The sequence below is a fragment of the Hemibagrus wyckioides genome, linkage group LG10 (assembly GCF_019097595.1).
Source record: "Hemibagrus wyckioides isolate EC202008001 linkage group LG10, SWU_Hwy_1.0, whole genome shotgun sequence".
Classification (NCBI taxonomy): Eukaryota; Metazoa; Chordata; class Actinopteri; order Siluriformes; family Bagridae; genus Hemibagrus; species Hemibagrus wyckioides.
The window spans coordinates 23,130,778-23,274,956 of NC_080719.1; the positions used below are offsets into that span (position 1 = coordinate 23,130,778).

The following is a 144,179-nucleotide window of genomic DNA, read 5'->3' on the forward strand; positions in this document are numbered from 1 at the left end:
GCAGACACGCTTATATGAACAGAGGTTTTGAAGATGCACAAAGCATTAAAAGATTATCTAAATGCATATGTTTGTCTAGGCTGATGATAATATTCTGAACTCTATTAATCTGGGTTACGTTGAGTCTATTAGTCCTAAAGATTAGCAAAAAAATAAACACACCTGCTCTATTTCGGCTCTGTCCCACAGCCAAGTCTTTGAAGTTGTCGTCTTTTGTGCAACACAAACTCACCTTTTTTTTCCCAAATGACGGAGTGTTAGATGGGTGTTTTATGAGCCGGTATAAATCCTTTCTACTCATGAAGACACTGCACTGTGATAGCGGCTTGGTTTCGAGCCAAGACAGGAAAAGGTTCTGGATTTTTTTTCTGCAGCTACAAAGACCTTTTGTTTGAGCTGTCAAGCAGGAATTTATGAAGAAGCGAGGAGCGAGGATGAGCCACTGAAATGGTTCAGATCATCATTTTTCATCACAACTCACGTGTTCTCTGAAAGGTTTGATGTTTGAGAAGTACTGTATGTGTGGCTGACATGCAGATATACAGCTCCTAGCATATGGACACTCTGTGGTCAAAAGTTTGTGCACCCCTGACTATCAAACCTATATGTCCTAAACTGGTTTGAAGCTGGGCAGTACGGTGGCTTAGTGGTTAGTACTGTTGCCTCACCGCAAGAAGGTACTGGGTTTGAATCCTGGGTTTGAACGGGCAGGGGCCTTTTTGTGTGGAGTTTGCATGTTACTCAGGGGTACTCCGGTTTCCTCCCACAGTCCAAAAATATGTACATTAGGTTGATTGGTAATTCTAAATTGCCCATAGGAGCGAGTGTGTGTGTTGTCTGTCTGTATGTGTGGTCCTGTTATGGACTGGTGACCTGTCCAGGGTGTACCCTTGCCTTTTGCCCAATGTGTGCTGGGATAGGCTCCAGCAGATCCCTGTGACTTTAATTAGGAATAAAGCGGGTATAGATAATGGATGAATGGATGGTTTGAATAGTCAGTGACACTACAACCCCTGTTCCAGCATGACAAATGTCCCTGTGGACAAAGCAGCTCCATGAGGACATGGTGTGGAGGTAAAGTTTTGGAATGGAAGAACTTGAGTGTCCTGCACAGAGCCCTTACTCTGACTCAATCCCACCGGACACCTCCGGCACGAACAGGAACTGGAGCTTCCTCAACATCCCAAAATCAGTGTCTGATCTCACTAATGTTCAGGCTGTTTTCTACCATAAGACATGTTGAATATAGTGATATACTGTATTATGGATCTAATGCAAGTCAGTATTAAGATTACAAGATCCAGGAAAGACACTAGAACCTACGCCAACTCAAGCAGCTTAATGAATTGACCAGTCATAGCAAGAGCGAAGGTGAGAAACGATTTTTATGCTTTTATGGAGGAGATCCTGGTGTGTGGTTACACAAGTGAGCGATGACTAAATGTTTATGTTTATGTGCTAAAAAAAATCATGTGGGAAGCAAATGTTTGCCAGGAAGCTTCATTGAAAAATGATTTGTCAGAAGAGGTGAGTGTAGACGTTAGTGTAGTAAAGCAAACAGCTATATGAGCCTCTGTCTTTCTCTGTCGAGCTACATGTCCCACTCCACAGCTCCGAGTGTTCATGTGTCTCCAGTGTGACCACTTCTACTTTCCGGACTTGCCTGATCTGTCCAGATGTTCTACCCCTGGCTTGGTGGTGCTCACTGCGGTTGGATCTGAGTGGACACCCTGTGACCCAGGGGACTACTGTGGACAGAACGACTTGGAGACTATCAGGCCGTCTCTGAACTGTCATTGCATCGGTCAGCTTTCAGCAGGAAGGAGCTAAGTCTATAATGACCTCAGAAACTACACTGACCTAAGGAGCTCTTGGTTGCTGTTGCAGAAAGGACATTATTTAGTTACATTTACATTATTTACTGTCCAGTGTCACCCAAATGAAGATGAGGTTTCCTTCTGACCCAGGTTCCTCTCAAGGTTTCTTCCTCATATCATGAGGACAAAGCACATAAGTTAAATCTCATTAAATAAGCGATTAAGCGATCACCGCTGACTGGAAGATGTCGTCAAATCAGTGGTCACTGGTGCTGGACAGAAAGTGTGTGTGGATCCCAAGGACGAGCGGGATGATGTTTTCTGAATGAGAGATGAACAGGACTGAGTACTTTAAATGAAGTGAAACAAATCAGAAAAAACACAACACAACAACTGCTGACATCTGACTTAATTCTTCGGGATTAACTCCAGACGTTCTCTCAAGCAGCTTGATCCTTGAGATCCTGTTATTCAAAAAAAAAAACCCCACACAAAATGATCTATGTACCTGTATAAGGCATTAAGAGTGAGAGTTCACGTCAGCAGACATGACTTAAAGAAATGAAATGTGCATAATGACAAACATGCTCTGTGGTGTAATTAAAGGACTAACGATTCAGTCTTCCGAATCAGTCCCGAACGGAGACATGATCCGAAGCCGGAGCAGTAACCAGACCAGCAGGCTGATATTACAAACAGGCTTTCGGGTTCCTCGTAATGATGTGTTCGTGAAATGAAACAGATGTTATGGCTTTGAATGAAAATTTCTGCCCACATCCAGAGTGCTTCCATAAAGGAAGATAAATGATCACATGGCATGGACCGGACCTCTCGGCACCGTGCAAGTGGAAAAAGTCGCCTCACATTTTACCCCAGAAATTGTGCTCCCTTTATCCCTCCAGTGAAGCAGCGTGTAAACCACCAGACTAAATCATCACATGACTGCGTCCTCCAGTAATTCAGTGTGTCAAACTGACTTACTTGCGCGGTGTTTGATAGAGCAGGCATGTTTCTCTGTTATAATGAACAAAAGGACGTCACAGAGCTAAAAACCAGAAGTAGCCATCGTCTTGAAAACGATTTGTAAACATAATTAGAAGCAGGCCTTGGATATTGAACAGGTCCTGACTAATCCCAAACGGTCGCAGCAATGAGAAAGAGGTGCAGGTTTCATTCGTTTGTTTGTTCTGTTATGAGTCAGATTCAGCAATCCAATACGGAGAACATTGGGCGTGAGGTGAGAACACACTCATCAACACACATTTCCAGTGGATATTTAGCACCCCCTGGGAGGGCATTGGTGGCTCAGTGGTAGGTTTCTTGCCTACTATGCGGAAGGGTTCGATTCCCAGCCAATGCCCAAACGCCCACCACTGGATGCAGTGCCGGTCCCAAGCCCGGATAAAATGGGAGGGTTGTGTCAGCAGGGGGCTTCTGACATAAACCTGTGCCAAGTTGTTGTGTGGACCAGTTGGTCCTCTGTGGAGACCCCTCACACACAGGGAGCAGCCGAAAGAACAACAACATTTAGCATCCCCTGGACGTTGGAGGAAACCGGAGAACCTGAAGGAAACCCACATGGATACTGGGAGAATATGAACATATCAAGCTGACGGTAACCTGAGCACAGGACGAACCAGGCAACCTGGAGCTGTGACCTCATTCGTGTGATGTCATATAAGAAGGTGTGGTCAGCATCAAACAGGAACTTGATTTATATGATTTCGTCTAATGTGTCAGTTTACACACACACAGGAGTAGGATTCGAAAGGTTTTTGCAAATTATGGAATTTTCTTGAATACTAAATTCCGTCTACAAATGATCATTAAACAATTTACAAATTAATTTTGATCTGTTTGCTAAACAAAGTCAAATATTAGAATGTGTTGATGAATTTGGAGAAGACGTTTTCATGTTTTGGATTCTCTACATTGTCTGTAGTGTGTGTGTGTGTGTGTCCAGAGTGTCCCCCTGCCTTGTACCCTCAAGTCCCTTGGGATAGACCCCCGACTCCTTGCAAGCCTGTGATGGATAAGTGCTCCAGAAAATGGATGGATGAACAGAGGGATTCTAAGCTAATGAAAATATTCTTTGCTAAATTACCAAACTGCATAAATCATAAAACGGTTTCTGTAATGTTTCACAGGTTTTATATTTTTCTCTAAGAAAACTTGCACGTAATGGAAAAAAATAAGCCCCAGTTCATGTGAATGAACTCTACTTCCCGTCTCCCGTCTTGTCTTTGGTCTCTTATATCTTAATATATTTGTAGATCTCTCCGCTGAGTGATACATTTCAGGATTTACTCAATCAATAAATCCTCTGAATCTTTTTTTTTGTAGCTGCAGATCTGATTTACATCAGACACGGCAGAGCTGATGAGGGCAGATGGTTTTATACGGTACTACCCCACACCCCACACCCCAGGGTTTTTTGTCTGATGCTCCTCTTAGCCCCTGAACTATTGAACCAGTATGAGAATGTCTTTACTGATAGAAACTTCAAAGCCTTTCTGTAAGGTGCCTGTGGATGAGAGCGTCGGCCAAGTGCCATAAAAGTAAAGTATGATTGTAAATGTCTGGACTTTGATCAGAGTTTCAGCGCTGTCAGATGTGCGGGTCTCTACGGTACAGTTCAGGTGTGAGTTCTAGATATTAGATAAAAGATATTAGTCTGTTTCACTATTATTCTTTTTTTTTTCTCACTAAGACTGAATGAAACGAGATTACAGCAGGCCCTGAGGCTCCTGAGTGACAACACTGACCTCTAGTGGCCAGGTTGGGACAAGTGCACTTTATTTTATATTAAATTAACATTGGATAAGATTAGTAAATCCTTTTTTTGTTGTTGTCCCGTAGGTGGGGCTAACATTTTAATGATTTCTTTTTTCCCCCTTTTTAGCCCATCTCCCCATTAACGCCCATGTTATCTAAGCTCCACCCCAGGATTTTAGGCCCCATAGAAAAGAGCATGATTAAATAAAATGAAATAAAATAAAATAAAATAAAATAAAATACAATTTTTAAAATTAATTTAATTTTAACAAGTTTTCTGGAACGAAATTCAATTTTCTCAAAAGAATTTCTTAGGCCTGAACCTTACAATTGTTATTTATTTATTTATTTATTTATTTATTTACTTTAATCCCGTTCTATATAATCTTTTAGGCAATGTATAAAGTAAGAGAGAAAGAAAAAAAAACCCTGAATCATCTATTACACCTTTAATATATTTCTTGGATTCTAAGAGTTTCATTCATAATTAATATAAAAAACACGATTTTTTTTAATGCAACGTATAATAAAGTGCTAACTAATAATTGATCCTTTTTAATTAATTCTGATCTGTTATATCACACACGCACACACATACAAAAAAACAACAACAATAACACCACGTCCTTTCTGGACTTCCGTAAACACGGCATGGTTGCCATAGTAACAACGCCTCCGCCAGGACCTTCCACATATAGCGGTTAAAACGTGTAATCGTTGGTGTAAAGTTTTCTGTAAGGATTTATTATTATTATTATTATTATTATTATTATTATTACTGTTGTTGTTGTTGATGTTGTTGTTGATGGCACCTGTTAGTGGGTGGGATATATTAGGCAGCAAGTGAACATTTTGTCCTCAAAGTTGATGTGTTAGAAGCAGGAAAAATGGACAAGTGTAAGGATTTGAGCGAGTTTGACGAAGGGCCAAATTGTGATGTCTAGACCACTGGATCAGAGCATCTCCAAAACTGCAGCTCTTGTGGGGTGTTCCTGGTCTGCAGTGGTCAGTATCTATCAAAAGTGGTCCAAGGAAGGAACAGTGGTGAACTGGCGACAGGATCATGGGTGGTCAAGGCTCATTGATGCACGTGGGGAGTGAAGGCTGGACTGTGTGATCCGATCCAACAGACGAGTTACTGTTGCTCAAATTGCTAAAGAAGTTAATGCTGGTTCTGATAGAAAGGTGTCAGAATACACAGTGCAGGACGAGTCAGGACTGTTTAGGCAGCAAAAGGGGAACCAACACAATATTTGGCAGGTGGTCATAATGTTATGACTGATCAGTGTATAATCCTATGGGAGGGATAATAATTTACTCTTCTGTTTGATTGTGTTGCAGTAAAGTTGTTCTGGTCCATCATGTCCCTCAGAAGCGGCACTTTAATCGGGTTGTTTCTGGTCCTGGTTCTGATTGGAGGAGCTCTAAACACACCAGTTAGAGAAAGGTAGGATTTAATGACCTTGTGGATTAACAGTTCACTCTGCATGAGAGAAAAACACACACTGTGTAACACTAAGTGTGTAAAGTGTGTGTTATTCCTCTGTGCTGCAGAGAGACAATGAATGAAAACACACCTCTGGACCTGCTGTTCGATCCTGAATCTTTTACAGACCAATTTACTCTGATGGACGGTGAGAATATTCATCTATTTAATCTTGTTAATTCTTAGATAAATGTGTTTCAATTAAATAGGAATGAAGATGAATGAATGTTATATTTTGTTTGTGTTATCACTACTATCATTATCAGCAGTAGAATGAGGAAGAGGAAGAGGAGGAAGAGGTGGACATGTAGTAGTAGCAGCTTAGTGCTTAAGATGTTGAACTAGTGCTCAGAAGGTTGTGAGCTCAAACTCCAGCACTGCCAAACTGCTTCAATGTATAAAAGAGATGGTAGAAGTAGATTGTCATCTGCCAAAGCAGTAAATGAGGAAGAAGAGGATATGTAGGAGTAATATAATGGAAGGAGTAAGAGGATATGTAGTAGAAAGTGGTAGTAGCATGTACTGGTCCAGCTTGGAAGAACATTAATTCTAGTGACTCAAAGATAAAAGTCAGTTTCTCTGATCTCAGTCCCACTTGGCATCAGAGACACATGATTAATAACCAGTGGTGTTCTGCTTCTGCTGTTTATCATGTTGATTTAACAAACACACCTTTCTTAATGAAGTGAAGAGGATATAAAGGAGCAGGAGGAGATGTAAAGTAGTAGTAGGAGGAGCAGGAGCAGGAGGAGAAGGAACAGGAGGAGGAAAAAGATGTAAAGTAGTAGTAGTAGTTGTTAGTGTTGTAGTAGGAGGAGGAGGAGAAAGAAGAGGAGGAGGAGGAGATGTAAAGTAGTAGTAGTAGTAGGAGGAGGAGGAGGAGATGTAAAGTAGAAGGAGTAGTAGTAGGAGAAGGAGGAGGAATAGGAGGAAGAGGAAAAGCAGATGTAAAGTAGTAGTAGTAGGAGGAGGAGGAGGAGGAGGAGGAGGAGGAGATGTAACGTAGTAGTAGTAGGAGGAGGAGGAGGAGGAGGAGGAGGAGATGTAACGTAGTAGTAGTAGGAGGAGGAGGAGGAGGAGGAGGAGATGTAAAGTAGTCGTAGTAGTAGTAGTAAGAGGAGGAGGAGGAGGAGGAGGAGGAGATGTAACATAGTAGGAGTAGTAGCAGTAGTAGTAGTAGGAGGAGGAGGAGGAGGAGATGTAAATTAGTAGTAGTAGTAGTAGGAGGAGGAGGAGGAGGAGGAGGAGGAGATGTAACTTAGTAAGAGTAGTAGCAGTAGTAGTAGTAGGAGGAGGAGGAGGAGGAGATGTAAAGTAGTAGTAGTAGGAGGAGGAGGAGGAGGAGATGTAAAGTAGTAGTAGTAGGAGGAGGAGGAGGAGGAGATGTAAAGTAGTAGTAGTAGTAGTAGGAGGAGGAGGAGGAGATGTAACAGTAGGAGTAGTAGCAGTAGTAGTAGTAGGAGGAGGAGGAGGAGATGTAAAGTAGTAGTAGTAGTAGTAGGAGGAGGAGGAGGAGGAGGAGGAGGAGATGTAACATAGTAGGAGTAGTAGCAGTAGTAGTAGGAGGAGGAGGAGGAGGAGGAGGAGGAGATGTAACATAGTAGGAGTAATAGCAGTAGTAGTAGTAGTAGTAGTAGTAGTAGTAGGAGGAGGAGATGTAAAGTAGTAGTAGTAGTAGTAGGAGGAGGAGGAGGAGGAGATGTAACAGTAGGAGTAGTAGCAGTCGTAGGAGGAGGAGGAGGAGGAGGAGATGTAACAGTAGGAGTAGTAGCAGTAGTAGTAGTAGGAGGAGGAGCAGGAGGAGGAGGAGGAGATGTAACGTAGTAGGAGTAGTAGTAGTAGTAGGAGGAGGAGGAGGAGGAGGAGGAGATGTAACAGTAGGAGTAGTAGCAGTAGTAGTAGTAGGAGGAGGAGCAGGAGGAGGAGGAGGAGATGTAATGTAGTAGGAGTAGTAGTAGTAGTAGGAGGAGGAGGAGGAGGAGGAGGAGATGTAACATAGTAGGAGTAGTAGCAGTAGTAGTAGTAGTAGGAGGAGGAGGAGGAGGAGGAGATGTAAAGTAGTAGTAGTAGTAGGAGGAGGAGGAGGAGGAGGAGATGTAATATAGTAGGAGTAGTAGCAGTAGTAGGAGGAGGAGGAGGAGATGTAAAGTAGTAGTAGGAGGAGGAGGAGGAGGAGATGTAACATAGTAGGAGTAGTAGCAGTAGTAGTAGTAGTAGTAGTAGTAAGAGGAGGAGGAGGAGGAGGAGGAGATGTAACATAGTAGGAGTAGTAGCAGTAGTAGTAGTAGTAGTAGTAGTAGTAGTAAGAGGAGGAGGAGGAGGAGGAGGAGATGTAATATAGTAGGAGTAGTAGCAGTAGTAGTAGTAGTAGTAGGAGGAGGAGGAGGAGGAGATGTAATATAGTAGGAGTAGTAGCAGTAGTAGTAGTAGTAGTAGGAGGAGGAGGAGGAGGAGATGTAAAGTAGTAGTAGTAGTAGTAGTAGTAGTAGTAAGAGGAGGAGGAGGAGGAGGAGGAGATGTAATATAGTAGGAGTAGTAGCAGTAGTAGTAGTAGTAGTAGGAGGAGGAGGAGGAGATGTAATATAGTAGGAGTAGTAGCAGTAGTAGTAGTAGTAGTAGGAGGAGGAGGAGGAGGAGATGTAAAGTAGTAGTAGTAGTAGGAGGAGGAGGAGGAGGAGGAGATGTAAAGTAGTAGTAGTAGTAGTAGGAGGAGGAGGAGGAGGAGGAGGAGATGTAACATAGTAGGAGTAGTAGCAGTAGTAGTAGTAGTAGGAGGAGGAGGAGGAGGAGAAGATGTAATATAGTAGGAGTAGTAGCAGTAGTAGTAGTAGTAGGAGGAGGAGGAGGAGGAGGAGATGTAATATAGTAGGAGTAGTAGCAGTAGTAGTAGTAGTAGGAGGAGGAGATGTAATATAGTAGGAGTAGTAGCAGTAGTAGTAGTAGTAGTAGGAGGAGGAGGAGATGTAAAGTAGTAGTAGTAGTAGTAGTAGGAGGAGGAGGAGGAGGAGATGTAACATAGTAGGAGTAGTAGCAGTAGTAGTAGTAGTAGGAGGAGGAGGAGGAGGAGAAGATGTAATATAGTAGGAGTAGTAGCAGTAGTAGTAGTAGTAGGAGGAGGAGGAAGAGGAGAAGATGTAATATAGTAGGAGTAGTAGCAGTAGTAGTAGTAGTAGTAGGAGGAGGAGGAGGAGGAGGAGGAGATGTAATATAGTAGGAGTAGTAGCAGTAGTAGTAGTAGGAGGAGGAGGAGGAGGAGGAGGAGATGTAAAGTAGTAGTAGTAGTAGGAGGAGGAGGAGGAGGAGGAGGAGATGTAACATAGTAGGAGTAGTAGCAGTAGTAGTAGTAGTAGTAGGAGGAGGAGGAGGAGAAGATGTAATATAGTAGGAGTAGTAGCAGTAGTAGTAGTAGTAGGAGGAGGAGGAGGAGGAGGAGATGTAATATAGTAGGAGTAGTAGCAGTAGTAGTAGTAGTAGGAGGAGGAGGAGGAGGAGGAGGAGATGTAACATAGTAGGAGTAGTAGCAGTAGTAGTAGTAGTAGTAGGAGGAGGAGGAGGAGGAGATGTAATATAGTAGGAGTAGTAGCAGTAGTAGTAGTAGTAGGAGGAGGAGGAGGAGGAGGAGATGTAATATAGTAGGAGTAGTAGCAGTAGTAGTAGTAGTAGGAGGAGGAGGAGGAGGAGGAGGAGATGTAACATAGTAGGAGTAGTAGCAGTAGTAGTAGTAGTAGTAGGAGGAGGAGGAGGAGGAGATGTAATATAGTAGGAGTAGTAGCAGTAGTAGTAGTAGTAGTAAGAGGAGGAGGAGGAGGAGGAGGAGGAGGAGATGTAATATAGTAGGAGTAGTAGCAGTAGTAGTAGTAGTAGGAGGAGGAGATGTAATATAGTAGGAGTAGTAGCAGTAGTAGTAGTAGTAGGAGGAGGAGGAGGAGGAGAAGATGTAATATAGTAGGAGTAGTAGCAGTAGTAGTAGTAGTAGGAGGAGGAGGAAGAGGAGAAGATGTAATATAGTAGGAGTAGTAGCAGTAGTAGTAGTAGTAGTAGGAGGAGGAGGAGGAGGAGGAGGAGGAGGAGGAGATGTAATATAGTAGGAGTAGTAGCAGTAGTAGTAGTAGGAGGAGGAGGAGGAGGAGATGTAATATAGTAGGAGTAGTAGCAGTAGTAGTAGTAGTAGGAGGAGGAGGAGGAGATGTAAAGTAGTAGTAGTAGTAGGAGGAGGAGGAGGAGGAGGAGGAGATGTAACATAGTAGGAGTAGTAGCAGTAGTAGTAGTAGTAGTAGTAAGAGGAGGAGGAGGAGGAGATGTAATATAGTAGGAGTAGTAGCAGTAGTAGTAGTAGTAGGAGGAGGAGGAGGAGATGTAAAGTAGTAGTAGTAGTAGGAGGAGGAGGAGGAGGAGGAGGAGATGTAACATAGTAGGAGTAGTAGCAGTAGTAGTAGTAGTAGTAGTAAGAGGAGGAGGAGGAGGAGATGTAATATAGTAGGAGTAGTAGCAGTAGTAGTAGTAGTAGTAGGAGGAGGAGGAGGAGGAGGAGATGTAAAGTAGTAGTAGGAGGAGGAGGAGGAGGAGGAGATGTAAAGTAGAAGGAGTAGTAGTAGGAGGAGGAGGAGGAGATGTAAAGTAGAAGGAGTAGTAGTAGTAGGAGGAGGAGGAGGAGGAGGAGATGTAAAGTAGTAGTAGTAGTAGGAGGAGGAGGAGGAGGAGGAGGAGGAGGATATGTAAAGTAGAAGGAGTAGTAGGAGGAGGAGGAGATGTAAAGTAGTAGTAGTAGGAGGAGGAGGAGGAGGAGGAGGATATGTAAAGTAGAAGGAGTAGTAGTAGGAGGAGGAGGAGGAGATGTAAAGTAGTAGTAGTAGTAGGAGGAGGAGGAGGAGATGTAAAGTAGTAGTAGTAGTAGGAGGAGGAGGAGGAGATGTAAAGTAGTAGTAGTAGGAGGAGGAGGAGGAGGAGGAGGATATGTAAAGTAGAAGGAGTAGTAGTAGGAGGAGGAGGAGGAGATGTAAAGTAGTAGTAGTAGTAGGAGGAGGAGGAGGAGGAGATGTAAAGTAGAAGGAGTAGTAGTAGTAGGAGGAGGCGGAGATGTAAAGTAGAAAGAGTAGTAGTAGGAGGAGGAGGAGGAGATGTAAAGTAGTAGTAGTAGTAGGAGGAGATGTAAAGTAGTAGTAGTGGGAGGAGGAGGAGGAGATGTAAAGTAGTAGTAGGAGGAGGAGGAGGAGGAGGAGGATATGTAAAGTAGAAGGAGTAGTAGTAGGAGGAGATGTAAAGTAGAAGGAGTAGTAGTAGTAGGAGGAGGAGATGTAACATAGTAGGAGTAGTAGCAGTAGTAGGAGGAGGAGGAGGAGGAGGAGGAGGAGATGTAAAGTAGTAGTAGTAGTAGGAGGAGGAGGAGGAGAAGATGTAAAGTAGAAGGAGTAGTAGTAGGAGGAGGAGATGTAAAGTAGTAGTAGTAGGAGGAGGAGGAGGAGGAGGAGGAGATGTAAAGTAGAAGGAGTAGTAGTAGGAGGAGGAGGAGGAGGAGGAGGAGAGGTAAAGTAGTAGTAGTAGTAGGAGGAGGAGGAGGAGAAGATGTTAAGTAGAAGGAGTAGTAGTAGGAGGAGGAGGAGGAGATGTAAAGTAGTAGTAGTAGTAGGAGGAGGAGGAGGAGGAGGAGGAGGAGGAGGAGATGTAAAGTAGTAGTAGGAGGAGGAGGAGGAGATGTAAAGTAGTAGTAGTAGTAGGAGGAGGAGGAGATGTAAAGTAGTAGTAGTAGTAGTAGTAGGAGGAGGAGGAGGAGGATATGTAAAGTAGAAGGAGTAGTAGTAGGAGGAGGAGGAGGAGATGTAAAGTAGTAGTAGTAGGAGGAGGAGGAGGAGGAGGAGGATATGTAAAGTAGAAGGAGTAGTAGTAGGAGGAGGGGGAGGAGATGTAAAGTAGAAGGAGTAGTAGTAGGAGGAGGAGGAGGAGATGTAAAGTAGTAGTAGTAGTAGGAGGAGGAGGAGGAGATGTAAAGTAGAAGGAGTAGTAGTTGGAGGAGGAGATGTAAAGTAGTAGTAGTAGTAGTAGGAGGAGGAGGAGGAGGATATGTAAAGTAGAAGGAGTAGTAGTAGGAGAAGGAGGAGGAGATGTAAAGTAGTAGTAGTAGGAGGAGGAGGAGGAGGAGATGTAAAGTAGTAGTAGTAGTAGGAGGAGGAGGAGGAGGAGGAGGATATGTAAAGTAGAAGGAGTAGTAGTAGGAGAAGGAGGAGGAGATGTAAAGTAGTAGTAGTAGTAGGAGGAGGAGGAAGAGATGTAAAGTAGTAGTAGTAGTAGGAGGAGGAGGAGGATATGTAAAGTAGAAGGAGTAGTAGTAGGAGAAGGAGGAGGAGATGTAAAGTAGTAGTAGTAGGAGGAGGAGATGTAAAGTAGTAGTAGTAGTAGGAGGAGGAGGAGGAGGAGGAGGAGGAGGATATGTAAAGTAGTAGTAGTAGGAGGAGGAGGAGGAGATGTAAAGTAGTAGGAGGAGGAGGAGGAGGAGGAGGATATGTAAAGTAGAAGGAGTAGTAGTAGTAGAAGGAGGAGGAGATGTAAAGTAGTAGTAGTAGGAGGAGGAGGAGGATATGTAAAGTAGAAGGAGGAGGAGGAGGAGGAGGATATGTAAAGTAGAAGGAGTAGTAGTAGTAGTAGGAGGAGGAGATGTAAAGTAGTAGTAGGAGGAGGAGGAGGAGGAGGAGGAGGAGGATATGTAAAGTAGAAGGAGGAGGAGGAGGAGGAGGAGGAGGATATGTAAAGTAGAAGGAGTAGTAGGAGGAGGAGGAGGAGGAGGAGGAGGAGGAGGATATGTAAAGTAGAAGGAGGAGGAGGAGGAGGATATGTAAAGTAGAAGGAGTAGTAGGAGGAGGAGGAGGAGATGTAAAGTAGTAGTAGTAGGAGGAGGAGGAGGAGGAGGAGGATATGTAAAGTAGAAGGAGGAGGAGGAGGAGGAGGAGGAGGAGGATATGTAAAGTAGAAGTAGTAGGAGATGGAGGGTGTGTGGTGGTAGTAGTAAGTGACTAACTGCTCAGTAAGTGATAATAAACAGCCTCCTGCTTGGTTTTTATATGTTGCAGATTACGGAGTGAGACCAGTTCCACCTCGTGTGCCATCGTATCTCCTCAGCTCTGACTCGTCCGGATTAGAGGAAGATTAAATCCAGTGACCCAAAGAGTCCTGATCTCATTCTCCATAAGAGACTCAACTCAAACATGACATTAGAGATAAAATATCAAATAACCGGTTCTGTTTCTGCTTCTTATCAAACTGATTTAAGAATAATATCAGATACATATCATTAACTGACATTTATTTCACTCTCTAGTGTATAAACATGTAAAAATGTGCGGTATGAACTAAGAAAATGTACAATATAACATCAGAAAAAATCACCATCAGCGTAGAATGTAGTATGAGAACGTGTGTTTTTAGGAGAAAAAAACGAGAGAGCAGAGAAAGCCTTTTACTTGGCGTTGTTTAATCCCAGAATAAAATTTACAGATTTTTCCGAAATCATATTCACACTTTACAAAATGATTTATTACAATGAGCTCAGGAGTTCCCACAGGTCCGGAGGAATTTCATGAATTTCAGGGTTCAGACTAAAACAACAACAACAAAAACTTTCTGAACTGAAAACTTTCAAACTTTTAACGCAGATAAAACTCTTTTAGAAATCTTCAGTTGATAGAACGTGTGATGACTCTTAGCGTCATCGTGTCCGTCTGATACGTGTAATCTCTTAGCCCTTGTAAAATCAGCGACAGGACATACTCCTGTCCGCAAACACTCCCGTCTGACGCTGCATCGCTAAACTCATTCGGACTCACAGGCAGAACGCTGATGAGGAAATCAACCATGAAAAAAGGCACTATAGGAAATAAACCGATGACTCTTATTGTGAAATGTGCTTCCCAGATCAGAGTTAAATCCCTGTAGAAACAGGAAGAATAATCCGCTTTGATTTAAAGATCAATCATAACTCACCATCTCTGCAAACTCTTGCTCTAATATTCATATTAAAGCGCAGCCAGAAATAGACAGCAGTTTAACTTTGTGTAAGCTTTATAACTCACTCCTCAAACACTCAGACATTCAGCTCATTAGGATGTCATTTGTCCTCATCTGTTACATCTCCTCTCCCTCCTTCTCCTCGTCCTGCACTAACAGGACTTCCCCTGCCTAACTAGCTAGATCACTAGGCTAGCGTCTGGATCTGTTCATGTTCGAATTCCCATGCCATGTTACATCAAACAGGAAGTCTCAGATCTTCCCGTTTTACAGTTCCACACTGGAAATCTGAAATCACTCCATCTTCATCTTGTCCTCTACTCCTGTTTCTGAGTTCTCTGACCCCGACATTTATCCTTTTTTTTTTTTTAACAAATAAAACGGTGTCCTACAGCATCAGACAACAACCGGGAAGTGTGTCTGCGCTACTGAACGACGTGAGGCGCGTGTGATGGTGCAGACGATGTGGTTTACATCCTGCTGGTACTTCTGGTACGTGTTAGCTACAGTAAAGTGACCTCAGCGGAAGGATAAAGAAATTCATAATGAAATATCTTGAAATGAAATTGAACAGGGCAGTGCAGAAAAGCATCAGAGTCTGTTACTTGGAACTGAGATCGTTAATAATCAGCAACGCAGCGGCTGAGGAAATCCTTCGGTACCGTGCGATGTCCAGTCTGTCAGCACCAACTGCTGCACTGTAGATTAGATATGACTGTATAACTTCCAGCCATTGTTAATAAATAATATTCGGTTAAATCAGAGTAAGCTTTAGTGTCTGGAGCTCTAAAATACTGCAGAGGAGGAAGCGGGAACGTGTTCGTACGTCATGGTTAGTGGTGTATTTCAGACTACATGTTGATTAGTGCAGTCAGACGGTCCAGTCGGATTCCTTTTGGGTTTCATCTGTTGCTCCGTCGTTTCTGAAAAGTCTTCTCTCGACGATGTTCAGACGTCCTTAATCAGCCTGCTGTTTCTCCTAACGTGACAATGACAGTTTCATATATATATATATATATATATATATATATATATATATATATATATATATATATATATATATATATATATATATACATCTTAAGTTAGCACCAAACTAGTCTCAGAAGCCGGAGTGTTTGTGAACCATAATCATTTAACCTGTGACATTCTGTGTGGTTTTTCTGGTGAACTGCTTTCTATATATAGTAAAAGGTTTTCCTGTCTCGTCTGAAGAGCCAATCAGACGTCAATATTCTGAAAGACAGAAAAGTGTAGAGTGAACAGAGTGACCAGCGTACACCAGTGTTTCCTGTTTCCTGTGTAAATGCAGACATTTCGATTATGTGAAACCGATGATCTCAGAGTTTTCTGTGGCGCCATTAATAGCAGTGAGGTATAAAATAATATGTTTTACTCCATGTGAGTGTGATGTGATGATGAGTGTTCTTCAGTCAATCCAAACCCAATCCAGCTCTTTTCTTTTCTCTTGTTATATCAAATCCATAAGCATGTAACGCCGTCCTCTGTGTTAGTGTTTCGGTTACGTTACTGCTTCACCCGTCATGCAAAACAGTCCTCCTGTGTGATCTGTACACGGATCTGCTAGCAGTGCTGTGTTTATTTATTCCAGATAGATGTCTTCTGTTGGACAGGAAAACTCCACGAACTCTTTATAATACAGCTGGAATGCTTTCCTGTGACAGAGGACAAGATGAGGACAGTGTTATGTAGCAGTATCTGTTGTGTATCTATGTGAACGGTTCAGTTAGTGAGTATATTTGGCCACTTGCTAGCAAAAATTGTACCGGAACTGGTGGATCAGACAGATCTTTGCTAACAGCATAAATGCTAGAACATTTTAAATGTAATCAGCAGAAATGACTGGATTTATAAACAACCTGATGAGTGGATGAACTTTCTTCATAATAAAAAAAAATGTCTTTGGTCCAGTTCAGGTGAGATAATAACAAAATCGATAAATCCTACAGGGACTGATACTCTAGGTCCTCGAATAAATTGATAAAACAAAAATAGATGTAATATAAAGCGCTATTGAGAGCATAGAGAATTGAACTCGCTCGTAAATACACACCCCACAGCCTCAGCCAAGGCCTTGGTGGAGTTTTCAGACACGAACACGTGGCAGGCGAATCTCTGGTCTGCAGGATGTTTCGTGATGAAGCCAAAGTATCTGTAGGAAAGAGGAGAGAGAGGGATGATTCACTGGGATTAAAAAAGTCTAGAAAACATGACAGGATGGGGTGTTTGAGCTTACTTGTTGTTTTTCGGATGGTAGCCACAGAACGAGATGTTCTTCAGCTGGAAGAAGTGTCTGCATTGACTAGTCTGTGAACACATACACACACACACACACACACACAGAGGTCAACATATTTTCAGTAAACAAACAGGAAAAACAATGAACTTTAAAGGGGTGACTTTTTTTTTATTGGGCACCATATCCACGAAGATAAAGATCTCCAAAATTCTACTTTTATTAAGAATTTAAAAATTAAAAATGTAAAAATTTCACTTCAGGAATTTTTCATCTGACATGAAATCATGACAATATTTAAGAATAAATGCGTCACCTTTCACACATTATCTAGAAAACACCACTAGAGGGCCACAGAGACACATAACACTTAGGATAAAAAATAATTATACTGTGTGTGTGTGTGTGTGTGTGTGTGTGTGTGTTTACTCTGTCGTATGCTCCGTAATCGTCCTGCACGTCCAGTTTCACTCCTTTCATGTTGATTTCCAGTATGCAGGATGAAGGAGGATTATAATGCAGAGTCATCCTCCTGTTGTTGGCGACCTGGTAACACACACACACACAGGTCAACATATCTACAGTAAACACACACACACACACAGACACAAACACATATACACAAAGACTGCCACACACACACATACACACATTAAAACTGGCACACTCATATATACATATACATACACACACACACACACACACACAAAGACTGCCACACACACAGACACACACCACACACATAGAAGAACTGAGCTGAGGAAGTTGTGTTCAGAGCGTAGGGGCAGCTATGATGCAGCGCCCCTGGAGCAGAGAGGGGTTAAGAACCTTGCTTAATTGCCCCACTGTGGAGCTTGGTGGTGCTGGGGCATGAACCCTGATCAACAACCCAGAGCTTTAATCATTTGAACCACCACTGTATAGCAAATTCCAGCAAGTACAGGCTATTCATCTACTGTGAACCTGCTCTGTTACTATGGCAAAGCTACGTGTATTAGACAGACAGTCTCTGACCAGTGGTTCTAGGATTAGTTCTAATCCCAGGTCATGGACCACAGATGATCTAGTGGGCTGTGGACTTTTTCTGTGACATGAGTTTTGTATAAAACCTTCATGAAATTGAACTCCACACTCCTTCTCTCTCATTTCTACACTCTTATTGTGGTTATGTTGATCCGAAGCGATAATGTCATATCACAGCTCATGGTAATGACCGAACCAGACCAGACTTTCTGACCAACCTTCTGCATGGCGGCACAGAGCACCTCGTTTCCTTTGTGGTAGGGAACCTGGACAGAGCCGAGGAATTTCAGGCTGTACCTCTCTATCCAGTCTGCACTTCTCACTGCTTATAGAGGAAAGACAACAACAACAACAATGTTAAAATGACCAAACGCTAGTGAAACTTTCTGGATCACAGCAATGTTCTGATTTTTTTTTTATTTACCTTTTTTAATCGGCTCGGTCTCCTTGGTCACTTCGATGGCGTAGTAGGCGGGAAAGATCCCCCGCACTCCGGTGCGCATGTTGTAGCCTTCGTACCAGAAATCCTCTGCCTGGACCTCCACTAGTAAAGGATCGTCCACCTCCAGCTCCAACTCGTCCTCGTGCCGAGGGATAAACCTGTCAGAGGGAACAAAAGCCTGGTTCAGAAAGCATGAACTGGACTGACTGGGAATTGGTAGAACTGCTGTATGTATATATATATATATATATATATATATATATATATATATATATATATACACACACAGTATCTCACAAAAGTGAGTACACCCCTCACATTTTTGTAAATATTTTATTATATCTTTTCATGTGACAACACTGAAGAAATGACACTCTGCTACAATGTGAAGTAGTGAGTGTACAGCCTGTATAACAGTGTAAATTTGCTGTCCCCTCAAAATAACTCAACACACAGCCATTAATGTCTAAACCGTTGGCAACAAAAGTGAGTACACTCCTAAATGGAAATGTCCAAATTGGGCACAATTAGCCATTTACCCTCCCCAGTGTCATGTGACTTGTTAGTGTTACAAGGTCTCAGGTGTGAATGGGGAGCAGGTGTGTTAAATTTGGTGTTATCGCTCTCACACCCTCTCATACTGGTCACTGGAAGTTCAACATGGCACCTCATGGCAAAGAACTCTCTGAGGATCTGAAAAAAAGAATTGTTGCTCTACATAAAGATGGCCTAGGCTATAAGAAAATTGCCAAGACCCTGAAACTGAGCTGCAGCACGGTGGGCAAGACCATGTGTGTCATATCTGGAGGTTGTCTTTGGGAAATAGACGTATGAGTGATGCCAGCATTGCTGCAGAGGTTGAAGGGGTGGGGGGTCAGCCTGTCAGTGCTCAGACCATACGCCGCACACTGCATCAAATTGGTCTGCATGGCCGTCATCCCAGAAGGAAGCCTCTACTAAAGATGATGCACAAGAAAGCCCGCATACAGTTTGCTGAAGACAAGCACACTAAGGAAATGGATTACTGGAACCATGTCCTGTGGTCCAATGAGACCAAGATAAACCTATTTGGTTCAGATGATGTCGAGCGTGTGTGGGGGCAACCAGGTAAGGACTACAAAGACAAGTGTGTTTTGCCTACAGTCAAGCATGGTGGTGGGTGTGTCATGGTCTGGGCCTGCATGAGTGCTGCCGGCACTGGGGAGCTACAGTTCATTGAGGGAACCATGAATGCCAACATATACTGTGACATACTGAAGCAGAGCATGACCCCCCCCTTCGGAGACTGGGCCACAGGGCAGTATTCCAACATGATAACGACCCCAAACACATCTCCAAGATGACCACTGCCTTGCTAAAGAAGCTGAGGGTAAAGGTGATGGACTGGCCAAGCATGTCTCCAGACCTAAACCCTAAGGTGGGGGAGCGCAAGGTCTCTAACATCCACCAGCTCTGTGATGTCATCATGGAGGAGTGGAAGAAGACTCCAGTGGCAACCTGTGAAGCTCTGGTGAACGCCATGCCCAAGAGGGTTAAGGCAGTGCTGGAAAATAATGGTGGCCACACAATATATTGACACTTTGGGCCCAATTTGGACATTTCCACTTAGGGGTGTACTCACTTTTGTTGCCAACGGTTTAGACATTAATGGCTGTGTGCTGAGTTATTTTGAGGGGACAGCAAATTTACACTGTTATACAGGCTGTACACTCACTACTTTACATTGTAGCAGAGTGTCATTTCTTCAGTGTTGTCACATGAAAAGATATAATAAAATATTTACAAAAATGTGAGGGGTGTACTCACTTTTGTGAGATACTGTATATATGTATACTATACACTACTCACAAAAAGTTAAGGATATTTGGATTTTGGGTGAAATTTATGGAAAATGGAAAAAGTTCACGCTACAGTGATATTATATCATGAAAGTAGGGCATTTAAGTAGAAGCTGCAATGGTGATTTCTTCATCTCAAACAATTTATTGAAACAAAAGCCAACAGTGGTGGGTATACTACAACAAAAAATGTCAATGTCTCAATAATTTGTCATGTGCCCTTGACCATCAATTACAGCTTGACAACGACATCTCATGCTGTTCACGAGTTGACTTATTGTCTGCTGAGGCATGGCATTCCACTCTTCTTGAAGGGCGGCCCTCAGGTCATTGAGGTTCTGGGGTGCAGGGTTACGAGCCTCTACACGGTGACTCAGCTGGTTTTCTATGGGATTCAGGTCTGGAGAAAGTGCAGGCCTCTCCATTTGAGGTACCCCAGCCTCCAGCAGCCGTTCCCTAATGATGCGACCTTGATGAGCTGGAGCATTGTCGTCCATGAAGATGAAATTAGGCCTGTGTTGTTCATGCAGGGGCACAATGACTGGATTAATGATGTTATTCAGGTAGTATTGGCTTGTCACTGTACCATTCACAAGATGTAGGGCAGTTCTGTATTGAGTAGACACACCTGCCCAGACTCCAACATCGTTGGTGGCCATCATTTCTGCTCAACGTGAATCAACTTTCATCAGAGAACAGCACTGAGGCCCACTGCTCCCTCGTCCAGCATAAATGCTCCCTGGCCCGATGTCTGTGCCTGGTGGTGTGGTCAGGTACCCTTGCAGGTTGTCTTGCACACAGACCACGCTGAAGGTAACGGTTTCAAATGGTCTGACGTGACACTTGGGTGCCTCTCACCTCTCTTAAATGTGCCTGGAGTTGAGTGGCATTCATCATCCGGTTCCGCAGGGCACTGTTCACAATGAAGCGGTCATCAACGTGGGATGTGGCCAAAGGACGTCCATGTCTATGCCTTTCTGTGACTCTTCCAGTCTCTCTGTCGCAACCTGCTGATGACACTCTGTGACACTCTAAGCTCAGTGGCCACTTCCCTCTGAGAACATCCTGTTTGAAGCCTCGCAATGGCAAGGTACTGTTGATCAATTGTTAGGTGTCATCTTGGTCTCATGATGTCAAAATGTGAACAGCATGATGAAGAGGACTGTTTAAATACCAGCTCTAATTGAACCAGAAAATGTATTGGTCTCAGGATCAAACACCAGTTGTGAATTTTGCCGTTAAGCACCTTGTTAGAGAACAGCAAGTTATGCAAAAAGTACTGAAACACTGAACAGTTGGACATGTGCATTCAAAAGTGTAGAGAAGGTCAAATTAAATTCACCTGTAAAGGTTATAGTGCATTTTAGGTGCATCCTGAAATTTCACCCGAAAGCCGAATATCCTTAACTTTTTGTGAGTAGTGTATATATGTGTGTGTGTGTGTGTGTGTATATGAGTGTGGCTGTCTTTTTGTGTGTGTGTTTGTGTGTAAACTAATGCTACTTTGCTACCTGTTACGTTTCTTCGCTAATTCTCTCTGTCGTCTTTGCACTGCACTAACTAGCGTCCCTCGGCCCCAGACCCTGCTTCCTTTCCCCTGCATGTGGTGTGTGAGTCGTACCTGTACACAGCTCGGTGACTCTGATCTCTCTCTTCTCCGTTAACAACACAGGAAAACAAACCAAAGGACTCTGAACCTGGAGAAATAGATAGATCCATAAATTCTAGCATTCTATCAACTGCTGCTTTAACAGTCGGGGGTCTTCCTTCCTCACAGCTCCAGCGTCCTGAGCCACACACATGAGCGGTGTGTCCCTGTAGAGCTGGACCTCATCAACCACATGACCTCATTACTCTACAGCATCACCCTGCATCCTGTATGATTCTATCACCTGTACCAAAGCACTGACCACCACAGTACAGTGTGTATTACTGCTTTAACTGCTGTATTTCTATTCGACTCAGCTTTGTACTGAATAAATCCATTAAGCACATATTTAGAAGGTTAAGAGAGTAACATAAGCCGTGGCTGCATCCGTACCACCTCCACTGATAGGTAGAGGATGGGTACAGACGCTCTTATTTCCTAACACAATATCAAACATTTTATTCAGTTCTGTTTCTTCTAGTAATGATCTCCTTGTCCTGGTTATTCATTTTCTCTGAACACTCGCTTCACTTCACCTCTGTGTGTGTGCACAATTTTACAACTTCACAGCACCTCCAGCTCATTTTATTGACCCTGCTCACTGATACAGCTCTACTATTAAAGCTACTATTCAACCGGAGTCTTATCAGGTTACTTGTGTTGCAGGAAGCTAGTTCTTTGACGTCTGTTCATTAGCATGACAATGCAGAGACACGCTAGTCTTAATATGCTAGCACTTACTGGAAGAACGTGATCGGCCATTCATAAAGACGTTGAGGAACTTTCTAGAAAACGGAATATCTGCCTCGGGCGTGGAGTCTTCTGATAAGCAAGCAGTGGCTTCTCGCCTGGCTCCGCCCATTCTCACCCCTCTGGCACCACGCACTTCATGTATATCCACTTCCTCGTCCTCAAATTCCTCACCATATGGTGATGAGACGCAATTATCGTAGACCGTGGCCGAGTCGCTGTCATCGCTGTAGCTGTGAAAGCACTCTTTCAAGCTCACGAGCTCCAGCTGCGCGTCCTCATCCACCACCAGTGTGTATTTCACTGAATCGTACGAGAGTCCGTTCGAAGAAATCCTAGTTTCCTCTTCGTCTTCCTCCTCGGTTTCTTCTTCCTTCCGTCCTCTCCTCCTGAGATCCAAACTTCCTCGTCTGTTTATCCTTCTACTCCTGAGGTCCAGTGATGCTGAAGCCGCGACACAGGACGCATAAGACGGCGGAGGCTCCTCCTCTTCGTCCTCCATGATAGGTGCATTCGCCTTTTCCTGAAGTGGAGGGTGATAAGGGGGCGGGGCCTCATCGTCTGTGATGACCGACATGCGGCCTGGTCTGTCAGGAGTCAGGTAAATCTCCTCGGTTGCCTCTACGCACAGATCTGCGTGATATCGAATACGCTCACGATGCCCGGACTGCTCGCATGCACTACTTTTAGTGGGCGGGGCTACAGACTGAGCAGCCTGTCTGGGAGGGGCTGGGCGTTTGGTGGGTGTGTCTGTCGAGGTGCCGCAGTCTTTGGTTTCGGTTTTGATTTTGTCCTCGTCACTTAAACAGATGTGCTCACGAGGTGCCAGGTCACCTGAGACACACACATGAAACATCAGTCATCTGGACAATCAGAATCAGAATTAAGTTACAGTTAGGATGGACAATATATGGCTAAAATATTAAATTACATTATGTTTATGACTCTGGTGTGTCCCTCAAAGCCAGTGTAAAAAACGCCTGCGTCAGTCAGTGAGTCAGTGTGCCAGTGTTTGCTTAACTTCCTCTTGTGTCCTTTTGTCTTGTAGATAATAAAAGTCCAACAAATGATGAGCTGCTAAACTCCGGGTGATGAATCAGCATTGTCCTGGTTGTTTACTGAATCCGTCTGTATAAGACCCAGTCATGCAGCTGCTCTACAGAATAACTATCCAGCAGGTTTTTACTGTTTTCAGCTGCACACCACATCGTTCACACATAATTATATTACTAATAATAATCATAATAATAATCATCATCTAATTTGTGTCTGTTGTAGCCGCAGTCATAAAGGTGGTTAACGTTAGCTCTGCGATATTTATCTAAAGGTTAGCTAGCTTATATCAGGTAAAGATTAGTTCTAGATAAAATAGTTTAGCTACAGTTTAGCTCCCTTAACATTTTCTGCTGGACAGGAAGTAGCACATAAGCTAAGAGAAATTTAAAACTGGACATTTTGATAGGTTCATGATGGCACGCCCAATACAACAACAAAACAATGAATCATTCATTCAATCGCAGTGTATCTCTCAGTACTGTCTGTTTCGGTCATTTATAGTAGATGGTTAAAGTATTTTGGTGAACTTGATGGCTTAATCAACACTTTGTCCGGTAGACGCCGTGGCAGACATCTCAGCATCATCTTTTCTCTATAGACACGTCCCCACACGCTTCACCTATTCACTACAGCCAAAACGAGTCGGTCCTGTAGGTGAGCAGGAGCTCTGTGGTATGCATCACTGCTTTATCTGATGATAATGGACAGATAGAAGAACTCACCTGCTTTCTGTGGTGAAGTCGAGTGTGAGACTTTCTCCTGCCAGCTGTACTTCTTTCCAAACGAGTTGTTGTTCAGCGTGTCCTGGGTGTCAGAGAGAGAGGGAGAGAGAGAGAGAGAGAGAGAGAGAGAGCGTTCAGCAGGGGGAAAGAGAGCAAGAGCACAATCCTGATTGGTGTGTGTGTGTGTGTGAAGTGAAGTGAAGCAAATGAGAATAGAAAAAAGGAGAAAGATGGAGAGATCAATGGAAAGAGGGAGGGATAACCCCCCACCCCACACACACACACCAGTTGGAATAGCACTAACTATACAATAATACAGTAATGACTCATTAATTAATATAAATTAAGTTTAAATGCATTTCTCTTTTCTCTTTCACTGATCTGGATTTTTGTTTCTTTAGTTCCTTATAAATAATAAACACAACCCACGAAATTCTCCAATTCCCAGGAGCCCCAGTGTATAAAGTGCAGCAGGCCTTTGTCTGGTCTGTGAGACGTGTAGAGCATTCATTAGAGACTGGACCTGTTTCCCCCTCTCTCTCTCTCTCTCTCACACACACACACACACACACACACACTTCACTGCCCTCTTTACATTCTCCTCCCTGTCATTCTCCCTCCACACCCGTAACAGAGAGTCATTTGTCGACAGCTTTGGCACATGGACTCAAGCTGTCCTAATTTCCCATCAGCCTCCATTAAACATCTCAAAATGAAACATCTTAAAGACAACCTGGTTCACCGTAACACCCCCAAGCACACCCCCAAATTACATCATAAATACCACAAACAGCACTGCAAATGCAGAATAAACACACCAAAGACAATAGTTAACACACGACTGAATGATGCTTAAACTCATGCACTGTGCTCACACTTATGGACAAGCAGATTAATGCTTCTTACTTTTTATCATTTTAAGGAAAAACTGGAATCTAAAATGATATATATATATATATATATATATATATATAGGAATATATTAACAATATACATATATTATATAACAATATATATATTAACAATAATATATATTATATATTAACAATAATAACGCGTTAACTTCCCCAGCCCTAATATATATATATATATATATATCTATATATTAGGGCTGGGGAAGTTAACACGTTATTATTGCGTTAACTCATTAATTCTTTAACGCCGACAACTATTTTATCGCGCGTTAACGCAGTTTTTATAATTTTGTAAATAATTTTAAAAGTCTGCTGCTCACTGGCTCCGAATACACATACAGACAAACGACGGGAGACGGGAGGGGTGGGATCTCGTTTCGTATTGGCTTTGGATAAACGTCATGATGTGTCTGAAGCAATGAGAGCATTTTGGATGAGCGTAAGTGTGCTGAGGCGCTCAGAGGAACCGGCAAAAAAGTAGAATCGGCGAATAAACAAAGACGGAAAGGCAGGCAGAGAGAGAGAGAGAGAGAGTGAGTTAACTCGTGTTAACTCATGACAATCATGCGATTAATCACGATTAAATATTTTAATCCATTGACAGCCCTAATATATATATATTTATATATATACACTACCAGTCAAAAGTTTGGACACATCTTCTAATTCCATGGTCTTTCCTGATGTTTATTTCTTTCTACATTGTAAAACAATGCTGAAGGCGGCTGAAATCCACAATAATGTCCTTTGAACAGTTGATATTGAGATATGTCTGCTACTGATGCTCTGTAAAGCCTTCATAACGGCTCTAATCTGAGGTGCTGTTATTTGGTGATTTCTGAGGCTGGTAACTCTAAATGAACTTCTCCTCTGCAGCAGAGGTAAATTCTGGTCTTGCTTGATGGGTTTTGCAAATGCATTTGACAATACTGTTCTTGCAAGAACTATACTGTTTTATGTTCTCATTACATATGGATTACTTAAGTCCATGTGTGTTATTTCATAGTTTTAAAATCTCCAGTATTGTTCTAGAATGTAGAAAATAAATCCCTAAACAAAAAACATTATATTAAAAGGTGTGTCCAAACTTCTGACTGGTAGTGTATATATAGTATATACACTACTCACAAAAAGTTAAGGATATTCGGCTTTCGGGTGAAATTTCAGGATGCACCTAAAATGCACTAAAATGCACCTTAAACTTAATTTGGCCTTCTCTACACTTTTGAATGCACATGTCCAACTGTTTAGTGTTTCAGTACTTTTTGCATAACTTGCTGTTCTCTAACATGGTGCTTAACGGCAAAATTCACAACATGACATCATGAGACCAAGACCACACCTAACAATTGATCAACAGTACCTCGCCATTGCGAGGCTTCAAACAGGATGTTCTCAGAGGGAAGTGGCCACTGAGCTTAAATGGTCACAGAGTGTCATAAGCAGGTTGTGACAGAGATACAGAGAGACTGGAAGAGTCACAGAAAGGCATAGAAGTGGACGTCCTTTGGCCACATCCCATGATGACCTCTTCATTGTAAACAGTGCCCTGCAGAACCGGATGATTAATGCCACTCAACTCCAGACACATTTAAGGGAGGTGAGAGGAACCCAAGTGTCACGTCAGACCATTCGAAACTGTTTACAACAGCGTGGTCTGCGTGCAAGGGTACCTAACCACACCACCAGGCACAGGAGTCGGGCCAGGGAGCATTTACGCTGGACGAGGGACCAGTGGGCCTCAGTGCTGTTCTCTGATGAAAGTCGATTCAGGTTGAGCAGAAATGATGGCCGCCAACGATGTTGGAGACGTCAAGGAGAGCGATATGCATCAGCCACTGCTGTCACCATACGAGCCTTTGGTGGTGGTGGTGTTACAGTCTGGGCAGGTATGCAACAAATGCAGTCGTGAAATTTCCTCGCTCCTAAATATTCCACAGTCAACTGTCAGCTGTATTATAAGAACGTGGAAGTGTTTGGGAACGACAGCAACTCAGCCACGAAGTGGTAAGCCACGTAAACTGACGGAGCGGGGTCAGCGGATGCTGAGGCGCATAGTGTGAAGAGGTCGCCAACTTTCTGCAGAGTCAATCGCTACAGACCTCCAAACTTCATGTGGCCTTCAGATTAGCTCAAGAACAGTGCGCAGAGAGCTTCATGAAATGGGTTTCCATGGGCGAGCAGCTGCATCCAAGCCATACATCACCAAGTGCAATGCAAAGCGTTGGATGCAGTGGTGTAAAGCACGCCGCCACTGGACTCTAGAGCAGTGGAGACACGTTCTCTGGAGTGACGAATCGCGCTTCTCCATCTGGCAAACTGATGGACGAGTCTGGGTTTGGCGGTTGCCAGGAGAACAGTACTTGTCTGACTGCATTGTGCCAAGTGTAAAGTTTGTTTCCAGTGAAAGGAACTCTGAATGCTTCAGCATACCAAGACATTTTGGACAATTCCATGCTCCCAACTTTGTGGGAACAGTTTGGAGCTGGCCCCTTCCTCTTCCAACATGACTGTGCACCAGTGCACAAAGCAAGGTCCATAAAGACATGGATGACAGAGTCTGGTGTGGATGAACTTGACTGGCCTGCACAGAGTCCTGACCTCAACCCGATAGAACACCTTTGGGATGAATTAGAGCGGAGACTGAGAGCCAGGCCTTCTCGTCCAACATCAGTGTGTGACCTCACAAATGTGCTTCTGGAAGAATGGTCAAAAATTCCCAAAAACACACTCCTAAACCTTGTGGACAGCCTTCCCAGAAGAGTTGAAGCTATTATAGCTGCAAAGGGTGGACCGACGTCATATTGAACCCTATGGATTAGGAATGGGATGTCACTTAAGTTCATGTTCGAGTCAAGGCAGGTGAGCGAATACTTTTGGCAATATAGTGTATATATATATATACATATATATATATATATATATATATATATATATATATATATATATATATAATACATACATATATATATATATATATATATATATATATATATATATATACACACACACATACATATATACAGTATCTCACAAAAGTGAGTATACCACTCACATTTTTGTAAATATTTTATTATATCTTTTCATGTGACAACACTGAAAAAATGACACTCTGCTACAATGTAAAGTATATTGTATATATATATATATATATATATATATATATATATATATATATATATATATATATATATATATATATATATATACACCGATCAGCCGTGAGATACTGAGCAGTGAGAGGTGAAGTGAATAAGACTGATGATCTCCTCATCATGGCACCTGTTAGTGGGTGGGATATATTAGGCAGCAAGTGAACATTTTGTCCTCAAAGTTGATGTTAGAAGCAGGAAAAATGGACAAGCGTAAGGATTTGAGCGAGTTTGACGAAGGGCCAAATTGTGATGGCTAGACCACTGGATCAGAGCATCTCCAAAACTGCAGCTCTTGTGGGGTGTTCCCGGTCTGCTGTGGTCAGTATCAGGGGTGAACCGGTGACAGGGTCATGGGCGGTCAAGGCTCAGAGAACTCAGAGAACTGAAAACAATTTAAAAAAACACTGTATCGAGGCAGGAATGAACACACACACACACACACCTTTACGCCAAGGACCAACTTATCTCAACTAATCCACCTACCAGCTTGGGAAGGGGGAGGAACCTGGAGAGATTTACTCTCTCAGTAAAATTCAGAACAGAGTCACTGGTACAAGAGTCATGATAATAAATCTGTAAATGCTTTTAAGGTTTTGTGTGTGTGTGTGTCCATGGATTGAGCTGACTCCCACTCCCTGGTGTCAATAAGAGTGATAGTGATGGTGGTATGTCTCCATGGCAACAGCGTCTATGAGGCTATAACAAAAGATACTTGAAGATGAACACACGATGCACCATGTTTACCTCTCCCATCTCTCCCATCTGTAGGAGGACTGATGCTTCAATGGGGAAATTCCTATTTATAAAAATTTACAGCAGTGCGCTCCAGAATTATCGGCACCCTGGGACGCATTTCCGCGGCATGCTTTGGGTCCACGTGTCCCTGTCCAAAACAGAAGTCATTCTGAATGATGGGTGTGGTCTCTTTCAGCATGACCGCTCCCTCATCCACAAGGTTTGAGGGCTCACTGAGTGTTCTGATGAGCAGTTTTTATATGGCTAGCACTTAATGAAAGCAGCTTTGCAGAAATTCGGATATATATTCAGATCCCTAAGTAGCAAGTGAAACCTCCACAAACTGTGGATATTTAGAAATATTTTGATATTTAAGCACAATAAATACTGACATAATGACATATTCAGATAGAGTTATTCTTACTCTTGGTCAATATGACCACCTGCCTAATGCAAAACACCCTTGACCCGTCATCATGCACCTTTCTATCAGAACCAGCATTAACTTCTTCAGCAATTTGGATCGGATCACACAGGCCAGCCTTTGTTCCCCAGGTGCATCAATGAGCCTTGACCGCCCATGACCCTGTCACCGGTTCACCACTGTTCCTTCCTTGGACCACTTCTGATAGATACTGACCACTGCAGACCGGGAACACCCCACAAGAGCTGCAGTTTTGGAGATGCTCTGATCCAGTGGTCTAGCCATCACAATTTGACCCTTTTGGTCAAACTCGCTCAAATCCTTACACTTGCCCATTTTTCTTGCTTCTAACATCAACTTTGAGGACAAAATGTTCACTTGCTGCCAAATATATCCCACCCACAACTACTTAACACACAGACTGCACTGTGTGCAATCACCACACCCCCTCCTCTGCCCCACATCCACGTGCTCTATATAGCTTTAATGAGGCTTTAAATCTCTGCACTAAACTGCCCACTCTTGCTACTTTCAGGAACACTGTTGATAACTAACTAACTGCAGTCAGAGCAGCACAATTATCTAAATTAATCAGGGGGTGTGGTTAGATTAATAAAGCCTTTATGAACCATTAAATCCAATGATATAGAAATAAACCCAGGGGTTAATTCAGTGCTGGTTCCTCTGTGAGGATGCAGTAGAGGAGACAGAGAGACACACCTCCAGTCCTCACACATTACACAAACGTCTGATTTCAGCGCACAAACCCAGCCCAGACATTATACGGCTCCTACACACCTGATTACTGACTGCACCCACTTCCTGTTCAGTCCTCGGTTATTTAGAGCGGGTCAGTCACTGAGATTCTGGGCAGCTGTTTTCTCGTGTGTATTCCTGAGCATCAGTGTATTACCCAACACGTGTGTATATTTGTGTAGCAGGTGTGTGTGTGTGTATATTTCTAAGCATTTGTATATTCCCCAAAACGTGTGTGTGTGTGGGTATTGAGTATGTGTATTCCTGAATGTGTGTGCGAGGTATGTATTTCTAAGCAAGTGTGTGTGTGTGTGTTCCTGAACATGTGTGTGTGTATGTATGAGCATGTGTGTGTTCCTGAACATGTGTGTGTATTCATGAGCATGTGTGTGTGTATTTATGAGCATGTGTGTATTCCTGAACATGTGTGTGTGTATTCATGAGCATGTGTGTGTGTATTTATGAGCATGTGTGTATTCCTGAACATGTGTGTGGATTCCTAAGCATGTGTGTGTATTCTGAAGCATGTGTGTGTATTCCTGAGTGTGTTTGTGTATTCCTGAGCATTTGTGTATTAGTGAACATGTGTGTGTGTGTATATTCCTGAGCATTTGTGTATTCCCCAACATGTGTGTGTGTGTATTTGTGTAGCAGGTGTGTATTCCTGAGTGTGTGTGTGTATTTCTAAGCATTTGTGTATTCCCCAACACGTGTGTATATATTGAGCATGCGTGTATTCAAGTGTGTGTGTATTCCTCAGCATTTGTGTATTCCTGAACGTGTGTGTGTATACCTTAGCAAGCATGTGTGTGTACTTCTGAGCAAGTGTGTGTGTGTATTCTTGAACATGTGTGTATTCCTGAGCATGTGTGTGTATTCCCCAACATGTGTGTGTGTGTGTATTCTTGAACATTTGTGTATTCCTGAACATTTGTGTGTATACCTAAGCAACCATGTGTGTGTGTACTTCTGAGCAAGTGTGTGTGTATTCCTGAACATGTGTGTATTCCTGAGCATGTGTGTATTCCTGAGCATGTGTGTGTATTCCTGAACTTTTGTGTGTGTGTATTCCTAAGCATGTGTGTGTATTCCTAAGTGTGTGTGTGTGTTTCTAAGCATGTGTGCGTATCCCTGAGCATGTGTGTATTGATATATATATTAATGCTGACCTCAACTAAATTTCCTCTGTACAAGTTGACTATAACAATGCCCCCCCACCACCACACACACAGTATGCACTTAAACCTTATATTCTCCACACACACTAATGTATATAGTAAATATACAAGTTTTTCTGATTCCTCAGTTCATTTTAAACACCCAAAAGGAGCACAGTCTGTGCAATGTAAACACAACAAAGAAAAAACCTTGCATTTACTGCAAACAACAGATCCCATTGTGTGTGTGTGTGTGTGTGTGTATGATGTCACACTACGGTCACAAAGAGTGCAATCTCCTCCATCGCCATCCTGAGCAGACTTAACACACTGCGCACACACACACACACACACACACACACACACACTATAGCTATGTGTTTGAAAACAGACTTCATAGACCATACAGTACTAAACATTCTTACACAGGCCATGTGCACATACACACACACACACACTTACTCTCTCTCACACACACACACACACTCTGTTGCTGTACCTGTGTGCGAGGCACCTGTGGGAACAGGTTGAGCGTTGTTGGCCGTTTGGGTCTGTACGTGTCCATGGTGTATGTATCCTTGGAGCGTGTGCTCGAGTCACTTGTGTGTGTTCCCTCAGCTCCAGTGATCATCTCTAAGGGAAGCGTCTCTGAGCAGACATGCCCCGCTGCGCCTGGCTCCGCCCTCCGAGCGACACTACTGGATGGCCGCACCACATGACCCTAAAGCGATTGGAGGAGGGGACAGAGAGAGTCGGAGTGATTAGGAGGAGAGACAGTAGGAGTAATTATAGATAATCACATAGTATAAGGAAAGAGGTAGTGAGAGAGACAGAGAGAGAGAGAGAGAGAGAGAGAGAGAAAGAGAGAGAGAATGATTAGGAGAGACAGTAGGAGTAATTATAGATAATCACACAGTATAAGGAAAGAGGTAGTGAGAGAGAGAGAGAGACAGTGCAGACAGACTTGGCATTAGAGACTATTCTAAGGTCAGTGTTGGTGTTGAGGTTTATAATCATCTGAAGCTATAATAAAACTCCTCATCTCTTACAAGGATGGGAGATCAGATGGACAGAGCCATGTCCATTCAGCTCCACTGATCCATCTTCTTCATACACTCAATTCTGGACTGCTGAAACAATGAGGAAAATAATTCAATGTGCAGAGCTTACACGATTTCTTTTCCACGTGGGCTGTGATTATGAAGATAGAGCCCTCAAGACCTAACGAAGCCCTAATGAAGCAGCGCTCTGTGTGCATAACACTGTAGAATTAGTGTCATGAGTATTGCTCAGAGCTGAGAGGACGTTACCGAGAAAATGTGTGAGAAGCTCCATCTGTTAATCTTCCTTCTGAATTAGCCAGCTTCTCTCAAACCCATATTACAAATCCAGTGATATAAAGCACAGCATTCTGTGATACCGAATATATACACGAAGAAGTATCTGTACCCCTGACAAGTATGAACATCTCATTTCCTGTTATAATCATCTCCACTCTTCGCTTCTGGAAGGCTTTCCACTAGATGTTGGATTGTGGTTGTGGGGATTAGTGTTCATTCAGCTACAAGGAGCATTAGTGAGATCAGTCACTGATGTTGGGATGTTAAGGAGACTCCAGTTTCAGTTCATCCCAGTGGGGTTGAGTCAGAGTCAGGGCTCTCGAGTCGAGCTCTTCCATTTTCTTCAACCTTCACACCTCCTTACCATGTCTTCATGGAGCTGCGCAGGGACATTGTCATGCTGGAGCAGGGACTGAGACGTTCATTACAACTCTGTGCTTCGACATTTGAGCAACAGTTTGAGGAAGAGCCACATTTATTTGCTTGGGATGGATAATTGTAGAGATAGGGTTAAACATAAAGCATTGAATGTTGTATAGACCTGTCTCTGGCTCTTAGTGCTCCATATTTTCCATTTTATCGTATTAATGCTTCACCCTGAACATTTTATCTGCAGCTATATTTAGAAACGTGGCTCAAAAGCTCTGAATGTGCTGCAAAAACACTCTCCTGTCTAAGTTTCTCTCTCTTTCGTCTTTCGCTCTCTGTTCACACCCGGGGCCCTTTAAGAGATCCTGAGCTTGTTGCCAGGCAACTGACTGGAGATGGGGCAGAGTGACACGGCATGACCCCTACACACACACACACACACGCACATTATACATTATATTATAGCTCTGCAGAAGGAAAAATATACCATTACAGAATGGTATTATATATATATGTGTGTGTGTGTGTGAGACCTCAATGTTTTCATATCTTATCAGGAAGCAAACTCTCGTGTCTAAACACTGGAAGTATAAGAAATAAAAAGAGCACTATTCCTCTTCCATAATTTTAACACATCCCATTAATTTAGTTAATTCTCTGCTTCTCTGTCCTGATATGAATAATATAATAACTGAAACCTAAAATAGTTAAAAGGACCAATGACAAGAAGAAAGAAGATTTTTTAATGTGTTAGAAGTTGATGTGTTAGAAGCAGGAAAATGGACAAGTGTAAGGATTTGAGCTTTGAGTTTGATGAAGGGCCAAATTGTGATGTCTAGACCACTGGATCAGAGCATCTATCAGTGGTCAGTATCTATCAAAAGTGGTCCAAGGAAGGAACAGTGGTGAACCGGTGACAGGGTCATGGGCGGACAAGGCTCATTGATGCACGTGGGGAATGAAGGCTGGCCCGTGTGATCCGATCCAACAGACAAGCTACTGTTGCTCAAATTGCTGAAGAAGTTAATGCTGGTTCTGATAGAAAGGTGTCAGAATACACAGTGCGGGACGGGTCAGGGCTGTTTTGGCAGCACCAACACAATATTAGGCAGGTGGTCATAATGTTATGCCTGGCCAGTGTATGTAGAACCCATCTAGAGTGATGAAGCTTTTCTATTAAAACAGTTAAAAATGGACAGGCAGCGTAACGTGAACAGAGTGCCATCAGTTTTGGAATAATCAAAGAGTTGATTAAATCTGTAAAATAATTCAAACCGTAATGATGAAACACTTCAATAAGAGGGAGGAGTTTCACTCTGATCAGAACTATAGACTATTTTTATAACACAATATACACAAAAAATAAAATAATAATAATAATAATAATAATAATAATAAAGCACCACTAAATTATTCTAAAACGGACCATCTTCCCGCATTGTCTTCTCCTCAATGAACCCTTCATGTTAGTTCCATATAAGATTTCAGTTCCACTTAAGTAGTAAAGTTATCAAGTGATGTAGTGTCATGACCTCAGCAGAATGTATAGCGATGATAACGATCTACTGACCACGCAAGCCATTAACCTGACACACACACACACACAACTGACCAGAAGTGATTTCATTACTTTAAAAAACCGCAGAGCGATGTAGAGGCCTGCGCGCCAGCATCAGCACCAGTGAAGTAGTTTATACAACATATACCATATAACACAGTATACACTAATCAGACATAACATTATGACCACCTGCCTAATTTTGAGTTGGCCCCCCTTTTGCTGCCAAAATTCCACTAGATTCCTGAAGGTGTGCTGTAGCACCAAGATGTTAGCAGCAGATCCTACAAGTCCTACAAGTACCTCAGTGGGCCTCACCTCGCAAGTTACAGGACTTAAAGGATACTAACAGGGCTTAAATAACTTACTTAAGGATACTTTGGATAGATACTGACCACTGCAGACCGGGAACACCCCACAAGAGCTGCAGTTTTGGAGATGCTCTGATCCAGTGGTCTAGCCATCACAGTTTGGCCCTTTGTCATCAAACTCGCTCAAATCCTTACACTTGTCCATTTTTCCTGCTTCTACCACATCAACTATGAGGACAAAATGTTCACTTGCTGCCTAATATATCCCACCCACTAACAGGTGCCATGATGAGGAGATCATCAGTCTTATTCACTTCACCTTCCATTTCACAGAATGCTCTATAATACTAATGCACTTTATGCATTAAATAATACAGCAGTTTACTGCTAAATATGTTAAACGTTATGTCTATTTAATAATAAAATGGACACTGTCATTCATTCCTCTGCTTTACAGACAGATCGATGGGCATTAGGGCAACAGCACGACTGTATTGCTCAGCAGCTGGATCAGGTTTACTCAAGAGACATATTTAGAAAAAGATTGTATGAGCCACCCATACAGACATGAGTTCAGTGTGTGTGTGTACTGTAGTGCTTCATATTTAACGACTTTTTAATGACATTACAGCAGCACACATACACCAGGGCTTAAAGGAGTGGCTATAATTGTGTGTGTGTGTGTGTGTGAGAGAGAGAGAGAGAGAGAGAGAGACAGAACATCTTCATATCATATAAATAAAAGACACAAAAATTTCATGTTTTCCTGTCCTGGTTTTGCCAAATGAGAAGCATCCAGGATTTGCTATCACCCTTGCTAGCTGTTCTCTTTAATTCTCAGGCTGAAGTCCAGCTACCTAGGTTAGCAACGGTTAGTGCTACAGCTGTATGGTAACTAGCTAGTTAAGTTCATTAACAAGCTTAGCCAACCGTCATGGTGACGTCACGTGACCGAGGTTATAACCGTAAGCCCTAAGCATTAGTGACCGTCATGAAAATCTTCAGCATTAAATGATAGATTCTTCAGTACTCAAAGAATTTTCAACAAAACACACACGGTCTACACTAACGTGGCTGACTCTGCCAAAACACGAGCGATGAGACAAACCATAATTCCCATGGCAACTCAGAACTCTTTTTTTTCCACCCTTTTTTTTCTACTCCCACCTCCAATGTACGTCAGAACTGAAAATACACACACACACACACACTCATTTCTTATCTGTTTTCTGGATGGTGACTTTTAGCAGAAGCCACTCCATATTTTTAAATGTATGTAAATACGTCTGAATTATTCCTTTAATCATTACAGGTGACATGCGAGTGGGTCACTCTGCTCTTAATATTTTACACTGCTGTGAGAAAGTATTTAAGGCTCTGGGTCTCCAAGAAACCACAGTATGAGCCACAGAATCACTCATTGCCAAAAACACATTTTAATAAACTTGAAGTCTTTGAGTATGATGTTCTGTGGTAAGTCAGATTTTTGGAAGGTCTCATGTGGAGTGGAGATAACACAACATTCCACAATAGGAGCATCATTCCAGCAGTGAAACATGGTGGTGGTGGTAGTGTAACAGTGTGGGGAGGCTGGGCTGCTTCAGGGTTTGGGCGACTTGCCAGAACTGACAGAATGATAGATTTTGCTCTGTACCACAAAATCTAAATGAGAATGTCTGGTCATCAATCAGTACGCTGAAGCTCAGATGCAATCGTGTTACACAACAGAAGCAAAAAAAAAAGAAAGAGAAGAGAATCAGAAGCTTTTGGTTGCTACTAAAGATGGCACACTGCTCAAGTGAGGTGGTGGTAGCTCAAGTGGTTAAGGCTCGGGGTCAAAGAAGATCAGGGTTTACTGGTTTACTGGAAGATCAGGGTTCAAACCCCAGCACCGCCAAACTGCTACTGCTGGGCCCTTGAGCAAGGCCCCCAACCCACCCAGCTCCAGGGGTGCTGCATCATGGCTGACCCTGTGCTCTGACCTCAACCCCCAAGGATGGGATATGTGAAGAATGATGTGCAGTAATATATATGTGACAAATAAAGACAACTTAACAGGTACCAAACAGAAAACCGTGATATCTTCTTGTACCTTGATGTCGAAGCCATTGCAGTTAAGGCTGAGGCCTCGCTCATCTGTGATCTCTGTGATTTCGGACAAATCCTCATCCTCAAACTCATCTAAGCTTATATCATGGGTCAACCTGAAACACAGAAAAACATGCATTAGTAATAAGAAGAGATAAGAAATGGGTAAATGGGAGTGAAACTGTTGGCTGGTCATGTGATCTCTTCATTCTGTGAATGACAACCAAAAAAAAAAACCCATAAATCCATAATTCATGAATCTACAATCCTATCAATTATGCATCATGTTTTCCGGACATTTAAAGGCCTAGACTGTGAACATTTTGAAGAAAAAATCAGAAAAAATATCTGTGTAGTTTAGTGTAGTTTTCTCAAATCTCTTTCTAAATGAAAATATATTTTAATAAGTAGTCCGGACTTAAAACCCTGCAGAATTCAGCTGAGGTGGACATGGCCTGTTGGTGACCTTTACTGAAAGTCTCAGGGGTGAAGCGCCCTCGTGAGGCTGGATGAGAAACTGCCAACATTGTGCAAGCCTTTACAAGATCTGAATAAGTTCCTCCCATTCCTCCTCCACAAAAGATATAAAAACATGGCCAATTGTGTCTAGGCCAGGACGATCCAGCAAGATGAGTGCTAAGAAGCTTAAGAAGCTCAGAATTTTACCGCAGGTAACTCTTACAACTGAAATCAAAGTGCAAACAACAGGCGAGGTGCAGCACAGTAGGAATCTCAGACACCTGAAGAACATGAGAGTAAAACTACTCTTAAAGGTCCAAAGTACCAAAGAAAGCTAGCTGTAAAGCATGGTGGTGGAAGTGCTATGGTTTGGAGCTGCTTTACTAACTCAGAGCCTGAGCAGCCTGCAGTCATACAGTCGAGTATGATTTCTCTTTCATACCAGAGATTGCATGAGGAGAATGTGTATCAAAACGTTGGACCTTCCAGAAGGATCCCAAACATTCAAGTAAACCCACCAAGGAATGAATCAAAAGGAGGAAATGGAGGCTATGGCATGACATGGTTTCAGTAGTCCATCCTGTTGAAATGCTGTGAGTAGATTGGAATTAGAGCTCAGACAGTTGAGAGAATTCTGAGCAGAGGTGAGGGCAAAGTTTTCTCCCAGGAGATGTCAGAGACTGTAGATAGACATAGGAAATGAATATGTAAATAAAATACATAAGGCCAGTTAGTGAGGTGAGGAGACTTGTTCATGAAAAGAATCAACACTGAGTAAATTGAGTATTCAGTTAAATAACCTTTCTTTAGAGATACCGTATACTTGACCATCAAATACTGTGGACAGGTATTTTGTCCCACTCCTCATGAGCAGACTACTCCAGCCGTCTCAGGTTTGAAGGGTGTCTTCTCCAGACTGCATGTTTCAGTTCTTTCCACAGATGTTCAATGAGATTTAGATCAGGGCTCATAGAAGGCAGCTTCAGAATAGTCCAGTGTTTTGTTCTTAGCCATTCTTGGATGTTTTTAGCAATGTATTTTGGTCATTATCCTGTTGGAGGACCCGTGACCTGCAACTGAGACCAAGCTTTCTGACACTGGGAGTCTCCAGAATGCCTTAATAGTCTTGAGATTTCATTGTGCCAGATGCAGCAAAGCAGCCTCAGAACATAACAGAGCTCCTCCATGTCTTCTTTTCTTTGTATGCTTCATTTTTGCATCTATGAACATAGAGCTGATGTGACTTGATAAAAAGCTCCAGTTTTGTCTCATCTGTCCAAAGGACACTCTCCCAGAAGCTTTGTGGCTTGTCCTTTGGACAGATAAGACAAAACTGGTGCTTTGTGGCAAAATTGGCAAAACACCTTGTTCCTATAAGGACCAGAAGGAAATTACAGGTTCAGGATTTATGTCGTATTTTTCATGAATACATGAGAATTTAATCATTTAAGATCACCATTCTTTCTGCTAATTTGTGTTATGATGTATACATGTCTGTTCTTTGTGCACTCATGATGTTCACAGCATGTGACTGTCTTTCTGGGTCACAATGTTCTTACCTTTTCCGTATATTGGCCTTGAGCATGTGTGTCTGCACGCACACTTCAGTATTTTCAGCTTATGTTCAGACAACAGAGTGCCCCGGTTTTCTTGATGCACACACAATAACCTCTAAATTTCGTTCATCAATCAGTGCCTCTTGGTCTCCAGGTTCTTCTGGGGTGAAACTGCAGTATTTGGAACAAGGTCTTAGTGAGAAGCTGTGAACTCTCTACGTGTGGCTTCACTATTGTAGATCTCATCAGAGCCGTATCTGATGCAAGGTCCATCCATCCACCATGATAAACACTCTCTGGACATTATCACTCATCATCTATGCTCAACATCTTTGACTCCAACCTGGGATCCGGATCTGCCAGGTCTCCACTGGCATCACTGCGCATACAGCAGCTGAAAACTGCCTCTGTGAGATGATCAACAAAACACTAAGGCAAACGCTAAGGCACTAAATATTGAATATACACTCGTCTACAGGTGACAGCTATGGCTTCGACATCGCCCTGAATCACGATGCTTATCTTCTTGTTTTGCAGTATTCCGAGAGTAACCCTCTCAGCATTGCAGCAGTGAAGAAACTCAGCAATAATCTACTGTGACTGGATGAATTACTGCTGCTGAAGGTTCCAGTGATGAAGTAGGTTGACTGGTTGGAGCCAAAGCTAACAGAAAGCAAGCCTTCGATGAAAGACCTGGATCAGCAGTACTGGGGAAACAAATGGACGGGACTCACTGAGGCATGAGGATCACCCAGTCCAGCACAACAGGAGCATTAATCACATGACATGATACCAAGAAATGCAAGCACTGTATAGACTCATCCCTCTAATGAAATGAACATGAGACTACCACCTTCCGAGGCCAGGTTCACCTGACGTGCGTCTGAAGGCACAAAGAAGTCAAGGATTAATGACATATAATATAAGGTTCTCAATATAACAAGGCACATAAGAAGGTATTCAGGTGTTCAAGCCCCGCCCCTGATGGTTAGGACAGGTGGAAAGGGACTATTCCAGGTGACACATCTTTCTGTTTTATCATTTCCATTAACTGGCCTTGAAAGAAAAGCTGTCTCAATTTTTTCTTTTTAACACATATGTATCTCCCCACACTGGGAAATCCATTCTGAGATTCTGGAGTGAATCACACTAGCGAGCATCACCCTGTGTGTTTCTGAACATTTTTAGCTGTGGGTCTGACTCACATCAAATGCAGCAGATAGGGTTAGATCTGAACCAGCATTCAACACTGTGAGATGCGAGCCCACGCGCTGCACAGTGGCACGGCACCAGAGACGAGGGCCTTACGCTACTGGTCTACTGTGAATTTGAGATATCCTAGCGTGGAATTATTCACGAGTATACAGTGGTATTATTTTTCAGAGGTTTTTAAGTGGCATGAAATCCTGATACATAAGAAATCAAAATTAAACAGAAAACAAAATATTCAATAAGCGATGAATTATATACCCAGTTATACGCTAGTAGCTTTGCGATGTTCTGACGTCGTGTCCACATCTGATCCACATCAGGAGAAGAGGAACAGACGTGTCTAAACACGCTTTCTACTAGTAAGTTATACAGCAACTAACCCAATTTCTGCAGCAACACACCTTGACTTTGCAATTTGACAATTTTCTGAAGTGACCTAATTTTCTGAAGTGACCTAAAACATTTGCCTTAAATCCTATAGTAATATGAATATACTCTGAAATACCAGAAGGTTCTAGCTTGAAATAGCTAAAATAATTGAAACATGAACTATGAAACTTCAATCATAGGAAGGGATGAGAGCATCTGTTTTCCCTCCAGAGGTGAAACCAAAGCCACTTAACAGCATTTAAGTGAATCATCCGACACACACACACACACACAGGGTTACTCTCAGTCAAGGGCGTCCCTCAGCGATGCTAGAAAAACAGTGTGCTGCCATCATTCTACACACACACACACACACACACAACACACACAGCCTTATTTGTACCATTTCTCCCACTGATCCTCCATCCATCCCTCTCCTCCGTCCCCGGCTCTGTCGTTCATGCTGTGCAGCAGTGTGAAGCAGCAGGAAGACTGATGAGAAGAGAAGTCAGAGAAACGCCAGCATCTTGCTAGCTGCTAATCCAAACCACAGAGCAAAACACAGTGCGCTTCCTTCAACTATTATATAATCTCCCCCCTCTCTCTCTCCCTATCTCTCCCTCTCCCTCTCCATCCGATAACTGACTGCAGCATCTCTCTCTCTCTCACCCTCTCTCTCTCTGTTCGTCAAAACAAAGTGCTTAGGATTAATGATCCAGCTCCGGTCACCTTTCCTTTTCCTTTCTCTCCCTCTCTATGTCTCTCTCCCCTCCCCTCCCATCTCTCTCTTTCTCTCTCTCTGAATCATCTGGAGGATGCATGGAGCAGCTCAACAGGATGAAGACAACATGGTTGTGCATGTGTTCATATTCTATTAATCGCTTCACTACCATCATTCCCTGAGGAATGGCTGATAGAGCGAGAGAGAGAGAGAGAGAGAGAGAGAGATGAATCAGTTACTGAAGAGGAATGATTGAATCTGTGTTTTGTGAATGCTACAGCTAACTCCTTTACCACAGTGTGGATTAGACGTTCTCGGGTTTTTACTCTACTCACTGGTTTTATTAGATATTTTTACACACATGCTGTCTGACATTTACGTTTCGTTCCCCATACATCAGATTCAATTTATTACTTCATCCTGACAGACCAATCACTCCCAGATCTTAAAGGTCTCTGTCCCCGCAGTCTTCTGCCATTAACATTAAGAGATTCAACCCCTTAGCTGAAACTGGGCGTTTTCTTTCGCTCCCTGCCAGAAGCAAAACAAACGAAGCGTTTGGGTTCTCGTATCTAATTCGAGCTCAAAAGCTGACCTAATAAAAGTTCTTTAAATTCACCTCCTTTCTCCGTTCCATTGGAAAACCTTTGTCAAATCTCGATTATTACTGAAACCGGTTTGTGAGCATTCTTCACTTGTGCTGCGCTTTCTGTTTGTTTTGCGAGTTCCTGCTACGTTCCTGATTGTCTGAGTGCAGTGATTCAGCGTCATCATATCATATATCCGCAATGTTAGCTAGTATTCTAGCTGATAACTAATAGCTAGCTGTTGCAATACAAACAGCCTGAATACAAAAGTATATACAAAGTGTACAGATTCCTGTCTAGCTTTACCTTTGGATTATGTCTGGATTTGACTTGTGTAAATACACTCACGGGTCACTTTATTAGGAACATGCATACATACATTCCTTCAATTCGATCCAAACTGTCTGTCGTGTACACACACTCAACTACCATCTAAATCAACAATATCACAAAAACATATTACGCAAAACTCTGGAATGCAGCACAATAACATGAGTCACACTAGAACAATTGTCTAACTATCGCCTAGCTTTCAGTCAGCTGACTGAACGCATGCATAATGCTTTGCTCTTAATGGCGCAGAAAGGCAAGAGGACACAGACTCCTAAAATAAACCAGGACATCATCAGCCCAGGCCCTCGGGATAAGAAGGTTATGTGTCTGGGCTATCACACAGAAACAGAAAAAAAACTGGCTATTTAATTTCACAAACCAAAAGTATATAAAATGAGTTTCGCTGTTAAGGAAAACACCACAACAATCAATGTGAACATCGCCTACACCTCCTGCACTACATACATCCACCTTCACTCATAGGTCATCTAACTCTCCTTCTTGCCTCACCTTGACCTGATGCTTGGGTTAATAACTGTGAATGGAATGGAGTTGGTTGTGTCCATGTTGATCATTGAGACAAGTCTTTGTCATGTCTTCCCAGTGGTGAAGCGCATATGAAAGCAGACACCCAGGAATTTGTAGTGTTTATAAGTATTCGTGTTTTTCCCTAGTATACTAGGGGCAATATATTCATAGAAAAATTCCAAAACACAAGATTTTTTCAACACAAAAGTTTGTATCTTCAAAGTAAATGTTGCTATCAAACCCAATTCTGCTCTCTGGGATGCTCCAAGTGCTTGTTCATCTAAAAAGCAGCTCAAATTTGATCTTCATCCACTAAAATTCTGTGTAAGGTTATCCAGCGGAAGGAAAAACACACTGAAAGCCAACAGACTCAAAACTGGGACGTCTGCCTTTACATGCACATGAATGTAATATGGAGTTGTCTCCCTCCATTTTGCCGCTATAACAGCTTCAACTCTACTGGGAAGGCTTTCCACAAGGTTTAGGAGTGTGTTTATGGGAATTTTTGACCATTCCTCTATAAGCGCATTTGTGAGGTCAGGCACTGATGTTGGACGAGAAGGTCTGGCTCACAGTCTCCACTCTAATTCATCCCAAAGGTGTTCTATGGGGTTGAGGTCAGGACTCTGTGCAGGACAGTCAAGTTCCTCCACACCAAACTCACTCATCCATGTCTTTATGGACCTTGGTTTGGTCACTGGTGTGCAGTCATGTTGGAACAGGAAGGGGTCATCCCCAAACTGTTCACACAAAGTTGGGAGCATGAAATTGTCCAAAATGTCTTGGTATGAAGCTGAAGCATTAAGAGTTCCTTTCATTGGAACTAAGGGGCCGAGTCCAAGCCTTAAAAGACAACACCCAATAATTTGGAGGGGTGTCCAAAAAATTTTTTCAATATAGTGTACTTGTATATTTTTTTATAGTACCTGGTTATAGTCAACAAGCAAAACAAAATCTGTTTTATCTGTTCCACCTTGAACAATGTATACATGTGGAAATTATGACTAAATTACACCAGCTGGCTATTAAATAAATGTATATACACTAGCATATGCAGTGTTAAAATATGGAAAGATATTTTTAATTACTCTATGTGAAGGAATGGGAACACAAACTTATAATGCTGAGAATAAAATCCCCCCCAAAAAAACAATACAGGAACATTTGCTGCTCCTGCAGAGAAATGTGTATAAGAGGATCTCTGAACAGATGCCCAGGTTTGGGTGCTGGCCAAGGCCATGGACTGCACTTTATAAGGGGGCGGGGGAATTTTGGCGTATTATCATTACAGTAAGTCTGCAGTACAGTGGGAAATAATATAACATCTCAGTGTGGAGAAACGTTCCTGTGTATTAGTTATTCAGTGAACTGTCCTTTAATGGAAAACAAATTGGGAGCATTTATTAAAGCTAAAAGCCACACTCTAGCAGATAATTCATCAACTGCATGAAAACACACACACACAAAACTCTTTGAACTAATGCAAAGTTCACCGGGAAGTCAGTGTGTTTAGGGGTATTTAGTAAGAAATCCACACTTCCTAGGTGCCCTAAATTCAGACAAAAATAGCTAGCAGTGAATCAGCAGCTACTTCCTCGGCAGCTTGCTGTCACAGTCACCAGGTCACATGTGCATACATTTTTAGCTACCAAGCCTGCGACAAACATTTTCCAAATTTCCCAATGACATATTAATAAAGAGCTTTTGTTAAAACAAATTTAAATCAATAAAAAATCCCCTTAACCCAGATGTCAGCTGATAAAAGTCTATTGTCCAGTGTCTAGGTCACTAAAACATTTCCCATGAGGTCCATAAACTTACAATGGTATTGATGCAGCAAAATTATTTTGTTATAAACAATGTAGTTAAAAAATCAGGGACAGTCCATGTCCATATGTCACGTCTCAGGAAGATTTTCCTCACCACCATCACCTCCGGTTTGCTCGTTAGGGATAATATTATCAAATTAAAATAGACACCGATCAGCTATAACATAATGACCACCTGCATAACATTGTGTTGCTCCCCATTTTGCTGCCAAAACAGCCCTGACCCATCAAGGCATGGACTCCACTAGATCTCTGAAGGTGTGCTGTGGAATCTGGCACCAAGATGTTAGCAGCAGATCCTTCGAGAAGCCTCGATGAGCCACATCTTCAATGGATACTTTTGACAGATACTGACCACTGTAGACCCACAAGAGTTGCAGTTTTGGAGATGCTCTGATCCAGTGGTCAAGCCATCACAATTTGGCCCTTCATCAAACTCGCTCAAATCCTTACGCTTGTCCATTTTTCCTGCTTCTAACATCAACTTTAAGGACAAAATGTTCACTTGCTGCCTAATATATCCCACCCACTAACAGGTGCCATGATGAGGAGATACTCAGTCTTATTCACTTCACCTCTCACTGGTCATAATGTTATGCCTGATCAGTGTACATCCAGAATTTATATAATTCTGTAAATCTGCTTTGTGACAGTGTCCATAACAACTAAAACAAAATGAAATCTTTACAGTTTAAACATGAAACAACTATATTATTATTGATTTGATATTATTATAATATTTTTTTTTGTTTCAACACATCAGCAGATCTGATTACTGAAGAACAGGATTCATGTAAAAGACTTATTGCTTATTGCCTTTTTTTTTTTAAATAATTGAATAATCTTGCCCACATTATCATCTGGTCATCTGGTCAAACAATGCTAGTTTTCTCAATTTTCTGCACTTCCATGACCCAGAAAGGGTCTGACCAAGAACCAGCAAGAAACATCAAAATTCCCGACAAATTAAGGAACAGGGATGTATTTTAGTTGGTTGTAAACATGTTTCCTTAGATTAGAAGCATCCAATCTTATCCAGAAAGAGTCCAACCTACTTCATGCCACGTCTGAGTCTACCAGAGGACGAAATTAACTGATTAAACAGGTGGAATCAGATTTGGATAAAAACCTGCACCAACATCAGACCTCTGTGGATAAGAGTAGACACTCCTGGCCTCAAAGGGACAACGATTTCCAATCCGACATGCCTTTAAAACTTTCGTGTGGCACAAGAAGCACATCTGCAGTGGTTCGTCAAGATCGGATAAAATGGGACAGACTTTATCACATGCTTACCTAAAAAAAAGAAAAAAAAGAAAAGTGGGGTAGGATTACTGCTGCATGCGGCGGAATCCACCTCCGAAATGTAATGCAGGGTTACAGATGATGCTTTTGTGGTCATATAATACATTTATAATAGACAATGATGTGTTTCAGTACTATTCATTAATACTAATAAATCTTCAGTGCTACTATATGTATATATATATATATATATATATATATATATATATATATATATATATATATCATACTATGTGTGTCTGATCTCTTCACTCTTGACATCCTGATAATCCCATCACTGTCCAATTATTAGTTGCGAAACTTGACCACGCCTTTAATCTAAAGATTTTTTAATTAAAGTGAGGATTTAATCCTGGGTTATTACTGAGAAAGCGGTTGTATCAACAAGCATCCTGCTCTCCGTTTCCTACTGCAAGAACAGGATCTTTATATGGCAAGGCGTTTCTGTTTTACACACGAATTAAAAAACAACAACAACAAATAAACAAACAACGCCGCCATTTTCTTTTAACTTTATTTCTTACCTGAAGCTCGCGCCGGCGGCTCGGGGCTGTGTAGCCCGGGAAGAATGAGCAGGAGTCGGGCTTTTTCGCTTCTCTCTCTCCGCCATTTCTTCTTCCGCCTCCTTTTTTCATTCATCAGCAGCTTCAGGAGCAGAAACAGGGAGGTGTGATGCTGCGATAACGCCGGCGGGAGGGGCGCGAGCTCCGGTACCCCCCGAAACACAGAGCCGGTACCGATACAAGCGATATCTTTACACCGATATTACACCGTGTTTGGAAAAATCTACACACCAACACTGAGAATTTAAAAGAACGACATGTGAAATTTGCATTCTAATAATAATAATAATAATAATAATAATAATAATAGTTTGAGGATGAAAAATCATGCAACTTGATCCACACCCTTTTCTGGCATCTGGAACCTAAATTCTATTATTCTAGCCGGGGTCAGAAACCGTTCAGGTACAGGTTGAACATCCTCTCGGAAACTGTGTGCAATCTGAAATGGACCATAGATGACCGAATTCAGTATAATACCCAGCATGCATCTGCAGAATTCAGTACAAAGCCAGGCATTCATTTGCAAATGCATAACGCAGTGGGAATCTCGAGTCACCCCCTCCAGTCATTTTCTTCCCTAATGAAGTAGAAAATAATCCGGCTCTGAACTGCACTGACATCTGAAATTAAGTGTTTTTCTGATACTTTGATATCCAGGAGAGCCGAAAAATAAAGTTCCACTGATTTGTGTATGAAAAGGTCAGGAAAAGGTGCAGTAAGGGGACAGAAAGGTTCTTTTTATTTACACTCCCGTCTCTTCACCTCTCATCACACCCGTCCTGATCGTTTCAACAGATTCAGCAGCATCATATGAGAACTCAGAGAGGGAAGAACCTCAAGCAAATTGTTGTGATCTTTTCCCAGGAGTGCTTTCATCGTAATATGTTCTAAAGCCACATTACGATTGTTATTACTCCTTCAAGTAATCAGTGAGACACACGGTAAAGGTCACGCTTTGAGAAACGAGAAACTTCATTGCCTGCCAACCTCACCCAAAAATATATAAATAAATAAAGCTCCACCCTTTCAAGTGCTTTTAATTCCAGTGTGTGTGAATGGAAGCTCATGTAAGGCAGCCTTGGTGGAGCTGACTCAATAGATAGATAGTTACCCTATAGCTCAATGGTGACTTTTGACCTGTTGGACTGGACGGAGGGCAAAAGTCAACATCTATCCAGCTCCTAAACCGTCTGTGGTAAATAATTAAATAGTAATTTTTTTTAATGATCATCTGTATTGAAGCATTCAAACCTGATTCAGGAATAGCTCCATGCTGCATTGTGGTGTTATTCCTGCTCCTCTAACTCACCCACTTACACTGAAACATCTCACTCCAGGGTCAGAGTCAAGCACGGGGCAAAATCCAGGCCTGTTAATTAGCTGACGCGATGAAACAGATGAGCCGTGGAGCAGAGAAACCACCCCAGAGGTCCACGGCTCCAGGATGTGGGATGGATAATAACAGAAGACACGATCGATCGGGTGCACACTTAGGTTTAATTACAGAATCTCTTCCATTAGTGTTTTCATTCAAAACGGAACAAACACCTTACACATGATTTTTTTGGGGGAAAAAAAGAATTCATGTAAACACACACACAATAAACCACATTCCTAACTACAGCGCAGGTGATTAAGATAAAACACAAATAAAGAACAAAATATTCAGACATCACACACACACTCATTAGGTCTTTAAGTCCACTTGAAATGCGTACCGGACACATACGAGTACCGTGTGCACCCCGATATTTACTGTATGCTGGTACGAGTTAGCTGCCAGTTAAGTCTCGTTTCATTCACCGATCTTTTCCTCTTCAGGGTTTCTCCTAAATACTGTCCAGAGATGTCAGCTGTTACCACAAAACAATATTCCATACTCTACAAACCCAACACTGTAGTCTTACTGGGAATGTAAGGCAGAGGTGATATTCTGAACCTTAACCTCTGCTCTGGGCTAGTCAGGGGTTTATAAAAACCACCATCTTGATCTATTTAATAAACCCCTCATGATAAAAGAACGACTTTAATGTCATTCCATGGAACAAGACCACCAGTACATCCGCCTTTACACACTAGCTATAGTTAGAAAACAGTTTATCAGAAGAAATCTAGTTTAAATCCATGAATCAACGTGTGGAGACGGAGTTTTAAATAAATTCTACATGCTGCAATATTGCACAAAATCAGACCATGGAATCCTTTTTGCATATCTATCATGGAGCAGACATTTTAACTGAACACAAAGGAGTGTTTCACTGAGAACTTGTTCCAGCAATCATGGAATGATGTCTACAAATCTTGTAATGTTGTGTGCAAATCTTGCTTGTGTTTGTCCGTGTCATTTTAACATTACTAGAAACAGAAAGTAAAATCCAACTGCATGGTCACATGATCGACAACCTTCTTACAGATTTCCAGAGGCCGGATCATGGGTTTATTGGAAGAGTAATTCACAATGTCATCAGAAATGAAAGACTCTCCTACTGCAAGAGATTCTTCTCGTGGGAGAAACATGTGGATGTTTTTTCTTAAAGGCACCTCTTTTGCACCTCTATACAAGAGGTTATAAAAAGACCTTCATTCAGTGGCAAAGTGAAGCGGTGGGTATGTGTCAGGTGTCGGCTTGGCTCGCCTGGTGGAAGAGTCGTGTTATCGATGTGTGCTGGAAAAAATGTACTGGGAATAAAGTGATCGTTTAAAGAGATTTGCATAATTATTGACTATTCAAATGATCACCTGCTTAAAATTGTTATCAATAAAAAAAAATAATAATAATAATAATAATAATTTATATTCTTCTGTTTTATAACTGTACTTTAGTCCAGTGTACCATTTAAAAAAAAAAAAAATTCCTTTTCATTCTTCATACTCCTGTGTCTGCTTTAGTTTTCTCTCCTGTAGCTGCAGTGTCCTGACCTGTGCTCCCTTTCTTCATCTCCAGTCCTTTGACCCAGGTGTAGGCGAACGATCCTCCCAGAACCATCATGTTGCTGCTCCACCACAGAATGCTCTTGTGCGAGTGCTCGTGCGCAACAGCAATGACAGTCTGCGCGCACGCCTTCGCCGTTCCCGACACGTTGTGCGTCAGAGGACTGGTGAATTTAATCTGCAGGCCTGTCACGTAGCCAATGGCAAAGCCGAAGATACCCCCGAGGACCATCATACCCCAGAAATGAGTGTCGGAGACACGGCTGAACCCAAAGATGCGTGGCAGCTCTCCGAAAGCGAGGATGAGAGGGAGGAAGAGCACACACGCGTTCAGGTTGTTGTAGTAGGACAGCTTCCAGATGCTTCCATCCACAACCGGCATCACTTTCTTGGTGAAAATGGCATTTAAAGAGACGCAGGCACTGGCTAGGACCCCGAATATCACCCCAGTCCAGGAGAGAGAGCCAGCGGCGTCTTCTTGATCCACACCTAGCCAAAATCCACCTGAGAAAGAACATCACACAACGTTATATTTCACTCTCAGACCATCAGACAGGGTACAGGAAGAGTTCCCACAAGGAGATATTCAACACTTTCTGCATGCACGTCTTACTTTTTGAGGAGCAATATGAGAAGCTGTATTATCAGAAAAACTAAAGAAGAGTCCAATGTGACCCTGATGTGACTCCGACATGAGAATTCATCTCTAGCTAAAGCCTAAGCCAGTGCAGCAGCGCTTAGATCGTCATCTGTTGACTCTGCATTATTACAAATTCTTACTTATACAAATAAACTGGAAAATATGTAGAAAATAAATGTACAATGTGCTTAAGCAGCTGTGTTTGGATTGGCGTCCCATCAATCATCCTGGGGTGGCGCTTTACACAACGTGGTTGGGAATTAGCTCAAGGGGGGAAAAATATTCAAATATCAAACCCACCTGCTGTCCTATTACAGTACTATCTCACCTAATACACCTTTAAAGATCATTAGATATATATATATATAAAAAACTACACTAGTGACGCCCCTCCCCCCGTGACGTCAGTGCCGTACATAACCACTAATGCAATCTTCACCCATACATCGGTTTAGGAGGCGTTCCTACTACTGGTTTCCATAGTAATATTCATCAATGGGTGGGGCAACTAGCATTTCAGTTGCTCCAGTTTTCTTGTCGAGGGAGAATGAATGTTTGTGTCATATCACACGAGGTGAAGGAGAAGCAGTGTGTGTGTGTGTGTGTGTGTGTTTGGACACACACACGTGCGTTCTGCTGTCTTATACACAACGACTAATAAAGTCAAATTTTTTCCCCAAACCGGACACGCCCCACAGCTCACCGGACACGCCCCACCACTCAGTAGTCACGCCCACATTTCTCAGTAAAAATGACGTCTCCGGTCGCAGCATATAACTTTTCACATAAATAAATAAAGACACAGCTGGAATCATTAAACATATGACAAAATTAAACGCATCAGGGTGGAGTCTGAATTCACGTGAATGAATAAATGAATAAATGAATAAAAGATCTTACCCAGAATGACGCCACAGCACAGCAGCGCGTAGAGTGACGTGGTCTGCTTGAGGATGACGTAACTCAGCAGGACGTTGAACACGGTGCTCAGGGATCGGCCCACCGTGTAGAAGGCGACTCCGACGTGCTTAAGGCACAAGTTATTGAAGGCGATCATGGCGATGAAGACCACAGACAGGGGCAAAATCTGCACGGACACCTTCATGTCCACTTTAATGGAGGGGAAGTCCACATAACCGGGCTTTAACGAGGACATTAAGCTCATGATCCAGCACAGTCCCACGCTCACTACACACTGGAAAAACGTCACAAACAGCGGGGCGTCCAAGTCTTTACTGTCCAGCAGGTAGTTGTTGAGGAAAACCATGGTGATGGACACAAACCAGTACAAAGCCACCACAAACGCGATCTTTATTGCGCGCATAAGAAATGGCTCGTTTTTCCCATCCTGCTCCATGGAGTCGGAGTTACTCAGAGCCATCTGTAAAATCCTTGAGCGTTTCAGCTGAGTCCTGTTCATGGTGAACAAACAAGAGGGAAGAAAGTATTTGTCTCTCTATCACACACACACACACAAATAAGTGAAGATCTAGTCAAAAAATCCAACAAAAATAAACATCATGCTTCACTATTCCTGTGTACTTCCTGGATCTCGAGGACCCTTTTAGGTAGCTTTGTGTTTGCCTGAAAGAAAATTATTACGCTTGACCCCATAAGTTCAAGCTACACTTGTTAAACATGACTCCACACGGTTCAATGCAATTTGGTGATGCAAAAGCGTTTGCCAAAACACGCAAATCCCTTAAACATGCGTTTAGACAGCGTACTGAAGTGTTGGTTTTGGCGCATGCGCAGTATAAATTTCCCCCTTAAAGCAGCACTAAGCATAAATAAGGCGCATTTTAATTTAACACGACGCAGAGAAATAAAAACACACACAAAAAAACAAAACAATACGTGCTACATGTGTAGTGTGTAGCTCTGCAAATGTTGGCAGTAACACTTATTTATATAAACACACACAACATTATCTAACATCAGTTATTCCCATGCACGTGCTCGAGAGGAAGAAAAATAGATGGAAAAAAACAACAAAACAGAATTTAATATATATATATATAATATATTACCTTAGTGGATTGTTCAGTAAACGATGAGCTTCTGGGTTTGTGTGAGTCAAACAAGGAAGTAATTTTAACACTTAAACTCCTCCTTCTGACAACAACCAGGTAACCACATTATGCAAAAAAGAAAAGAAAAGAAGAAGAACTGGACTTACCTGACGGGTCATATGTGAACCGAGAAACTGACGACAAAAAAGAATAACCTCAGGGGTCTGCCTGCATGGTGCAACCTCAGAAAAATATACTGTAGTGCTAAACATATTGAATAGGTCCATCACAGTCTGAAAATCTGACTGGGACACAAAACCTTGAGAGGGAAGCATCTGATGAGGGAGAAGAAAGGTTTTCCCAATCCTTAACGTGTTATATATTTGACGAAAGCATGCGTAGTTAATTCCTCAGCTCTATTAATTCCTCTGACGAGCTTTCTTTTCGTATCATTTCGGAGGAACATCCTGTCTGATGGCCTTCATGATGTTCCCTGGTACATCTAATGATCTGAGACACCATTATACTCCTCTCCTGATGGATATTTTCAGAAACTGAGATCCTGATCATGCTTTTTAAGCTGTTTACAAACCTTGTAGTCAGATGAAGCCAAAATGGAAATCTTTCTTTTGGGTTTGTCAGAATCGGCATATTGATGTATGATCGTTTTTTGGGGTTTTTTTTTTTTACATAAGGATTGAATATGATTGTTTCGTTCTGAGAGCACATGCTCATAAAGAAACTCCATGTCTCTCAGTTCACTCCAAAGTGTCATTTTTTGTTCTGTTTGAGCTTCAGACACACCTCAGGAGGTAATTATTATCTTGTGCTCTGTAATACAAATTCAGGTGTGTCTGCAACAGGATATACCACTTGAGTCAGACAACAGTCCTTTAACTGACTGAATGGTGAGCAGGTCATGTGGTACAGGCAAACGCCTCAATTTTAAGGCCACTGTTACTAGGCAGTTGTGGGAAAGTATGGATCCCAAGCATACAGTAAAAATGTGTAAAAACAATATACACTGATCAGACATAACATTATGACCACTGCCAGGTGACGTGAATAAGACTGATGATCTCCTCATCATGGCACCTGTTAGTGGGTGGGATATATTAGGCAGCAAGTGAACATTTTGTCCTCAAAGTTGATGTTAGAAGCAGGAAAAATGGACAAGCGTAAGGATTTGAGCGAGTTTGATGAAGGGCCAAATTGTGATGGCTAGACCACTGGATCAGAGCATCTCCAAAACTGCAGCTCTTGTGGGGTGTTCCCGGTCTGCAGTGGTCAGTATCTATCAAAAGTGGAACAGTGGTGAACCGGTGACAGGGTCATGGGTGGCCAAGGCTCACTGATACACGTGGGGACAGAAGGCTGACCCGTGTGATCCGATCCAACAGACGAGTTACTGTTGCTCAAACTGCTGTAGAAGTTAATGCTGGTTCTGATAGAAAGGTGTCAGAATACACAGTGCATCACAGTTTGTTGTGTATGGGGCTGCATAGCTGCAGACCAGTCAGGGTGCCCATGCTGACCCCTGTGTACCGCTGAAAGTGCCAACAATGGGCATGTGAACATCAGAACTGGACCATGGAGCAATGGAAGACGGTGGACTGGTCTGATGAATCACGTTTTCTTTTACATCACGTGGATGACCGGGTGTGTGTGTGTCTCTTACCTGGGGAACACATGGCACCAGGATGCACTATGGGAAGAAGGCGAGCCGGTGGAAGCAGTGTCATGCTCAGGGCAATGTTCTGCTGGGAAACCTTGGGTCCTGCATCCATGCGGATGTTACTTTGACATGTACCACCTACCTAAGCATTGTTACAGACCATGTACACCCTTTCATGGAAACGGTATTCCCCGATGGCTGTGGCCTCTTTCAGCAGGATAATGCACCATGCCACAAAGCAGAAATGGTTCAGGAATTGTTTGATGAACACAACAACCAGTTTGAGGTGTTGACTTGGCCTCCAAATTCCGCCAATCCAATCCAGCATCTGTGGGATGTGCTGGACAATCAAGTCTGATCCATGGAGGCCCCACCTCACAACTGAAACAGGACTTAAAGGATCTGCTGCTAATATCTTGGTGCCAGATAACACAGCACACCTTCAGGGATCTAGTGGAGTCTATGCTTTGATAGCACGCTCACCGCTCTCGGAATTATTATAGAATATAATTATTATATGGATGTTGAAAGAGAATCTTCTGACCGAACAGTAGAGATGTTCTTCACAGCTGTGTTCTATCCCGTTCTGTTCTAACATTTTGAACCAGCAGAGGGCAGTGTGCTCCACTCCTGTGTCCGGAAACGTTAGAAGAAGAAGAGAATAACAAACACAAGCGCAGACGCGAATTATATTGCTTTGATTTGATTAACTTCGTGCAAGATGGCAACCACGATCAGCACTCAAAGAGGACAGGTGAGTGATTATATCTCGCTTTAATTTTCTTGAACTTAAAGAATTGAAGCAAACCGAAGAAAGACCGATAGATAAGCCAGTTTCTGATATTTTTTTTTCCCTCAGCGTTTTTTCCTTCCTGATCTGTTATATAAATCCCGCCTCCTTCTCTGTGATTGGTTTGTTGTTCTCCGGTTCAATTCTGTGATTGGTTAGTCGTTCATTTCTGCAAGCTTGGACCAATCAGGAGAATGTTTTCGAATGCGGGTGGAAAGAAATACTTCAACGTGCCTTGACGTTAGCCTGAGCGCTAACCTGTTACATATGATTTATTCTGTCCTGTATTTATTCTATACTGTGTCCATAACCCCAGATTAGTGTATTTATATCCTACTGATCTGTTTATAGTGAATATAATGATGTTTAAATGTTGTCACTAAGCTAATGATTTGTTGGTGTCATGGTGGTATAATGCGGTGGTTTAATCAACAACACAAGAACTGATTACTCATCTTAAACCTTTCAGTTTTATTTGAAGCTCGGGGGTTTGTTTTTCATTTTTAGATTGTTATAGGTAACATTTATTTTTTATATTTGCATTGCGGAAAAGTTTACTGTTTACATTACTGCTTTAAATAAGAGAGAGAGAGAGAGATTAAATGCTAAATTGTGGTCATAAAGTGATGCACGTGATCAGCAGTAACACTCTCTGGCCTTCTGACAACAATCAGCTGACACAGCGTTACACCCCCCTCACTGTTACCCCGTTACACCACCTCACTGTTACCCCATTACACCACCTCACTGTTACCCCATTACACCGTTACACCACCTTGCTGTTACCCCATTACACCACCTCACTGTTACCCCATTACACCACCTCACTGTTACCCCATTACACCACCTCACCATTACCCCATTACACCGTTACACCACCTCGCTGTTACCCCATTACACCACCTCGCTGTTACCCCATTACATCACCTCGCTGTTACCCCATTACACCACCTCACTGTTACCCCGTTACACCACCTCACTGTTACCCCGTTACACCACCTCACTGTTACCCCGTTACACCACCTCACTGTTACCCCGTTACACCACCTCGCTGTTACCCCGTTACACCACCTCGCTGTTACCCCGTTACACCACCTCGCTGTTACCCCATTACACCACCTCGCTGTTACCCCATTACACCACCTCGCTGTTACCCCATTACACCACCTCACTGTTACCCCATTACACCACCTCGCTGTTACCCCATTACACCACCTCGCTGTTACCCCATTACACCACCTCGCTGTTACCCCATTACACCACCTCGCTGTTACCCCATTACACCACCTCGCTGTTACCCCATTACACCATTACACCACCTCACCGTTACCCCATTACACCACCTCACCATTACACCACCTCACCTTATCCCCATTATCCTATTACACCACCTCACTGTTACACCACCTCACTGTTACCCCATTACACCACCTCACCGTTACACCACCTCACCATTACCCCATTACACCACGTCACTGTTACCCCATTACACCACCTCACCTTATCCCCATTATCCTATTACACCACCTCACTGTTACCCCATTACACCATTACACCACCTCACCGTTACCCCATTACACCACCTCACCATTACACCACCTCACCTTATCCCCATTATCCTATTACACCACCTCACTGTTACACCACCTCACTGTTACCCCATTACACCACCTCACCGTTACACCACCTCACCATTACCCCATTACACCACGTCACTGTTACCCCATTACACCACCTCACCTTATCCCCATTATCCTATTACACCACCTCACTGTTACCCCATTACACCACCTCACTGTTACCCCGTTACCCCATTACACCTCACTGTTACCACATTATACCACCTCACCATTACCCCATTACACCGTTAAACCACCTCACCATTACCCTATTACACCATCTCACTGTTACCCCATTACACCGTTACACCACCTCACTTTTACCCCATTACACCACCTCACCGTTACACCACCTCACCATTACCCCCATTACACCATCTCACTGTTACCCCATTACACCGTTACACCACCTCACTTTTACCCCATTACACCACCTCACTGTTATCCCATTACACTGTTACACCACCTCACTTTTACCCCATTACACCACCTCACTGTTATCCCATTACACTGTTACACCACCTCACTTTTACCCCATTACACCACCTCACTGTTATCCCATTACACTGTTACACCACCTCACTTTTACCCCATTACACCACCTCACTGTTATCCCATTACACTGTTACACCACCTCACTTTTACCCCATTACACCACCTCACTGTTATCCCATTACACTGTTACACCACCTCACTTTTACCCCATTACACCACCTCACTGTTATCCCATTACACTGTTACACCACCTCACTGTTATCCCATTACACTGTTACACCACCTCACTTTTACCCCATTACACCACCTCACTGTTATCCCATTACACCGTTACACCACCTCACTTTTACCCCATTACACCACCTCACTGTTATCCCATTACACTGTTACACCACCTCACTTTTACCCCATTACACCACCTCACTGTTATCCCATTACACTGTTACACCACCTCACTTTTACCCCATTACACCACCTCACTGTTATCCCATTACACCGTTACACCACCTCACTGTTACCCCATTACACCACCTCACTGTTATCCCATTACACCGTTACACCACCTCACTTTTACCCCATTACACCACCTCACTGTTATCCCATTACACTGTTACACCACCTCACTTTTACCCCATTACACCACCTCACTGTTATCCCATTACACCGTTACACCACCTCACTTTTACCCCATTACACCACCTCACTGTTATCCCATTACACCATTACACCACCTCACTGTTACCCCATTACACCACCTCACTGTTACCCCATTACATCGTTACACCACCTCACTGTTACCCCATTACACCACCTCACTGTTACCCCATTACACCGCCTCACCATTACCCTATTATACTGTTACCCTTTTACCCCATTACATCATTACACCACCACCCCATTACACCACCACCCTATTACACCACCACCCTATTACACCACCACCCTATTACACCACCACCCTATTACACCACCACCCTATTACACCACCACCCTATTACACCACCACACTATTACACCACCACACTATTACACCACCACACTATTACACCACCACACTATTACACCATCACACCATTACACCACCACACCATTACACCACCAGCAGCCTGAACAGTTGAGTTTTATGTTCTGCTGTTGAGGTCTGGGTCTGGGTCTGGGTCTGCGTCTGCATGTCTCAGCAGGAATGTAGATATAATCAGACCAGGTGACGTTTTTCCAGTCTGTTTAGTTATTAATTACTGCACAACACATACCATGTGTCTTACTTCACATTCAGCGGAGCGTAACGGCGGGGGAATTGTATAACTTGACGGGGCTGTTAGTCCTGTACATGCACTTCTGTACCTCACGCCTCCCTAAAGGGATTTTTTAAACTTGCGAGCGAAAGCAGGAGCTCAGTCTGATGCCTGCACGGGGTCCATGAACACCACATCTGAGCTCCAATGGTGCCACCTAAGAACATGGTATGATTACAGTGATTTACTGATTTAACCATCGGAGGCTATGGATCAAAAGAACTGTTTATGTTTATTGATCAGCTTGAGGGGAATTTAGAAGTGATTTCAGCTCCTTTAAAAGATATTAAAATCCTTGAGTGACGTGTGTGTTCAGGTATACATCGGAGAACTTCCGACGGACTTCCTGAGGATCACGCCGACGGTCCAGCAGCAGCAGGTGCAGATGGACGCTCATACGGCGCAGCAGCTGCAGTACGGCGGCAGCCTCAACTCCATGGGCCGGATCAGCATCACGGTCGTGCAGGTATACAGTGTTCACACAACTTTTCTCATGTGACTGATTAGATGTTCACTGTTCTATAGTAAGATCTGTTTTCCTAAACATCTTTCGTACAGTTCCAGTAAATTTTTTAAAGGGCATTTTAATTGAGGTTGAATAATAAACTAAAATAAACACCGATGTACACCATCAGGCATAACATTATGACATGAGGTGATGTGAATAACCCTGCTCATCTCCTCATCATGGCACCTGTTAGTGGGTGGGATATATTAGGCAGCAAGTGAACATTTTGTCCTCAAAGTTGATGTTAGAAGCAGGAAAAATGGACAAGTGTAAGGATTTGAGCGAGTTTGACGAAGGGCCAAATTGTGATGGCTAGACCACTGGATCAGAGTGTCTCCAAAACTGCAGCTCTTGTGGGGTGTTCCCGGTCTGCAGTGGTCAGTATCTATCAAAAGTGGTCCAAGGAAGGAACAGTGGTGAACCGGTGACAGGGTCATGGGCAGCCAAGGCTCACTGATGCACGTGGGGAGTGAAGGCTGGCCCGTGTGATCCGATCCAACAGACGAGCTACTGTTGCTCAAACTGCTGAAGTTAATGCTGGTTCTGATAGAAAGGTGTCAGAATACACAGTGCAGGACGGGTCAGGACTGTTTTGGCTGCAAAAAGGAGAGCCAACACAATATTAGGCAGGTGGTCATAATGTTATGCCTGTTCGGTGTATATAAATAATTTAAAAAATGATCATAAAATGCAACATCACTGAATTTAATAAGACGAGACAGAGCGAGAACTGATGCCGTAAAGCTTCCTTCTGCTTAATGCTTGGATGTTAATGAGCCTACATGAGAGATTTAGCTCGTCAATACAAAAGTTTAGAAAATGTTACACAGCTATGATTGGAAACATTCTTGTAATGTATTTATGGCCTCATATGAAGATGTGGCATGAAGAGTGTGTCGAGAATGTAAAGATCTAGAAGTTCTTCACGAGGTGAAATCGCTCCCCTTCGTTTACCTTGTAGCTCAGTCCAGTTAGGACAATAAACACGGCGCCTATCGATCCTGTTTACCAGAAATAAACCAGTCCTTCCTGTCAGCGTCAGTGTGGAACGGGTGATGCGTCACTGGGAACAGATGCCCTTTCAGAGTGAATAGAAATAAATGTACTTTATAACGACGATGCCGTCTCATCAGGGCGGGACTCGAATGTGTGACATTTGAGTCACATGTTTGTGTGTGTTTTTTTGTTTTTTTTTATGCAGTGGCTTTCCAGAAGAGGGTGATGAAATAACGACAAACAAAAACGCCCGCTAAACATTACGCTTTGCGCGTGAACAATCGGAGTATGAATGTAATCAAACAACGTTGCGTGTGTTTGCGCTTATAAAGTGGATTCATAACACATTTTAAATGAAACAAGATGCATGAAGAATGAGATTCTACACTAAACTCAGAAATAATAATAAATATTAAATAAATAATAATAAATAAATAAATAAATAAATAAATTCTTATTAATAATAATAATAATAATAATAATAATAATAATAATAATAAAGAAAAAATAATAACAAATAAATAAATGAAGGTTTTTGTGTATGGTTTGATTTAATGGTCATCTTCATTTCAGCAGCTAATCTACTTATTTAGCTCCTCTACACTCCACACATTATTATTATTATTATTATTATTATTATTATCATTATTATTATGTAGAAGCTGTAGACTTTGTTCAGCAGGAAACCTGAAATTCTACTTAACCCTTAAACACCCGAATAAATCTAATAACTGTCCGTAATAAACACAGAGACGCGAGGAAACTGAGCAGACGTCTAGTTTTGGTCCTTTGTCTTCAGCCTCTGCAGAGACGTGTGTTTTCTTTATGATGGAATAATTCTTGCCTCAAATTAATTCGACCAGGAGGTTCACGCTGTTATAATGCTGACGTGTGTTGTGGACGATGTACAGTCCACTGTGTAAGAATCAGTAGTGTTAATTCCGAGGCAGAAAATCTGGAGTAAACAGCCAGCCGAGTAACAGATGACCTTTAAACTGTGCTAAATCTATAGGATCTGGGCAGATCCTGAATGTCTGACGTCTGAGTCACGCATTTGACGTGTTGTCTCATTGTGAACCCTTGTGTTTTATTGGGTTTCTGTTGTTAAACACCTCAGCAATGTTTTAAAGAATATGTGTTACAGCTGTAGATTTCACTGCGTTTATATGATGTGTGTGTGTGTGTTTGTGGAAGTGTGTTGTTCAGTATGTCCAGTGTAAACTTCATTCCAGATTTTTAAAATATTTTGCAGAAGACTGTTAATGTGGTGTGAATGCGTTTAGATACACGTCTCTGTGCTTGTTTTTGAGCGGAGGAGTGTGTTTGGTTGAAAGGTGTGGGAGTGTGTATTTTTGAGGAGTGTGTGTGCTTGAGGAGTGTGTGTGTGTATGTGAGGGGCATATTGTGTGTGTTGGGGGGGTAGTTTGTGTGTGTGAGGAGTGAGTGTGACGTGTGTGTGTGTGTGTGTGTGTTGTGCATGGTGTGTGTGTTGTGCGTGAATAGTGTGTGTGTTGTGTGTAAGGAGAGCCTATGTGTGTTGTGTGTAAGGAGAGTCTGTGTGTGTTGTGCATGAGGCATGTTTGTGTTGTGTGTAAGGAGAGTCTGTGTGTGTTGTGTTGTGTTTGTGTGTGGGGGTGGGGGGGTGGTAGTAGACAGAAAATTCCAGCAGCAGGTTATGTGTTAGAGATGAATGTGTTAGAGATGAAATTCTTCTCTCTGTTCCAGGCAAAGTTGGCTAAGAACTACGGCATGACGCGGATGGACCCATACTGCAGAATTCGGCTCGGCTACACTGTGTACGAAACACCTACGGCACACAACGGCGCCAAAAACCCGCGCTGGAACAAAGTGATCCAGTGTCCACTGCCCCCTGCAGTCGACTCCTTCTACCTCGAAATCTTTGACGAGGTTCAGTTCATTCAGCTATTAGGATAGAGACAGACCTCATATCCAGCCTGGGGTTTTAGCTATCCTCGTGTCTTTTTATTTATAAACAACATGAAATATTAAAACGTAAACCTCTCGGCTCCATGTCATTGTGTTTAGAGGGCGTTTTCCATGGACGATCGCATCGCCTGGACTCACGTGACCATCCCAGAGAGTCTGAGGGAAGGCAGTGTGGTGGACGAGTGGTACAGCCTGAGTGGAAGACAAGGAGACGATAAGGAAGGAATGATTAACCTTGTCATGTCTTACTCTGTGAGTATGAACTTAAACACACACACTTTATTTGTGCAGATGAATCACTGCACCCTTTCTTCATAAACACGTGTTGCGTTGGAGCCTTCGTTGCAGCATTTCCGGGTGTGTTGCAATCAAAGAGAACAAATGTTTTGCTCTGTTGTTCAGTGAGAAGTGTCAGTGGGCACTATAACAACACTTCAGTTGTGTAATAGTATAGATGTGTGTTACACCATCACACCATTACCCTAACCCTAGATTTTGTACACTACTTCATGTAGTGTGTGTCTCATCGGTGTCCATGATGAGGATGAGGATAAAAGATCTTATTTTTCTCCTGCAAATTTTTAATGTAATGTAGCGTTCAAGCAGGTGATGGACATTAACACGATCATGCTTTAAAAAAAAAAAAAAAGTAGAGCATGATTTAAAATGGGTCATGGCTTTTTGTGAGGGGGAAATAAAAACACGCATTATTCCATTTGTGCATTTTTGGCTTAGTTTATTGGCCATGTATCAAGTCCCTTGAACCCTGATCTTCCGGTTAACGACCCAGAGCCTTAACGACTTGAGCTACCACCACCCCAAAATTCAGAAATACAAATTGGAAGGGATTTAAATTGTATCACCAGCACAGGACACACACTAACTGTCCATAAATATTGATAAATATGCAACCCCTGTCCAGTTAAACAGCCGTGTCACTGCTAATGCATTCATTAGTCTAAAAATAAAATGTGATCAAGGCAGCTTCATGCACCTGAACAGCTTCAGACTCGCATCTAATTCTCTGTGTGTGTGTGATTATATACTAAGACTTTTCTCCTTTGTCTTTTAGTCAGTGCCAGCGGGAATGATCATGCCACCTCAGCCTGTGGTCCTGATGCCCACCGTGTACCAGCAGGGTGTGGGATACGTGCCCATTGCAGGTATTGAGCTCGTTATTGGCTTTATGATTTTTCGCCAAAAGTCAAACCACATAACATAACAGGAGTATCCTGATGCAGACCGAACCACAGGATTATTTACAATTATAGACTTAACCCAAGAAGGTAAACGTTTGCTCTTCTGGATATCTGGTCCTGGATAAATGGTCATTTTTCTGATGCTTATTTTCACGACAAAGACAGCTTGCACAGAGGGAAGTGATGCAAATGAGGAAATGATTTCTTTGTGGAAATGCAAAAAAAGGGGGGAAAAGTATAACAAGGTGTTCTGGACAATTTTGTGCTTTTAACCCTTAGAACAAATGAGTTAGAGCGCACATTTTGAAAAACACACACAACTAAACTAAAACTAGTGAAGAAATCTAAACAGAATGGACTCGAGTGAATTGCTCCCGACTAAACATGAAGTAATTCCATTAGACTGAGGTTTGGATAAAACGTGGATCTCGCCCGCGTAACTACATCCTTTTAGATTGTTTACAGTCTGTGAGTTTACTGCATGTTCTGAATGTACACCATTTTTTAAAATTTGATCATGGAGATCGTTCTGATAATTCTGCTGGAGATAAAACCATGGACTTCTCCGCATTCGGTAGCGTATACGCACTCTGAGTTACACACGCTCATTTCCAGCATGCAGGGATGTTTACAAGGCTTCATCCAGCCGTGACTACAGTGACGCGGTTATCTGTGAGCATGCTGATAAAGTCTGCTGTGATAGAAGTGAGAAAGAAAAAAAAAAAAGCATGAAAATTCTATCAGTAGCCTGTCACACCATCACACCATCGCCATTACAGCGAGTTCCCTGATTTTACTGTGGTATTTACAGGTAACAGTGTTTTTCAGGGTAACTATACACCGATCAGTCATAACATTATGACCACTTACAGGTGAAGTGAATAACACTGATTATCTCCTCATCATGGCACCTGTTAGTGGGTGGGATATATTAGGCAGCAAGTGAACATTTTGTCCTCAAAGTTGATGTGTGAGAAGCAGGAAAAATGGACAAGCGTAAGGATTTGAGCGAGTTTGACAAAGGGACAAATTGTGATCAGAGCATCTCCAAAACCACAGCTCTTGTGGTGGTGTTCCCGGTCTGCACTGGTCAGTATCTATCAAAAGTATCCTTTAAGTGCATTATTTGCACATGATTCTGTGCCGTGTGTTATTTCCGCTTGTATCGCAGTAATAACAATATTTAATCGATTAAAGATCGACACTCTTGTCTCTAAACACACAGCTTGTTACAGAGAAAAATGTCTCATCAACAGTTAAACAACATCGTGTTTCTATAAATCTGTTTATTATTGGTCTGAGGTTTTGTAGAGCTTCTGACCCTAGGTCTGAGTTGTCAGGGATTAGAGCGAGCGCATTAAGATTAAACTGTTATGAAATCCTACCCAGCTTCTGACCAATCAGATTCCAGTGCTCTGTTGTCATTCATAACTATAATTATGGTGTTATTGGGCTGACCTTTCATATGGATTCAGCTTTATTTACATATATTATATTATCAGATAAATCTTATCTCAAGCATTTCTTTTCCTTATGTTAAAGGTGGTTGTTTTCTATGTATGATTAAACCCTGTGATACTTCTTTCAGGTGTCCCAGGCGTCTATAACCAGGGTGTGATGCCCATGGGGATGCCCATCAGCGCCCCTCACAGTGCCCCGTACAGTGAGGAGGACCTGCGGGCCCTGAGCGACATGTTTCCTAACCTGGATAAGGAAGTGATCCGCAGTGTGATGGAGGCGCAGCAGGGGAACAAGGACGCTGCCATTAATTCTCTGTTGCAGATGGCCGAGGAGGTCTGATTGTGCTGGAAACGCACACACAAGGCCACTGAAACCATTCTCCAACAACAGAATTATGTTTTTTTTCTCCTCCTCCCTGTCCATCAAGTCAGAAATAAACACACAGCATCACTGGATGTTATGTTTCAATTGCTGCGCTCACTGATGGCTTTGTCCTCCCCCATGAAGATAATCATGTTTTGGTTTCATTCTTGTTTTTGTGGCTTTTTTTTTTTTTTTTTTTTTTTTTACATAGTCTGGCTGCAGCCACTCGTCTCCACTCAGAGCTCTCTGTCTCAGATAATGAATATATTTAATGTGTTGTATTATATTCTGAAGATAAATGAAATGCGTTAAGAGCAGGTCTAATAATAATAATGGCAGATTTGAAAATATCATCCAGGTTGCTAAACCTTGAACGATATTTTACACACTTTGGCTAACACACTGTAACTCTGCCTTGGGTTTGGATGCACAGCCTCTCGGGTCTGAGTCTTTAATTAATTGTCAGTATAATAACACTCTAAGAGTCACAGTGGGCCTCTGAGAATCCTAGAAAATGATCCATGACTGAGTTTATTATCATTTAGCTTAATGCCATGCTGCGATAAACTGAATCTGTTTCCTAATCTATACAGCCAAGCATAATAAATTGTAATAATTTCTCTAAATTTGGTATGAACCTGTTCAGCTATGGGTGAAATGGACCATTAGATCTAAATTGATCTGATTCTGAATCAGAGTCACTGAGAGCAGTCGATTCCTCACACTTCATCACTGCGTCAAGATTAACCTTCAATGCCAAAGGTTTTGTTCATATAGCTGATTTCTCTGATGGGTTTTTACAGTTTTCTAATCTTAAATACAGTTTAATGTTAAATGCTTAGACCTTTTAATTCAAGTTTAAGAAGAGAGCAAAAACTTTGCATTCCCTGTGGTAAATATTAAAACTTTATTCCTGTATCTTTAGAGTTTGGGCACAACAACAACAACAAAAAAAAAACAATGAAAGAAAAGTGTAAAAGACCCTGTTGGTTTCCAGATATCTGCAGGCAGTGTTGTCAATAGAAATGTTAAGAAGAATTCGGACACAAGATTTCAAATCCAAGTCTTTATAAATAAATGAGTTCCTGTTTTTTTTTGTTTGTTTTTTTAAACAAACTTTTGCACTCAGGTGTATATTTTTATTTATTCATTTCACAAAAAAACGAATGCTAAAATGCACTGGTTGTAAATATAAGAAACACATTACCCATAATTCCATACTCATGCACAATGCCAAAGGTTTTGTTTTGAACAGACAAAGTTATCGAAGGTATATTTGCGAGGTCAGCATTATTTCTCTGTGTTCATGTTAAATTGTTTTTGGTGGTTGTTTTTTTTTTTTTTTCGTCTTTTGTTTTCCGTACAGCAGATGTTGCCATATTCCATGAAAGTCTGGACGTTCTCATGTAAGAGCGAGAGATCAGATTCGGTATGTGTGTCTAAAATTCCTCTAAGCCATTCTCGAACCCTTTGCCGTTGTTGGCCTTCCGAATGCAAAACCGAATGCAAGTCTCATGTCTCGTGTTCTACATATCAAAGTGCACGTGAAGATCAACCACTGATTTTCTTACAGAAAATCCAAGATTTTCATTGAATCATTGACGTTTAATTTCGACACGCTTAATCGTTTCTTGATGCGGTCTAAGCTGTAAACTCACAACGTTCTTAGATCAATAAAATGCTTTAGTGCAGCTTGTTGTTGTCGTCGTTGTTTGAAATCAAACGCTAAGCTTTTTGCTTTGAAATCTGCAGTAAAAAAAATGATAACCAGTGTATTTATTAGTCCTGTAGTGAGGATGTTTAAATTTCTACGTTATGATTATTCCGCTCATGCAAGAGCAGTGATGTTGGCACTTTACTTTCTGAAAATATGTTTGATTTTTTTTTGTTGAACAGTATACACAAGAATGACAATAAAATGAAAAGAATATTCTGATCTTCATTTGTTTGGTGTTTGTGTAGTCGGGTTATTCGTTGCATCAGTTGCAAATAAATCTAAGGATTTCTTCTTCTAAGATAAAATGAGATCCACAAATAAACAGAAGGCACACATCGATGGCACACGTTTATTACATTTTATCTTATTTCGGTAACGCACTAATGAAACTTTTTTACGCACATGCTCCAGATTTTCTTTATGAATCATTCCACAAATATTTAAACTGGTCAGGTTGGTAAAGGCTTAACTCGCCCCCACATTACTGTAAATTATTAGCCCATGCTTTAACAGCTATTCTCATTGAAGTGAGCGCATATGGACAACACATAATCATGTGTGTGAGACTTATTGCTGCTTTATAATTGTAGGCAATGCTGGCTCAAGTGGTTAAGGCTCTTGGTTGTTGCTTGGAGGATCAGGGTTTAAGCTCCAGCACCACCAATCTCCACTGTTGGGCAATTGAGCAAGGCCCTTAACCCTCTCTGCTCCAGGGCGCCGTATCCTAGCTGCACCTGCACTCTGACCCCGACTTCCACGGCTGGGGTATGAGAAGAAAAAAATTCCACTGTGCTGTAATGTATGTGTGGCGATAATAAAGGCCCTCAGTTCTAATTAAAGTGCTAATGACGTTTAAGAAAGACCGGCTAAGCCCGGGATTTTGATGGAAGCTGCTTAAGAAAGGATCTCTGTAAGGCAGCGTGCTCTGACTTAATGAAAGCTCCACAGTTGTTGGTTCGTTGCTTTAAAATGCACCATAAATATTGTCTTTTGTTCAGTGAATCTTTGACTAGCACATCGCGAGGAGGAGAAAAACACATGGAGCAGACCAAAGCTTTAAACTGCAGCAGTTTATTGAGAATTTAAAAGACAAAGGACAAAAGAAAAACTTCCTGACATGTACCTTGTAGGCATGACACACTGATCATGCCGTGTTAACAAGCTTTTCAAACATTCTTACAATAATAATATTATAACCATGAAAATAGACAACTTATTGCATTGCAAACAGAAGAAAAGAAGCACTACATAGATTACTAGCGAAAAAAAAGCGTTTCAAATAAATCATTGTGTTTCCTTCACTTGTGAAGTTTACCCGGCCTTCTCATGGGCAGTTCAGAGCTCAAGCTCCTTCTGCGCCTCTGCTTTTCTGTGCATTCGGATACCTGGCATCCGCAGGAGTTGATGTAAATATATGTGAACGTGGTGGTTGTTCCATCAGGGCAAATCATCTCCACTTGCTTCTTGGTGGTTCCTTGCTCATAACAACAGCTGCACATGTGCATCACTGTGTTGGACTCTGCAGAGTACCTGTTATAAACGAAGGCAGGATAGAGGTGAGGGTTAATCATGTGAACGATGCTGGGCAGAAGCAGGATTTCTTTATTTTCATACTCACATCGAAGAAGTGGCACAGGCTCCTGAGCAGGAAGTGATCTCCACTGGAGTTACGCTCTTGCAGTCACCATGAACCAGCACAGTGGTGTTGCTTTGCATACTGCAGGTGCCCTTTGGAGTGCCTGGACAGGAAGTGGAGGAAGTGAAGTCAGTCTGACAGGAAATCCAATCTATAGCATTTATCAGACAAATAAAATGCTTTCACTTACAGCTCATGCAGCAGCCGTCGGCGTCGGTCGTCTCTGTTCCCTGTAGAGAAGAAGAACAAACGTAAAACACATCTGGCTTGCTTTACAACAAAGGGTCGATTGATTAATACGGCTTTAAATGTTATATTTCTCATGTCTCACTGATCAACTCCTTGAAATAAAACTTTTTTATAAATCCATGAGATTATGACACAATTTCAAGACTCCTGAACTCTTTGAGCTAGTGGTTTATTAGCATGCTAGCTATTTCAGATTTCCATGTTCATGTCTATTCATTCTTTTTTTTTTAAACCTGGTCACTGAAAACCAGGTCCTGAAATCACAGCCATACAAAAAATAATAATACATATTATTATTAAAATTATACATATTTACTCCACCTCCTCATGTAAAACAAATCAGTAGGAATATAGCCGTTATGTAACCCTTTATTTGGGCCAAAACAAATTTAGATTGCACACAGCACTACTACAAGAGCCTTGGCCCACATGCACCCTGACAAACATTAGATTTTTATAATGTAAACTCAGGAAAAAATAAACAAACCCTCACCGGGACACACATATCTGGGTTGAACACGGGGCATATTTTCCTGCTTTCCTTTGCCATGGGATTACCGTTAATATCCTGGCAGGTGTATGTCACACATTTATCATCAGGTGGGGTAAATGTTTCGTTCACCTGCGGACAAATTAGAAATGCCATCAGGACAGTTCAAATGTCTGACGTTTAGACTGTAGGTTGTATTAGATATGGCACTAGGTAACAGGTAGGATTAAAGTCACGCTGCACTCACTGGGATGGTCACTGTGCCATTATTAATGAAGACCACACAGCTCGTCCTCACACACTCTCCACAGCACTTGCCAGGGACAGCCTGATACTCAAAACCCTTAAAGAAAACATTAAAGATGTCAGTTCTTGTGCAGATTTTTTTTTTCCCATCTGGAAATTATGAGATTTTTTCCCAACGTTTCTACATTTGTGCCTTGCATTACCTCGTCACATGTCGTAACACATTGTTTTGCCGTGCATTTTCGGTTCAGAAGTTCAGTACTGGGATCCACATCTGAGCTACATTCGCAGTCCTCGCAGATATCATCACTGGGCATGGGCGAGCCCGGCTAGAGGGAACACACGAATGGCTGTTAGGATTATCATGGTATACAGTCCGACTGCATACTCTGTATCATCATCCTGAATGAATCCTGTTACCTGATATAGAGTTCCGTTCTGCACACAGACTTTCATCGGTTCTGAAATAAAATGTGGAGTATTTTTTTTTTAATGTAATTGGCTTTTTAATCTTATTAACTTATTTAAGTCAATATACAAATATTCTATACATATACTATATTAATATGTACTCACTGCAGGTGTATGTAGGACAACATTCTCCTGGTTGAACTGAATTCATCTCTTGTGTGAAACCCAGAGGACAGGCCATAGTGGTCATGACACACTGACTTGTATCACACTCTGCAAGGGAAAAAGAAGCACTATGCATAAATGTCAAATGACTTCTGCCTTCTCTTCAGCACAGTGCTGGTCTTTTTAAACAGAAGCCTCTGATCATCTTTGTAATAGGAATATGATGCGTGTGATTTTTGTATGATCTACACAGTGATATGTCAGGTTAGTTTAATGTTCTAAATAAACTCTTCAGTACAAAAAAAAAACAGTGAGATGAGTGATTCATAGATGATGGATGATTACTCACGACATTCATAGCTTGTGCAGCAGCCATCTGTTTTGTTAACAAGCACATCCCCGGGTCGGTCACAAGTGGGCACGATCGTGGTCGGACATACGACTGGGTTACACTGGACGCTCACGCTTTCACCATCACACTCACACAGTTGGCAGCCAATCTGCCATGTTTCATTCAGCTAAAAAAAAGAGAAAGGTGTAAGGTGTACACTGTACTGTAGGCTGTAGGAGGCCCTTTTTGCCGTTTGCACAGCAGATAAAGGACCAAAATGCCTTGCTTCAGCACTGAGTACTGTTTTTACTACATCTACTATGGTTCCTGAAATACACGTTGTTTCTGAAATACGTCTTTGATCAGGATCAGTGAATAATGATCTTATGCCTGAAAGAAAGAACAACATTAAACAGTTTGCACATTTACTGGCACTAATGCACCAATGTGTACGTACCATTTTGGGACTGCCATCAGGGCCGACGCAAGCTGGAAAAAAAGTAAAAAAAAACCAGACTTTAAAAACTTTTGGTTTAAAGACATTTGCGCAATATTGCGACTCTGCAGATGAACCAAACACAAAAGTTGTTGCAAAGCTACAGAAAAGGAGACGTAGGAGTGTATTACCGCATGAAGTGACACAGACATCGGAGTATGAGCTGAACTGGACGGTGCCTTTCATACAGAAACATCCTTCCTGCATTCCTGCACTTTCAGATGCCATCATCTCCTGGTACTTCTCATTATACCTATCAAAATCACAATATTTAAGCATTTTACAAAATGTCCAAGTGGAATATTACTAATTATATTTAAAGGGCAATCGGCAAATAAGTAATGAAATCATTTTGAATGTGTTTATTATTTACTGAGAATTGCAGGTTGGTTGCACAGCGGGGCCACAGGCTTCATAGACTTTAGTGGCAGGACATTTATAATCTGCAAGACAGGTAATGTTCATGAATCAAATACTGTAGTGGCTTGCTATCATACAGGAGACATATCTGAGTGTTCCATTAATATCAAAATCTTCCAGCAAGTATAACCAACAAGTGGCAGTTTCCATATTGGTCTATTTTAAGTGCTAATTAAAGTAATCTTCAACATAAAAGATACTGAAGCATGTATGGATATGTACAATTGCTCACCGCATTCTCCGTTAGTGTAATTCCTCCAGTTCACACACACTCCAGCTTTGGCACATGCGGATGCATAAGCCTGCAGACTCGAACAACCAGGTTTTCCAGAGCACACATCCTGTTCGCAACTGGTCATATATGGCTCTAAAGGAATGATGCTACGGCATTGCTCAAACATGCTGATAAGTGAGAAAGAAACATTTTAAGTGAACAGCTAAAGAGTTATGCATGTAAACATTATTCATCTTTCGATGAAGTTAACACAGTTCCACATGAAAGAGTTATCTCAGGTTGGTAAGATAATAGAATGGCGTTTAAGAAATTGAGAGAGATGCAATCAAGGAGAAATGATGAGAAAAGTTGAGATTTGGGTGGCAGACAGGAGCGTGTACATCTCAGGTTCTATAAACCTTTATAGTAACTTGGCTTTGTTTAAATCTAATTAAATATTTTCCTAAATAGTGTTGTTAATATTCACCTGCTGTTGAAGAGCTCACAGATGACTGGCTGGCATGGGTAGGGTGTGGTGGGGGGAATAATGGTAGTAGCCGTAATTGGAGGAAGAGTGGTGGGTGCTATGCATGTCTTGTTGGGAACCTGCCAGCTTGGTGCAGTGTTCACACAGGACTCAATTTGACCAGAAGGTGACCTACAGTCATTTGCTGGATTGTTATCACAGGTCCCTGGAAATAAATATTGATGGAATATAATTGGGGGTTCTGATCACTTACAGGATAGAACAATAGTTAATTACAATTTTTGCAGACGCGATACCAGTCTCAGGTATTTTGTCTAGGTCTTCTTTAAATGGTAGAGTTGTACTCACCGCATAGGCCTTCTGTATTGTTCTGAAACTCAGAGAAGGGCAAGTCAATATTAAACGAGGTGCCTGTGTAGGTCACTTGAGCCTGAATCTCTGGAATCACAACTTTGATCTCCATGCCTGTGCTTGTGATCATGTAATTAGCATTGTTGAAGACAGGATAGACTTGCTTGTTATTCACCATCACCTGCAGTGTTTTAGAAAGATATACAAAACAGACATTAAGTTTTTGATCTACATAGTAGCTTTGAGAATATGATGACAGGGACAATGCAATTCTTGCAGCCTTCGCATAAAAAATATTATAATATTAGACACACAACATTACCACATTAGTTGCGCCGTTTGATGTCATTGTCTGTGTCAGAATAACATCCTGTGAATTGTATGTAATTATCAGGCTCTGTGGGCAGAATGAGCTCCCAGTGCTGCAGACTTCCTTGTCAAGGACGATTTTCAGATTTGCATTGTAAATTTCTTGAACCAAAATGTATGAGCAGTTATCACTGAAGGTATAAGGTGTTCCACCAAATGTGATGTAATGAGAGCCGCTCCATCCACTACAAGAGCCTACATTAACATGCCAAACATATAAACCTTAGCAAACATATAAAAATTAGCAGTGTTCATTTGAATAGAGACATGATAGATTCATATACAAAAAATATGCTTAGATAGAAATAGTCAGCTTACATTCACATTCATATTTGAAGCAGCAGCCACTCTCATCATAAACCTTAATGGGTGATCGGCCATTTGCGCAGGTTATTTGTTCAACTGGGCCACACTTGTACACTGGTTCATGGATGACTGTGCCATTAGTACATGTAGCAGTGGTGCAGTTATCCACTTTCCAGGACTCCCCATTCTGTTAATTTAAAGTTTTACATAGGAGCTGATTATTGAAAATAAGACAATAATATTTGAAATGCCTATTGGTAAATATCAGCTGTTAGTCAAGGTGTAGGAATTTTTGAAATCAATTACCTTTCTTGGTGGATTAAGACTGGCACAGTCTGGGGCTACAGTTGTAGGAGGTGGAGCAAAAGTGGGAATACTTGTTGGAGCTACTGTTGGTGTTGTCTTAAATGCTGTGGTGCTGATTGGTGTGGTGGTAATCGGAGGTGGTGTTGTCAAACAGGAATACGACATTGTCACAACATCACAAGTGGCATTGCAATATGCAGTGAAGCACCATCCAAAGCCATCAGTTACATTGTAAATGATGGTATCTAAAAATACAAGATATTGGATATGAATGAAAACTTTAAATATACTATAAAATATTCTTATGACAAGTAAATTGAATATATAGGTGTTTAAGTCTTACCTGATGGAAAATCTGTTCCGTTCACAAAACAACAGACAGGGCTTGTTGTCACAGGTAAAGTTACAGTAGTACTAACATTCATTTGCTTGCCGGTTGTTGGAATTAAAGTAGTTGGTGTGGGTCCAGTCACAATTCCTAATGTTGTCTCTGTGGAAGGCTGAGTGCTGGTTACTTCTGGAGCAATGGTGGTGGTGATTGGAGGAATGGAAATAGGTAATGTTGTTTCTTTGGCTGGAGTAGTTTCCAAAGGCTGAGTGGTCGTTATTTCTGGTGGCACAGGTGTAGTCTTTGGTGCAACTGTAGTTGTCAGTGTTGTTTCTGCTAGACCTGTGGTCTCTTTAGGAGGAGTTGTAGGAACCTGAGTAGTTGTCACTTCTGGAACCACTGTTGTTGCCTTTACAACTGGTTTGGTTGTCAGTGTTGTTATTTCTGGTGATATGGTGGTCTCCGTGGAAGGCGGACTACTTGTTACTTCTGGAGCAATGGTTGTGGTGATTGGAAGAGTTGTAACAGGTAATGTTGTTCCTGGGGAAATAGTTGTTTCTTTGGCTGGAGTAGTTTCCAATGGCTGAGTGGTCAATATTTCTGGTGGCACAGATGTTGTCTTTGGTGCAACTGTGGTTGTCAGTGTTGTTTCTGCTGGACCTGTGGTCTCTTTAGGAGGAGTTGTAGGAACCTGAGTAGTTGTCACTTCTGGAACCACTGTTGTTGCCTTTACAACTGGTTTGGTTGTCAGTGTTGTTATTTCTGGTGATATGGTGGTCTCCGTGGAAGGCTGAGTACTTGTTACTTCTGGAGCAATGGTTGTGGTGATTGGAAGAGTTGTAACAGGTAATGTTGTTGTTTCTGAGGAAATAGTTGTTTCTTTGGCTGGAGTAGTTTCCAATGGCTGAGTGCTCGTTGTTTCTGGTGGCACAGATGTTGTCTTTGGTGCAACTGTGGTTGTCAGTATTGTTGTTTCTGCTGGACCTGTGGTCTCTTTAGGAGGAGTTATAGGAACCTGAGTAGTTGTCACTTCTGGAACCACTGTTGTTGCCTTTACAACTGGTTTGGTTGTCAGTGTTGTTATTTCTGGTGATATGGTGGTCTCCGTGGAAGGCTGAGTACTTGTTACTTCTGGAGCAATGGTTGTGGTGATTGGAAGAGTTGTAACAGGTAATGTTGTTGTTTCTGAGGAAATAGTTGTTTCTTTGGCTGGAGTAGTTTCCAATGGCTGAGTGCTCGTTATTTCTGGTGGCACAGATGTTGTCTTTGGTGCAACTGTGGTTGTCAGTATTGTTGTTTCTGCTGGACCTGTGGTCTCTTTAGGAGGAGTTATAGGAACCTGAGTAGTTGTCACTTCTGGAACCACTGTTGTTGCCTTTACAACTGGTTTGGTTGTCAGTGTTGTTATTTCTGGTGATATGGTGGTCTCCGTGGAAGGCTGAGTACTTGTTACTTCTGGAGCAATGGTTGTGGTGATTGGAAGAGTTGTAACAGGTAATGTTGTTGTTTCTGAGGAAATAGTTGTTTCTTTGGCTGGAGTAGTTTCCAATGGCTGAGTGCTCGTTGTTTCTGGTGGCACAGATGTTGTCTTTGGTGCAACTGTGGTTGTCAGTATTGTTGTTTCTGCTGGACCTGTGGTCTCTTTAGGAGGAGTTATAGGAACCTGAGTAGTTGTCACTTCTGGAACCACTGTTGTTGCCTTTACAACTGGTTTGGTTGTCAGTGTTGTTATTTCTGGTGATATGGTGGTCTCCGTGGAAGGCTGAGTACTTGTTACTTCTGGAGCAATGGTTGTGGTGATTGGAAGAGTTGTAACAGGTAATGTTGTTGTTTCTGAGGAAATAGTTGTTTCTTTGGCTGGAGTAGTTTCCAATGGCTGAGTGCTCGTTATTTCTGGTGGCACAGATGTTGTCTTTGGTGCAACTGTGGTTGTCAGTATTGTTGTTTCTGCTGGACCTGTGGTCTCTTTAGGAGGAGTTATAGGAACCTGAGTAGTTGTCCCTTCTGGAACCACTGTTGTTGCCTTTACAACTGGTTTGGTTGTCAGTGTTGTTATTTCTGGTGATATGGTGGTCTCCGTGGAAGGCTGAGTACTTGTTACTTCTGGAGCAATGGTTGTGGTGATTGGAAGAGTTGTAACAGGTAATGTTGTTGTTTCTGAGGAAATAGTTGTTTCTTTGGCTGGAGTAGTTTCCAATGGCTGAGTGCTCGTTGTTTCTGGTGGCACAGATGTTGTCTTTGGTGCAACTGTGGTTGTCAGTATTGTTGTTTCTGCTGGACCCGTGGTCTCTTTAGGAGGAGTTATAGGAACCTGAGTAGTTGTCACTTCTGGAACCACTGTTGTTGCCTTTACAACTGGTTTGGTTGTCAGTGTTGTTATTTCTGGTGATATGGTGGTCTCCGTGGAAGGCTGAGTACTTGTTACTTCTGGAGCAATGGTTGTGGTGATTGGAAGAGTTGTAACAGGTAATGTTGTTGTTTCTGAGGAAATAGTTGTTTCTTTGGCTGGAGTAGTTTCCAATGGCTGAGTGCTCGTTGTTTCTGGTGGCACAGATGTTGTCTTTGGTGCAACTGTGGTTGTCAGTATTGTTGTTTCTGCTGGACCTGTGGTCTCTTTAGGAGGAGTTATAGGAACCTGAGTAGTTGTCACTTCTGGAACCACTGTTGTTGCCTTTACAACTGGTTTGGTTGTCAGTGTTGTTATTTCTGGTGATATGGTGGTCTCCGTGGAAGGCTGAGTACTTGTTACTTCTGGAGCAATGGTTGTGGTGATTGGAAGAGTTGTAACAGGTAATGTTGTTGTTTCTGAGGAAATAGTTGTTTCTTTGGCTGGAGTAGTTTCCAATGGCTGAGTGCTCGTTGTTTCTGGTGGCACAGATGTTGTCTTTGGTGCAACTGTGGTTGTCAGTATTGTTGTTTCTGCTGGACCTGTGGTCTCTTTAGGAGGAGTTATAGGAACCTGAGTAGTTGTCACTTCTGGAACCACTGTTGTTGCCTTTACAACTGGTTTGGTTGTCAGTGTTGTTATTTCTGGTGATATGGTGGTCTCCGTGGAAGGCTGAGTACTTGTTACTTCTGGAGCAATGGTTGTGGTGATTGGAAGAGTTGTAACAGGTAATGTTGTTGTTTCTGAGGAAATAGTTGTTTCTTTGGCTGGAGTAGTTTCCAATGGCTGAGTGCTCGTTGTTTCTGGTGGCACAGATGTTGTCTTTGGTGCAACTGTGGTTGTCAGTATTGTTGTTTCTGCTGGACCTGTGGTCTCTTTAGGAGGAGTTATAGGAACCTGAGTAGTTGTCACTTCTGGAACCACTGTTGTTGCCTTTACAACTGGTTTGGTTGTCAGTGTTGTTATTTCTGGTGATATGGTGGTCTCCGTGGAAGGCTGAGTACTTGTTACTTCTGGAGCAATGGTTGTGGTGATTGGAAGAGTTGTAACAGGTAATGTTGTTGTTTCTGAGGAAATAGTTGTTTCTTTGGCTGGAGTAGTTTCCAATGGCTGAGTGCTCGTTATTTCTGGTGGCACAGATGTTGTCTTTGGTGCAACTGTGGTTGTCAGTATTGTTGTTTCTGCTGGACCTGTGGTCTCTTTAGGAGGAGTTATAGGAACCTGAGTAGTTGTCACTTCTGGAACCACTGTTGTTGCCTTTACAACTGGTTTGGTTGTCAGTGTTGTTATTTCTGGTGATATGGTGGTCTCCGTGGAAGGCTGAGTACTTGTTACTTCTGGAGCAATGGTTGTGGTGATTGGAAGAGTTGTAACAGGTAATGTTGTTGTTTCTGAGGAAATAGTTGTTTCTTTGGCTGGAGTAGTTTCCAATGGCTGAGTGCTCGTTGTTTCTGGTGGCACAGATGTTGTCTTTGGTGCAACTGTGGTTGTCAGTATTGTTGTTTCTGCTGGACCTGTGGTCTCTTTAGGAGGAGTTATAGGAACCTGAGTAGTTGTCACTTCTGGAACCACTGTTGTTGCCTTTACAACTGGTTTGGTTGTCAGTGTTGTTATTTCTGGTGATATGGTGGTCTCCGTGGAAGGCTGAGTACTTGTTACTTCTGGAGCAATGGTTGTGGTGATTGGAAGAGTTGTAACAGGTAATGTTGTTGTTTCTGAGGAAATAGTTGTTTCTTTGGCTGGAGTAGTTTCCAATGGCTGAGTGCTCGTTATTTCTGGTGGCACAGATGTTGTCTTTGGTGCAACTGTGGTTGTCAGTATTGTTGTTTCTGCTGGACCTGTGGTCTCTTTAGGAGGAGTTATAGGAACCTGAGTAGTTGTCACTTCTGGAACCACTGTTGTTGCCTTTACAACTGGTTTGGTTGTCAGTGTTGTTATTTCTGGTGATATGGTGGTCTCCGTGGAAGGCTGAGTACTTGTTACTTCTGGAGCAATGGTTGTGGTGATTGGAAGAGTTGTAACAGGTAATGTTGTTGTTTCTGAGGAAATAGTTGTTTCTTTGGCTGGAGTAGTTTCCAATGGCTGAGTGCTCGTTATTTCTGGTGGCACAGATGTTGTCTTTGGTGCAACTGTGGTTGTCAGTATTGTTGTTTCTGCTGGACCTGTGGTCTCTTTAGGAGGAGTTATAGGAACCTGAGTAGTTGTCCCTTCTGGAACCACTGTTGTTGCCTTTACAACTGGTTTGGTTGTCAGTGTTGTTATTTCTGGTGATATGGTGGTCTCCGTGGAAGGCTGAGTACTTGTTACTTCTGGAGCAATGGTTGTGGTGATTGGAAGAGTTGTAACAGGTAATGTTGTTGTTTCTGAGGAAATAGTTGTTTCTTTGGCTGGAGTAGTTTCCAATGGCTGAGTGCTCGTTATTTCTGGTGGCACAGATGTTGTCTTTGGTGCAACTGTGGTTGTCAGTATTGTTGTTTCTGCTGGACCTGTGGTCTCTTTAGGAGGAGTTATAGGAACCTGAGTAGTTGTCACTTCTGGAACCACTGTTGTTGCCTTTACAACTGGTTTGGTTGTCAGTGTTGTTATTTCTGGTGATATGGTGGTCTCCGTGGAAGGCTGAGTACTTGTTACTTCTGGAGCAATGGTTGTGGTGATTGGAAGAGTTGTAACAGGTAATGTTGTTGTTTCTGAGGAAATAGTTGTTTCTTTGGCTGGAGTAGTTTCCAATGGCTGAGTGCTCGTTATTTCTGGTGGCACAGATGTTGTCTTTGGTGCAACTGTGGTTGTCAGTATTGTTGTTTCTGCTGGACCTGTGGTCTCTTTAGGAGGAGTTATAGGAACCTGAGTAGTTGTCCCTTCTGGAACCACTGTTGTTGCCTTTACAACTGGTTTGGTTGTCAGTGTTGTTATTTCTGGTGATATGGTGGTCTCCGTGGAAGGCTGAGTACTTGTTACTTCTGGAGCAATGGTTGTGGTGATTGGAAGAGTTGTAACAGGTAATGTTGTTGTTTCTGAGGAAATAGTTGTTTCTTTGGCTGGAGTAGTTTCCAATGGCTGAGTGCTCGTTATTTCTGGTGGCACAGATGTTGTCTTTGGTGCAACTGTGGTTGTCAGTATTGTTGTTTCTGCTGGACCTGTGGTCTCTTTAGGAGGAGTTATAGGAACCTGAGTAGTTGTCACTTCTGGAACCACTGTTGTTGCCTTTACAACTGGTTTGGTTGTCAGTGTTGTTATTTCTGGTGATATGGTGGTCTCCGTGGAAGGCTGAGTACTTGTTACTTCTGGAGCAATGGTTGTGGTGATTGGAAGAGTTGTAACAGGTAATGTTGTTGTTTCTGAGGAAATAGTTGTTTCTTTGGCTGGAGTAGTTTCCAATGGCTGAGTGCTCGTTGTTTCTGGTGGCACAGATGTTGTCTTTGGTGCAACTGTGGTTGTCAGTATTGTTGTTTCTGCTGGACCTGTGGTCTCTTTAGGAGGAGTTATAGGAACCTGAGTAGTTGTCACTTCTGGAACCACTGTTGTTGCCTTTACAACTGGTTTGGTTGTCAGTGTTGTTATTTCTGGTGATATGGTGGTCTCCGTGGAAGGCTGAGTACTTGTTACTTCTGGAGCAATGGTTGTGGTGATTGGAAGAGTTGTAACAGGTAATGTTGTTGTTTCTGAGGAAATAGTTGTTTCTTTGGCTGGAGTAGTTTCCAATGGCTGAGTGCTCGTTATTTCTGGTGGCACAGATGTTGTCTTTGGTGCAACTGTGGTTGTCAGTATTGTTGTTTCTGCTGGACCTGTGGTCTCTTTAGGAGGAGTTATAGGAACCTGAGTAGTTGTCCCTTCTGGAACCACTGTTGTTGCCTTTACAACTGGTTTGGTTGTCAGTGTTGTTATTTCTGGTGATATGGTGGTCTCCGTGGAAGGCTGAGTACTTGTTACTTCTGGAGCAATGGTTGTGGTGATTGGAAGAGTTGTAACAGGTAATGTTGTTGTTTCTGAGGAAATAGTTGTTTCTTTGGCTGGAGTAGTTTCCAATGGCTGAGTGCTCGTTATTTCTGGTGGCACAGATGTTGTCTTTGGTGCAACTGTGGTTGTCAGTATTGTTGTTTCTGCTGGACCTGTGGTCTCTTTAGGAGGAGTTATAGGAACCTGAGTAGTTGTCACTTCTGGAACCACTGTTGTTGCCTTTACAACTGGTTTGGTTGTCAGTGTTGTTATTTCTGGTGATATGGTGGTCTCCGTGGAAGGCTGAGTACTTGTTACTTCTGGAGCAATGGTTGTGGTGATTGGAAGAGTTGTAACAGGTAATGTTGTTGTTTCTGAGGAAATAGTTGTTTCTTTGGCTGGAGTAGTTTCCAATGGCTGAGTGCTCGTTGTTTCTGGTGGCACAGATGTTGTCTTTGGTGCAACTGTGGTTGTCAGTATTGTTGTTTCTGCTGGACCTGTGGTCTCTTTAGGAGGAGTTATAGGAACCTGAGTAGTTGTCACTTCTGGAACCACTGTTGTTGCCTTTACAACTGGTTTGGTTGTCAGTGTTGTTATTTCTGATGATATGGTGGTCTCCGTGGAAGGCTGAGTACTTGTTACTTCTGGAGCAATGGTTGTGGTGATTGGAAGAGTTGTAACAGGTAATGTTGTTGTTTCTGAGGAAATAGTTGTTTCTTTGGCTGGAGTAGTTTCCAATGGCTGAGTGCTCGTTGTTTCTGGTGGCACAGATGTTGTCTTTGGTGCAACTGTGGTTGTCAGTATTGTTGTTTCTGCTGGACCTGTGGTCTCTTTAGGAGGAGTTATAGGAACCTGAGTAGTTGTCACTTCTGGAACCACTGTTGTTGCCTTTACAACTGGTTTGGTTGTCAGTGTTGTTATTTCTGGTGATATGGTGGTCTCCGTGGAAGGCTGAGTACTTGTTACTTCTGGAGCAATGGTTGTGGTGATTGGAAGAGTTGTAACAGGTAATGTTGTTGTTTCTGAGGAAATAGTTGTTTCTTTGGCTGGAGTAGTTTCCAATGGCTGAGTGCTCGTTGTTTCTGGTGGCACAGATGTTGTCTTTGGTGCAACTGTGGTTGTCAGTATTGTTTTTTCTGCTGGACCTGTGGTCTCTTTAGGAGGAGTTATAGGAACCTGAGTAGTTGTCACTTCTGGAACCACTGTTGTTGCCTTTACAACTGGTTTGGTTGTCAGTGTTGTTATTTCTGGTGATATGGTGGTCTCCGTGGAAGGCTGAGTACTTGTTACTTCTGGAGCAATGGTTGTGGTGATTGGAAGAGTTGTAACAGGTAATGTTGTTGTTTCTGAGGAAATAGTTGTTTCTTTGGCTGGAGTAGTTTCCAATGGCTGAGTGCTCGTTATTTCTGGTGGCACAGATGTTGTCTTTGGTGCAACTGTGGTTGTCAGTATTGTTGTTTCTGCTGGACCTGTGGTCTCTTTAGGAGGAGTTATAGGAACCTGAGTAGTTGTCCCTTCTGGAACCACTGTTGTTGCCTTTACAACTGGTTTGGTTGTCAGTGTTGTTATTTCTGGTGATATGGTGGTCTCCGTGGAAGGCTGAGTACTTGTTACTTCTGGAGCAATGGTTGTGGTGATTGGAAGAGTTGTAACAGGTAATGTTGTTGTTTCTGAGGAAATAGTTGTTTCTTTGGCTGGAGTAGTTTCCAATGGCTGAGTGCTCGTTATTTCTGGTGGCACAGATGTTGTCTTTGGTGCAACTGTGGTTGTCAGTATTGTTGTTTCTGCTGGACCTGTGGTCTCTTTTGGAGGAGTTATAGGAACCTGAGTAGTTGTCCCTTCTGGAACCACTGTTGTTGCCTTTACAACTGGTTTGGTTGTCAGTGTTGTTATTTCTGGTGATATGGTGGTCTCCGTGGAAGGCTGAGTACTTGTTACTTCTGGAGCAATGGTTGTGGTGATTGGAAGAGTTGTAACAGGTAATGTTGTTGTTTCTGAGGAAATAGTTGTTTCTTTGGCTGGAGTAGTTTCCAATGGCTGAGTGCTCGTTATTTCTGGTGGCACAGATGTTGTCTTTGGTGCAACTGTGGTTGTCAGTATTGTTGTTTCTGCTGGACCTGTGGTCTCTTTAGGAGGAGTTATAGGAACCTGAGTAGTTGTCCCTTCTGGAACCACTGTTGTTGCCTTTACAACTGGTTTGGTTGTCAGTGTTGTTATTTCTGGTGATATGGTGGTCTCCGTGGAAGGCTGAGTACTTGTTACTTCTGGAGCAATGGTTGTGGTGATTGGAAGAGTTGTAACAGGTAATGTTGTTGTTTCTGAGGAAATAGTTGTTTCTTTGGCTGGAGTAGTTTCCAATGGCTGAGTGCTCGTTGTTTCTGGTGGCACAGATGTTGTCTTTGGTGCAACTGTGGTTGTCAGTATTGTTGTTTCTGCTGGACCTGTGGTCTCTTTAGGAGGAGTTATAGGAACCTGAGTAGTTGTCACTTCTGGAACCACTGTTGTTGCCTTTACAACTGGTTTGGTTGTCAGTGTTGTTATTTCTGGTGATATGGTGGTCTCCGTGGAAGGCTGAGTACTTGTTACTTCTGGAGCAATGGTTGTGGTGATTGGAAGAGTTGTAACAGGTAATGTTGTTGTTTCTGAGGAAATAGTTGTTTCTTTGGCTGGAGTAGTTTCCAATGGCTGAGTGCTCGTTGTTTCTGGTGGCACAGATGTTGTCTTTGGTGCAACTGTGGTTGTCAGTATTGTTGTTTCTGCTGGACCCGTGGTCTCTTTAGGAGGAGTTATAGGAACCTGAGTAGTTGTCACTTCTGGAACCACTGTTGTTGCCTTTACAACTGGTTTGGTTGTCAGTGTTGTTATTTCTGGTGATATGGTGGTCTCCGTGGAAGGCTGAGTACTTGTTACTTCTGGAGCAATGGTTGTGGTGATTGGAAGAGTTGTAACAGGTAATGTTGTTGTTTCTGAGGAAATAGTTGTTTCTTTGGCTGGAGTAGTTTCCAGTGGCTGAGTGGTCGTTGTTTCTGGTGGCAGAGATGTTGTCACTAGTGGAGCTGTGCTTATTGTCTCTGTTGGAATGGAAGGTGAAATGCTTTTCATTGATGTTGATGTGCCTGTTGTGCCAGTAAGTGTGGTAGGTGTTTTTGTGATTGCAGCAATCGCTGTTGTAGAGATTTGTGTGGTTTTGCTTTCACCTGTTGTGATTTTTGGAGTTGTCGGGGGTGCTTCTGTGGAAATAGTGCTTTCTTTGACAGTAGAAGTTTCCACAGGCTGAATGGTTGTCATTTCTGGTGGCACAGATGTTGTCGCTGGTGGAGCTATGCTTGTGATTTCTGTTGACAGGGTAGGTGACATGCTTTTCATTGATGTTGATGTTGTGCCTGTTGTGCCAGTAAGTGTGCTAGGTGTTTTTGTGATTGCAGCAATCGCTGTTGTTGCTGTTGTAGAGATTTGTGTGGTTTTGCTTTCACCTGTTGTGATTGTTGGAGTTGTTGGAGCTGCTTCTGTGGTTGTTGTTGCATTTAGAGTTGTTATCTCTGTTAATCAAGAGGATGAAGTCAATGCTCTGAAACAATTTTTTGTTATTTTTCATTTTGCATTAATAATTGAGTTTATAAGATTTATGTTTTTATGTTTGTGCTACCATAGCCTACGTATTAACAGCAATAATGTTGGTATTGCCATTTACTTTTTTTTAAAACAACATTTACCATTTCATGTAGTTTTATTTAAAAACCTGGGTGTTTATAAAAGAAGCATATCAAACATTTCCTAAATCCCAAATGGATTAAACTTTTGGACTAATTGTCCATAAAAAACTTATGCATGCTTTTATACATACCCTCATCCATGCCATAGTGTCATTCCATTGGTAGGTGCTTTGTTTCCAAAATTTTTTATTTGGTTAGCACTACCATTTCAGTAATGATTCAAAATTCATTTGTGTTCTGATGATACTCACCTGGAGTGGTGAAAACAAATACAGTTGTAGGCTTTGGTGTTGTAGTCAGTGGTGTTGTTGGTACTGTTGGGGCAACTGTAGTTGCACAAGGTTCCACTGTCTTGTTAATATTTCCATCCTCAGCACATATAGCAGTAATGCAGTGTCCAAGTCCATCTGTTGTGTAGTAAATGATGTCTTTGTACTTGTACATGGTACCATTATGTTGACATGTACAAGCTGGGAACAAAGAAAAAAAGTTGTTTTAATGATACTGACAAACAGTTGAATTGTTTTTTGTACTGTACATGAATAAATAGAGAATGCTCACCGTTTACATCATATTTGCAGCTCTCTCCATTTGATGTGCAGTGACTTGATATTAAAACAAAAGAATTGATTTCTACATATCAAAAACAAGCCAATAATTGAAAATCAAAAGTATCATTTTTGCAGTAGTAACCCTTTCATACATAAATTATCCATATTACAATATCCAGTTTTTGGGTATTTTGGAATAAAAACTTTGCCAGTGTCACTATACTGACCCATAGCATCATTTTGCCTAGAATTAGATAGATTATACATACCATGTCTGGCAGTTGTTTTTAGTAGGGATAGACTGGCCGATCTCATAACGTAGCATTTCAGCATAGCAGCCACATTGTGACACACACTTCATGATATCCTCATCAAACAATGGGAGATCTGCTGGGCATTCAGGATAGCAACCTGCAAAGATTAAGGAAACAAGAAAGAGTGTATAATTGTTATAATGCAATTTTGATGTGCTCACTGCTAATTCGCTACAAAGTCTTTGCTACCTAGGTCTTATATACATTCAAATTTGTTTCTATGTTTGGCCTGGACCTTATGTTTGGTCTTTAACACAGCACATATTCATTGGATATGTGAATATGTGCTGTGAATATGTGAATATTAAGGTCTTTCAAAAATTTTAGTACACAAAATATACATTTTACTTTCACAATGTATGGTAGGTTAAAATATCACCTTCGTTAAAACTGAAACTTTTACTGCATTCTGGATGGTAATTCTATGGATTAAGAATGGTTTAACTAAAGTTATATCTGATGTAATAAGTCATCAGTAAACATGTATCCTAAACCTCAATCAACTTTGCACACCAGTTGCTGCTGGGTTACTGCAGGAAACAATATTTCTCTTTCAACATTCAACAATATTTGCTCTTTCAATGTCCAGTGTGTTAAGGACAATTCATATAAAAAAAATTCATAGGCACCTACCTTCCAGTCCTGGAGTCTCCATTGTGCAGTTTCCTGTGGGGTTTCTGCAGGTCTTCATACACGTGTGACCACAAGGTTTGTAGTGCCACTCACACTCACCAGGTGGGTTGTAGTAATCACAGAACAGTGCTGCAGGAACAGCAACATCATCAATTTATCTCTAGTTCATCTTAGCTCAAATATAGACAAAATATTACTATAATCTTTATAGATGCATCCAGTTTCTCATTTTTTCCACTGCTAACAAATCCATTTACTTTGTTATACCTGTAAGCTCATGCTAATCATGCTAATCCCTTGCGCTTGCTAGTGTTTCTGATGAATGAAAAAGGAAGTTCAGAATTTCAGAAGTTCAGAATTTCTGTTTTCATTTTGAAGTCTATATCATGTTTAATTGGTAGATCGTCGACATCACTTAACATTAGCTAGCCGGCTTAACCATAAACACAACTAACCAACCATAGCAACTATTTCCAAACAAAAGTTGGCAAATATTATGGCAATTGTCCCATGATATACCTTAATATAGATGTGTTGTGACATTTCCCTACCCTTTCAGCACAAATATGAAGACACGCATGACTCACGGCAAACTTTTGGGCTTCTCCAGGCAACACACACTCCAGCAGCACTACAGGCCTTAGCGTAGGCTGCTACAGCAGTACAGAAACACTCACAATCTCCTCCGGTGTCACAAGCACATGCATCACTCACACATGCAGTATAATAAGAAGATGGTTCCACCTGGAAGATAAATAAAATTACACACACTGATGATGCACATGTCTTGTGTACCAGTTTGGACAGTTTAGCTATTACAGCAAACTAATACAGCATTAGCTCAGGAAATATAGTTTGTGCAAAACATCTTTTCATCAATAAATGCTAAACTTGACCATTCTGATATTTTCTAAAATGTTTTCAAATGACTTCAAAACGTGTCGCATCTTATTTAAATAATCTTGAAAGCATTTAGTTAAAATTCAGTCTCCCTATTGACTCCTCACCATCCACCCCACCCCCAGACAAGACAGAATCTTTCTTGCTAGCATGTATTTATCGGAAAAATGTTGTTTCTTTTTCGTTCTTTGTGTTTTTGTTTGTATCGTGCCTGTATTGTGATGATACCTGTGAATGGCAGGCACCAAAAGTGTCACTGTTTATGATGCTGCACTGTTTCTGTGCCCATGCCTCCCTGTATGGATTGTTAGCACATGGATTGCTAACGGCCAGCGCCTCTGGACAAGTAGGAGACACTTTCCAGCTATTTCCAAAGGTGACTGGGTCAATGACCACTTCTTGGCTTCTTGTGGTGAAGTCATTATTGGCATTGCCATCAAAGTTTCCACACAGACCGCACACATTTCCCTGTGAGTTGAGGCAGAATAATAATCAAAACCAGATAATAACAACAACAAAAACAATGATGTTATTAAGAATAAGAATAATGATAAATTCTTTCTTTATTTTGCCCATTTCTTGTCCAATAAAATGTTGATTTTAACAGTTTCAAGCAAAAGACAAATAAAATGCAAGACACATTAGCAGAAGTGGATGTAAAACATTATAATCTGGACTTAAAAATGCTAAATGATGCAACATTGTGAACAGATGAAACAACCTTTTACAGGTTTTAAGTATACCTGTGACATGAGGCATAAATACTCACATTAAACTGAGGACTCAGCACAATGTATATGGTTGTTTTTCTGTCCCATACAAGCATTATGCCGTTGTAGGTCTCAACCACCAAGTAGTTTCCCATGGTGCGGATCTGGTACGGGATTTCCTCTCCATTGCTTCTCTGTACCACTTGGTATGTTCCATCTGAGAGGATCAGCTCATTGCTCTATAAAATAGATTTGTTCATTTTAGACGAAACACAATGTTTGCTTTTGATCTTACTTAGATTTGTCTCTATGCCTCGGATATAAACTCAGCAGGAAACGCTAGGCAAAATCCATCTATCCATCCATCCATTTTCTGTAGCTCTTATCCTACACAAAGTCTCAGGGAACCTGGAGTCTATCCCAGGGCATAAAGCAGGGGACACCCTGGATAGGGAGCTAATCCATGACAGGACACAATCTCAAACACACTCACACATCCATTCACATACTACAGACAGTTTAGAGATCCTAAACAATCCTCAACACCTCTTTGGACTCGGGGAGGAAACACGAAGAACCTAGAGGAAACCCCTGAAGCACGGAGTGGACATGCAGTAGCACATACTCCTCCCACTGTGTCTGGTTGTGGTTACCTAGCCAGCATGGATGTGGTTGGATGTGGATGGATGGTTTGCAACTTTGTCAGCGTCCTTTATAGCACAGTGATTGGATTCGCATATTATCATTAATAAATGAAACTCACTCCTATGAAGAGTTTGATGGACTTTGAGCAGGTGGTCCCGGTTGTTCCACAGGGAATGTTTTCAGTGATGACTCTGAAAGTGCCGTTGGTGCTACTGCCACTACAGAAGTCCTGAAAATCACAAAATGGGACTGCCTTTATTCTAGCTCTTCAAGACACATGACTATTTTACAAGACTTGAATATCTCTCCGTTTATCGTTTGAGTTGTTTGGCTTTTTAAATGTATCTCAATGATATTGTATGATCAGTACCTGAGCGAGGGCATATTCACAGTTTCCATTAAACACGTATAGTTTTTTGTCGAAGGATAGATAATGGCCATCTCCGTAAATGGTACACGTTCCACTGCACTGATTTGTGGTGCACTGCCATCTTCTGTCCTGACAGATGCTGCAAGAAATGTTTAATGTGAGTCTGACACTTTGTACAGGCACAAGAATAGAATCCAAAAATGAAAATCTGAATATTTTGTAAGTACCATGTGTTGCAGCCATCTTGAACGCTCTCGCCAGATTGATAATTCACTCCGTTATGGACACATGGACAAAGGTCTTCAGAAATACAGCCACCTTTTCCGTCGAACACCAGGCCAGAGGGACACATGCAGCCGGAAACACACTCTGTGCTGATCTGTAGGGATTCGGAGTAATAATATGGCTCATGAATGAAAGGCGTCTGTCTTCTCAATATTGCTGCTATGTTTGCTTATTATTTCCAAAACGCTTTCATTCAGTAGTGATAACTCACACAGGCCATGTCCAGGATTTGGCAGCTTTTCTGACATTCAGAGCCGGTGCTTCCGGGAGCAGCGCTGGAGCAGTTGAAGTACGTCATTGGCGCCACACATTCTAGAGTAAACAAAATGTGTTCAAATAACAGGATATCACAGTTTTTGGGTAATTATAATTATAATTAGAAATGTAATGGATGCAGCTTCTTGATTATGCTAAGACACTTGTCATCATGCAAATGAATCATAATTTCTGACGTGAATCGAGTGATTAAGCGAAGTGAAAAACAAACAAACAAACAATTTTTTTGTACAAACTAGGTGACCGAATGAAACTGTGAGTGTGCTTATTTGTAAGTCATCGTTATAAATGCATAATTATAATATAATCATAATAAAATAAATGTTTGAGGAGATTTTTTCAACTACACTCATCTTTATGTATTTTCCTTTTTTCAAGTGACTTCTGTGTGTTCTGAAGTTTACATGAACAGCAACAACAATAATAATCGTAATAATAATAATAATAATAATAATAATAATAATAATAATAATAATAATAGTAATCAGTAGCACACTGTTTCTTACCTTCCACCTTCAGTAGACCAAAGCAGCTCAGTGTGCCTTGCTTACATGTGCTGCAGTTAGATATGAAAATCACAGTCAACGCTCTTCTGATCAATTCATGAATGTTTTGATTAATTTATTTTTTGTGGCTGTTTAATTCTTACCATGTGGTGCCGTCTTTGCTAATGATCTCGCCGGGCTGAATGATGGTGTTGGCATCGTAACACGGGCAGTTATTTGCGTCAACACACACTCCGTTTTCATTCATGTAGGTCCCCGGTGCACAGCCGCAACCCTCAACTTTCACTGGGTTGATGCAGGTGTAGTCCTCCTGCCCGATGAAGCGACATGTGCGGTCACAGCTGGTCATTTCATATGAGAAAACTAAGGAGCTGCTGCACGTCGTGGAGTTATCTGAGTACAAAAAAAAGAACAGATGCTTACAATGTCCTGTCAGATTTTTTGCAATAAACACAGCTGTCTTTGGAATACACTAATTTGATGTTCTTCAGTGTTTGATGTTGGAGTTCTATAATAAATAGACAGTCAGTGCAGAGAATATAATATTCGCATGATTTTATTATGTATCAGAAATTTTTCAAGGAAGTTTCTGTGAAAAGGATTCAGATCTCACTTTAATTCTGACACCTCCCTGCAGTTTATTTTAGTGCTTTTGGGTACAGTATGTGACACTGTGAATCCTTTTCATGTGTGTTCATTCTTCTTATCTCAACTGTGTACATTTCAGATCTGGGTTTCTCTGGACTCATATTTACTTAGTTAACTTCAATCTGATGAAATATTTGAGTTGCTTAAAACAGTTATTGACTTGCTTTATCCCAGATTTATATCTGCACCAAGAAATATTAAACACTTGCCAAGCTAATAAAAAAATAAATATATAGAAAGGACATAATTGTATTTAGTATTTGCTTGCCAAGCGTTTATGTGTAATATTTTTATTATCTGTGGTTTTCCGGCTCATGTTTAACTCACTGCAAGCAACATCTCTCCAGCCGCTGAGGACGATCCCTTTAGCAGCACACGCGTGTGCGTAGGAGGACAGAGCAGCACACATGCAGTCCTCGGACTTCTCACAATTACACGTGTCGTATATACAGTTCTGTACGGAATAGAAAATATATATATATATAAATTATGTGGTTTAAGCTTTAAAATATGAGTTCAGTTGACAGATGCGAACTAGAACATTGTTTAAAGCAGAATCTGATCATCTATTTCACATGCTCTACCTGTGAAAGTGCAGATACAGGATCATATTTAATGGTATGATCATTTAGATCATTTTTGTTCTATTTAAGGCTGTTCCAAATCAAATCAATTAAGGAGAGTCCATTTTACCGTTTGGTAGGTATTAGGGCTGATCTCTGAATGGCAGGGAGCGAAAACTCCAGAAGGATCTGACAGCAGGGAACACCAGTACTGAGCATATTTCTCTGTAAAAAAAAACAACACAGACATTTAACTTTAATTCATATATTTTACAATACATTTATGATACATATTTACCAACAGGAGGCTAAGACACTGACCGAGGTCACTATACTTTCAGGTCAAACCTCTGCATTTTAAAAGTGAATGGCTAGTGTGTGTTCACACCGTTTTCAGTGCTCAGACTGCACGGGATCTCAAAAGATCTCTGGATATCATAGCAGTTTGCTCTGGCCTTCCAGCTGTTGGCAAAATCCACCGCTGTTCCTTCTGTAAGTCCACCAGGTGTGGTGAAATCATCTGCCTGTATGTTGTTGAAATTACCACAAAGTCCTGCAGGATGGTGAAAGTCAATTCAGTTTACAATATCAATAATAACTTTTACCAATGGTAATGTGAAATGTGTGAGAGAGCTGGAGGGTATGAACACACCACATGTTTGTCCTTGAAAAACTGGATTCAGTGTGATGAAAACCTGCATGATGGGAACCAGCTGGATCTGCAGAAGAAGGTTGGACTTGATGACGTTGATGACGATGTAGAAGGAAGACGGCATATAGATGCTCAAGTCAGCTGTGGACACACAGTCGGGCATTTTAATATCTAAAAATCGTTCACCTAGACATTTAAAGGGTATGAGTGGCAGTAATGACCAACTCTGACCAACATTTGGGCTACATGGCCATGTAGGTATACTTTCCTACAAACAAAAACACTTGACTGGAGAGTTTCTTTAGTACATCGTTTTTTGTTGTTGTTGTGTGCTTCCCAGGAACATTCAGTGTTTACGGAAATATTTTATTTTATTGCATAGATTTGTTTGTTCTGATGGAGTCACTGGAGGTTTTACCTGTAAACAATGGAAGCTGTGTGTAAATCCTGTCCACGTTAACATTCCCAGACGAGTCCACTTGGATCACCTGAAGAGCAAATATAAAAGAATAGGACAAGCATATAAAACTGCTTATAATATGATAGAAATATGTCGTATTGCCATTTATCATGGACACATACTGAAAATCTGCACAACTGTATTCTTTATGTTGTGCGCTATTCTTTACCTCGTGTACCATTTGTTTTATTTCACTGCCAAGGTTTAGTTACATGTAGTTTATTTTCAAATCGTTGTTTTTCAACAAACAAGGATAACAGATTAGATAATATGGATATAATACAAATATATCAGTACACGATAAAACCTCCATTCTTATCACTTACCTTAGTGTCTTGTGATAATGCGAGCGTAACCGTTTTCAGGCAGCTTTCTGTGCTTGTCAGTCCGCATTGCATCAAGTCACCCAGAATGGTGAAATCATTGCCAGTGCACTCCTAAAGAAAGCAGAGCGGTGCATGTGAATTGCTGGTGTGTAGAAATGCACCATAATGATGAGTAGAAAGTGCCATTCAGTCTCTTATAACTGTAGATAGTTGCCCTATAGTTACCTTTGCAAGGACGTACGAACAGTCCCCATGAAACGTGTACTGCTTATTGTCAAGCGTTATGACGTGTGATCCTCCCAAAACTGAGCAAGTACCAGGGCAGTCTTTATACACACATACCCACTGACCTCCTGAACAAGTGCTGAAAGAAAATACATTAATAACAATGAGAGGAAGGGAAAATCATCCACTGACCCTTTCTATAATACATATGGCAACCAACGACTTTTTGCTATCACACACCCCGTGTTTGATTTTGCTTCACGTTATATATAGTTTTAATATTAAAATAACAACAATAATACTTTTTTTTTTAATTTAAAATCCAGGACTCACCATTCTCTGCAGCTACCTGTGTAATTCTCTCCAGATTGATAAACATTTCCTTCATGAACACAGGAGCAGGAACTCAGCGGAATACAGCTGGAGTTGGTCACATCATCCCACACAGTGCCTTAAAATATATAACACATTTTACATGAAAGATTCATTATTGAATGATGAAATATTTTCAAACGTGTGATCGAAGTCGTGAGCAATCCAAAGCTTAAGCTTCAGTTTGGAGACAAGACTTTAAAAAAAAGTTACCAGAAGGACAGAAGCATCCATCGATGCAGTGTTCTCCACACACTTCCCCTCTCTCAGAGTTCGAGCAGGTATCCGTACATGGACTGCCACATTCGGTGTACTGCAGGGTACCTGAACATGACTTGGCTATAACCAAAGAGATGACAAACAAAAATTTAAACATAACATAGTGTTTTCCAGACTGACGTAAGCTATATCCATGTCTGTGAAGGCCACACAGTATGCAGAGCACAAGCTAATTAAGAGAAGAGAAGAGTTTACTCACGGCAGAAGGTGTCAGTCCTCCAGTTTTCGGGTTTCCCTCCTGCGTGCACACACTGACGTGAATACTCGGCTACGGTTTTACACAAGCAGGAAGTTGTGTTACACTGGCACAGATCCTCCATACATGCTGTCACAAACATATCGACCGACACCAGAGATGTGCAGCTGCTGAACTCCGCTTTGAGGAACAGCTGACGGCAGAAATTCTGTCCAGAGAGACAACATTTATATATATAAAAAAATAAACATAGTTAAATAATTTCTATTCACCTTTGGCTCTCCTGTAGAATAGTTTGCTGAGTGTAGCTACCTTAATATATATCTAACTTGACCACCTTATTTGATTTAACACCTCATTTGATATAGTTTCCTACCACACTACTGAGCTATGAAGCTTTACCAGTACTGACTATTTTTTGTAATAAATATCTATGTAGTTATGTTTTATACCAGCTTTTTATGTAATTCATGCCAGCTTATTTACCAGCAAACTAATAAAATCTATCTAGCTTTAGTGACTGTGATGTCAGATGGACCTCAGCGGTCTCGGTTCATTAAATGGTGACAGATCTAATTCAGATGATGACATGGCATCTGTTTAGTGAAGTTATGATAGATCTCTGATACCTCATCTCCGCAGTTTGTATATTTTGGTGCAGGTATGTCCTCGCATCTTTCTGTGGGTCCGTCCATCTTCCAGAGACTTCCATAATCAGACGGAGAGAGCAGCACATCTAAAGCACACACAAAGAAATTTCAAAGTTGTTCCCAAGCAGGAGCTGGATGTTAATGTTACTCTCCATTCCTTCATTCGTCTTCATAAAGCGCTTTATCCTGCTCTGAGGATCTGAAGCTAATCGCAGAAACAATGGACAAGAGGCAGAAATACACACACATACCCTCAGCGGCTTGTTAATGTAGCCAATACACACCTACACTGTACATAACCTGGAACTCTGAGAAGGCAAAACTACTCACTACGCTGCACCCAAACCTGACTTTAAAGACATTTATATTCATTTTTTAGACCAACATTCTTTAATTACCATTCTTGATCATTTCATTGTAACCAGAGACGCCGTTGAAGTCGCCGCAAAGCCCACAGGTCCGATTTTTGTACTTTGCATCTAATTCAATCTGTAAAAATAAACCCACAATCAGCATCCGCTTTGCAACCAGTTGACAGTTTTAATTCACTAATTTAACTGTTCTTAAAAGGTAAGCTAGGAAATAATTGCGTATAAGTATTCGTCTTTCGTTGACAAAATTCAAAGAACAAAGATTTACCATGAAGCCATCATCTTCATTCCACATAGCTTTTAGCCCCACTGTGGATTTGATGGAGATGTAAGAGCTGAGTCTTTCAATATATACACTGCTGCTGGCAAATGGTGCCGTGACCCTTAAAAAGAAACATATGCAAATTAGATTTTTTTGTAGATATTAAAAAGACATGGATTCTGCTTTTCAATACTGGTGAAAATGTATGTATAGTAAAATGGCTTTTAATTCCATCTCTTCATATTTTAAGTCAAAACATTTTTTATCTCAGCCTTAGTATTGTGTAATAACTGATCCATTAGAACAGCTGTTGCTAGAGTGCTAGTTTCTAGTTTGGCTCACGTTTGGCCGTTGACAATGATTAAGCCTTTACTGAGCTCCACCACTGTGCCGTCCAGCTTCAGGGAGATTTTGCTGATTGTTGGTTCGCCGTTCACGATCTCCCGTCTCATCTGAACATTAAAGTCTTCATAGCTGCCTCTGCAGTGCGACGTCAGGATGTGGTTACACGTAGACGGGAGCTGGAAAAGGTCTCTGTCGAACGTCAAGAAGTGGCAATTTCCCCACGTGCTGCAGACGAGCTCGTTATGCGCTGAAGCAATTCCTGAAACATGATGTTTCACTCTGTTACACATTTATCTTTGTACGTAAAAAAAATAAAATGAAATCATAGATTTTGTAAATATTTAGTTGTACCTGAAATCAGTTGCTTTGTCATCAGTGGTTCAATAATTGCTACGGTCGCTGAAATATTTAGAGAAACAAAAGTTATTCTTTTATTCTATAAACTTATCCCACTTCATTACAGACACTGATTTCTTTTTAAAGAGTATAGATTACTAAATTCTATATCTGTAGATATTTTTATTACATACAATAAAAACACACAGCTATTATGTTGTAATTCATATCAAGCAGTTGATTATTAATTGATGCATTCATTAACCAGTTCTGATTAATCATTTAGAACATACTATAATCATTTATAACATACTATATTATAACCCCACATATTGTTAAGCCCCGCAATGTTACCACTTGGTTATGAAGTCAACTTACTTTGTGCAGCAGTCAGTCCAATAAATAGAGCAATCCATGTTACTAATGTTATAGTTGTTAAATTTAAAGTCCCCATGGTGGTGTTGTGGAGAGACGAGCGCTCCACAGGTATGGTGTGACAATCCCCTGATCCACTCTGATTTTTATACTACTTGAGTTTCACGTCATATTCTCAAGCTTTAGTTAAGGAGGGGCCATGAGTTAGTTTAACTTTCCTAAGATAAATATCTCTTGGGATTGTGCTAGATGATGGCGTGGCTTTGAAACCTTTAGGCAATCAGCCTTTAGGAGAAGGAAGGTGTGGATGGCTTATACTTCTCTAATGTTCATTAACCATAACCTTACAAAAGGTTCTTTCATTTTAGTATTCTCATTATTAGAGTTAATAACCATTCCATTTTAAAAGCAGTTGTAGTAATATAGCAGCGTGTAATAGAAACATCTCTCAAGAATGTATTTGTAGAAATTGTCTTCATTTTCATTTACGGCATTAGACGGACAACCTTATCCAGAGTGGCGTACAAAAGTGCTTGGAGGTCCTCATCAATAAATACATCAATACTGGTTCACTAGGACACACTCTAAGGATACCAGCAGTCTAAAACTCTGTTTGGAAGAAATAAATCTTTTTTTATGTCTGTCGTCCTGGAGAAAGAAAAGAATAAAATCAGGGGATTAAAAAGTAAAAAGTCTGAATATTTACCCAGAATACGAACAAAAAAAACTTTAAAAAGTCCTTCCTCTGGACATAAATGTAGCATCTGGATTTTACCCAACATCACGAATATAAAATGAATCATATGTTGGAGTTAGATGAGACAATAATATAGAAAACACCACAAGTATATATGATAATAAATAAATAAATACAAGCATTGAGTGGACCAGGATCTCTTGTGAAGAATAATGCCTTCATGCGTTCAGTTTTAAATGTCATTCATTCATTCACTCATTCATTCATTCATCCATCCTGGATAAAGTTGGATCACACAGTCAATCCACCTACTGACTTGTACTTATGGGGTGAAAGGAAACCAAAGGAAATCTATGCTGACACACAGACGGCATCCCATTTCTTTTGTTGTTATTTTCAATTCATTAAAAGCAAAAGTTAAATCTCACACACTAAATATCTTATTGCTGCAAATTAATTATCTTGGTCTTCATCAGTTTTGTCTTAAGGCTGTGTGTTCAGTTGTTGACAGGCTAATGCTTTCATAACCAAGTGAATGTGAGTAAACACATAGCACTGAGTTACTTTTATTATACAAATGATGTATAAATATACAGAGCCCATCCCATTAAATAATGACTCCCTGATCTGCCATGATTCAACATCTTAAACACACAAAACTTCAAGTTTACACTGAAGCATTAAAGAATAGAGGACCTATTTGATTCAGGCCCATTGGTGACTCACTCTGCTTTTAAGGATATGTATCCTGATTTAAAGAATTAACTTGGCACAAACACACCACTACTGATAATTTTTATTATAGCTGTTGTTATATTTAAGTTGATTTTTGGATTAGAAGACTTTTTATTTTTCAGTACCACAAGAGAAGTAAAGGTTACAATAGAGAATAGATGAATTTGAGAACAAACCTGGGTTAGGTTTGATACAGCCCACTAAACACACATAAAGTGCTGTAAAATATGATACTCGTTTTTATATCAGTGTTGTGAGGGAAGTTAGTCAGCATGAGGATTTTATATCTGTGGCATCTAGGAAACTCTTCCAACTGAGAACCACAGCTGAGCCACATCACTTCAGTTCAGCGTCAGTCGTATCCAGAGAGGAGCAGATCAGCCTCCATGGGTCCAGACACATATAACATGCTCTGGCCCAGCCATGACTTCCATCGTACATTGGGTCAGTGGTTTAGGCGGTAACACTGAACTGTTCAGCATGCTGGTATATGGAACAGTCCCTCTACTGTGGAGCAGAGATAGACACCTGACTTGAGAAACATTCCAGGTTTTGGCAAGTTTATTTAACAACAGCTATGTAGCTATGAGCCTTTGAGAACAGTATTTCACAAACTTAGTTTTTAAAATAAAACATGACAATACTTTACATAATATTGGCTTCAAATATTAGCTTCAGCATGACATATTATAGTTACATCAAACTGCCCTTCACTTGAGTATAAGTTGTTGTTCTCTTGGCCGCTCCCTGTTCGGGGTTGCCACAGCAGATCATTTGGTCTGCTTGTTTCAAATGTGCCCAGGTCTTATGCCAGATGCCCTTCCTGATGCAACCCTCCCATTTTATCCAGGCTTGGGACCGGCACTGAGAGTTCTGTCACTTGAGTATATGTTGTTGTTGTTGTTCTCTCGGCTGCTCCCTGTTTGGGGTTTCCACAGTGGATCATTTGGTCTGCATGTGGTCTGCGTTCAATTTGGCCCAGGTTTTACAACGGATGCCCTTCCTGACACAACTCTCCCATTTAATCCGGGCTTGGGACAGGCACTGAGACTTCCTTCACTTGAGTATATAACATTATAAAAATCAAATTATGTCTAATTTGCATGTAAACAAGATGCACCTTAACTACAAACAAACTCCCATCCCATACCTGTTTGAGTGTTTCTTGAGTCCATAGTTATACCTGAGCTGTAAATGTCAATGTCCCACTACACACATGCATTTCAACTCACACACCAGTGTGTATAGCACTAAACTGAAACCCCTTAGCCTTCTTACCCTACTTATGGTAGTGCGGTCTAATGTCACCAACAGTGAGAGACTTAAAGAAAAGGCCACAGTCTTTCTCAGCAACACCACAGTGTCATGTATTTACATGTCCAACATCAGAGCTGTGGTCATCTGTGTTATAATGCATTTTCTATGATCATGAACATTTTATCAATAACAAACTAAAAAAAAAATCAAGGAATTATACAAAGGATCCACTTCCACAATTCCTTAAAAAGATGAGAATGGGAAAGTGGATGAGTGTGACATAGCAGGGTGTAGCCTGAGTGAGGCTACACACCTCATGATCGTGATGATCGTGATGATCGTGATGACTATCAGAAGTGAGCAAGGGAATGAGGGGACAGGAAACATTCAAAGAACACTGGGACAACTGGGAGCAGAGCTTAACACAATGAATTTGCAATAGAAAGACATAATTAACCAAATGACAAAATCTATGTTATAATTGTAAGGGATGTGCTTTTTGGCTACTCAAATACTGATAGAGTTAATGAATAAACAAACAAATATAAATAAATAAAAGGTTCCTCAATGTAGACTAATCAAATATCGACATTTCAACCTGTAGCAATTCTAAAGCTCTGGGGTCGGTCAAAACTCGAAAGTACAGTACTGTCACAGAGTGAACAACGCACTGGATAACAAACCTTCGGTTTATAATAATCTGACAGTCCACAAACAATCTGGAAAGACAGGAAGAAATCTCCACATGGCCTGAGTGAAGCAGCTGAGGTGTGACGCAGGTGAAGTGTCATTTATGGGGTTTGGAAAGATCCGGATTGTGGGATAAATAAGGCCGCTTCATAGTTTCTGTGGAATTGTTTAAAGCAGCTGATCAGGAGATTAGAGGAGACAGTCAGAGATAGAGATTGTTGCTATGGCATGTAAACCTTCAAACAGCTTTTTTTTGGTACACAGCCTATTTGTCCAGGTGCATATTGAGCTCCACCTGCCCTGTTCGGTCTCTATGCCCTGTCATATGTTACTGTAGGTGGACATACTCTTGAACAAAACTATTATTTTACAGCGACTAAGTAAACACATGAAGCCTAACATCCTAGGGCAATGAGCTCAATTCAGGATCTTGGGAATGAAACCAAAGGCTTTGACAGTGTAATTCAAATACACACATGGATGATTGATGTGCTGAGCTGACATGTGCTAATACATTACACTGAGTAAGAGTGAACTGGAGCAAAAAAAAAACACTTTCATGGAAAGGTTACTTTTGTCCCACTGTAAGATGAATAAATATGTACACAGGGGTAGGACAGAGGGAGGACGCCAACACACTGCCCATTTATCTCCTGTCTGAATTGTGTCATGACGCAGAGCTTTTTTTTATGTCATATGTCATCAAGTAAAAGACCAATCTGACCGCTAGTTTAAAAACAAGTGGACTTCCATCTGCTGTATGACAGAATGGAGTAATTCCAAAAATAATTCTGTCCACAAAAGATAATCTCTCAGTCATAAGTGATTTATTGGACGAAGGTTATTCAACACCGAACATATAACTATCCCTCTGAAATATTTGTCATGTATGTTTCACATTTGTCACACTACCTGGCTTTAGATCCCCAGACAAATTGTAATAAAGGGACCACGAGAATACGAGGAAACACAAAACACAGTTCATTTTATTTATTCAGGGAAAAAGGGGTTATGCAACACCTAAACCAATCACTTGTCACATTGCTGTGGAAAATATTCTACAGATAATTCAAATAATAAAAATAGTAAGAAAATTAGAATAGAAAAGTAGAATGTTTAATTATAATCTGTTCATATTTGTTGATATTTGGTGCAAACAATGGTCAATTTTATAGCCATTGGTGCATAGTGTGAACAGTTGGTTTTGAGGGGAAAAAAATTAAAAAATATTTGTAAAAATTACTACTAAATGTTTAATTGTGCTTATTAAAATCTGTATGCCACTTATTTATTTAATATGTCACATCCTACTTAAGGATTAATGTTAGTGTTAAATAAACACCAGGCATGAAAGGGTTAAAGCAAACAAAACACTTCTTTAAGTCTATCTGGATTAGGGCCAAATACTGTAGCTGTCTTTTCTTTAAAAGTCTAATTATCCTCATAGGGTATTGGTCTTGTTTTGTTTAAAATGTGTCTTATACACGTTAGACATGTTATATGCAATTTACCACATCACCATGCTGAACGTACATTTACATCCGTTATAGTCTCCCAGAATTATCATCCATGATTGGACTTCCAACTGACCCCACAGGTGACTGATTACTTTAATTAACTAGTAACTAGCAGATAACTAGGAGAAAATCCACTGTAGAAAAGTGCAGCAGCAATGACTTCATGCATTATTTCAATGAAAAAATGAAGAATATCAGGCAGAAATTTTCAACTGAGATAATATAAAACCACACAATATGATAGATAATCCTGTAGATAATATTACTATTTCTGATCAGTGCATTACTCCCCTTCAAGAGACTGATATAATTTCACCAATTTCTTCCTTAAAACTTTCCACCTGTGTACTAGGTCCCTTACCTACATCTTTTCTTAAACAGATATTACCAGTAGCTACCAAACCCCTTCTAAAAATAATCAGTTCTTCCCTTAATACTGTCTATGTGCCTAAATTTTCTAAACTACCGTTCTTCCAAAAAAACCCGACCTCATCCCCTGCCAGCTGTCTAACTATAGACCAATATCAAACCTCCCCTTTATCTCCAAGATCCTAGAAAAGGTTGGAGTGCAGTTATGTTCATACTTACATAGGAATAACATTTATAAAATCTATCAGACAGGATTTAGACCTCATCATAGCACAGAGACAGCACTGGTTAAAGTGGTAAATGACCTGTTACTGGTCTCTGATCAGGGTTGTGTCTCCTTGCTGTAGTTACTTGAACTTAGTGCAGCTTTTGACATTAGTGACTAACTTGATAGACTAGATACTTGGCTAGAACATGTTGTTAAGAGTACAGCCCTCTCTTGGCTCAGGTTTTATTTGACCTTTTATTAAATGGTGACTTAAGCGTACTAAGGTTATGTTCGGTGTTTCACAAGGTTCTGTTTTAGGCCCACTGTTTTTCTCCTTACACCTTGGTGCAATTATTCGTAAACATGGTATTAGCTTCCACTGTTATGCTGATGACACACAGCTATATGCTTCATCAGTGAAACCAGCTTATTAAGATTAGACAGTGGATGCTTACTAACTTTCTCTTGCTTAACGCTGACAAAGACAGAGGTGTTTGTACTAGGACCACATGCGTTCAGAAATTTTCTGATTACAGAGTAACTCTGGATGGTCTTTCTGTTTCATCATGTCCAGCAATAAAAGATCTTGGTGTGATTATTGACTCTGGTCTTTCGTTGATGATCCAGATCTGAGCAATCTTTTGTTTTGTTTTTTATGATCCAGATCTGAGCAATCTTTTGTTTTGTTTATGATCCAGATCTGAGCAATCTTTTGTTTTGTTTATGATCCAGATCTGAGCAATCTTTTGTTTTTTTTTATGATCCAGATCTGAGCAATCTTTTGTTTTGTTTATGATCCAGATCTGAGCAATCTTTTGTTTTTTTTTATGATCCAGATCTGAGCAATCTTTTGGTTTTTTTTTATGATCCAGATCTGAGCAATCTTTTGTTTTGTTTTTTATGATCCAGATCTGAGCAATCTTTTGTTTTTTTTATGATCCAGATCTGAGCAATCTTTTGTTTTTTTTATGATCCAGATCTGAGCAATCTTTTGTTTTTTTTATGATCCAGATCTGAGCAATCTTTTGTTTTTTTTATGATCCAGATCTGAGCAATCTTTTGTTTTGTTTTTTATGATCCAGATCTGAGCAATCTTTTGTTTTTTTTATGATCCAGATCTGAGCAATCTTTTGTTTTTTTTATGATCCAGATCTGAGCAATCTTTTGGTTTTTTTTATGATCCAGATCTGAGCAATCTTTTGTTTTTTATGATCCAGATCTGAGCAATCTTTTGGTTTTTTTTATGATCCAGACCTGAGCAATCTTTTGTTTTTTTATGATCCAGATCTGAGCAATCTTTTGTTTTTTTTATGATCCAGATCTGAGCAATCTTTTGTTTTTTTTATGATCCAGATCTGAGCAATCTTTTGTTTTGTTTTTTATGATCCAGATCTGAGCAATCTTTTGTTTTTTTTATGATCCAGATCTGAGCAATCTTTTGGTTTTTTTTATGATCCAGATCTGAGCAATCTTTTGTTTTTAATGATTTGGTAGTACTACAAAGGCTACAGCAGAGGGCAGAGCTTTTTCTTACAAAGCCCCACAGTTATGTAATAGCCTTAGTGTTCGGGATTCTAACACAGTTTCTAGACACAAGCTTTCTGTGCATAGTTTTTTCTTAGGTAAAGGAGCAGATCTGGAAGGTTCATGAGCATAGAGTGTTTGGTGTACTGAGATGTTTGGATGCTGTCGCCTTACCACTCTCAAAAGTCACACAGGTTTGCTGTCTGTGAAGAGGTTGGACGCTATATATCCCAGGAAGCCTTCATGTCTGTCACCTTCTGGCTCTCCCTTTTAGTTATGCTGTCATAGCTAGTCTTGCCAGAGTCCCTGTCTGCACTTTGCATATATTGTAGTACATTGTTTTTTTCACATGATTACAAGCATACCTAATATTTCTCTCTCTTTTTTTCACTCTCTCTCTCTCTCTCTCTCTCTCTCTCTCTCTCTCTCTCTCTCTCTCTGTCAAGTTATACATGCCACTCCCAAGCTCCCAGTGTTCTGAGTTCCCAGTGAGAACGCTTCTTCTTTCCCGATCTGCCTGACCTATTCTGACACCCTGCCCCTGGTCACTTGGTGGTGCACTCTGCTGGGGGTAGATATGCATGGACAGCCAATGACCAATGGGACTTCTGTGGATAGAACCACTTGGAGACTATAGCGCTGTCTTTGAACTGCTGTAGAATCAGTCATCCTTGCGCTCGGGTCTTCATTAGTGTTAGGCAGATAGGAATTAGTGTTAAGTCTGTAATGAACTATGCTGACCTATTAGTTCATTGGGAGCTCTTGGTTGCACAATTTCATGTGACTATAAACTGGTGAAGAAAGGACATTATTTACATTTACATTATTTAGTGTCCAGTGTCACCCAAATGAGGATGAGGTTCCCTTCTGAGTTTGGTTCCTCTCAATGTTTCTTCCTCATATCATCTCATGGAGTTTTTCCTTGCCACTGTTCCCTCAGGCTTGCTCATTAGGGATAAATGTTTAAGATAGTAACTTAATTTTTCAACTTTATCATTTTATTCTATGTGTCGATTCTTCTGGAAAGCTGTCTTCAGACAATGTCCACTGTTAAAAGTGCTATACAAATAAACTGAACTGAACTGATATAGTCCTTGTAAAATTGACCAAATTAATTAACAGATATGTGTCTTAATGTATCTGGGATTATTTTGTATCTTACGATATATAGAGGCAGAAAATGTGAAGCTTGGGGTAAAATTGTTGTATTTACTTTATGAGGTGCAACCAGATACCAGTGACTGAACAGACCAGGATAGTTATTTAGTACATACAAGTTAGTCTGTTCAATCCTTTTGGAATAAAACTCAGCAGTATGATGCTTCTGTAATTCTAACTAAAATCCATATCATTGTCATTGTCTACTATAAGATGATACACATTCCATGATGTGCCTTTTTTATTATGTTTCTTGTGATGTGTTGGGTCTATAAAATGGATTTGTATGACTAAAGTTAGTCTTTTCTTGTGTGTAATTAGCTTATAATAACATAATACATATTTAGAGAAGCTCAAGTCCAGGGTTCAGTGATTTAGTTCTGGATAATATTTTAACTTAAAAAAACTCACACAAACTCTGCTACATTTATTTATTTTCTTTTATTTTCTTTGATATGAAAAAAAAAGATTTTTCTGAGTATAATAAAACTAGTTTTGTTGAATGTGGGATGCATCAGCTACTTGCAAAGTTTAAATATATGTTTATTCAGCTCACTTTAACTGGCTTGGTGCTTGCTGATCAGTAAAGCAAGTTGAAGAAATGATAAATTTAATTTTTCAAGTTTCTACTCATATAACTGCGGGTCATGTGAAACTGATTTAATCTTTACAGAGATTTTTAAAAACTTTTCTTCCGCTTTTCTTTTCATGCATTTTCAAACAAACAAGACGCGGCTTGTTGATTGCTGATATTTATTAGGTTCTAAGCATCAGAAAGGAATTACAGTTGTCACAATTCTTTAGTTGATTCGTGTAAATAGAGTCATAAATAGATTAACATTGATTAGAGAAAATGAAGGTTGTTGTACACTTGATCACCGACGTCTACGCCGCCTCTGGACAGGAGAAGTCTCCTTCAGCGTGCACTCTCTCTCATAGCAGCTGCACTTGTTCACATAGATGTACATGTTGGTGAATTTTGATCCATCTGGACAAAGGAATTCCGCTTCCTTCTTGCTGGTGGACACTTCCTGACAACAGGAGCACGAATGCTCGAACGTGTTGGCTGCCATCGAGTAGCTGAGGAGTGAAGAGAGAAAGTGGATGTCACATGGTAAGCTGCAAGGTTCCTGCAAGATCCTCACCGATATAAAACTCCTAACATTTAAAGCTGACATCTTATAGAACAGTAGAATAAAAGTCTATTAACAAAATATTGCTGTAACCATTTCTAGGGTCTCAATAGACATGGAAAAAAAAGAAAAATAAATACATGGAAGATGTGACACAAGCTCCTTCACAAGCCGTCAGCTCCACTGGTTCCGCAGTCCTGCAGCCATTACTCTCGAGGTAAGTGGAGTTCTTGGTGAGGCTGCATGCCCTATTCTTCAGTGTGCCTTAAAATAAAATGCAGTTGATTTAGTTTGGATTGAATTTGCTCACTTATATGCCAGTTTGTATACTTCAATTGAGACTGAATGAATGCAAATGAACACTTACATTTAGGGCAACAGTCAACAATGACGATTGTTCCCTGCATAAAGAAAAGAAGCAAGGATTATATTATGGTATTATATAAAATACAAAGACAGTAACACCATGGCATGGTCACTCTGAAGAAGGTACAGATCATGTACTGTAGTGTAGAATCTGATCGGATCTACTTAAAACTGTTGTTTTAACCTTAAACAATCCATTGCATCATTGACACTAGATTAAATTCTAGGTTCATTTATGTTAGCAGTGTGATTGTTATGCTGTTTATGTGGTTGTGGTAACTCACAGGAACACAGCCATCTTCAAAGAATGGTGGACAAACTTTCTGGTTCTTTACTGTAATGTACCGAGTCCCGTTTTTCACGCAGCTATAAGTCACACACTTGTCAACAGGGGAAGTCCAGGTTTCACCAGGCTAAAGAAACACAGAAGAAGCGTTTTATAACATTTTATAACTGGAAAAGACAATCTTCTGCTTCTACCAAAGCACCAATGGTCCTGCTTTTTTCTCCTGCTTTGTATTTTGTCATTGCATATCCTTAGCTTTAATGATCAAATGCCTAAATCATTCCTAAACTGGGTTACTTGGTGAAACTGTATCCTGTACATTTGTAGTAGCTTGTAATTCTGAGCATTATAGTGTATAACAATGTACTATTTGTTCACACCAGGCTATAACTGAACTCAACTAATTTCAAGAATGATATCTAGTTTAAGTCATTACTTGACTTACTGACCTCCACTCCCTTATACCTGAGTAATAGCTTATGGACTTGCCATAAATCTGAAAGCTGATGTAATGAGATCTGATGTATATCTAAGTTTAAAGATTTATAGTAACTACATCTGTTTAGCGTGATTCAGGTCATTATTGAACAGAACCACAGAAAGGACATGGTGTATGGTTTTAAGGAAAACCATCTGCATCTGGTGTGCACCACACATTATTACATATCATGTGATATAATCTGTAGCTGATACCAGATACAAAGCCCTAAGTGAGGTGGAATCCCAAATCAGCTCTCTGGGAGCTCCATCCCCATGGTGAAGCATGGTGGTGGTAGCATCATGTTGAAACTTACCTGTGCTTTTGCTTTTCTGTATAATTTCATGCCCTCCTTACCCAGTCACTGACACTTTTATTATTTTAATTTGCAAATAATCGTATAAACTATAATGATTCCCCCTGGCTATTTTTTGCTATTTTATTTCATATCCTGGTCATGTTTTCAGTGTTCTTACCATATACTCCGTGTTATTGAACACGCAGACAGGTTCAGGTACTGTGTATAGAGAAAGAACAGATTTTTAACCATATTATATATTTATATGGGGGAAAAACTATATATTGAAGCCGCTCCACACTCACCACAGTTGTAAACTGGACAACAGCCATTCATTTGTATTTGGACCGGCTTGAATCCGAGAGGGCAAGTTTCGATGGGACAAAGACTGCTGTCACATACTGTGGAAGAATATAATATAATAAACATGTAATTGACATGTATATTAACTCATTGGTTTAATAGCATATTGATGAGCTGTACCAAGAAAAGCATGATACAACATGTTGTGTATTTCTGCATTACACAGCCTTTGTAATGTAAATGTCACACTGCCCTTTAGTCTGTATCCTTATGATCATTCAGCTGAATTTTGGGAACAGACAAGGTAAAATGCACGTGCTTAAAGTTTAAAAAAACTCACCACAACTGCTATTCTGGCAGCAATCCGTAATCTGTATGACCTCCACCTGACCAGGTCCGTCACAGTGAACAGGCGCTGGTGTAGGGCACGTCACATTCACACAGCTCACTGTCAGACTCTCTTCACACGTGCAGATCAGACAATCTGATCTCCAGGTCTCCTTGGGCTTAAAGGGATTGTATATTATTTAAGTGTTGTGCTTAATTACGAGCTTCAATAACAAATTGAAATGTTTTTTTAAATGGTCAAAATGTAATATTTGAGTCTGCTTTCTTTTTACCTTTTTGAACTGATTGTCATATGTTCTGCAGCCTGATTATTTGAAGATAAAAGAAATACAATTAGAATTTGAGCCAGCTCTATATTTTAACAGGTACACTAGACCTACAGACAGATAACAAATTCACATCAACATAAAGTGTCATCAGTCTGTAGTTTCAACCTCAGTTTTAAAAGTGAGGACTTACCACAGTTCTTGTTAACACACTCATTTATATCTGGACTCAGCTGTATCAAATCATCCGGACAGTAGCAGCCTTCCCAGAGCATTGTTTCCATAGCACTAAATGTACTGGGTGTACTTATAAATTTAAGGTTAAATCTGTAAAAGCAAACAATACAAATGTGACTTTAATGTAATTTTGTAATCATTATAAAAATTATATTTTAGTTTTATTACTGTGTTACCTTAAATCACAGGTTGGTGGAATCTGAGGTCCACAAGCTTTGTAGACTTTGGGCTCTTCACATTTGAACTCTACATAAAGAGGACACAAATGTTAGTAACTACTACAATCAGGTAGTATATGTCTTTAATTGTTATGTCACTTTAACGCCACTTACCACACACGCCATTTGTGGCTGGCCTCCAGTCGATGCAGATTCCTGCTAGAGCACACTGTTCAGCGTACATCTGCAAACTGTAACAACCGATGATCTCATTGTTCATGTGGCACACATCGTAGATGCAGGCCTCCTCGTAGAACTCGTAGGGGATAACCTCATGGCAGTCCATAAACATCCTTTTAAAAAGGTTTAAGGTAGAATTAAGCATGTACAACCAAGACATCATGTCCTTTTCTTTTGCTAAACACTAATTTTAGTGGAAAATTGTAGAAAAGAGGCTAAATGTCCTTACATGCTAATATTTTGACAGATTGGAGCTTTAGTGCATGGCACTGGTGTTGGTTTAGGCTTTGGTGCTGGACAGATGCTGTTATTATTACTGACATTCCAATACTGAGCCATTTTTTCACAGGAGGATATGATGGTGCCATTTGGCAGGCGACAATCATCTGTACGGTTATTATCACATGTTCCTAAAAATGGATGAAAAGCAGTTCTATTAGAACAAATCGCATCAACAATTCCCAGTAGTGTCTCACACTTCCCATTTGTCTGCTGTTTGATTACAATTTTTAAGCAAAATTCTAATTTGTTTTAGTTGTTTCTTACTCTATCCAGGTGCTATCTATCTATCTATCTATCTATCTATCTATCTATCTATCTATCTATCTATCTATCTATCTATCTACCTATCTTAAAGAATGATTTATTGTCAAGAAATCATCATTTATGAATGATCACAAAATGTGTACTGGAAGTTTGTTCAAAGAGCTTTACATGTATTTTCTGGGTCTAACTGTATGGAAACAAAGCATCAAGCACAATCTGCATGTTTCACCTTTAAGCATCATTTTAGCAATCAGAACATGAAATTACCACATTGTCCTTCAGTGTTTCCATGGAACATCTGCCATGGGAGGTTGATGAAAAACATCATGCCAGTGAAGGTGACCTGTGCCTCGATTGCTGGTATCACCAAGAGTGATTCAATTCCATTGTCTGAAATTCGGAAGTCCTTATTCTGATAGGGTAGTGTGACCAGGTTGTTGTTGATTTTAACCTGTTAAAAATAAATAAATTTGTTAATCAGCTCTATAAGTATGCTGCATAGCTATAATCATTAGTTTGCCAAGTTTGTTGGATTTTTTTTATACATTACTGTTGAAGTGAAGATCTTGACATATTTCATAGATAGAAAGACAAACACACATACTGATGCAACAAAAACTTTCTAAACTCAGCTAAGGAGTACTCTTTTAAACCTTAATCTGTGTTTTATTCAGACAAATATACATGGATGATTCATTTAGAAAATCAAGATGCCATTGAACTATATACAGTAAATGATCACATTAGTTACCAGATTGATGACATTTCCATTAGAAATTTCTTGTGTCATGAATATTTCAAATGATTTGTAGTGCACAGTCAGTGATTTAGGACAGGAGAGACCATCTTCAGAGTCGCAGAAGACATTGTCGATAATGACACTAAAGTTGTATTTTGGATTTATCTCTTTGACAAGGACATAGGAGCAGTTTCCTTGAAATGGGTAGTACTTTCCATCAAAAGTGATGTAATGTGGATCTCCAAAGCCACTACATATACCTGAATGATAAAGAACAGATCATGTATTATTAATGCTGCTGGGAATAGTTAGAATGATAGAATGTCAGTTGCAGTAAATGGAAATGACAAACAATGCAGTTTACTTACACTGGCATTCATATTTGGAACAACACCCAGAATCATCTTTGACTAGTTTTGCTGGATATTGGTTAACACATACAGGCACAGGTGCATCCTCACATTTCACATGCTTACGTGTAACTACTCCATTGTTACATGTAAGAGTGGCACATTTTCCATCTGGTATAGTTTCTCCATCCTGAAAATAGACAATATTAGACTTGCAAATATGTGAATGCTCTAAGAAGATAATTCAGATTTTAAACACTAAAACTGCACTGTCAATAATAAACTCATCCACCATAAATAATAAAGTTTCATTAGTGAGTAAATGTCTAAAGGGCATTATTACAAGTTTCAATGAAAGGTCTTGTGGATTGCAGAGTGTTTATAAGATTTAAACCATTCACATTATGCATTAATCTAAAAACAAAGCAAATGATTTTACATGATGAAACTTATAAATTAGATCAAATGTCCGTGTAAACAAATCATAAAATCAGATGATGTGCTGAATTGATGTAAATGTAAAAATAAGGTAGTGTGGAGCATCATGTCTTTCTTATATTCATTACCTTTAGAGGTGGTTTGTCACAGGGTTTGTGAGGGTTAGTGGTTGGTGCGTGTGTAGTTGAACCACAGGCATATGAATAATTATGAACCTCACAGACATTGTGATCCATCTTCTTGCAAGTTGCAACATAACACCATCCATCAAGATCACTCACATTGTAAATGTGGGAACCTGAATGTTGGGCATATTATATTACACTAATATAGAGTTTTATGATAACTGTTATGATAAACTGCAAAAAAGTAAAGTAAAGCATGGATTTCTACAATTGAGTGTGGGAAAAAAAACATTGATGGTCTAAGGAGTTACCTGGATAGAATATAGTTCCATTAATTTTGCAGACACATTGATAGCCTGTGGCATGTTTTGATGTAGATCCAGTTAAGACTTTAAAAGTAGTTTTTGTCACTGGTGTGGTGGTGGCTGTAGGGCTAGTATTTGTCCTGGTTGTGGATTTTGTACTGGGTGTTGATGTTGTAGTAGTTGTTGTTGTTGATGGTGTGCTGATGGTTGTAGGACTGGTATGACACCATTCTGGTACTCCACAACAATACACTTTAATTTCATAGTCTAAACACTGCTGTTGAAGACCTTGGTTTTCATTGAGACAAATTAGTCCATCTTGGGCATTACATGTCACTACCTGACCCAACTCTGAGAGGGGACGCTCTGGGTGTAGTTTTGCTCTGCATTCCACTTTTGTTGGGGTGGAACAGATATTACGATACGTGTCATGTATCCTTTGTATTGGTACAATTTCACCACCATTAGGACCAGATGTAGGAGGGCCAAAATCCATCCAGTCAGACCAAGAGCACTCAAGCGGACAAGGAGTTGTGGACGGACTTGAAGGCTTTGTCGTGGTTGGGGTTGTTGTAGGAGATGTGGTTGTAATTGTTGGTCTTGGTGTTGTTGTTATTGTTGTTGATGGTGTGCTGATGGTTGTAGGACTGGTATGACACCATTCTGGTACTCCACAACAATACACTTTAATTTCATAGTCTAAACACTGCTGTTGAACACCTTGGTTTTCATTGAGACAAATTAGTCCATCTTGGGCATTACATGTCACTACCTGACCCAACTCTGAGAGGGGACGCTCTGGGTGTAGTTTTGCTCTGCATTCCACTTTTGTTGGGGTGGAACAGATATTACGATACGTGTCATGTATCCGTTGTATTGGTACAATTTCACCACCATTAGGACCAGATGTAGGAGGGCCAAAATCCATCCAGTCAGACCAAGAGCACTCAAGCGGACAAGGAGTTGTGGACGGACTTGAAGGCTTTGTCGTGGTTGGGGTTGTTGTAGGAGATGTGGTTGTAGTTGTTGGTGTAGTTGTTGGTGTTGTTGTTGGTGTTGTTGTTATTGTTGTTGATGATATGCTGATGGTTGTAGTACTGGTATATGGACACCATTCTGGTACTTCACAACAATACACTTTAATTTCATAGTCAAAACACTGCTGTTGAACACCTTGATTTTCATTAAGACAAATTAGTCCATCTTGGACATTACATGTCACTACCTGACCCAACTGTGAGAGGGAAAGTCCAGGGTAGAGTATTGCTCTGCATTCCACTTTTGTTGGGGTGGAACAGATATTACGATACGTGTCATGTATCCTTTGTATTGGTACAATTTCACCACCATTAGGACCAGATGTAGGAGGGCCAAAATCCATCCAGTCAGACCAAGAGCACTCAAGCGGACAAGGAGTTGTGGACGGACTTGAAGGCTTTGTCGTGGTTGGGGTTGTTGTAGGAGATGTGGTTGTAGTTGTTGGTGTAGTTGTTGGTGTTGTTGTTATTGTTGTTGATGGTGTGCTGATGGTTGTAGTACTGGTATATGGACACCATTCTGGTACTTCACAACAATACACTTTAATTTCATAGTCAAAACACTGCTGTTGAACACCTTGATTTTCATTAAGACAAATTAGTCCATCTTGGACATTACATGTCACTACCTGACCCAACTGTGAGAGGGAAAGTCCAGGGTAGAGTATTGCTCTGCATTCCACTTTTGTTGGGGTGGAACAGATATTACGATACGTGTCATGTATCCTTTGTATTGGTACAATTTCACCACCATTAGGACCAGATGTAGGAGGGCCAAAATCCATCCAGTCAGACCAAGAGCACTCAAGCGGACAAGGAGTTGTGGAGGGACTTGAAGGCTTTGTCGTGGTTGGGGTTGTTGTAGGAGATGTGGTTGTAATTGTTGGTCTTGGTGTTGTTGTTATTGTTGTTGATGGTGTGCTGATGGTTGTAGTACTGGTATGTGGACACCATTCTGGTACTTCACAACAATACACTTTAATTTCATAGTCAAAACACTGCTGTTGAACACCTTGATTTTCATTGAGACAAATTAGTCCATCTTGGACATTACATGTCACTACCTGACCCAACTGTGAGAGGGAAAGTCCAGGGTAGAGTTTTGCTCTGCATTCCACTTTTGTTGGGGTGGAACAGATATTACGATACGTGTCATGTATCCTTTGTATTGGTACAATTTCACCACCATTAGGACCAGATGTAGGAGGGCCAAAATCCATCCAGTCAGACCAAGAGCACTCAAGCGGACAAGGAGTTGTGGATGGACTTGAAGGCTTTGTCGTGGTTGGGGTTGTTGTAGGAGATGTGGTTGTAGTTGTGGTTGTAGTTGTTGGTGTAGTTGTTGGTGTTGTTGTTATTGTTGTTGATGGAGTGGTGATGGTTGTAGTACTGGTATGTGGACACCATTCTGGTACTTCACAACAATACACTTTAATTTCATAGTCAAAACACTGCTGTTGAACACCTTGATTTTCATTAAGACAAATTAGTCCATCTTGGACATTACATGTCACTACCTGACCCAACTGTGAGAGGGAAAGGCCAGGGTAGAGTATTGCTCTGCATTCCACTTTTGTTGGGGTGGAACAGATATTACGATACGTGTCATGTATCCTTTGTATTGGTACAATTTCACCACCATTAGGACCAGATGTAGGAGGGCCAAAATCCATCCAGTCAGACCAAGAGCACTCAAGCGGACAAGGAGTTGTGGACGGACTTGAAGGCTTTGTCGTGGTTGGGGTTGTTGTAGGAGATGTGGTTGTAGTTGTGGTTGTAGTTGTTGGTGTAGTTGTTGGTGTTGTTGTTATTGTTGTTGATGGAGTGGTGATGGTTGTAGTACTGGTATGTGGACACCATTCTGGTACTTCACAACAATACACTTTAATTTCATAGTCAAAACACTGCTGTTGAACACCTTGATTTTCATTAAGACAAATTAGTCCATCTTGGAAATTACATGTCACTACCTGACCCAACTGTGAGAGGGAAAGGCCAGGGTAGAGTATTGCTCTGCATTCCACTTTTTTTGGGGTGGAACAGATATTACGATACGTGTCATGTATCCTTTGTATTGGTACAATTTCACCACCATTAGGACCAGATGTAGGAGGGCCAAAATCCATCCAGTCAGACCAAGAGCACTCAAGCGGACAAGGAGTTGTGGACGGACTTGAAGGCTTTGTCGTGGTTGGGGTTGTTGTAGGAGATGTGGTTGTAGTTGTGGTTGTAGTTGTTGGTGTAGTTGTTGGTGTTGTTGTTATTGTTGTTGATGGAGTGGTGATGGTTGTAGTACTGGTATGTGGACACCATTCTGGTACTTCACAACAATACACTTTAATTTCATAGTCAAAACACTGCTGTTGAACACCTTGATTTTCATTAAGACAAATTAGTCCATCTTGGACATTACATGTCACTACCTGACCCAACTGTGAGAGGGAAAGGCCAGGGTAGAGTATTGCTCTGCATTCCACTTTTTTTGGGGTGGAACAGATATTACGATACGTGTCATGTATCCTTTGTATTGGTACAATTTCACCACCATTAGGACCAGATGTAGGAGGGCCAAAATCCATCCAGTCAGACCAAGAGCACTCAAGCGGACAAGGAGTTGTGGACGGACTTGAAGGCTTTGTCGTGGTTGGGGTTGTTGTAGGAGATGTGGTTGTAGTTGTGGTTGTAGTTGTTGGTGTAGTTGTTGGTGTTGTTGTTATTGTTGTTGATGGAGTGGTGATGGTTGTAGTACTGGTATGTGGACACCATTCTGGTACTTCACAACAATACACTTTAATTTCATAGTCAAAACACTGCTGTTGAACACCTTGATTTTCATTAAGACAAATTAGTCCATCTTGGACATTACATGTCACTACCTGACCCAACTGTGGGAGGGAAAGGCCAGGGTAGAGTATTGCTCTGCATTCCACTTTTGTTGGGGTGGAACAGATATTACGATACGTGTCATGTATCCTTTGTATTGGTACAATTTCACCACCATTAGGACCAGATGTAGGAGGGCCAAAATCCATCCAGTCAGACCAAGAGCACTCAAGCGGACAAGGAGTTGTGGATGGACTTGAAGGCTTTGTCGTGGTTGGGGTTGTTGTAGGAGATGTGGTTGTAGTTGTGGTTGTAGTTGTTGGTGTAGTTGTTGGTGTTGTTGTTATTGTTGTGGATGATGTGCTGATGGTTGTAGTACTGGTATGTGGACACCATTCTGGTACTTCACAACAATACACTTTAATTTCATAGTCAAAACACTGCTGTTGAACACCTTGATTTTCATTAAGACAAATTAGTCCATCTTGGACATTACATGTCACTACCTGACCCAACTGTGGGAGGGAAAGGCCAGGGTAGAGTATTGCTCTGCATTCCACTTTTGTTGGGGTGGAACAGATATTACGATACGTGTCATGTATCCTTTGTATTGGTACAATTTCACCACCATTAGGACCAGATGTAGGAGGGCCAAAATCCATCCAGTCAGACCAAGAGCACTCAAGCGGACAAGGAGTTGTGGATGGACTTGAAGGCTTTGTCGTGGTTGGGGTTGTTGTAGGAGATGTGGTTGTAGTTGTGGTTGTAGTTGTTGGTGTAGTTGTTGGTGTTGTTGTTATTGTTGTTGATGATATGCTGATGGTTGTAGTACTGGTATGTGGACACCATTCTGGTACTTCACAACAATACACTTTAATTTCATAGTCAAAACACTGCTGTTGAACACCTTGATTTTCATTAAGACAAATTAGTCCATCTTGGACATTACATGTCACTACCTGACCCAACTGTGAGAGGGAAAGGCCAGGGTAGAGTATTGCTCTGCATTCCACTTTTGTTGGGGTGGAACAGATATTACGATACGTGTCATGTATCCGTTGTATTGGTACATTTTCACCACCATTAGGACCAGATGTAGGAGGGCCAAAATCCATCCAGTCAGACCAAGAGCACTCAAGCGGACAAGGAGTTGTGGATGGACCTGAAGGCTTTGTCGTGGTTGGGGTTGTTGTAGGAGATGTGGTTGTAGTTGTGGTTGTAGTTGTTGGTGTTGTTGATCCTGTTGTAGTTGTTGGTGTTGTTGTTATTGTTGTTGATGGAGTGGTGATGGTTGTAGTACTGGTATGTGGACACCATTCTGGTACTTCACAACAATACACTTTAATTTCATAGTCAAAACACTGCTGTTGAAGACCTTGATTTTCATTAAGACAAATTAGTCCATCTTGGACATTACATGTCACTACCTGACCCAACTCTGAGAGGGGAAAGTCAGGGTAGAGTATTGCTCTGCATTCCACTTTTGTTGGGGTGGAACAGATATTACGATACGTGTCATGTATCCTTTGTATTGGTACAATTTCACCACCATTAGGACCAGATGTAGGAGGGCCAAAATCCATCCAGTCAGACCAAGAGCACTCAAGCGGACAAGGAGTTGTGGACGGACTTGAAGGCTTTGTCGTGGTTGGGGTTGTTGTAGGAGATGTGGTTGTAGTTGTTGGTGTAGTTGTTGGTGTTGTTGTTATTGTTGTTGATGGTGTGCTGATGGTTGTAGTACTGGTATATGGACACCATTCTGGTACTTCACAACAATACACTTTAATTTCATAGTCAAAACACTGCTGTTGAACACCTTGATTTTCATTAAGACAAATTAGTCCATCTTGGACATTACATGTCACTACCTGACCCAACTGTGAGAGGGAAAGTCCAGGGTAGAGTATTGCTCTGCATTCCACTTTTGTTGGGGTGGAACAGATATTACGATACGTGTCATGTATCCTTTGTATTGGTACAATTTCACCACCATTAGGACCAGATGTAGGAGGGCCAAAATCCATCCAGTCAGACCAAGAGCACTCAAGCGGACAAGGAGTTGTGGATGGACCTGAAGGCTTTGTCGTGGTTGGGGTTGTTGTAGGAGATGTGGTTGTAGTTGTGGTTGTAGTTGTTGGTGTTGTTGATCCTGTTGTAGTTGTTGGTGTTGTTGTTATTGTTGTTGATGGAGTGGTGATGGTTGTAGTACTGGTATGTGGACACCATTCTGGTACTTCACAACAATACACTTTAATTTCATAGTCAAAACACTGCTGTTGAAGACCTTGATTTTCATTAAGACAAATTAGTCCATCTTGGACATTACATGTCACTACCTGACCCAACTCTGAGAGGGGAAAGTCAGGGTAGAGTATTGCTCTGCATTCCACTTTTGTTGGGGTGGAACAGATATTACGATACGTGTCATGTATCCTTTGTATTGGTACAATTTCACCACCATTAGGACCAGATGTAGGAGGGCCAAAATCCATCCAGTCAGACCAAGAGCACTCAAGCGGACAAGGAGTTGTGGACGGACTTGAAGGCTTTGTCGTGGTTGGGGTTGTTGTAGGAGATGTGGTTGTAGTTGTTGGTGTAGTTGTTGGTGTTGTTGTTATTGTTGTTGATGGTGTGCTGATGGTTGTAGTACTGGTATATGGACACCATTCTGGTACTTCACAACAATACACTTTAATTTCATAGTCAAAACACTGCTGTTGAACACCTTGATTTTCATTAAGACAAATTAGTCCATCTTGGACATTACATGTCACTACCTGACCCAACTGTGAGAGGGAAAGGCCAGGGTAGAGTATTGCTCTGCATTCCACTTTTGTTGGGGTGGAACAGATATTACGATACGTGTCATGTATCCTTTGTATTGGTACAATTTCACCACCATTAGGACCAGATGTAGGAGGGCCAAAATCCATCCAGTCAGACCAAGCGCACTCAAGGGGACATCTAGTTGTGGGCAGACTTGTAGGTTTTGTTTTGGTTGGGGATGTTGTAGGGGGCGTTGTGGTTGTAGTTGTTCTTGGTGGCGTTGTAGTTGTTGTGGTTGGAGTACTTGTTGAAGTTGTTGTTGTTGTTGGCGTAGTTGTTGGTGTTGTCGTTGTAGGTGTTGTAGCTGTTGTTGATGGCGTAGTTGTTGGTGTTCTCGGTGTTGTAGTTGGTGTTGTAGTTGTTGGTGTTGTAGTTGTTGTAGTTGTAGATGTTGTTGGTGTTGTAGGTGTTGTTGTCGGTGTTGTAGTTGTTGGTGTTGTAGTTGTTGTAGTTGTAGATGTTGTTGGTGTTGTACTTGTTGGTGTTGTAGTTGTTGTAGTTGTTGTGGTTGGTGTAGGTGTTGTAGTTGGCGTAGTTGTAGGTGTTGTAGTTGTAGGTGTTGTTGGTGTTCTAGTTGTTGGTGTTGGTGTTATGGTTGTTGATGGTGTGCTGATGGTTGTAGTAATGGTATTTGGACACCATTCTGGTTCAACACAACAATACACTTTAATTTCATAGTCTAAACACTGCTGTTGAAGACCTTGGTTTTCATTAAGACAAATTAGTCCATCTTGGGCATTACAAGTCACTACCTGACCCAACTCTGAGAGGGGACGCTCAGGGTGGAGTTTTGCTCTGCATTCCACTTTTGTTGGGGTGGAACAGATATTACGATAAGAATCATGTATCCTTTGTATTGGTACAATTTCACCACCATTAGGACCAGTTGTCGGAGGGCCAAAATCCATCCAGTCAGACCAAGAGCATTCAAGGGGACATCTAGTTGTGGGCAGACTTGTAGGCTTTGTTGTGGTTGGGGATGTTGTAGGGGGCATTGTGGTTGTAGTTGTTGTTGGTGTTGTAGTTGTTGTTGTTGGAGTAGTTGTTGTAGTCGTAGGTGTTGTTGTTGGTGTTGTAGTTGTAGGTGTTGTTGGTGTTGTTATTGTTGTTGTTGGAGTAGTTGTTGGTGTTGTAGTTGTAGGTGTTGTTGTTGGTGTTTTAGTTGGTGTTGTAGTTGTTGGTGTTGTAGTTGTTGTGGTTGGTGTAGGTGTTGTAGTTGCCGTGGTTGTTGGTGTTGTAGTTGTAGGTGTTGTTGGTGTTGTAGTTGTAGGTGTTGTTGATCCTGTTGTAGTTGTTGGTGGTGTTGTTATTGTTGTTGATGGTGTGGTGATGGTTGTAGGACTGGTATGTGGACACCATTCTGGTACTCCACAACAATACACTTTAATTTCATAGTCTAAACACTGCTGTTGAAGACCTTGGTTTTCATTAAGACAAATTAGTCCATCTTGGGCATTACAAGTCACTACCTGACCCAACTCTGAGAGGGGACGCTCTGGGTGGAGTTTTGCCCTGCATTCCAATTTTGTTGGGGTAGAACAGATATTACGATAAGAATCATGTATCCTTTGTACTGGTACAATTTCACCACCATTAGGACCAGTTGTCGGAGGGCCAAAATCCATCCAGTCAGACCAAGAGCACTCTAGGGGACATCTAGTTGTGGGCAGACTTGTAGGCTTTGTTGTGGTTGGGGATGTTGTAGGGGGCATTGTGGTTGTAGTTGTTGTTGGTGTTGTAGTTGTTGTTGTTGGCGTAGTTGTTGTAGTTGTAGGTGTTGTTGTTGGTGTTGTAGTTGTAGATGTTGTTGGTGTTGTAGTTGGTGTTGTTGGAGTAGTTGTTGGTGTTGTAGTTGTAGGTGTTGTTGTTGGTGTTATAGTTGGTGTTGTAGTTGTTGGTGTTGTAGTTCTTGTGGTTGGTCTAGGTGTTGTAGTTGCCGTGGTTGTTGGCGTAGTTGTTGGTGTTGTAGTTGTAGGGGTTGTTGGTGTTGTAGTTGTAGGTGTTGTTGTTGGTGTTGTAGTTGGTGGTGTTGTAGTTGTAGATGTTGTTGGTGTTGTAGTTGTAGGTTTTGTTGGTGTTGTAGTTGTAGGTGTTGTTGATCCTGTTGTAGTTGTTGGTGGTGTTGTTATTGTTGTTGATGGTGTGGTGATGGTTGTAGGACTGGTATGTGGACACCATTCTGGTACTCCACAACAATACACTTTAATTTCATAGTCTAAACACTGCTGTTGAAGACCTTGGTTTTCATTGAGACAAATTAGTCCATCTTGGGTATTACAAGTCACTACCTGACCCAACTCTGAGAGGGGACGCTCTGGGTGGAGTTTTGCCCTGCATTCCAATTTTGTTGGGGTGGAACAGATATTACGATAAGTATCATGTATCCTTTGTATTGGTACAATTTCACCACCATTAGGACCAGTTGTCGGAGGACCAAAATCCATCCAGTCAGACCAAGAGCATTCAAGGGGACATCTAGTTGTGGGCAGACTTGTAGGCTTTGTTGTGGTTGGGGATGTTGTAGGGGGCATTGTGGTTGTAGTTGTTGTCGGTGTTGTAGTTGTTGTTGTTGGGGTAGTTGTTGTAGTTGTAGGTGTTGTAGTTGAAGGTGTTGTTGGTGTTGTTGGAGTAGTTGTTGGTGTTGTAGTTGTAGGTGTTGTTGTTGGTGTTGTAGTTGTTGGTGTTGTAGTTGTTGTGGTTGGTGTAGGTGTTGTAGTTGCCGTGGTTGTTGGCGTAGTTGTTGGTGTTGTAGTTGTAGGTGTTGTTGGTGTTGTAGTTGTAGGTGTTGTTGTTGGTGTTGTAGTTGGTGTTGTAGTTGTTGGTGTTGTAGTTGTAGATGTTGTTGGTGTTGTAGTTGTAGGTGTTGTTGGTGTTGTAGTTGTTGGTGTTGTTGATCCTGTTGTAGTTGTTGGTGGTGGTGTTATTTTTGTTGATGGTGTGGTGATGGTTGTAGGACTGGTAGGTGGACACCATTCTGGTACTCCACAACAATACACTTTAATTTCATAGTCTAAACACTGCTGTTGAAGACCTTGGTTTTCATTGAGACAAATTAGTCCATCTTGGGTATTACAAGTCACTACCTGACCCAACTCTGAGAGGGGACGCTCTGGGTGGAGTTTTGCCCTGCATTCCAATTTTGTTGGGGTAGAACAGATATTACGATAAGAATCATGTATCCTTTGTACTGGTACAATTTCACCACCATTAGGACCAGTTGTCGGAGGGCCAAAATCCATCCAGTCAGACCAAGAGCACTCTAGGGGACATCTAGTTGTGGGCAGACTTGTAGGCTTTGTTGTGGTTGGGGATGTTGTAGGGGGCATTGTGGTTGTAGTTGTTGTTGGTGTTGTAGTTGTTGTTGTTGGCGTAGTTGTTGTAGTTGTAGGTGTTGTTGTTGGTGTTGTAGTTGTTGTGGTTGGTGTAGGTGTTGTAGTTGCCGTGGTTGTTGGCGTAGTTGTTGGTGTTGTAGTTGTAGGTGTTGTTGGTGTTGTAGTTGTAGGTGTTGTTGTTGGTGTTGTAGTTGGTGTTGTAGTTGTTGGTGTTGTAGTTGTAGATGTTGTTGGTGTTGTAGTTGTAGGTGTTGTTGGTGTTGTAGTTGTAGGTGTTGTTGATCCTGTTGTAGTTGTTGGTGGTGTTGTTATTTTTGTTGATGGTGTGGTGATGGTTGTAGGACTGGTAGGTGGACACCATTCTGGTACTCCACAACAATACACTTTAATTTCATAGTCTAAACACTGCTGTTGAAGACCTTGGTTTTCATTGAGACAAATTAGTCCATCTTGGGTATTACAAGTCACTACCTGACCCAACTCTGAGAGGGGACGCTCTGGGTGGAGTTTTGCCCTGCATTCCAATTTTGTTGGGGTAGAACAGATATTACGATAAGTATCATGTATCCTTTGTATTGGTACAATTTCACCACCATTAGGACCAGTTGTCGGAGGGCCAAAATCCATCCAGTCAGACCAAGAGCACTCAAGGGGACATCTAGTTGTGGGCAGACTTGTAGGCTTTGTTGTGGTTGGGGATGTTGTAGGGGGCATTGTGGTTGTAGTTGTTGTTGGTGTTGTAGTTGTTGTTGTTGGCATAGTTGTTGTAGTTGTAGGTGTTGTTGTTGGTGTTGTAGTTGTTGTGGTTGGTGTAGGTGTTGTAGTTGCCGTGGTTGTTGGCGTAGTTGTTGGTGTTGTAGTTGTAGGTGTTGTTGGTGTTGTAGTTGTAGGTGTTGTTGTTGGTGTTGTAGTTGGTGTTGTAGTTGTTGGTGTTGTAGTTGTAGATGTTGTTGGTGTTGTAGTTGTAGGTGTTGTTGGTGTTGTAGTTGTTGGTGTTGTTGATCCTGTTGTAGTTGTTGGTGGTGGTGTTATTTTTGTTGATGGTGTGGTGATGGTTGTAGGACTGGTAGGTGGACACCATTCTGGTACTCCACAACAATACACTTTAATTTCATAGTCTAAACACTGCTGTTGAAGACCTTGGTTTTCATTGAGACAAATTAGTCCATCTTGGGTATTACAAGTCACTACCTGACCCAACTCTGAGAGGGGACGCTCTGGGTGGAGTTTTGCCCTGCATTCCAATTTTGTTGGGGTAGAACAGATATTACGATAAGTATCATGTATCCTTTGTATTGGTACAATTTCACCACCATTAGGACCAGTTGTCGGAGGGCCAAAATCCATCCAGTCAGACCAAGAGCACTCAAGGGGACATCTAGTTGTGGGCAGACTTGTAGGCTTTGTTGTGGTTGGGGATGTTGTAGGGGGCATTGTGGTTGTAGTTGTTGTTGGTGTTGTAGTTGTTGTTGTTGGCATAGTTGTTGTAGTTGTAGGTGTTGTTGTTGGTGTTGTAGTTGTTGTGGTTGGTGTAGGTGTTGTAGTTGCCGTGGTTGTTGGCGTAGTTGTTGGTGTTGTAGTTGTAGGTGTTGTTGGTGTTGTAGTTGTAGGTGTTGTTGTTGGTGTTGTAGTTGGTGTTGTAGTTGTTGGTGTTGTAGTTGTAGATGTTGTTGGTGTTGTAGTTGTAGGTGTTGTTGGTGTTGTAGTTGTAGGTGTTGTTGGTGTTGTAGTTGTAGGTGTTGTTGATCCTGTTGTAGTTGTTGGTGGTGTTGTTATTTTTGTTGATGGTGTGGTGATGGTTGTAGGACTGGTAGGTGGACACCATTCTGGTACTCCACAACAATACACTTTAATTTCATAGTCTAAACACTGCTGTTGAAGACCTTGGTTTTCATTGAGACAAATTAGTCCATCTTGGGTATTACAAGTCACTACCTGACCCAACTCTGAGAGGGGACGCTCTGGGTGGAGTTTTGCCCTGCATTCCAATTTTGTTGGGGTAGAACAGATATTACGATAAGTATCATGTATCCTTTGTATTGGTACAATTTCACCACCATTAGGACCAGTTGTCGGAGGGCCAAAATCCATCCAGTCAGACCAAGAGCACTCAAGGGGACATCTAGTTGTGGGCAGACTTGTAGGCTTTGTTGTGGTTGGGGATGTTGTAGGGGGCATTGTGGTTGTAGTTGTTGTTGGTGTTGTAGTTGTTGTTGTTGGCATAGTTGTTGTAGTTGTAGGTGTTGTTGTTGGTGTTGTAGTTGTTGTGGTTGGTGTAGGTGTTGTAGTTGCCGTGGTTGTTGGCGTAGTTGTTGGTGTTGTAGTTGTTGGTGTTGTAGTTGTAGGTGTCGTAGTTGGTGTTGTAGTTGTTGGTGTTGTAGTTGTAGATGTTGTTGGTGTTTTAGTTGTAGGTGTTGTTGGTGTTGTAGTTGTTGGTGTGGTGATGGTTGTAGGACTGGTATGTGGACACCATTCTGGTACTCCACAACAATACACTTTAATTTCATAGTCTAAACACTGCTGTTGAAGACCTTGGTTTTCATTGAGACAAATTAGTCCATCTTGGGTATTACAAGTCACTACCTGACCCAACTCTGAGAGGGGACGCTCTGGGTGGAGTTTTGCTCTGCATTCCACTTTTGTTGGAGTGGAACAGATATTACGATAAGAATCATGTATCCTTTGTATTGGTACAATTTCACCACCATTAGGACCAGTTGTCGGTGGGCCAAAATCCATCCAGTCAGACCAAGAGCACTCAAGGGGACATCTAGTTGTGGGCAGACTTGTAGGCTTTGTTGTGGTTGGGGATGTTGTAGGGGGCATTGTGGTTGTAGTTGTTGTTGGTGTTGTAATTGTTGTTGTTGGCGTAGTTGTTGTAGTCGTAGGTGTTATTGTTGGTGTTGTAGTTGTAGGTGTTGTTGGTGTTGTAGTTGTTGTTGTTGGAGTAGTTGTTGGTGTTGTAGTTGTAGGTGTCGTTGTTGGTGTTGTAGTTGTTGGTGTTGTAGTTGTAGATGTTGTTGGTGTTTTAGTTGTAGGTGTTGTTGGTGTTGTAGTTGTTGGTGTGGTGATGGTTGTAGGACTGGTAGGTGGACACCATTCTGGTACTCCACAACAATACACTTTAATTTCATAGTCTAAACACTGCTGTTGAAGACCTTGGTTTTCATTGAGACAAAGTAGTCCATCTTGGGCATTACAAGTCACTACCTGACCCAACTCTGAGAGGGGACGCTCTGGGTGGAGTTTTGCTCTGCATTCCAATTTTGTTGGGGTGGAACAGATATTACGATAAGAATCATGTATCCTTTGTATTGGTACAATTTCACCACCATTAGGACCAGTTGTCGGAGGGCCAAAATCCATCCAGTCAGACCAAGAGCACTCAAGGGGACATCTAGTTGTGGGCAGACTTGTAGGCTTTGTTGTGGTTGGGGATGTTGTAGGGGGCATTGTGGTTGTAGTTGTTGTCGGTGTTGTAGTTGTTGTTGTTGGAGTAGTTGTTGGTGTTGTAGTTGTTGTTGTTGGAGTAGTTGTTGGTGTTGTTGGTGGTGTAGTTGGTGTTGTAGTTGTAGGTGTTGTAGTTGTAGATGTTGTTGGTGTTGTAGTTGTTGTGGTTGGTGTAGGTGTTGTAGTTGCCGTGGTTGTTGGTGTAGTTGTAGGTGTTGTAGTTGTAGGTGTTGTTGGTGTTCTAGTTGTTGGTTTTATGATTGTTGATGGTGTGCTGATGGTTGTAGTAATGGTATTTGGACACGATTCTGGTACTTCACAACAATACACTTTAATTTCATAGTCTAAACACTGCTGTTGAAGACCTTGGTTTTCATTGAGACAAATTAGTCCATCTTGGGCATTACAAGTCACTACCTGACCCAACTCTGAGAGGGGACGCTCAGGGTGGATTTTTGCCCTGCATTCCACTTTTGTTGGAGTGGAACAGATATTACGATACGTGTCATGTATCCTTTGTATTGGTACAATTTCACCACCATTCGGACCAGATGTAGGAGGGCCAAAATCCATCCAGTCAGACCAAGAGCACTCAGGCGGACATATGGGCTGAGTAGTAGGCTTTGTCGTGGTTGGTGATGTTGTAGAGGGGATTGCAGTTGTAGTTGTTGTAGTTGTTGTGGTTGTTGTAGTAGTAGTTGTTGGTTTTGTGGTTGTTGGTGTTGTACATTCTATGGACTTACAACATTTTGCCTTTACCTCATAATCAAGACATATTAGAGTTTGATATTTGTTTTCACAAAGAAGACCTGAATCACTGCATGTAACATTTTGGTGTAACTCCGATAATGGTACACCTGGATAACGCACAGCTTGACACTTGACTTCAACTGGTTTTTCACATACTTTATACCGCCCTGATTTGATAATGTTTTTGATCGTTTCATTGTCCCCTCCTTTTGGTCCATATTCAGGATAATCTACATTCATCCATGGAGTCCAGGAGCAGACTTCACAATGTGGTCTTGTTTGTGTGGTTACCTCTGTTGTGGTTGTCACTGGCTTTTTCGTTGTTGGTGATGTGCAGTGGTGATTATCACAGCAGTAAACTCGTATTTGGTAGTTCAAACATAATGGAAATGGGCCGGATTGTTCTTCGTTTTTGCATATCAAACCAGTGTTAACATTACATTCCACATTCTGTCCAACTTCACTTATGCTTTTGTTTGGATACTTTTCAGCACGGCATTGAATTTTGGATGGTTGCTCACAGATCCTGTACCCAGCAGCTCTAATATTTTTGTATGTTTCAGAGTCACCTCCATTGGGACCAGGGGTTGGGAATGTTGTGTCAAACCATTCTGACCATTCACATGATTGCTGGCATGTACTGGATGTTGGTCTAGTTGTAGTTGTTGGTTGTGAAGACACCGATGTACTGGGATGTATAGTTGACACTGAAATACAAATACATTTCATATATCCAAAAATTATTTTTATTAATTCGCAATATCAGAGACATTGCTTCACTAATTAACTAGAATTTTTATTTCCTGCCCCTGATTTCAGTCTAATTTCTTGTTCACATTTCATGAAGTATCAGTAAGTACAACCATTTCATATTTAGGTTTTTCTCTCTACCATTTTACACATTATGTTGAATTTTTTCCTGAACTACAGCACACATTTCTGCATACAATGAGAGAATGAGCTATTTGGCCAGGGTGAACCAGCACTAACCTGTTGTTGAGGAGAAGTCGAAGACAGTTGTCATTGGTGGTAGAGTTGTATAGCAAGGATATGATGTCCTTTCTATTGTTCCATTCTTTCCACACTTAGCTGTGATGCAGTTGCCGTATCCATCAGTGGTATTGTAGATGGTGTCATTATAATGATATATTTTTCCATTATATATGCAGGTACAAGCTGCAGAGAATGAGATAATAAAGTTTTTCATGTCACTCTGTCTTTAGGTTCAGTTGCTAAAAAATATTTGGAATATGATAAATTGTAAGCATTCATTCTTACCATTATCATCCTTTATGCAGCTAATTTCTGATGAACTGCAATAGCTGTAAAATAAATAACGCAATATATATTTAATTTAAAAGAGTTCCTGATTATTAAAAAATCATGAAAAAAAACCAATGCATTTGCCTTTATGAAGTAAAACTTACCATTTCTGACAGTTTTCTGTGCTCGGGACCTCATCTCCGTTGCTGTAGTGTTTTGCGTTGTGATAGCAACCGCAGCTTTCCTTCTTCACACATTTCATTGTGTCCTCGTCAAAGTATGGCTGATCAGCAGGACATTTTGGATAACAGCCTAAAGAAGGATGAAACTTTGTTTAGCTAAAGTTAACTTCACCTGCCTGTAGGTACATGGTTGCACACACACACACACACACACATGTTTATTCTGAAAATGATTTGTATACCTTCCAGTGGTGGTATCTGACTGGAACACTTTCCTTCAGGGTTCCTGCAAGTCTTCATACAGGGCACTCCACAAGGTTTGTAGTGCCACTCACACTCATTAGGAGGGTTGTAGAAATCACAGAACAGTGCTGCAGGAGCATAAATTTAAACATATGACTTTCCTGAAATGACCAGTTTCTTGATTTAATTGACCTTTAAAATGGAGAATGACTCACGGCAGATTTTTGGTGTCCTCCAAGCAACACACACTCCAGCCTCATTACAGGCTTCAGCGTAAGCTGCTACAGCAGTACAGAAACACTCACAGTCTCCTCCAGTATCACAAGCACATGCATCCCGTACACATGCAGAATAATACGGTTCAGGGTCAACCTTCATAGGGAAAAAAAGACACACAGTTCACTTTAGCAGTAGTGCCTGAAAATTGAGAAGTAGTGATGTGATGATGCAAATGACTGCAGTCTGAAACTTACATGTGTGTGACAGGTCACAAACACTTGATTCATGATGATGCTGCATTGTTTCTGAGCCCAGGCCTGTCGATAGGGGTTAAAGATACATGGATTTTTGATCTGAATAGCGTCAGGGCAGCTGGACGACTCCTTCCAGCTGTTTCCAAAATCCAGTGCGTTGTTTACCACACCTTGGTTTCTCAAAGTAAAGTCATTGTTTGTGTTGCTGTCATAATTTCCACAAAGACCACAGACCTCACCCTGTCATGAGAGATCAATATAGTTGTGTTGATAGCTCTTTTTAATGATAAATAAATAAATTATTCACTCATCTGTATGCATGTATACTTACCTTGAAATTAGGACTAAGCTTGATGAATATACTTGTCTTCTGGTCCCACATTAGAATGAGCCCATTATTAGCTTCAATGACCATGTAAATGCCCTTAATGCTGATTTGGTAGGGAATTTCATCTCCTGCATCTCTCTGAATAACTTCATAGCCTCCGTCTGTTAGTAAGAGCTCATTTTCCTGGAAAAGGAAATGCGTTTGCAGTATAATTATCTGTGTGCTGTTGATTCGACAGCTTCATACGGGATATGATCAAGGATCAAGTTGTTGGTGAGGCTGAAGAATTGTCGATTATAAGATTTACACAATTCTCCTGACACAGACATTTTAAAAAAGAAAAGGATCACAAAATCAAAGAGAGATAAGTGAAACCCTCACCCCCAGAAAGATTTTGATGGCTTTGGAGCAGGTGGCGCCGGTTGTTCCACAGGGAATGTTTTCTGTGATGACTCTGAAAGTGCCGCTGGTATTGCTGTGGCCACAGTTATCCTAAAGCAATCACAAAAATATCCAAAGGTCATCATTTATTCAGAAATATTTTTGGCACACCTTGATTTCATCAATTAACTGGTGTCCAAACAAATTTACAATCCCACTTCAGCTTTGGTTTTTCCATTCATCTTAAACATTTGGTAGTCCCTTGTTAGAGACAGGGTAAACACGAGTATTTCATATTTTACCAAACATTAACACGACCTGTAATATATCAACAGGGAAATGTAGTCAGTTGGTGAAACCATGGTCTAACAAATGAGCATGGCTTCAAAAATGTCACTGCACTAACGTGGTAATATATAACAGGCCACAATCTTTCAGTACACTCAATGAAAGGCCGAAATAAGCTGATTCTGCATTTTAAATCTTTCAATTATATTACTTTTTACAGTTATAGGTAGTTTAATTAAACTGAACCAACCTGTGTTATTAGTTACTATAATATTAGGTTGTGTTGTTTTTATTTACAATCTACTAATTAAACAGAAGGTAATGGAAGTTAAATTTGACTCAGTATAGACACAGAGATATCAACAGATAACTGTATGTTACACTAAAATAGTGGGTTAAATTTCTCACTAGATGACATTTTTGTTGTAAAAATTACCCCTTTTACAAACAATGAGTTTTCCTCATAACACAAGACTGAATCAGAATCTGTGCATAAATATCCATCAACAGATCGTAGTCCTGGCTAAAAAAAAATAAAACATAATGCACTAATTCTTATTGCAACAGCTCATATACAGGGATTTGTATACTGGACGCTTCACATAACCAATAGTTAAACATGTTTAGAATGGCTGTTTTACAAAGAGAAACATACTAATCTACACTATATTGCCAAAAGTTTTGGGACACCCCTCCAAATCATTGAATTCATGTGTTGTTTTTCCCCCTTCCAGTTCCAGTGAAAGGAACTCTTAATGCTTCAGCTTCATACCAAGACCAATTTCATGCTCTTTGTGGGAACAGTTTGGGGATGACCACTTCCTGTTCCAACATGACTGCACACCAGTGACCAAATCAAGGTCCATAAAGACATGGATGAGTGAGTTTGGTGTGGAGGAACTTGACTGGCCTGCACAGAGTCCTGACCTCAACCCCACAGAACATCTTTGGGATGAATTAGAGTGGAGACTGTGAGCCAGACCTTCTCGTCCAACATCAGTGCCTGACCTCACAAATGCCCTTCTAGAGGAATGGTCAAAAACACCCCTAAACCTTTGTGGAAAGCCTTCCCAGAAGAGTTGAAGCTGTTATAGCTGTAAATGGCGGGACAACTCCATATTACATTTATGTGCATGTTAAAGACAGACGTCCCAAAACGTTTGGCAATATAGTGTGCAGTAAAGGAGTCTCCAGTGTCAGTAGAGACAGGATTTATAACATGACAAGCTGCATTTTTTCTTTTTTGTTTGTTTTATGAACTTACAGAGAGAGAACGTAGAGAACTACTGTAAACAAACTGTGCTGTTGTACAGAAATCATCCACTCTGTGTGGTGATGATGCTTCCAGCCATATTATATATCAGGTAATAGAGCTAGGTCTTTAGTTCTGTTATTCCTTACTTCTCGTACATCAATTCTTATGATCGTATCAAGGAGTTGTACTTACTCTGACAAGAGTGTATTCGCAGTCTCCATCAAAAGTGTATCTTTTTCCATCGAATGTGATGTAATGTCCGTCGCCATACACTGTACAGGTCCCGTGGCACAAATCTGTGCTGCACTGCCATTTCCTGTCTTTACATGTGCTGTGTTCAAAGACAAGAAGTACAGAATATTTTACACATCCTTTATTTTTATATTCTTGTATATAAATGAGGGTCATTAAAAACACTATAGACTGCTACAGACTCTAAGCAGGTCAAAGGCTACACTCACACTGCAGGCAGAAGAGACATGCTGTGACAAGGATTTTTTTTTTCAGGCCCATGAACAGATATTTTCAATAAAACAGTGTGTTCAATATTTTATTTAAAAAAAGAAATGAACAACTACAGTGACAACTGAGGTTAAGTTATGAAGTTATTGATTATTTAATGATTTCTACCAGGTATTGCAGTCGATGTTGATGGATTCTCCCGGCTGGTAAGTTTTGCTGTTATGAACACAAGGACAAAGATCTGCTTCAATGCAGCCACCTTTCCCATCAGACACAAGTCCCGCAGGACACACACAGCCTGGGACACACTCTGTGCTGATCTGTGGTAGAAAAGATTTCTCTTAATAATAATAATAATAATAATAATAATAATAATAATAATTGTGTGAATCTTTGGGATAAATCAGATGAAATTGCAGGGGAAAATAATGAAGATTATTAAAAAACATTATTATGTTTAAAACATATGCCAAACTTACATACTGTAAAATCTAATATATCATATTGATATATACTGTATATTATATTGATAAACTCACACAGGTCATGTCCAGTGTGTTGCAGCTCTTTTGACACTCAGAACCTGCGGATCCTGGAGCAGCATCCGAGCAGTTGAAGAAGACCATTGGTGAGGAACAAGCTGAAAGGAAATAAGAAGAAATTTTAAAATACTGGGGGGAAGAAGTCTAGTGTTTTCACTAGATGTCTGAGAAATGTTCAGAGGTTTGTAAACTAAAACTTATCAGTTGTGAATAATTGCTGTAAAATATAATATTCTAGACTTTGATGAAAAATAGGCATAAATGTTCTGAGAAGTGTTTGTAAGAAAGCATTCTAATATTGTGTTGCTCCCCCTTTTGCTGCCAAAACAGCCCTGACCTGCCTGGAGACATGGCCTGCACTAGATCCCTGTAGGTGTGCTGTGGTATCTGGCACCAAGATGTTAGCAGCAGATGCTTGTTGTAAGGTACTTACAGGACTTAAAGGAAACTTTTGCTAGATACTGACCACTGCAGACCGGGAACACCCCACAAGAGCTGCAGTTTTGGAGATGCTCTGATCCAGTGGTCTAGCCATCACAATTTGGCCCTTCATCAAACTCGCTCAAATCCTTACGCTTGTCCATTTTTCCTGCTTCTAACATCAACTTTGAGGACAAAATGTTCACTTGCTGCCTAATATATCCCACCCACTAACAGGTGCCATGATGAGGAGATACTCAGTCTTATTCACTTCACCTCTCAGTGCTCAGAGTGTTATGCCTGATCGGTGTATAATAATTAATTAATTAATTATTAATGGCATGTGTAAATTCAGTCCATGCTTTTTGGTTGTATTTATTTGTGCAGACGTTATTTGCTATCAGTGTGAATTTTTATTCTTCACCACTTTTAGGTAGATGTTCCCCAAACTGCATATCCATTGGGACAAACATAGAAAAAACATTCTGCTTCGCTCATTCGAAAGACAGAATCCTTCATGACTGGAGGAGTCTCACCCTTTTGAAAGCGTTAATATGATGGATAGATCAGAACTTATTCAAAACCAAGTTTGGATCATCAAGCTGAAATGTTCTTTAAGATGTAAATAATAGCAGCACTTACATGGCGCGCTGGTGGTAGAGCCGATGCAGCTGAGTTTGCCGTTCTTACAGGTGCTGAAACAGATGTTTTTTTTACATGTTTATGATTTTAAAATCTCCTTTCTGTTGACATTCAGACACGATAAACGCTAACCAGACATACCACATGCCACCGTCCTTGCTGATGACCTCTCCAGGAGGAATCACAGACCCTTTGTGGTAGCAGGAACATTTATCCAGAGACACACATTGGCCGTTCTCATTGAGATACATTCCTTCAGCACAAACGCACCCATCCACCGGGTCAAAGGTCACGCCGCAGGTGAAATCTGGATCGCTGTGACAGCGACAAGACTGCATGCTACTCCAGACGTCGTAGGTATAAACCATGGTGTTTGGGCAGCTGGTGGCATATTTCACTGTGAAGAGCACATTATTAGAATCAGGTCATGGTGTTATCTCAAGATGGAAAATTTGGTGGGATAATTGGTGATTTTTACTCACTGCACACTTCACTCCTCCATCTGGGGAGAAGGACTCCTTTAGCGGCGCAGGCGTGGACGTAAGACGAGAGTGCTGCACACATGCAGTTCTCACTGTTCTCACAGTTGCAGGTGTCATACATGCAGTTCTTTAAGGACAAAACAACACAGTTAATGATGGAAATATTTAATAGCCATTTAATACTAAATAGCCAATTAAGCACTGCACTGTACCTTCTGGTAGATATCTGGGCTGATCTCAGAGTGACACGGTGCGAAAACACCATTAGGGTCTGACAGCAGGGAGCACCACTTCTGAGCGTACTTTTCTGGAACAAACAATGAGAGAACAAATCTCTTACAAAGGATGATTGAGTTTTTAAATTGATTATGGAGGATAAAATACATTTAATCTAGGTTTTAGCTAGTTGTAAAGAAGCAGATAGTAAAGACCTAGGGTTAGGGTTAGGGTTAGGGCTAATTCCACAGATTTAATGAATACTTGGAAAGTAGAAATAAAAATGGATGAATGGAAGAGTTTGTTCATGACATTGTAATGGAGTTCATTTATAATCAAGTCCTGCAGAAAACACAGGGACAATTCAGGCAAAGCGGAAAAGGTAGGTATAGTTTGTGAATGGAATTCTTACTTCTGATGAGACATCTGTCGCTCAGGATATACAAGAAGTAGGAAATTGTGTATCTAACTTTATTTCTTGTACATGTGTGGAGTTTTTCCTTCACTTTAAACCATAGATAGTGCAACTTTAAAAATCTTAGAAAATAACAAACATATATATTTATATTGATAAGAAAATGGAGTTCATTCAGCGCTGCTTTGAGGAAGGATGTTCATATGGACGTTTATATGATGTTGGATATACTGATAGTGTATCATGGAGTAAAGATTAGTTTTCGATCTCTAAAAACACACCAGGAATGTTTGGAAGACCAAACTATTCCAGATTAAAGGATGTAAGGAGCGCTATAAGAGCAGAGCTGTGTTCATACACACACCAATCCACTTTCTACTGCTGCAGCTACTGCTGGACTTCCTGTAGATCCTGAGTGACCGATGTCTCGTCCAGTCAGAGGGAATAATTCCATTCGCAAAAACTATACCTACCTTTTTTCGCTTTGTCTGAACCGTCCTTGTGTTTTTGGATTTGTTATTTTGCTCTTCTTGGCCACCGTAATTTTGCGATGACAGAAATTCAAACAAAATCAGGCAAACGAAAAATGAGATTTTTGCATCGTGTTACATTACAACACAAACTGAGCCAAATCCCTCTTTTCCATTCACGTGTGTGAACATCAGTACAGCTCTCAGAGAAAGTCAGTACATGTGGGTCTCACTGGGAGGAGTTTAAAAGAAGAATCATGTGCTTGTGATTTCACCAATTCGGATAGTTTTACACAAAACAAACCAAACCAAAGAGCAGTGCAAATTTTTATAAGAATCTGCTGAAAACAAATTTTTGGCTGCAACAATCCTGAATACACTGTGAAATCCTCCAAGGACTGATATTTAATATATAAGCAAAGTATTACTTCACACCTTGGTCTGTTTGCCTGCTATTAGGTTGAACACACTTTAACAAACCCTGTTTAATCTCATGAAGGGTGTGATTGATATCACACACACACACACACACACACACACACTGGAAATTCCTTCGCCAGTTGGCAAATATTTAAAATTAGTGTGTCTGTGTTCCTTTTTTCAAATAAGTTATAAATCAGGAAATGAAGAAGTACCATTTTCCACGCTGAGACTGCAGGGGTTCTCAAAGGTGTTCTTCACTTCAGGACAGTTAGCTCTGGTCCCCCAGCTGTTTGCAAAACCAACACCGGTTCCTTCACGCGATCCACTCATGGTCGTGAAATCATCGCTTTGGATGCCGTTAAAGTTTCCACACAGACCTGACCATGAGATCTCAGAGAATCACTTCACTATTCACTATCACAGTTCCACTACAACATTAACATCAACAGTTAGATACACATGATTGTGTGCAAATGGAAGCTTTTACACACCCAGTATGTTTTGCTTGTGAGTCACGTCCAGGGTTATGTAAACCTGCATGATGGGTACCAGTTGGATCTCCATCTGAAGCCCAAAGGACGTCTGGACGATGATGTAAAACGTGGTGGGGCGGAAAATATTCACACCGGCTGCAGTGAATACAAAGCAAGCATCATTGAACATCTCGCTAACATGGCACGACACTCAACAATGAAATATACATCTCTTTTGTATTTACTCACCTGTAGAGAGAGGAAGCTGAGAGTAGATTCGGTTGAGAAAGACCTTTCCGTCAGGCTGGATGTTAAACACCTGAAGGCAAAAGTCCATATTAGGCATTATTTAATATGTATTAGATAAAGCAACTAGACTACAGGTCCAACCAAATCTGACCAAAATGCACCGTACTCTTACATTAGACTCAATGCAGTTGGTAGTATTCTGGAATCTAAGCGCACCCTGCTACTACTATTCACAGATGTTTCCAATCTGAACGTGTTACTTGCAGCAGAAGCAGAATAAAGATCATTAAAAAAGTAAAGAATTAAAATGTGTAAATGTTACTCACAGTGCTTCCGGCAGACAGAGCCAGGGTTACGGCCTTCAGACATGTTTCAGTGGTCGTCAAACCACAACGTATCAGATCTCCTACAACCACAAACTCAGCACCGCTGGTTTGCTGAGGTAAAAAAAACAACAATAATAATAATGATGATGGAACTGATTTATTTCTTTTCATTTTAAATGGCTATTTTTGAAATGTTATAATAATAATGATGATAATAATAAAGGATGAAGAGCCGAATTCCAGTGGCACTCTTGGAATTTATACTCACAATTTCTCGCCTTTAGCAAGAAGGAGAAAGTGTTCCTTTTGCAAGAATACCAGAAGGTATAAGCTCAAGTAGTAAGGACAAATTCAGACAAGTTTTTGTTAGAGATTAGTGGAAGTCCAGTTCAACACAAACTCAAGGATCATTGTATCGAGTCCAGCATGCTGGGTTTTGGTACATCAACAGTACAAGACACAGTCAGGATTGTCAAAGGAAAGATAAAGAGATATGAATACGTCTGTGCAGACGTTTAAAACACAAGCTGAACATGTCAATAAGGAAGAAAAAGCTAGTGTTCCATGTGGATATGGAATTGGGAAATGGATATGGATGAAGGAACTGAGGATGAGTTCACAACAAGAGATTAAAGAAAGAGCTCGTGGTGTAAATGGTATTTTTAGGATATTGTAAAAGAAACTGAATTTAAATGAAAATAAAGAGAACAAATTCTGGATGGTAAAGATGATGTAGAATTACTAAGAGCTGAAACCAAGCTCCAGAGAGCAAGGTAAGCTCCAGACAATTGACCACAAACAGTAATAAAGACTTGCACATGCTGCATGGGGTATAAAAGAAAACAGGAAACTGTACAAGAAAGAGTAAAGAACGATGAAATTCTTTTATACGCCATAAAAACTTAGAAATGGGCCTAGAAATGACGGCTAGGAACATTAAGAACCACAAGTTATGTATCTTGAGGTAATGCCTTCTGAGAGAAGTCTCTAAAATACTGTAGAAGTAAAAAGAAGGTGAAAATGAATGTGCAAAAAGTCAGAGGTCAAAGAAAGTCTTTGATATAAAAGATGAGAAAAACAACAAGGACAAAAAAAGAAAGAAAGAAAGAAAACTGGCTCCAGGGAGGGGCAGTTATTTATGGTTCTGTCATGTTATGGAAGATTGTAAGAATGAATCATGGTGAAGACTCCAAGAAGAAAAACTGCCTCTGTATTCATTTACTATCCCAAACTGGTAGCTGGTGTGCAAGTGGGGAGACCAGGGTAATGAAATGACTAAACTGGGATAAGATTGAGTTAAAGAACACATGGATGTAAAGAATATAAAGTAGACATTGCCTTATAAGAAAGAAAAATCGATAATTGTCAAAAATTTTCAATATACAATAACTACAGTTCAACTAAAGTCACAATTTCATGGTTTTGATATGACGTTCATTCCATCTTCAAAGAAATTTCATCCAGGAAAGTAGATTTAAGAAAAAGTCTTTCTTTAGATTGATGAATGAATTAAACTCAAATATGAAATCGCACTGACCTCAGCCAGAATGTATGTACAGTCGCCGTGGAAGTCGTATGTTTTTCCATCAAACGTGGTGATGTGAGATCCACCTTCTACAGAGCATGTACCGGGGCAGTCTTTCTCTATGCAGCTCCACTGGTTTGAGGTACAGGTGCTAAACACAGGAAAAGGTGAGCAAAATACATGAACGAGAAGCCTTTATTTTTGTCACATATACATTACAGCATAGTGAAATTCTTTCGTCACATATCCCAGCTTTGGAAGGTGGGTTCAGAGCACAGGGTCAGCCCCAATGCAGAACCCCCAGAGCAGAGGGTTGGGGACCTTGCTCAGTGGCCCAACAGTGGCACCATGGCAGTGCCCAGCTTGAACCATGACCAAGAACCCAGAGACTTAACCACTTAAGCTACCACTGGCCAATGAAGCACAGGCACAACCTGTGATACTGACACTGACGATACTGAGAATGATAATGACACCCTTATGACCTTCCATTTAACCTATTTAATTTATTACTTTGAGCTCAAAAGGACCTAAACATCATTTCCATTTCCAAGACACCCAAAGCCAGCCAACCACATATTAACACACTCAGAGGAAAGTGCTATCTGCCCTCTTCCACATATTGAGCTTACTGACGCTCACGATCGGCGAGACAATGTCATATCTCCAGCCTGAAGATTCATGATGACACAGCAAAACAGAAATAGGATTTCTGTTAAAACATACATTTTCAGAAAATCAGATGCCTTGAGTCTTCCTCACCATTCTTTACAGTTGCTGGTGATGTTCTGTCCAGTGTGATAGATTTTTCCGTTGTGAACGCAGGAACACTGATCCTGTGTGATGCATCCTCGACCCGTCAGATCATCCAGAACCAGACCTGCAACACATTTGTTCATCAGGTTATTCTAAATGAATTGAAAGACTACAATAAAGTATCAAAATAATCCACGTTATTCCTTTTACGTATGATAGCATGTTAACGCAGCTCGATACCTGGAAGACAGAAACAGCCATCGATGCAGTGTTCTTCACACACCTGTCCTCGGTCAGGATTTGAGCAGGTGTTAATGCACGGGTTCCCACACTCCTGATACAGCATGTTGGGATAAGGGCATGTTTGGGCTGTAAAACAAAAACTTCATTTAATTCATACTGTGTCCCATTACATTCAGCACGCAGTGGGTAACTGTTTCATTCAACATACGGCAGAACTGCTCTGTCCTCCACTGGCCCGGCTTTCCTCCGGCGTGCACACACTGGCGTGAATATTCCGAGATGGTGCTGCACAGGCAGAAGTTGCTGGAATTGCCGCTGCACTGGCACATGTCCGACTCGCAGGCTTTGATAAAGTAGTCGAGGGAGACGAGGTTTTTACAGTCACTGAAAGCTGGACCTGAGAGGAGCTGCTCACATGCTGACGTCTGTGAAGGAAACCAAATATGTGCTCAATATATGCTTAATGAAGATTTAATTGGATTAGAGCATTATTATTATTATTTATTATTTTTATTATTATCACTACAGGTCTTACAAGTTTCATGCAGGTGTCATCTGATGGAGGTGGTGATTCACTGCAGCTCTCAGTCGGATCGTCCATCTTCGCAAACTGGCTGAAGTCTGATGGTGAAATCTCAACCCCTTTTATTTATCGAGAGAAAACACAACACAGTTATTTGAGTGCATTTCCTAAAACACACACTTTCATCCGTCATTAATCAGTTGGTAATTATGCTGTATGCCGTATTCATCAGGTTGTATTCCTTGCATGTAATTATGATTATAGAACAATTTGTGCATTCTAATCTTTGATCATTGGTGATCATGAACATTACAGCATTGATAATGTTTTATATGTTATTCAAGTGTACAGAGTCTTACATAGGGTTACAGGGTCATCCACAGAGGTCATAAATAATGATAACCAACCATTTTTGATGAACTCGTTGTAAAGCTGAACTCCATTAAAGTCACCACAAAGTCCACAAGTCTGATTCTTGTACTTGTTGTCCAACTCCACCTGCAGACCAGAGTGAACCAAGCAGAACTTTTGATCAAATATGAATCTAATTCATGAACCATCCAAGCAAATAAGGAATCAGCTTCAGCTGCATGGATGCAAGCCCAGCCCACTCGCCCATTATTTAAATGTCATACATTATAACACGCCCTAATTTATCCTCATATACACATCCAACACGCCCTAAATGGCACAGTGGCACTCAGCGGACTACAGTTATTCAAGATCTGAGGAAAGATGTTGGAATTATTTCACTGAAGGTGAGATAGCACTGTGTGTGTGTGTGTGTCCATTGCTGATGCAGACTTTCAAATGACTGAAGCCTAAATATGTGATGTGACAAACTACCTAAAAGCAACCCTTGAGTAAAAGTATAGATATCTGACCAAAAAGTGACTTTGGTAGAAGTTAAAATCACCGCTTTAGAATATTATTTAAGTGAAAGTTTTTAAAGTATGTGATATTTATTGTACTTAAGTATGAAAAGCATTTTATATGAAAAGTATAAAAGTACGGGTAAATACAAAAAAATATTATAAAATATTGTTCCTGCAAGATTTATCTTTCCGCCATTTTGTTTCCTTCGAAAAAATGGCAAATGTTTACATTACGTTACATTTGTGAACTAACAATAATCCTGGTGGTCCAGCAGCAGGATCCCGTGCTCTCATTGCTGTGGCCCGGGTTCGAATCCCATGCAGGACACCAACCCAGCCACTAAAAAGAGCGGACCCTGCCATTGCGTGGGACAAACGTGTTGTTCCAATTGTTCCAAAAATGTTTAATAAGCAAATACACTGAACATCTTTGCCTGCTCAGTTTGCACCATGTGGATGTTTGCATAACTGCAAGACTGATTCTTTTCTTCAACATGTCAACGTGACAGAGCATGGACCGAAATAAGCACGCCAATATTTCTGTCTTTGGGTAAGCAAAAGAGGCACTTCAAGCATTCATTCCAACATGAGAAAACATTTCTTGCAAATATGGCCACGGGTGTTTATCTTAGTCACAAATGTCATTTGTCACCGTCGAGTGTCAGGTGCTGCCGCTAGTTCTGCTGCCATCAGGAAATCTGCCGTACCCTTGAATAGCTTGCTAGCATGACATGATTGCGCTTTGGTGGAAAATTAAATTAACTGCAGTTGTGCAAGCACAAGGAGTTGAACCAATTATCTAACTTATTATCTAACGAATATGTTTTGGGGAAATGTAATAAAAGTATACTTTTTTTTGCTGGAGTAAAAGTGAAAGTTGACAGAAATCTAAAAACTAAATTAAAGTCCAGATTCTCCCTACAAAAGTATTATTACTCCCACAATTGCACTGCTTTTATTGAAATGAACAGGTTCTTATTATATAGTCTGTTATGGATGTGTGCTTTTCTTCAGCTGTTTAAGGTCAAAATCAGTCTCACTTTCTTGTAGTTACATGAACCTAGCCTCTTTTTTTTTTTTTATTTTAGTACCAAAACATATTTCCTCCTCATTGCCACGGCCCGGGTCCGATTCCCAGGCAGGGCGCTAACCCAGCCACTGAAGTGTTAACTCTCAGTGCCAGTCCCGAGCCCGGATTAAATGGGATGGTTGCGTGAGGAAGGGCATCCGGCATAAAACATGTGCCAAGTTGTAATGTGCAGACCAAATGATCCGCTGTGGTGACCCCAAACAGGGAGCAGACCCCAAACAGGGAGCAGCCGAAAGAACTACAACATTTTAGTACTAAAACATGTCAGCTTTATCTAATTATATTAATTGAATGAATGAAATTTCTGATTGTGAGCCAGTTTTTTGTCACATACACAATCATACACAGTACGACATGCAGTAAAATACTTGTTTACGACTGTCTGTGTTATAGAAAAATATATATCAAAAATGTATATCAAATATATCAATTTTAAAAGTAAAATAGAATAATAAAGAAATAAGGTGGAAAGTGAAGAAAAAGTGGTGGACGTGTTAGTAATCGAGGTGGACAGGTCAGTGCTTTGTGCTGCACCAGGATTTGTTTAAGATTCACATCTTCATGTCCGATTCACACTTGACCCTAAGCCACATTTACCTGTTTATTAATCTTATATGAGGGTCCTGTATGTGGGATTATTGATAACATCTAATATTTTCATTGCAATTGCTTATATTACACGATATAGGAATAGGAATACAGACATCATGAGCTTAAAGGCTTCTCTGACTAAAGCCCTTGTCACTGTATGTTTCATATGTTTAATATACACTCACCATGAAAGCATCATTTCCATTCCACATGGCCACGAGTCCCAGCTTGGCGGTGACTTTGATGTAGGTGGGGTTTTCCTCAATAAGGACACCAGAGTGGCTGTAAGGCAGAGTCACCCTGAAGGTAAAGGGGAAAAAATCACTATTTAGCACTCTTTTATAACAACACAAAATCACTATGTATTTTTTCAGGGTTAAAGGTCACTCACTCATGTCCATCCACACTGACGGAGCCTTGGGAAAGTTCCACCACTGTGCCTTCCAGCTTCATGGTAATTTTGCTGATCTGGGGTTCACCATCGACGACCTGCCGCCTCAGCTGAACGTTGAAGTCCTCGTAGCTGCTGGAGCATTGTGACGTCAGGATGTAGTTACACGTAGACTGGAGCTGGAAGAAGTCTCCATCGTAGGTTTTGAAGTTGAAATTGCCCCAGGTGCTGCAGACTCGTTCATTATGAGCCGGACTCAGTCCTGTTGTTTAGATGGATGAGAGATTTTTAAAAAATGACCATTGTAATAGCTGACCAATATAAAGTATAACCTGTTGATCTGACATTTGATGAACAAAGGAATCCTGATCCTGATGTATTTAAAGACTTTAAGAACTTCGTGGCTCAAAGTGCTAAAGTCTCTGGGTTGTTGACCTGCTCCAGAGGTGCTCCAAAGCTGGGATATGTGAAGAAAGAATTTTACTGTGCTGTAATTTATATGTGACAATAGTCTTCTTCTTTTTCTTCATCATCATCATCATCATCATCATCTTCTTCTTCTTCTTCTTCTTCTACCACACTCAGTTTATCCTAGTTTGGTGGAAGTTAGCTTTGAAACAAATGCTCTACTTATCCAAATGTCCAAAGCAACACCCTGAATCTGATTCAGTCAAGATTCAGAACAATCAAGAACAATCAAGATTTGCCAGGCAAAATCTTTAAGCTTAAGTTTATTCACGTAATATAAACATAATAAAACAACAAAATTAAGGTATATTTGAGCTTGGATCAAATTATATGAAAATATGTACACATAATTCAAAAATAATTAAAAGAAAATAATTTAATTAATTAATTAATTAATTAATTAATTAATAAATAATAATAAAACATCTAATTGAGCTGTAGAAAAGTCCAAATATAACCAAATATATATATATATATATATATATATATATATATATTATATCTGGACACTTACTAACTGCATGCATGATTGTATGCATGCACATTTTTCTCATTTTTTAACCTGGACTTTATTCTACTGACAAATAATAGCAGTAATAATAATAATAATATCAATAATCAATAATAATAATCAACAAATAGACATGTACATTTCCTGAAGAAAATGTGAGGGGTGCTTGCCGTGGCAAAACTCGTCCCCGAGTTCATGGAGGAGATAACTTGACACATGTCACACACTTTACCTCATTGTTTTGAGCGGTTTGATATGTTTCATCTGTATGTTGCAGTAATGTCGAAATTACCCATTATTTGGGGTGGCGGGGTCACACATGATGTCATTCTGACACGTCACTCAATTCCCCTCACTGTACTGAGCGTTTTGATATGTCACATGTCTATGTAGCTGTAATTTTGCGATTTCCCATAATTCAGGGGGGAGGGGGTCACGTGACGTGACGTGACGTGACGTAAACCGGACACACGTCACTCACTTCCCCTCATTGTCCTGAGTGTTATGTGTTTATGTGACATGACTATGTTGCAGTAATTTTGTGAGTTTTATTGAGGATTCAAAATTCTGCCCATTCATTTCTATGGGAATTTTTGGGGCGTTTGATCGGGAATACCGGAATTCCGATCGCTTCTGAAAGTCTCAAGAATAATAATAATAATAATAATAATAATAATAATAATAATAATAATAATAATAATAATAATAAGTATGAGGAATAGTAATAGTGATGCTTTGCATAGCAAGCACCACTAATAATAGAGTCTCATAGCAAATTATTTATATATTATATTATTTATGTCTTAAGTCTAGCTTGAAATGAGAAAAAATATATATCTGGAAATTGGTTTAATAATCTTTTGTAATGATATAAGAGAAAATATTATATGAAGTTGATTATATTCAAGATATTTTCATTTGATGTCCTTTTTTTCGGACAGTGTCATAGATCCTATAAGTCTCATTCCTTGCAAATTTCCATATATGGTCAATAATTCTTATTCTTGTTAACCTGATGCTATGGTACATAATCAGTCTCAGGTCATTTTCATTACTACTATATTTGTCTGTTAAATCATCCTGGGGTTTTTGTCCGTATGTGGTTGAATTGTATGTGCAAAAATGCATGTATTTCTTTATCCTAGCACAGAAATTGTAGTGCCTGCTTAAAACCTATTAGAAGTGCAGATTAGAAACAATGATTTTTACTAGAAATCTCAGGTTTCCTGACTCCATGTTGGGGAAAAATTTACCCAGGCATGACTTTGATATTGTCTCTCTTCCTGGGTTGCAACACAACCTTCATTTTCAGTTCATTTTTTAAAGAAAAACTACATTATTTGCTACTCGAGGGTATACCTAAGGGTTTCACCAAATCAATCTTTTTAGACAATATCTATATCTGAATTTTCACTTCATTTCTCTGCACATGCATTTTGCTGACTACACATTTATAAGATTCCATCCTCAACCAGTGGCTATTGATGTGGGACTCACCAGAGATGGTCCTTTTCAGTGGTGGAACGTTGACTGGTCCATTTGCTGGTGAAGAGAATGGAGAGTCAGTGTTACAGTCAAGCACCCAGGCATATACTATATATAATAATCCTTCATATAAAATATTTATGAATTATATTCTGCTTCAGATTTTGGTATAGAAGCAGCAGAACTGGCTGTATGTAAGCAGAATATTGTAATATTTATTCACACTATGGTATGTTAAATATCTTGATTTCAGTCATAATCAATATAGACGGTGAATGAAAATCTTATTGTACCTGATTGAGAGGAGTTTATTCCAACAACGAGTATGATCCAGCTGAGAATCCATTTTGGATTGTCTTTGTACTTCCCCATGGCTGATCTGTGGATACCCTGAAGGCCCACAGTCGTTTATGAGAAAGGTTTTTACCTTACCATTAGCTTTTATACCACCTGCTATTGTATGACTCCCAAGGAGGGGCCAAGGCTTGGCCCTTTATCAACATTATACTGGCCACCCAGCTCCTTACTTAATCACAGTTTCCCTGGCATGCAGCCTTATGATTTATGGCTGCTTTTTACACCAAAAATAAGAAGAAAGATTTCATTAAAATATCACCTTTCCAAAAAATGCATAATTTTTTAAAGAACGGCATGAAAGTCAAAAGCTATTGATAAAATCGTCTCTTTCGACATCATCATCAACAACAACCTTTTGCATTTCTTATATTCCTCAACTGAACAAGTTAAATGTTTAAATATTCACTTTCACATGTTCATAGGTTTCCATGACAATTTTTGCCATATATTGATAAAATTATCTTGACTCACATGCCACACACTCATGCCTCTGCAGGCGTGGACCAGTGTACCAAAGATTAAATATCAATCATGCTCCTTCACCTCCCTATCACGCTTTTGTCTTTCTTATCTGTCTTATCTATAACAAGCAAAATCACACAAATGGAAAGGGAACAAAAACCAACATTGCTCTGACACATAGAAAGTATTTTTTCTTATCAGCATGCTGTCACCGGTGTAATATACACGCTTTCAATTAGACGACTCCACCAACAAACAGCAAAAACAATAGAGTTCTGTAAGTGCCATGATCAGCATCATGGTGATTATGTTGCTTTTTTAATGTCACACACTCAACAGGTGTCTTTCATTTAATTATTTATTTATGGAATTATTTACAAAAGGAGTTGATTTACCGAACGATTAAAATAGATTGCATTATTCCAGACTGATTTAACCAGCATCCAGTCCAAGTCCAGAGTGAGGAATAAAGACCAGAAAGATCCTGATCTTCTCAATGAGCCACTGGACCACCAGTGCACACGATAAGATGAGACGAGTGACAAACAGGAAAACCAACATACAGTGGTTAAGCAGATGTTGGGTTGCTATGAGCCACCATACAAGCTTCAGGGAATCTTGGTTAAAAATATTCTGTTTCCAACTGTCCTAAATGGAAGAAGGACATCTAGCACACCTTTCACAGATTTTCCAGTGGTGGTTTTGAGATATTAAGATTGCAAAAGGCCAGAGCATTTCCTTAATAATGAGTCCAACATACCCTGTGGACTGGGGGTTGCCATTCTGGAAAAAATCTCTCCCATCATTATAGAAATGTTTCATCATGGTATATAGGAGATCACTCTGAAGAACTTTGGTTCGGTTTGCAGCGTCTCAGTGGGAAAGACAAGAACATTTAACTTTTTCCATGAAGAGTCTGTGAAAGCTTTTTTGAAACCAAAGCAACTAGAAGAAGAGCATTTAGAATAGTTTGGAGTTTCCTTCCAGAGAAGTGCGTGGCACAACTCTTCGTTGATACCAGCCACACCCAATATCTATTCTTGGCCGGAATTTTAACTGAAACTAAATAAAAGTTAAATAAACATATGGGGAATGTGACGGTGGTGTCCAGGGTGCAGCTTGAGCAATTTAAAATGATAGAGGAATGTTTTCACTTCATGTTTTATTCTATTCAGGTAAACAGATAGGTTGACAGATATACTCAGTAAACCCATTTTAAGTCCTGCTGGGTCTCTGAACAAGGCCCTTAACCCTTACTTGTCCAGTTGTATAATATGAGATAAAATGTAAGTTGATCTGGATAAGAGTGTCTGCCAAATGCCAGAATTGTAAATGAGACTAAGACTACGTACTACTTTTTGTACAAATAGAAGACACACTATTTGTTGTTGTTTCCATCAGTAGTTGATGCCCACATCAGCTTCAGGTTTAAATCTGTTTATTAATTGTGTAAGAGATCCAAAAGTTGGGAGCACTATTCAATTCATTTAATTTCAAAAAGCTTTATTTATTCCCAGGAGGCATGCAGAGTAGTTAAAAAAAACTCAGTTAGTGCAAAAAGCTTTGTGTAAACATATAAAATATTTGTAAACTTACTGTAAATGTAACTAAACTAATACTACAGACAGTATGATGTGTAACATAATCGATCCTAGAGTTCAGCTGAACACTGGCTATCAGCATTTTTTCCTCCTTGCTTCTGCAGTCAGTCGATTCCAGTTGTGTGGCACTTAACCCCAGGGTTCTTATATTTGTTCTTTTATCATGTCGCTGTCCCTGGTGCTGGTGTGCACTTTAAGATCACATTAAAATAATAATAATTAATAGATTTAAAATAGACAACACTGCACCTGATGCTTTCATACCAGCTCCATTTACTCTATTTACCATGTCAGTGTAAGTGCTGTACTGAAAATAATCCACCACCCAAATAATCCAACGCTCTTAAGGGTTCTTCATATTGACCGTCTGGTTGAATCTCTGAACAGATCACAGAACAGATTATTTCCCCAACTTAAAGGGTTCCTATAATTTATCATTTGTGTATTCGCGCCTCTCAACCAGTCTTTCCAGGCTTAGTTCTGGATCCATCATGACCCTGTAGTTGAATGAGTAAATAAAAAATCTCAGGCCCTTTTCAGAACACATATTGCAGCAGCACATGAGATTCATCGAAGCTATTTGAGCTATTGATTAGGGCTCACATAGATGACAATATCCAAAGGAGGTCTTTGATTTTATTATATTTGTCATTCCATGGAGGAATTTGAATATATTATTAGTTTTGTTTGATTACAATTCCCTAAAATGAATCATAATGTGGAAGAAAAACCTACTTCTCCTTTTACACATGTATTTAATCTTCAGACATTTCCCTTCAGAGATTTTAGACATCTGCCCTTTGTTTATCCAACTTTATTGGTATATCCATCTACAGTAGATAATCTCTCTACAGAAGTACAGCAGGTTCCCTATGTACACTGATGAGGCATAACATTATGACCACCTGCTTAATATTGGGTTGGTCCTCCTTTTGCTGCCAAAACAGCCCTGACTCTTTGAGG

At 40.9% G+C, this 144,179-nt stretch overlaps 5 protein-coding genes across 9 annotated transcripts; 1 reads left to right on the forward strand and 4 right to left on the reverse strand.

Moving 5' to 3' along the window:
* Window positions 1–13,576: 13,576 nt before the first annotated feature.
* On the reverse strand, window positions 13,577–46,212 carry mapk8ip1b (mitogen-activated protein kinase 8 interacting protein 1b). 3 transcript variants are annotated; one of them, XR_009205915.1, is made up of 13 exons: window positions 46,040–46,212; window positions 36,621–36,732; window positions 31,450–31,671; window positions 23,810–23,891; window positions 22,023–22,865; window positions 21,255–21,330; window positions 17,778–17,953; window positions 17,572–17,678; window positions 16,760–16,876; window positions 16,331–16,401; window positions 16,148–16,246; window positions 15,214–15,749; window positions 13,577–15,052 (listed from the first exon to the last, which is right to left on the reverse strand). XR_009205915.1 is itself a non-coding variant. In XM_058401584.1 (12 exons), exons 1-12 carry the CDS (start codon window positions 46,123–46,125, stop codon window positions 15,677–15,679), a joined length of 2,064 nt encoding a protein of 687 aa, XP_058257567.1. In that variant the 5' UTR covers window positions 46,126–46,212; the 3' UTR covers window positions 15,091–15,676. The 3 variants fall into 3 exon arrangements, 2 of the variants coding, with proteins under 2 accessions (XP_058257567.1, XP_058257568.1); XM_058401584.1 differs by lacking the exon at window positions 13,577–15,052 and having other exon boundaries at window positions 15,091–15,749; XM_058401585.1 differs by lacking the exons at window positions 13,577–15,052; window positions 46,040–46,212 and adding an exon at window positions 40,616–40,970 and having other exon boundaries at window positions 15,091–15,749.
* A 1,339-nt stretch (window positions 46,213–47,551) lies between these two features.
* Window positions 47,552–51,810, reverse strand: slc35c1 (solute carrier family 35 member C1). 2 transcript variants are annotated; one of them, XM_058400634.1, is made up of 3 exons: window positions 51,683–51,810; window positions 50,553–51,064; window positions 47,553–49,516 (listed from the first exon to the last, which is right to left on the reverse strand). In XM_058400634.1, exons 2-3 carry the CDS (start codon window positions 51,031–51,033, stop codon window positions 48,948–48,950), a joined length of 1,050 nt encoding a protein of 349 aa, XP_058256617.1. In that variant the 5' UTR covers window positions 51,034–51,064; window positions 51,683–51,810; the 3' UTR covers window positions 47,553–48,947. The 2 variants fall into 2 exon arrangements, with proteins under 2 accessions (XP_058256616.1, XP_058256617.1); XM_058400633.1 differs by lacking the exon at window positions 51,683–51,810 and having other exon boundaries at window positions 47,552–49,516; window positions 50,553–51,616.
* Window positions 51,811–53,944: 2,134 nt separating this feature from the next.
* Window positions 53,945–65,948, forward strand: tollip (toll interacting protein). Of its 2 annotated transcripts, none has more exons than XM_058400636.1 (6): window positions 53,945–54,093; window positions 57,855–58,004; window positions 60,768–60,950; window positions 61,089–61,241; window positions 62,062–62,152; window positions 63,777–65,948. In XM_058400636.1, exons 1-6 carry the CDS (start codon window positions 54,061–54,063, stop codon window positions 63,986–63,988), a joined length of 822 nt encoding a protein of 273 aa, XP_058256619.1. In that variant the 5' UTR covers window positions 53,945–54,060; the 3' UTR covers window positions 63,989–65,948. The 2 variants fall into 2 exon arrangements, with proteins under 2 accessions (XP_058256619.1, XP_058256620.1); XM_058400637.1 differs by lacking the exon at window positions 53,945–54,093 and adding an exon at window positions 57,558–57,706.
* An 831-nt stretch (window positions 65,949–66,779) lies between these two features.
* LOC131360265 (mucin-2-like) lies at window positions 66,780–93,940 on the reverse strand. Its single transcript, XM_058400510.1, has 49 exons — window positions 93,820–93,940; window positions 93,457–93,504; window positions 93,103–93,364; window positions 92,767–92,881; window positions 92,526–92,616; window positions 92,107–92,213; window positions 91,481–91,685; window positions 91,216–91,341; window positions 90,964–91,081; window positions 90,631–90,769; window positions 90,406–90,516; window positions 90,038–90,107; window positions 89,620–89,760; window positions 89,356–89,520; window positions 89,098–89,192; window positions 88,732–88,858; window positions 87,900–88,149; window positions 87,757–87,806; window positions 87,186–87,286; window positions 86,917–87,068; window positions 86,690–86,828; window positions 86,438–86,548; window positions 85,734–85,913; window positions 85,193–85,432; window positions 84,652–84,808; window positions 84,065–84,193; window positions 83,387–83,528; window positions 83,128–83,171; window positions 82,818–83,036; window positions 82,051–82,392; window positions 72,550–81,924; window positions 72,207–72,451; window positions 71,913–72,087; window positions 71,548–71,789; window positions 71,223–71,406; window positions 70,875–71,079; window positions 70,406–70,575; window positions 70,127–70,196; window positions 69,885–70,006; window positions 69,715–69,746; window positions 69,276–69,444; window positions 68,927–69,034; window positions 68,771–68,811; window positions 68,554–68,679; window positions 68,352–68,447; window positions 68,108–68,236; window positions 67,556–67,595; window positions 67,348–67,468; window positions 66,780–67,259 (listed from the first exon to the last, which is right to left on the reverse strand). The coding sequence occupies exons 1-49, from the start codon at window positions 93,893–93,895 to the stop codon at window positions 67,028–67,030; spliced, it is 16,134 nt and encodes a 5,377-aa protein (XP_058256493.1). The 5' UTR covers window positions 93,896–93,940; the 3' UTR covers window positions 66,780–67,027.
* Window positions 93,941–102,737: 8,797 nt separating this feature from the next.
* On the reverse strand, window positions 102,738–141,168 carry LOC131360266 (mucin-5AC-like). The gene is made up of 53 exons (XM_058400511.1): window positions 141,090–141,168; window positions 140,809–140,853; window positions 138,333–138,594; window positions 138,127–138,241; window positions 135,793–135,883; window positions 135,398–135,504; window positions 135,071–135,287; window positions 134,860–134,988; window positions 134,626–134,743; window positions 133,854–134,014; window positions 133,561–133,676; window positions 132,339–132,449; window positions 132,013–132,082; window positions 131,782–131,919; window positions 131,503–131,667; window positions 129,979–130,073; window positions 129,767–129,893; window positions 129,426–129,681; window positions 129,285–129,337; window positions 128,220–128,320; window positions 127,849–128,000; window positions 127,411–127,549; window positions 125,676–125,786; window positions 125,298–125,477; window positions 124,967–125,206; window positions 124,709–124,865; window positions 124,493–124,621; window positions 124,233–124,380; window positions 122,045–122,329; window positions 117,853–118,090; window positions 115,428–115,606; window positions 114,987–115,121; window positions 114,078–114,212; window positions 113,139–113,303; window positions 112,686–112,850; window positions 112,251–112,397; window positions 108,594–112,144; window positions 108,286–108,455; window positions 107,738–107,909; window positions 107,382–107,629; window positions 106,898–107,081; window positions 106,314–106,494; window positions 106,019–106,197; window positions 105,863–105,932; window positions 105,643–105,776; window positions 105,456–105,487; window positions 105,176–105,341; window positions 104,838–104,933; window positions 104,711–104,751; window positions 103,755–103,883; window positions 103,472–103,505; window positions 103,245–103,368; window positions 102,738–103,051 (listed from the first exon to the last, which is right to left on the reverse strand). The coding sequence occupies exons 1-53, from the start codon at window positions 141,166–141,168 to the stop codon at window positions 102,847–102,849; spliced, it is 10,977 nt and encodes a 3,658-aa protein (XP_058256494.1). The 3' UTR covers window positions 102,738–102,846.
* Window positions 141,169–144,179: the final 3,011 nt, after the last annotated feature.

Coding starts and splice junctions, on each gene's coding strand:
- tollip (XM_058400636.1), top strand. CDS start 54,061: ATGGCAACCACGATCAGCACTCAAAGAGGACAG. Junction 58,005..60,767: donor TCAGCATCACGGTCGTGCAG/GTATACAGTGTT, acceptor TCTCTGTTCCAG/GCAAAGTTGGCTAAGAACTA. Junction 60,951..61,088: donor ACCTCGAAATCTTTGACGAG/GTTCAGTTCATT, acceptor CATTGTGTTTAG/AGGGCGTTTTCCATGGACGA.
- slc35c1 (XM_058400633.1), bottom strand. CDS start 51,072: ATGAACAGGACTCAGCTGAAACGCTCAAGGATTTTACAGATGGCTCTG. Junction 49,517..50,552: donor GTGCTGTGGCGTCATTCTGG/GTAAGATCTTTT, acceptor GTTCTTTCTCAG/GTGGATTTTGGCTAGGTGTG.
- LOC131360266 (XM_058400511.1), bottom strand. CDS start 141,168: ATGGGGAAGTACAAAGACAATCCAAAATGGATTCTCAGCTGGATCATA. Junction 118,091..122,044: donor ACCACAATGCCCCCTACAAC/ATCCCCAACCAC, acceptor TACAACACCAAC/AACTACAACACCAACTACAA. Junction 114,213..114,986: donor AACCACGACAAAGCCTTCAA/GTCCGTCCACAA, acceptor ATTGTTGTGAAG/TACCAGAATGGTGTCCATAT.
- mapk8ip1b (XM_058401584.1), bottom strand. CDS start 46,125: ATGGCGGAGAGAGAGAAGCGAAAAAGCCCGACTCCTGCTCATTCTTCC. Junction 22,866..23,809: donor GACTTCACCACAGAAAGCAG/GTGAGTTCTTCT, acceptor TGTGTGTCTCAG/GTGACCTGGCACCTCGTGAG. Junction 16,877..17,571: donor TCTGTGCCGCCATGCAGAAG/GTTGGTCAGAAA, acceptor GTGTGTTACCAG/GTCGCCAACAACAGGAGGAT.
- LOC131360265 (XM_058400510.1), bottom strand. CDS start 93,895: ATGGGGACTTTAAATTTAACAACTATAACATTAGTAACATGGATTGCT. Junction 92,617..92,766: donor ATGAAGATGATGGCTTCATG/GTAAATCTTTGT, acceptor TTATTTTTACAG/ATTGAATTAGATGCAAAGTA. Junction 91,686..92,106: donor ATACAAACTGCGGAGATGAG/GTATCAGAGATC, acceptor CTCTCTGGACAG/AATTTCTGCCGTCAGCTGTT.